At 38.1% G+C, this 144,179-nt stretch overlaps 1 protein-coding gene and 1 long non-coding RNA gene across 3 annotated transcripts; one reads left to right on the top strand and one right to left on the bottom strand.

Annotated features, from left to right (window-relative positions):
- The first annotated feature begins 22,969 nt into the window (after window positions 1–22,969).
- LOC120524677 lies at window positions 22,970–59,014 on the top strand. Its single transcript, XR_005632822.1, has 3 exons — window positions 22,970–23,059; window positions 55,077–55,166; window positions 58,842–59,014. It is a non-coding gene; the product is annotated as an uncharacterized LOC120524677 (long non-coding RNA).
- Window positions 59,015–61,964: 2,950 nt separating this feature from the next.
- LOC120524676 (general transcription factor II-I repeat domain-containing protein 2-like) lies at window positions 61,965–135,335 on the bottom strand. 2 transcript variants are annotated; one of them, XM_039746489.1, is made up of 3 exons: window positions 135,240–135,335; window positions 120,372–120,701; window positions 119,457–120,048 (listed from the first exon to the last, which is right to left on the bottom strand). In XM_039746489.1, the coding sequence occupies exons 2-3, from the start codon at window positions 120,487–120,489 to the stop codon at window positions 119,831–119,833; spliced, it is 336 nt and encodes a 111-aa protein (XP_039602423.1). In that variant the 5' UTR covers window positions 120,490–120,701; window positions 135,240–135,335; the 3' UTR covers window positions 119,457–119,830. The 2 variants fall into 2 exon arrangements, 1 of the variants encoding a protein (XP_039602423.1); XR_005632821.1 differs by lacking the exons at window positions 119,457–120,048; window positions 120,372–120,701 and adding an exon at window positions 61,965–62,013.
- Window positions 135,336–144,179: the final 8,844 nt, after the last annotated feature.

Genomic DNA, 144,179 nt, shown 5'->3' with positions numbered 1-144,179 from the left:
CTGGTGTATTTTGTACATCAATCTGTTAATTTTGTCCAAAGTCCTTTTATTTACTGAATGGGTACTTACGTACGTATGACAATGATGGCATGTACTTCTTGCAATGACTTTGTCTGCAAAGAACATTAAACAACTGAAGTGAAATGTGATACATGTGCAAATACTGCAGTGGTTGAAAGTGTGACCAGTGACAAAAGAGTACTGGAGAAGTGGTTGTCATGTAGAGGTACAACAGATAAGAGCTTTTCTGTCTTAAAGTGCTTCCTACATTAGTTTCATATTCTGAGTGAATGAAGGGGCAATTAAGAGTATTAGTGTATTGGTGATAATTTATATTTACTGGGGCACAGAGTAGGGAATATAAAGAAGTACTGCAAGATTTTAATTCTATGGCAGACCAGGCTTGTGTATATTCATCGATTTGTTTCAATGTCCACGAGCCTTATGTATAAACGGTGCATACGCACAAAAATGTTGCATATGCCCGTTTCCATGGTCACATCGCGATGTATAAAAACTAAATTTGCCGTAAAGCCGCGCACATTTTCATGCCAGCTAAATCCTTGGCGTACGCAAGTTCTCTGCTCAGTTTTGCAAACTGACGGCACCTAGCGTCAAAGCAGTGCTACTGTTTCCAGTGTGGTTTCCCTTTCTTTTTTAGATCCACATCCCTGACGCTGCTTTATCAAATACACTGAACTCAACCGCATGTTTATGTTTATTAGTTTAAGGTATCTGATTGTAATTAACCCGTAACAATATAATGGTCCACAGAATGACCAAACTATTTCAAATACCATATCTAATTTAGCGTTGTTACTCTCAAGTATTTATCACACAATATCTGAGTGTGGAATTACAGCTCTCAAGCACCTGATCTGAAAGAGAATTATTGGGATATAGCATCAAGCACACGCTGCCTCAGCCATGCGCTATTTGAACTGCTCCCATACGGCAAATGCTTCAAAGCCTTTCCTGTAGGGACCTTGCGGTTAAGAAACAGTTTCATCCTAAGAGCTCTAAATGCACTCAATCAGTCCATCAAGTGCTCCTTATAGAACTGTTTGTACTTATAAGCACAATCACCTCACTGTAAACTTGCACTACAGTTATAATATTGCACAACCTGGGCCACTTTATTAAGAGCGTATTTACATATGATCACGTTACCATTTTTAAGATGAAATGCATCAAAATATGTTTTTTACATTATACAGATACAATTTTAACATCATTGAAATAATCTATATTGTTAATAATTAAACATGCGAGAACATAGTGTTGCGGCGCTAGCGACAATCTGGTGCCCCGTTCAGGGATTGTTCCTGCCTCGCTCTGTATTCTAGCTGAGACTGGCGCGACACTAGATGGATAGAATAATTAAACATGTACTACGAAGATATTTCAGTGTTCCTTAAAAGATTTGAAGAATCGCCGTTCTAAGCTTACAGATGGCCTAACGTCTATTACAGAGCTGATTGTGGGGTGATTGGGTACTTGGAGAAAGAAAAGGAAGGACAGGAATTGGTTAGTATGTTTGCAAGAGACAGTACTGCTTCAATAAATTATTTTATCGAAGGTCGCGCACACCGCCGCAAGTGTCTTGCGGGAGACAGGAACAATCTCTGGACAGGGCGCCAGCTTGCCACTATCACTGCGTGTTCCCATGTTTAATAACATGCTTTAGTTCCTATCATCATTATATGAAAATTATATCAAGTATACATGTCCGTATTTTAATAATTCAGAGAGTTGTAATTTCATAAATGTAATGGATTCTGTGTCCTGTCAGAGGAAGAGAAAGCCCGTTTAAGAAGCATGTAGTGATTCACACACATAGAGCACATAGAAGAACACATACAAAACAAAGCATTTAACGTGCTACTTTAGTTATGATAGTATTTGAGAAACTAGTAAATTAAAGATTTTAAGATGAAGTTTATGATGTTCTACTTTAATGACAAAATAAACTATGTAATTAAAGTGGAAATTTAGAGATTAAAGTTCTGTACTTTTTTTCCCATTTCATGGCGACTTTGATATCTGACAACTTCTTTTTTATTTCGGGCACTGTGCAACTTTATGAACTTTTGAGTTTCTCCGACACTCTATGTCACTCGATCAACTTCCTTTTGTTGTTTGTATCACTGTTTAAACCAATAAATAGTACGTTCTTCCGTGCCTCCACTTGGTATTCACTGAAATTCTTCAATTTTCCCCCATGCTTTTGCTATTGTCTTTTCACAGAACGCTAAGCTTAAGGGCTATTTATATTGATTTGCATATTCAAAGAGGCATAATTCTGGGAGGAGTTGGGGAGTGGCAGCAGGTGCGTGCACATTCTTTACTTTTCAAGCTGACCGGGATTTATGTAGTGGCAGAACGTGGAAGTTGGTGTATGCATAGATTCATGCATCTGGATTTTTTTGTGCATACACACATTTCCACTTTTGTACGTACGCCATGTTTTAGTTTGAATTCTACGAACAGCGTTATGCATGAGGCCCTAGGTCTTCCGGCCTGTATGTTTGCCACCCAGTAATAAAACTTAAAATTAGGTAGTGCCATGCCCCCTCCTGCTTTAGGTTGCTGTACAGTCACTCTTTGGATGTGTAGATGTTTAGAATTCCAAATAAATGAAGTCATGTTTCTTAAAAAAACATTTGTAAATGTATATGGGGATGGTTTGAAATAGGAAAAGAAGCTTGGGAAGGATATTCATCTTAACAGTGTTGATTCTACCTGCTAAAGTGAAATGGAGTGTGGATCATCTATTCACATCTTGTTTAATTTTTTTCTATACAGACAACAAAATTGTGTTGAAAAAAAGATTTATATTTACCTCTAAATATTTAAACTGATCTGCTAAGATACATGGGAAGCCATACAGTCTAGTATCATGTGGTAGAGAGTTCACTGGAAAACGCACACTTTTATTCACATTAATTCTGAGTCCAAATATCTTTTGAAAATCTACTGCTGGGATGTAATTTTGTGTTCAGATCTATACAGTACCATATCATCTGCAAATAATGATATTTACTGTTCAAGTCTTTCTCTGAAAATCCCCTTTATCTCCAATTATTTTGAAAGTAACAGCTAATGGCACAATATCAAATGCAAAAACCACTGGTGGTAGGGGACATCCTTGTCGAGTAGCAGTCTGAAATAATGTTGTTAATACAAACTGAGGCTTCTGGACTAGTATAGAGTAGTTTGATCTATTCACATATGTTTGGGCCGAACCCAAAAGTGTGCAATGTGGTGAAAAGGTAGCCCTATTCAACCATTTCAAATGCTTTTTCTCATCCAAAGATAGTAAGATCTCTGGGGTGTTAGATTTAATGGGTGATAATAAATCTGGTTTGGTCTTTGTGATATTACAGAAGGAAGTACTTTCTCAATCCTTCTAGCTAGAACTTTGGAGAGTATCTTAAGGTCATTATTCAGGAGTGGGATTGGTCTATATGATATACATTGTAGTAAGTCCATATTTTTCTTTGGAAAGATGGAAATTAATGGTTGGCAAAAAGTCTGAGGTAGAGTTTTGTTGTCTTTAGCTTCTGTAAACACTGCTAATAATAGTGGAGCTAACTTATTTTAAATTTTTTTTATAAAATTCCACTGGGTAGCAATCACAGCTGCTTTCTTCCTTTGAGTTTATAGCATCTAGTAATTCTGAGAGTTTCAGAGGTTTATCCAGTTCCACAGCACTAAGAGTATCTAGCTGTGGTATCTGTAATGAGTCAAAGAACTAATTAGATTGTTTCTTATCATCTTTAGACTGAGTGAAATATAAGAACTTAGAGTACTCTCTAAATGTGTGAGTTATATTTTTATGGTCTATGATTTTATTTCCATCTATGTTGGACTTCCTGCTTGAAGATTTGTTGAGCTAAAATCTTATTGGACTTCTTTCCATGTTCATAATGATTTTACGATTTAAAGATGAGATATTTTGTTTCTTGAGTATTTAAAAATTTAAATTCTGATTGCAAAACCTGTATTTTCTTATAAAGTGCCTCATTTGGAGACTTGATGTATTCTTGATCTATTCTGGTAATTTCACTGATTAACTCAGATGCCTTTTTGGTTGTGTATAGATATAAAAAAGATATATAAAGATATGTAATAATCTTTCCTCTTAAAAATACCTTCAGAGTTTCCCAGAGTATACCTGCAGAGACCTCTGGGGATCAATTTTTTCTCCTGAAATTAATCAATTTGCTTGGATATGAATTCTGTACAGTGTTCATCAGCTAATGGCAGGGGGTTAACTCACCAGCTACAAGATGAGTGTGTAGGGCATAGTAAATTAAGCTCCATGATCAGAGGGGAGTTGTCAGTGTTAACAATAGCATCATAGTTTCACAATTTGATAGAGAGCAAAAAATTATTGTCAATGAAGAAATAATCAAATGATGAACTTGAGAGAAAAAGGAATATGCTCTAATGTTAGAATGTAAAAACCTCCATGGGTCTTATAAGTTCTGATCCATTACTGTGTAATTATTTTTGCAGTATTAGATGTTTTTTCAGCTGTAGATGAAGACCTATTCAGGTCTGGATTTAAAACACAAATGAAATCTCTGGCCATTATTCTTTTATTCACATTAGGAATAGGTGAGAAAACATTTTGGATGAAATTTCTATAATCAGTATTAGGTGCATAAATATTTATCAGAATCACTTTAGTATTAAATAAATTTCCCATCATTATGATATATCGCTCTTCAGGATCACATATTATGTCTGATGCTACAAATGAGACATTTCTGCGTATTAAGATTCCAACACTCCTAATTTTCTTTGTATAGCCAGAGTGAAATATTTGGCCAATCCAACCCCTTTGCAAGCGAAATTGGTCTTTACTTATTATGCGAGTCTCCTGTAAAAATAATATCTGGGCATTTAAACCTGTTAAGTGAGTGAGTACTTCCTTTCTCTTTAATTCATGATTGAGACCTTTGACATTCCAGCTCTTAAAGTTCACTGTTTGGTCATGAAAACATTGCTTCTGAATTTCTGTTGACATTTTGTAGTCTTAAGGTAGCTTTAACCTAGATTTCATATTATTGCCAGGTAATATGGGTATGAAGCCCATTGTTGGGTAAAAAGGATAGCAAAGCTCTCGTTCTCTCCCTCCCCCCAAACCACAAACCACAGACCACACTTCATGAAGTCCCAGTCCTCTGACATGCTAAGACAGACAGAGCAAGTCGAGAAGAAAATGAACCCCCCCAGCACCGGTGTAGAAAAGGTTAAAATTAAGGTACCCTGAAAGGACAGTCCCAATACAATAAAACTAGGGAATTATGTTAAACAATTCCCATGGAGAATGAGATAATGTATGATAGTACATTCCCACTACAATAAATCCAGGATATGAAATAAAAAAGACACCTTATAAAGAGCTAGTTACTTTGTAGTAGCAAAAAAGTACATGTGAGTTCATTGAGGTTCCAATATAATATAAAAAAAATTGAAAAAAGTGAAAGGTAGCTGAAAAGTAAATGGAATGCATAGTAATGGCAAATGGTCCAAGTCACAATTTGCAAGCAGAATCTTCTTTGTCTTGTCAGAATAGGGTATGCCTCATGATCATGTTTCAAAAGGATGTTAGGATCAGCCTGCTTATGTCTTTTTCTGCTTCTTTCGGAAAGCTAAAATGTAAAACTGAATTTCAATATTCACTTTTAATTTGGCAGGATACAAAAGGCTGATCTGATATCAGCACTGCATAGACACTGTTTAATACTGTAGTATGCATGTGTTTAGCAGCCGTTGCAAGGGGGAAATCTGGGAAAATATGAATGCTGTTATTTTCAGTTATAATCTGCTTTGTCTGTCTGAGAAAGAACCTGAAATTTTGTTTGGCCTGTAGTTTTATCAAAACAGACAATAAGGCTTTTCAGTTTTGAGGCATTTGATCCATGTATGCAGTAGGCTGCTGAGATCTCGGTGTCCGATTTGAAGTCCTCTCCAGTTATTTTAGAGAATGGTTCAACGATGAATTTCACTGGGCTTGGACTTTGACGCTTTTCAGGGATGCCTTCAATTCTGATTTTGCTCCTTCTATATCTATCTTCTAATGCAGCCAGTTTGTAAGTGAGCACTTTGCATTTTGATTTTGAAGCCATTGCCTTTTCATCAGAGGCAGATGTCGATAGTTAATCTATTTCAGTATGAGTCATAAACATTTGCTAAACATCTTCAAGGTAAACACAGAGTACTCTAATTTTACTCTCTAACTTACTCATATTTTCCAGTATTTTTTCATCAATTTTTCTTAGAATTTCTGTAAAGGCAGTAGTAAACTTATTACTTAAACATTTCTCCAGGTCTTTAATATCTTGATGTTTCTTACTATTCTTGTTTAGGTCCATTATTTCTTTCTTTATATCGCTCTTTATGTCATTTATGTTCCCCGCAATTGCGGCAATCATTCCCTTCAGCTCGAAAAGTGCATTTTGGTCTTTTCTGCACCCCACAGGAAAAGTTGTGAGCTTGGTTGGGATTGATGTGGCTGACTCAGTAAGGGTATTAGCTGCAGTTGACAGTGGGCTCAGTTCCAATAAATCCTCTTGAAATCAATGAATCTTCCTTGCCCACCTCGCTTGCAGTTTTCTCCCACTTTTGCTTTTTGTTGGAGGCTATGCTGCAGCGTGAGGTCCTGGCAGATCAATTCCTTCACCCGTCTGTTCCAGGTCAGTCTCTGTGAAAGTATAGCTGCTTTATCCTTTAAGGCAAAAAGACGAGATCAAATGGATGCCTTTTCTCCCTGTGCTTCTCTGTGACCAGAACATTCCAGCTAGTTTTCTGTTATATAAAGAATTTTTGCTTGACCGGTTCTATCTTGTTTTATTGGGTTTCTCTTTTATGTTTATAACTGAGAACTACCTTGTTTTTCATGATAAAATTTATGTTTTAATGCAAGTGTTATTTTCTTTTGCAAAACAAAATCACATCAGTATTAGATTTTGAACCACAAATCACAGTCACACATTATTGGTTACACATACTATTCACTACAAATGTGTTATATCTTCACAATTAGCTATTGGATAGTTCTCATATTTTGTATTGCCTGTCAATACTTAAACAATATACTTAAATCAGTCTCTTTTAATCCATGTTATGCAAAACAGTATACTTCTTTCATTTGTATGGCATGCTTTACATTTCCATGGAGTACTTTTAAACATTCATTTCTTTACTATTCATTTGTTTATGTTTTGCATGTAGGGTGTTGCTTTTCTGTGCGGTCACTAGCTTTATCATTGTCATAGCAATTTTTGGGACTTACATTGGTATGTCATGTCATGGGGCAATTTTATATAAAAAAATTACATATATATGTTCTTACTTCCAAAATACATATATTGATTTTGCTTAAATGACTTAACATTTTTCAGGTACAAGATTCTGAGTTTTGTTTTGATGAATCTTGTGGCTTCCATGGTTTCTAACAATTGCCTGACTCTGGACAATGAATTTACTTAGCACATGAGCTGAATCTCTGCCACTCACTTTTAATACTTTATTAAATTGGCCCTTTATGGTTAGATTTATCCATTTGTGGCAGCTGCCTGGATATGTCATTTATCCATAATGTACAGTAGCAGTATTGGTAGCTCATTTGTACAGCTATTGATTGTGTAATGTTTATTTAGAACATTTATGAAAGATTGGCTGTAAAACTGAAATACACTTCCTCGTCTTAAATGAGGAAGGAAATTCAAATTGATCCAACTAGATGTTCCGGATTTCCAGAAGTAAACATTCCATTGACATAATTATTATTTCTGCATTACTCAGTAATTGGGCGGTGAGGTGGCACAATGATAGCACAGCTGCCTAGCAGTAAGGGGACCGGTGTTCATGTCATGAGTCTTCCCTGCGTGGAGTTTGCATGTTTTCCTTGTGTCTGTGTTGATTTCCTCTGGGTGATTCAGGTTCCTCCCGCTCTCCAGATATATGCAGTTTAGTGGGAATGCTGATACTGAATTGACCCTAGTATATGTGTCTGTGTGTTTGTGTCTTCCTCTGCAATGGAAAGGCAGAAAATTGTTCCTGCCTCATGCTTTCTGGGATGGACTCCAGGAAAGCAGGATTAGAAAATTGCATGGTATGGTATTCAGCCATTTAAACATGTAGGTTCATGAAATCTCATTGTCTAACTTTTATTATTTTATAATTTGTTTCACTTTCAGATGACTTCAGTGGAATGAGTGATGGAATGTACTGAGCTAGAGAATGAGGCCCCAAGTAAAAAGCCACCTCCAGGTTGCCCAAGTCATGGAATGATTACATTTGAATGGGTGAACTTTACTTAGAGTGAAAATAGATCTTTGATTCTTAATAATATGGAAGCAGTCATCAGACCAAAAATGGAGGTTAGTATATCACATATTTCTTTTCAGAATTTAAATATTTCCTAGCAACCAAACATATTTATTTGTGTTTGGCAAAAATAGCTTCTGCTTATTTCATTAAGTCATGGATTCATTAATAAAAATTATTATGAAAACCTGCACAAATATACAGAATTGGTTACCACTTAACTAATATTTGTGTTGTCTTTACTTTCTACTTTCAAATCAAATGTCTTTTTTGACTATCAATAAATGACAGCCATCATCTGTAATTACTGTTTATAGCGTCCAGGCTAATCACAAGAAGATTATGTGATGCCTCTCTCCTCAGCCAGCTGCTAGCCATAAACTGTTAAGTTATTAAGTAACTCTTTTGGTAAATATTGTGTTCAATTTCTTTAACAACAAAAATATATCAAAACCAGTACTTCCCAAATGATCTAACAATGTTACATTAACTAATCAATCAATCAATTTATTTATTTAATAAAGGCCTGGGTCATGCTACTATTTTGGAAAATTACTAATTTTAAAATATAAATGTACATCGGTCATAGACCTATAAAAAGAATACAAACTGTGTACTAAACTATATACTGTTCTTAGTTATATAATTGCTTCATTTGGCATGTGGTTTTCAAGTGGTGGATTCCAGTTTTTCTTTTTGAATAGAAGAGCCTTGCAGGTTGTTATAGTACAAATTTCATATTCCATATGCACTTAAGTTTTCTTTTTTTGATAAAAATTTGTGTCGGAGAAACATTGTGAACTAAGTGATTTGAGTAACTAGGGTAGTGGGTAAAATATGTAAACTATACTATGACCCAAACGAACTAACAAATTCCTAATACAAGAAATTGTATAAGGTGAAATAAAGAACTAAAAAAAAAAAACAAAAACAGAGCATTTTGACTTAATATATTATAATATATACAACTCAGAGTGCACTGAAAAAATGCACATCAGATAATAATAAACTACATGGTCAAAAGCATGTGGACACCCCTCGAAATTATTGCATTCAGGTAATTCAGCTGCACCCGTTGTTAACAAGTGAATAAAATCACGTACATAGCCATGCTATCGCCATTGACAAATATTTGCAGTAGAATGCGTCATACTGAAAAGCTCATTGATTTGACAGAATATGACCTTTGCAAGAAATTCCATTCTTGCTCTGCTAGATCTGCCTTAGTTAACTGTAAGTGCTATTATTTTATAGTAGAAGTATCTAGGGGCAACAAAAGCTCAGCCATGTAGTGGCAGACCACACAGACTCACAGAGCAGGGTCATGGAATGCTGAAGTGCATAGAGTGTAAAAATTACATATACTTTGTTGCATCTCTCACAACACAGTTCCAAACTGCCTCTAGAAGCAACAGCAACACAAAAGCTGTGGGTCAGGAGCTTCATGAGACGGTTTCTTCATGACCAACTAGCTGCAAATAGCCCAAGGTCACTATGCGCAAAGCCAAGTATCAGCTAGAATGTACTCTGGGGCAGTGGAAATTTGGAGTAATGAATTACGCTTTACTGTATGGTGATGGATGGATGTGGGTTTTACGGATGCCAAGAGAATGCTACTTTCTTGTCTGCATAGTGGTTACTGTAAAATTGGAAGGAAGAGTAATAATGGTCTGGAGCTGTTTTTTTAGGGCTTGGAACAGGCCCCTTGGTTCTGGTGAAGGGTATCATTAATGCTACAGCAACATTTCCGACAATTGTGCACTTTCAAATTTTGTGGCAGCAGTTTGGGAAAGGCCCTTTTATGTTCCTGCATGATAATGCCAAATTGCACAAAGCCAGATCTATAAAGACATTATCTGACACATTTGTGGTGGAGTAACTCAAGTGGCCTTTGCAGAGTGTTGAAATGAAATGGAACACCAACTGCAAGCCAGGACCTCTTGTCCAGCATCGGCACCTGGGCAAATTCCTATACACACACTCCAAAATCTTTCCAGAAGAAGCCTTCCCTAAAGAGTGGAAGCTGTTATAGCCGCAAACAAGGGGTGAACTTCATATTAATGTCCAGGGTTTTGGAATGGAATGCCCAAAACATTTGTGTAGAGGTAATTGTCACGTGCCCACACACATTTGCTATAGAGTGTATAAGAAAATAAAAAGGTAGAAGGAATATGAATTAATAAAAAAGTATAGATACATCTCAGAAATATACTTTGTTAATAAAAACCTGTTTGCCCAAAAACTATTTTAATTCAACTTCTGTGCTACAGTATCTGAGTCAAAGCTTACAAGTTATCTTATTTGATGGCAACAAATAAATCATAAATTAATATAACGCAACACATGTTAATTTGGCAATGAAGGCAAGAAAAATAACTAAAGAGAATAAAAGTACCTTCAGAAAATAAACCTGTTATGGGCCAAACTTTTAGCCAGGGTGTATCTGACCTAGCCATATGCACACCCAGCTCTTTCTGTGCATTCTGTGGTATACTATTTCAAATTATAGTATTCATCCGCATTAGGTAGAGAATTATGTGATATTTCCATGCTATATTTGACAATGCCCTTCAGTCATCCCAATATCACACTTCATAGAAATAATCGAGAGGCTTGTCCAAGTTGTAAAACACCATTGGAGAATACTGAAATAACACATGGCCACTTTTAAGCCATTAACTGACTGACATTTCTAAAACTGTATTAGCAATTTAGAATATTTAATCAGAGATAAACTGGAATCCTTTGAACTGTGCTAGTCTGCAGATGCTGCACTAGGCTGACTTGACACATCTACTAAGTTAGAATATGTTTTAGTCCTAAATAAACTTTTCATTATTGCTAGCTGATGGTAACTCCAATCAACATTTGCTTGAAAGATGAGTTTCTCAAAAAAAAGCATGAAACAATATAGATGTCTGGCTACATTAAACCAGAGATAATAACATGAAAGAGAAATCTGTTAAGTATGACATTTGCTGTGATCTGCATGTTTACAAATATTCAGATGTTGACCCATACTTAGAATGAGGCCAATAAAAAACAAAAATAAATAAAAGCCTCACCCCCAAATGTAGTAGATTTTCAGCCTGCACAGACCAATCAAAAGTATTAAATGCTGATTTTTTAAATATTTTAAGCATGGGGAGAGAGATCATGAAAACATGTGGCCTACAAAAGCAATATTAAATAAGTTATCCAGTAGTGTGTTAGATATTAGTATCTTGGAGAATTTCAGATCTTCACTTTCATATTTTGCATAAGTTCAGTGGACATAAATAAATGAGCTGTGTTGGGCTTAATGGTCTGTTTTCATATAAATAGTTCATATATTCATATTGTACCGTATATTTATATATTCATATGCCTTAATATTAAATATTTACTGCAAGATTTTAACATTTTGCAAAGAAAATAAGGGAGGAGCAAAAATTAAAAAAACAAAAAAACACAAAAACAAAAAGGATTTAGTGAACAATACAAAATCCAAAAACCCAAAGCAGTACCATAACATGGGAGCAGGGAATTAAAATCAGTAATTCCAGACCAAGGTTCTTATAGTATATATATATATATATATATATATATATATATATATATATATATAACTGCCTGTGAGTGACTATCGTTTCTTTCTCTCTAATAAATAAAACGACTTTCTCGAGTGTTTGTGCATGCTCTTTCTTTGTCGCTTAGTTGTTGACGTGTCATCTAGAATGTATAAAATTATTGTCCTGATAAAATTAATAAGAGCTGAGAGTGCAGGAAGCGTGTCTGACAAAAGCATTCACACGACTGAGGCTAGATGACCGTGGTCTTCTTTGAAAATAGTTGTAAGTAGGGCGTGACTTGAAAGAATCTCATGTTAAAAGTCTCCGTATTACGGGACTTCATACCGCAACAACTTTTTTGGAATCTTTTAATTCTCGCTGGCAACATGAATTAGATGATCTACAAGTCTCTGACTTACAGTTTAAATCTGAACAATATATTCAATCTCATGTCGCTTTTTCGTTATTTCACAGAGTAATAATTTCCATTTGTTTGCGCTAATGAGATCTTTCCTATCCTTTTTTTGAGAATTTTTGTACTTCCATTATCTCTAATCTGCTGTGCATGTGTAACGTGCCAACATTTTTGAATTCTTTATGACGTTCTACTTTGTCATCTACTCTTTGTCCTTTATTTCCGACCCCAGGTATGGTTAAATCTGTTTCTCGCAGGACGTATTACGCTGCCCACGTTGTGAAGGGGAGGGCTGAACACATGCCAAGGAGTTGTGGTCGGATCATGTTGTCTTGCTGCTGCTGCTGGCGAGCTGCGTGTTCTGCTTGTTGCGCTGTGCATCAATCATATAAAAGCCTGTACAGCAGCTGTCCTTTTGTCTCACTCCCTTGTCTCGCATGATGTCAAAGATCATGTCTTGTCTCCCTTGTCTCCTTCCCAAGATTTTTTTTTGTATTAGAGAGAAATAAAAAATACAGTACCTTTTTTCTGTTTATCACTGAACATAAATGCAAATTATTCAGTGGTGTCTGTTAAAATACAAATAAAAATTTGCAACAGTACATGTTCTCAAAGAGATGCTTTCAATTTATTTGTATGAACATTCACATACAGTACATTGGAAGATGAACTTCTATTTCAGAACAATATTGCTTTTTTAAAGATTATGATATCCATGATCAGATTTTCAGGTTGGACAGGTTTGAAAAGAGTGCTCTTATAATCTTAACTTTTTTGCCTCACTTAACCTGATGGTAGAATCTTCATTGACAGAGTATTGACTAGTGAACTGGGGCTTTACAAATTTCCATCATTCCACTGGTATGTTGTTAATAATATTTGTTGTAATGTTAAGTTTTATCATATTTATTACATAAGGCTTCAAATTACTATGTATCATTTTTACTTTTGTCCAGAGTGACTTTTTTCATGTTGAAGGTTTAAAATAAGACACAAAAAAGAAAGCAGTTCTAAATAAATAATATGGTGCAAACCAATGGTGCTTGTTAGAATTTTTACTAATGTTTTTTTAACAGTCATAATAAGTTTAAACTTAAAATCAGAAATACTAAAAATAGTTCAGCTATGCAATGTAAAGCTCAGACTCTTGACATAATGGTGATTAAAAAATGTAAGCAGAGGGGTAAAAAGGATCTTTTTCATGAATGATTAAATGTAATTAAATAGGCGAGTAGCATTTAGCTCAAGTGGATTTTCATGTACATACAGAGAAAAACAAAGATAATTAAAAATACAAGTCTTTGAGCTTCCATTCTCTTGTATTTCAGGCATAGATTGAACTGCTATCAATCAGCATAATATGACATATTTAATTTACGAATATTCATCTTAAGATGTCATGTTCTTAATTCATTTCAGAAAATCTGGCACTCTAAACAATAGAGGTTAACAGTCTGTAACAAAGTGAGTACTCAAAACTAAATAGTTATAATCTGTAAGAGAGAAAGTGCTCTGTACAATCTTCTCTGTACTTTTTTCTGTCATCGTCTTCCTGCATACTTTCTTTCAAACTACTTAAAACTAGATGAAATCTGTAATATTTGTCCTTCCTGTGACATGCAAAAGTTAGACCCATATCAAGTGTTAAGTGGCATTATTGTCATAACGTCCATACACAATATTGCAGAATACTGTGGCATTAAATAACATTCCCATAGTCCATGGTACCCATATAGTTTTGTCTCTGCAAATATTTAATGGCTTGCAGTAAATCTTACATCAGTTGTAATTCCTGGTTCTTTGACAGCTGAAAGATGGACTTTAATTCCACAATTTTGTCATTATAATCCCCTTTAAAAATCATTTTAAAATAAATTAGGAAATTGGTTATTATGATGCATGCTTCATCCCAACTGGAAGAATGTTCTTGCTTTGAAAGTAGAGTTGCTTTCCTTACTAACTGGAAGGTAAAAAGAGGCCAGATTATGTTATTTTCAGGCTGCTGTAGATTATACCTGCAGATGTTTGCAAAGGAGATTATATTTCACTGTATTGCATATGTCAGTTATTAGGCAGTGTGAATTTGTACTTGGTCACCATTTTCACTATTTACATGAGTCATATGAGTTCTGTTGTTTTACATCACCTGAGTACCTGCCAAACCAAAATAAATCAGCACTTGAGTGTGCACAGATGCATTCTTGACACAACTTTTTATTTAAAAATACCTCATGTTATACTTAATTCTTGAACAATACTTAATAATTACTTTTTATTTTGTGAAGAATTACCATAAGGCCTTCTTTTATAAACTTTAACATCATCATCTTATTTACTAGGCCATATTAATGGGGTAAGTACTTTGATCACATCATAAGACTAAGAATGTTAACAGTAGCTCTTACAAAGTCCTCATGGCCTGGCTTTGATGGTTTTCAAATGCAACTAGACCAAATGTATGCATGTGCTGAATGTTTTAAAGGCTCTGATGACAATACAGCAGGCCACAATATTGACTTTAATCAATATTGTTGACTTTGAGTAGATCTAGTTCTTTGCATGTTTTTTAAATGTGTTTGTCAGTTGCCTATGAAAGAATGAATACTGCAGCCTGAATTTCTGTCTTAGATGCTGTGTTTTGCTGATCTTAAAATTTGTTGAAATGGCAATGGCCTAGATATGGGTGAAGAATGTCTTTATTTTGCATTTTCACCCCCGTGACAAGACCTACTATTATTTTACCATTTACTCTCTGTATACTATTTGAGCCATCGGTCCCTCAGAAATCTAACTCCTAACTTCTAGTTGGTAGTGATGGTAGAACAACCATTCTAATGTCATTCTGGATGTAACACATAATCTATTAGCCCCTGGGCTGTGGACCATCACACTAATGACTCAAACATTTGTTTTAATATTATTTAATAGTGTCCCCTGCTATGCTGGCAATCTCCTAGCTGTAATGTCGTTTTTAAACCTTTCATCCGTCTTACAGGAAACCTTTTAATGAACATTCTTGTTATTTTCTCCATTTTTCAGTCAGCCTCCTTGCTTTTCTAATTGCTGTCTGTGATATCTACCAGCGACAGCAATGATTCTTGATGTTTTCTAATGCATGTCCATCCACTTTCGCTTTGCCTTCTGTACAATGCATTTGATGCGCATAAAGCACAGTATACTTATCAGATCAGCAATGGACTTGGACTAACTCGCATATTCTCCTCATCAATATTTCACTGAGCCCAAGCACCAATATAAATGCAAATACAGAGCTGCATTTGTAAAGACGTTCAGCTAGTTCAACTTAAAGATTCATTCCACAGTATAAATGAAATGTTCATGTGATTGAAAATGCTAATTTCTGGTATAAGCAATTGTGTTTGAGTGAGGAGGAGATACATGTGTAAATACATGAGTACAAGCAACACTAATTTGTGCATCCATGTTTTTAATTGTCTCAGAAAAAAGACATGTTAACTGAAAATTTCCCTCTGGTACCATTGTGTTAGTAACTCAGTGTTTTTGTCTTCTTCACTAGACCTATTCCTGAACTTTCTTATTAATTTTATTTTAAAAAGAAATGCACAATACCCTGGCATGCATAATGTCATATAATCTTTGTTTGAAACCAAAGAATGAGCATTAATCTTCATCACTTTTAGAAGAGATAAGATATGCTGATAAATGTAGTCCTTTAACAGATGCACTTTATCTCCTTACTTTTTTCGTTCATCTGGCAATTCCTTATATGGACACATTTAAGTAATCAACAGTTCTACTTGACTAAATATTCACATCTATACAAAATAATGTTATATGTGTATAGACATATTCTATACTTATTCTGTACTCTAAAATCTGAGAGTAGGAAATTAGCTTGACACGTACATTCTTATGATTTATAAGGAAGCGCAAATATTCTGAAAAACATGCAAATGTAATGTAGAATATGACTGAGCTGGAATTTAAAACCAGGTCATTGGAGCTAAGAGGTAGCATGTCTCATCAGATTCGAGTGGAAATTTATTGTACATGTAAAACTGTGTATCTCCCACAGAAAAGTGATAGTAAATCAGCACCAGCACAAAGAGAAAATGAATATAAGAAACAGTTGTTGGTATAAGCAGCTTTTGATGAAAGCTATCCATGAGTTCAGTGGTGTGAGTGATACTGAAAAAAAAGAAATAAAATTGCAAGGTGCCATGTTTTTCTTTATAAAAAAAATTTAAGAAGCATGCTGGCATCTTGTCATTCCTGATGATGCCATTAAAATGCAAAATTCAAATAAATATATGTAGTTTAATAAGCCTGGTGCCTTCTGCCACTGTAATTTTAACAAATACAGACACCCAAATAAAATCTTCTTTGACTTATAGGGCAGATAAAATTATTATCTTGGGACATTATTTACTGATATTTATCACAAAAAAGACTTTTATGTGAGTTTGATAGTATATTTACATTCCTCAGGCCATACATACAGACTTTTGATGTATAATCATTTGCCTTTTCTGTGCCTTTTCTCTGTTCACAGAATGCCTCATACGCTAAACTGGCCTATCAGGAACTAAAAGTACAAATGAACTGTGTTAACCACCAATTCCCATTGAGTATTATGTTTCATAATCTGCCTTTTCTTAATTTCCATTTACCCTTTTTATCAGCAAATGTTTTGCCTAAAAAGTACTGTGCAAATATTTTATAAATTATAGTAGAAGTTAATTGTATTGCATTTTAGGCAATTTCATTTCTGCCATTTTAAATGAAAGCAAGATTAATTAGTAATGAATATTAACTACAAGCCTGCCGCTGCTTGTTTCAGTAGTCAGATTTTATAAGCTAGACTCATATGAAAGCTAGGAAATGTAGCCAGATCTAGGACAATAAATGGAAGTGTTTTTTTTCTCCTAACAAATCACTAACTCTGGACTGTAGCCAGATTAGTACTCATTTTGCTTTTATACACTAAACGGTTTACCACTGCTGCTCACTCCTAATGTCAGCTTATAAGTTTGTAAAGGTTTTGCACAATCTTTAAGTCATCTGATTTGTGCAAGCATGATGCATTGCTTCTGAAAATGACACTTTGAAGGGGCATTTGAGAAGATTTTAGATAATTTCCGCATATTAACAAAGTGATATCATATTAACAACCTACTACCTTAAGGGATTATTATTGGAAATGTCAGTGGTTTAACTCCAACACCACACCCTGTACAAAAGAAGCTGCTTGACAGTTAATTTCTGTACATGCCAATCTGTTAAAACAGGCTCTCATAAATCTTTTCTCTAAACACTCTCCCATCATTTTTTGTACTTCCGAAGCCTTTAGGGATTTTCAAAGAAGTTCATTAAGGTCTCTGTGACATTGTCAAGTATCTGGTCTCAGTATTTTTGTAGATTATATTTCTAGGATTATAAAGGAGCATTTGTGTTTGGTTCTTATTTTGGATCTTTTTTTCCTTTCTTTGGTGTGTGTTTATGTTTCTATTTACCTGTAAAGCTGCACCCTTAAATATTTTATGTCTCCACTTGACACTGTGCCTATCAGAAATATTCCATAATTACCCTAATTATATCTGGAGTGAAAAAACCTAAACTACAAACATGAAATGTTTGATATGTAAACATCATTAAGATTGGGTCATCATTTAAACAGTATCTGTAAGTAAAGGTGATAAAATACAACAAGAATTGTGCCACATTTACATTTTGTAGTCCAATGTATATTTTATATAAACATAACTGAAAATTTCACATATGGAAAAAGTAACTACACCCCAACATGCATCACTACTTCAAATACCTACAATTTGAATCAGGTATACCAGATAAGGTACAAATGATTAGATCATCATTAGAGATGATCTTGGAGGAGTCTGTCTTATACAAACCTCAGACATTTTGTTTGGTAGATCATCTATAAGTGGAGAAGATTTAGAACAATTGCCAGTCCTCCCCAAGCAATTTTAGTCTGACAGCAGAACAGAAGATGCTAAAACAAGTCATTAAGAACCCCAGAATTTTATCACAGGACCTACAAATAGCTACAAAGTCTACCTTTAAAAAGGGGGCTGCACAAATTAGATCTATGTGGCACTTGTGCTAAAAGTAAACATTTTCTTTCCAGAAAAAAAAAATCATGCTAATAGTAAAGCTTACCCATTAACACTTAGGCAAAGACAAGGACTGTCAAGAACAAGTCCAAGATAAAGCTTTATTTGTCCACAGTACATGTTTGGGAAAAACCAAAGACAGCATTTGATCAGAAGAACCTGATACCAACTGTAAGGCATTGTCGTGAAAATTTTACGGTTTGGGACTGCTGTGCTGCGTGAGAGCCTGGGCAGCTTACCATCAAATCATCCACTATGAATTCCTCATTGTATTAGAGGGTGCTTAAGGATAGTGAGACCATCTGTTAAAAGACTGAAGCTAAAACAAAAGTGGACCTTTCAACAAGACAATGACTGTAAATATACCAATAAATCCACCAACAAATGATTGAAATAAATGAAATGGAGGGTTCTGGAATGGTAAAATCAAAGCTAAGATCTGAATTCCATCTAAATGTTGCGGGGGAATTTGAAATGGGCTGTGCCAAACATTGCTTAGCTGAAAGAATTCTGCATAGAGGAGTGGGACAAACATTCTCCCAGTTAATGTCACAGAAACACCTACTTGATGCAGTTGCTGCAAAAAGATGCAATGCCACTTATTAGAGACAGCGTTTTCGACAGATGGAAATAGCATGTCTATTCATTTTTCATGGAATAAATTATTACAAAGTCAAATTTTCAATTTTGCAATTACATCACCTTTATCTAAATCATGATGAAATCTTGATATATCTACATATCTTAAAAATAATCATTTAATATTATGTAGTTACTGTTTCACATAATTATATAAACTGCTCATGCTCTACTCATTGTTATTTACTAATGAATACCTGTATATAAAATTGAAGAGACATGTCTGAAAGCATAGACCTAAAGATATGAATATGTTATCCAGCTATATTAAGCATTGTAAACTGATATTATTCTTGTGAAATATAGTACTTTAGTACAGGAGATGCACAAACCAGTGTGTTTATTTGTGCCGGTCCCTAGCCTGGATAAATGGGGAGTGTTACTTCAGGAAGAGCATCTGGTGTAAAATTTTGCCAGATCAACATACGAACAACATTACAGATTTCCATACTGAATCAGTCAAGGCCCGGGTTAACAACGACCATCACCAGTACTTTTAGCCAACAGGGTGCAGGCGGAAATTGGGCTACTGTTGGCCAAAGAAGGAGACAAAGAGGTGGGATACATGTCCAGGGGAAAGATGAGAGGAGGAAGGTAAAGAGAGTGGAACTGAGGGTAGGGACTTTGAATGTTGGCAATATGACTGGTAAGGGGAGAGAGTTAGCCAATATGATGGAGAGAAGGAAGGTTGATATATTGTGCATGCAAGAGACTAAATGGAAGAGGAGTAAGGCCCGATGGATCGGAAATGCATTCAAATTGTTCTGTTGTTGATGGGAGGAGAAATGGGGTTGTGGTTATTCTGAAGGAACAGCATGTCAACAGTGTTTTGGAAGTGAAAAGAGTGTCAGACAGAGTAATGATTATGAAGCTGGAAATTGGAGGTGTGATGATGAATGTTAGTACATGGTTGGGTATGCAATGGATGAGAAAGATTTCTGGAGTGAGTTGGATGAAGTGATGAACAGTGTACGCAAGAGACAGAAATTGATTATTGGAGTGGATTTCAATGGACATGTTGGTGATGGGAACAGAGGAGATGAGGAGGTGATGGGTAGGTATGGTGTCAAGGAGAGGAATAAAGAAGGTCAGAGGATAGTGGATTTTGGAAAAAGGATGAGCATGACTGTGGTGAATATGTATTTTAAGAAGAGGGAGGAACATAGGGTGATATACAAGAGTGGAGGAAGATGCACACAGGTAGATTAAATCCTATGCAATAGAGTCAATCTGAAGGAGATTAAAGACTGCAAAATGGTGGCAGAGGAAAGTGTAGTTAGACAGCATAGAATGGTGGTCTGTAGGATGACACTGGAGATCAAGAAGATGGGGAGAGTAAGGGCAGAGCCAATGATCAAATGGTGGAAGTTGAAAAGGGAAGACTGCACGGTTGAGTTTAGGGAGAAGGTAAGACAGGCACTGGGTGGCAATGAAGAGTTACCTGACAGCTGGGCAACTACAGCATAAGTAGTAAGGGTGATAGCAATAAGGGTGCTTGGCGTGACATCTGGACCATAATGAGTTCTATGAGAGTTTGGACACTAAGGAGGGAGAAAAGGACCAGTACTGATTTTGCTAGACAGAGGGACCTCGCTAGGAAAGATATGCAGCAGGTTAGGGTCATAAAGGATAAACATGGAAACATAATCACGAACGAGGAGGGTGTGTTGAGAAGATGGAAAGAGTACTTCAAGAGGCTGATGAAAGAAGAGAATGAGAGAGAGAGAGAGAGAGAGAGAGAGAGAGAAAGGTAGAGATTGTGAATCAGGAAGTGCAAATGATTACCAAGGAGGAAGTAAGGACCGCTATGAAGACGATGAAGAATGGAAAGGCCATTGGTCCAAATGACATACCTGTGGGAACATGGAGGTGTTTAGGAGAGATGGTAGTGGAGTTTTTAACCAGATTGTTTAATTTAATCTTAGAAAGTGAAAGAATGCCTGAGGAGTGGAAAGAATTGTACTGGTACCAAGTAAGAATAATAATTATTTGCATTTATATAGTGCTTTTCTCACTACTCAAAGCGCTCAGCAATTGCAGGTTAAGAGCCTTGCTCATGGGCCCAACAGAGCAGAGTCCCTTTTGGCATTTACGGGATTCGAACCGGCAACCTTCCGATTGCCAGTGCAGATCCCTAGCCTCAGAGCCACCACACCACACGTAAGGGGGATGTGCAGAACTGTAGTAACTACAGGGGGATAAAATTGATGAGCCACAGCATGAAATTATGTGAAAGAGTAGTGGAAGCTAGGTTAAGAAGGGAGGTGATAATTAGTGAGCAGCAGTATGGTTTCATGCCAAGAAAGAGCACAACAGATGCAATGTTTGCTCTAAGGGTGTTGATGGAGAAGTACACTGAAGGAAAGAAGGAGGTGCATTGTCTTTGTGGACCTGGAGAAAGCATATGACAGGGTGCCTCAAGATGAGTTGTGGTATTATATGAGGAAGTTGGGAGTGGCAGAGTAGTATGTAAGAGTTGTACAGGATATGTACGAGGGAAGTGTGACAGTGGTGAGGTCTGTGGTAGGAATGACAGATGCATTCAACGTGGAAGTGGTATTACATCAGGGATCAGTGCTGAGTCCTTTCTTACTTGCAATGGTGATGGACAGGTTGACAGATGATATTAGACAGGAGTACCCTTGGACTAAGATGTTTGCTGATGACATTGCTGTCAATGATCTGTAGCGAGAATACGGAGCAGGTTGAGGAGACCATGGAGAGGTGGAGATATGCTCTATAGAGGAGACGAATGAAGGTCAGTAGGAACAAGACAGAATACATGTGTGTGAATGAGAGGAAGGTCAGTGAAATGGTGAGGATGCAGGGAGTAGAGTTGGTGAAGGTGGATGAGCTTAAATAGTAGGGATCAACAGTACAGAGTAATGGGGATTGTGGAAGAGAGGTGAAAAATAGAGTGCAGGCAGGGTGGAATTGTTGGAGATGCGTGTCAAGAGTAATTTGTGACAGATGGTCATCAGCAAGAGTGAAAGGGAAGAGCTACTAGATGGTAGTAAGACCAGCTTTGTTATATGAGTTGGAGACGGTGGCATTGACCAGAAAGCAGGTGACAGAGCTGGAGATGGCAGAGTTAAAGATGCTAAGATTTGCATTGGGTGTGACAAGGATGGACAAGATTAGAAATGAGTACATTAGAGAGTCAGCTTGGGTTGGACAGTTGGGGACAAAGTCAGAGAGGCGAGATTGTGTTGATTTAGACATGTGTAGAGATAGAGCTGCCAGGGAAAAGGAAAAGAGGAAGGACTAAAAGAAGATTCATGGATGTGGTGAGAGAGAACATGCAGGTGATGAGTGTGACAGAGCAAGATGTAGAAGACAGGAAGAGATGGAAAAAGATGATCCGCTGTAGCAACCCCTAACAGAAGCAGCCGAAAGAAGAAGAAGACACCCTCCCTTGAGAAAAAAATATTGGTGTAACTGATATTTTAAAAATAACGTTATTACAATAAAAACATGCACTTTTTTTACAATTTGTGGGTAAAATATGCTGCTTGTTATCTGTGTATTTTGTACCATTTTTTGGGTGACTTTTAGGCCACTGTAAACTTTTCCTGCATCTTGTGAATTTGAGCAGTACTTGCCTCTGAGGTAACAAAAGCATACTGGGAATTGTCATTTTATATTTGGCAATAAACTCCTACCTGCAGTATTGCTGTGGGCCTGTATTTGGTAGTAATGTACTCAGTATCCTGTTTTTTAAATGAGTGAAATTTGATGTTTAACTGTAGTTTAAGTCTTAAACAATATACACAGTGTTGTTCACCTGTTCATAGTCTAGTTGTATGCTTAGTATTTTTAATGCATTTGTGCTTCAGCAGAAAATATTATTTTTATCTGTGTTCTTTTTAAAATAATTAGATTCACCAGAAAGTTCAAAAGTTGGAACTATGAAACTTTTTCAAGGTATATAATTGTTGGCTCTTCAGACATATGAGAAAAGAACACTAGAGATTTGTATGCAACTACAGAATGGAGTAAGTACCAAAATGTTTTTTGTTTCCTCTGTAATCATTAGCAGTGGTCCCTTTCTTTATATTCTGTGAAAATCTACCACCCTGCCATCAAGCTGGTAATGTCTAACACACAAGTATTTATTAATGATTTTGTAAATCATCAGGGGTTTCCAGCTTTTGCTGCTTTGCAAATGATTCAGTCTTTGCCTGGTGTCTTTCTGATGGTGGAGTCATGAATCTTAATGTCAGCCACAGTGAGAGGGACCTGCAAAGCCCTGAACAATTTTTTGTGGTTCATTGTGAATTCATTAAAACTTTACAACTTGGTCATGGAGAAATTTTGATGGGACAACCACTCCTAATAAGATTTGGTACTATCTAAAATTGCATGAGTTTGTTGTACCCATCAAATTTTTCTCAACATCTTTTCAGAATTCTAAAGATAGATGTCCATAAAACAGATTATGGATAAAAAAAAAACATGTTGTTTAATCTCTCTTAAACATCATCCAAACATTAAGGATATGCACATTCCATAATCTGAAATTTAACATAAAGCTCATCTGCTCACTAATAGGAGAGTTCATGTGGTCTCTAAATTAGACAAAGAGATTTAAGTTAATACACTCTGGGGGCATTCTTCAGTAATCTCCACTTGAGGGGGGTTGCCCCAAAATAAAGCTTTATTATTCAGAAAATAAAGGTAGGACAGTCCATTTTTCACTAAAACCTGACCGAGAGCTTCTCAAATGTGATAAAATCTGTGTTTGTGTCAAATTTAAAAATTCCTTTACTTAGAAACTTTTGCTAAACTAGGAAAAAAAGGCTCTCTAGGTAATTTTTTCAAATTTTTGTTTTCTAATACAGTATATCTCACGTATAAGAAATGCCAGGATAGTTTTATCACTTTTGATATGTTTCCAGACATTTCAAACTGTACCTGTGTAAAGTTTCATGTTGATAACACAACCAAATAAATAGAGCATTTAGCACCATAGGTCTCCCTCCCCCACCATCCAAAACATCTCCAAATGGGTGTAACAGGTAGCAGTTTTCACCTAAGGAAGATACACACAAATTAAAGCTTTATTAACCCATTTATGCTTAAGGAGTTTGTGCATGAAATTCACATATGTTGCATAGAAAAATATAAGGAACAAGAATTTGAAGAGAAAAAAAAATTATTACATTCCATTGTTGAGTTATGTGGCGTTTCAAAATTGGAACACTAGGCAAATTCACTTCTTACATTATACATAATGTATAAAATTACCTGACTGTCGTTCCAATAATGGAACACGAGGCATTAATGGGTTAACGCAAAAGTAAAGGAACAACAGTCAATTTTTCACTAGAACCTGATGTAATTTACTAAAATTCCATTACTTAGAAACTCCTGCTAAACTAGGAAATAAACAAAAACAATGCTCAATGATGTTCTTTGATGCTCAGGTACTTTTAGCCTGTTGATGCGCCATGGCCAGATGCGAAAGAAGATAGTACTGATCTTTTTTCAGTTGAGGCTCCCAGTCCTCATCAAGCTGGTCCCTGTGCAACCATCAGTTATATACAGTAAACATATTTTGAAAATGCTCATAAATTGTAAAAGGACAATAACACTAAGACAGCACAGTGACACCAACTATACTGAAACATTCTTGGGGCCAACTTAAAAAAGGAACCTGCTGACACACAGACGAGTCAGACTTGGGGGGCAGCAGGCAACACTCAGCAGAGCAGAGAAGGAGGAAGAATTGTCATTGATTTATTGTATAATTGTGGTACATTGCTGGAAGGAGATCTGTAATGATGTTTTGTGGAATAAATATCCTTTATTTGTATAACTTGGGTTGTGTTACTGTGTTTGGGGTTTGTGGCTCTCTGGTGGTTCCCACATATAAATAACAATATTGCTCACACACACACACACACACACATTATATATAATACATGCATACACATGCACACGTACTTATAAATATAAAATAGTTTTATGTAAAAACTATAAAAATATAAATGCAACACTAATGAATGGAGATGAAGAGATACACATTGTAATATACCTATAGATTTTAAATAATATATACATATTATGCATTATAAAATATGCATTATAGCTGCTTGATGGTGCCATTGTAAATATAACATTACATATAATAATTTTAAGTAACAACGATCTACAACGATCAAAATTAAATGCAAATTACACAGAATAATAGTTTAGCAAGTTTACTTACTCCAATGATCCTAGGAGCTATGTTGTCCGGGGCTTTATGCCCCTGGTAGGGCCACCCAAGGCAAACTGGTCCTAGGTGAGGGATGAGACAAAGAGCGGTTCAACAAACCTCCAATGAAGAATAAAACTTGGACGACGTTTTCCCTTGCCCGGACGCGGGTCACCGGGGCACCCCTCTGGAGCCAGGCCTGGGGGTGGGGCTCGATGGCGAGCGCTTGGTGGCTGGGCCTGCACCCATGGGGCTCGGCGGGCACAGCCCAAGAGGTAACGTGGGTCCTCCTCCCATGGGCTCACCACCTATGGGAGGGGCCAAGGAGGTTGGGTGCAGTGTGAGTTGGGTGGTGGCCGAGGCGGGACCTTGGCGGTCTGATCCTCGGCTACAGAAACTGGCTCTTGGGACGTGGAATGTCACCTCTCTGAAGGGGAAGGAGCCTGAGCTAGTGCGCGAGGTGAGAGGGTTCCGGCTAGATATAGTCGGGCTCACCTCAACGCACAGCTTGGACTCTGGAACCAATCTCCTTGAGAGGGGCTGGACTCTCTACCACTCTGGAGTTGCACCCGTTGAGAGGTGCTGAGCAGGTGTGGGCATACTTATTGCCCCCACTTGGAGCCTGTGCATTGGGGTTTACCCCGGTGGACGAGAGGGTGGCCTCCCTCCGCCTTCGGGTGGGGAAGGGTCCTGACTGTTGTTTGTGCGTATGCCAACAGCAGTTTGGAGTATCCACCCTTTTGGAGTCTCTGGAGGGGTGCTAGAGGGCATACCTTCTGGGATTCCCTCGCTTTGCTGGGAGACTTCAATGCTCACGGGCAATGACAGTGAGACCTGGAAGGGCTGATTGGGAGGAATGGCCCCGATCTGAACCCGAGCGGTGTTTTGTTATTGGACTTCTGTGCTGCCACGGATTGTCCATAACGAACACCATGTTCAAGCATAAGGGTGTTCATATGTGCACTTGGCACCAGGACACCCTAGGCCTCAGGTCGATGATCGACTTTGTGGTGTGTCGCCGGACTTGCGCCATATGTCTTGGACACTCGGGTGAAGAGAGGGGCGGAGCTGTCAACTGATCACCACCTGGTGGTGAGTTGGCTTCGATGGTGGGGGAAGATGCCGGTCAGACCTGGTAGGCCCAAACGTGTTGTGAGGGTCTGCTGGGAACGGCTGGCAGAGTCCCCTGTCAGAAGTAGCTTCAACTCCCACCTCCGCAGAACTTCAACCACGCCCCGAGGGAGGTGGGGACATTGAGTCCAATGGGCCATGTTCCGCCTCTATTGTTGAGGCGGCTGACCGGAGCTGTGGCCGCAAGGTGGTCGGTGCCTGTGGCGGCAATCCCCAACCCGTGGTGGACACCGGCGTGAGGGATGCCAAGCTGAAGAAGGAGTCCTATAGGACTTTTTGTCCTGTGGGTCTCTGGAGGCAGCTGATAGGTACCGCAGGCCAAGCGAACGCGGCTTCGTTGTTGCTGAGGCAAAACTGGGCATGGGAGGAGTTTGGAGAGGCCATGGAGAATGACTTTGGACGGCTTCGAGGAGATTCTGGTCCACCGTCCGCGCCTCAGGAGGGGAAGCAGTGCAGTGTCAACACCGTATATGGTGGGGATGGTGTGCTGCTGACCTCACTGACGCTAGGGTCGGTGGGGGAGTACTTCAAGACCTCCTCAATCCCACTAACATGCCTTCCACGAGGAAGCAGAGCCTGGGGACTCTGAGGTGGGCTCTCCCATCTCTGGGACTGAAGTCACCGAGGTGGTCAAAAAACTCCTTGGTGGCAGGGCCCCGGGGGTGGATGAGATACGCGAGTTCCTTAAGGCTCTGGATGTTGTAGGACTGTCTTGGTTGACACGCCTCTGCAACATCGCATGGACATCGGGACAGTGCCTCTGGATTGGCAGACGGGGTGGTGGTCCCCTCTTTAAAAGGGGACCGGAGGGTGTGTTCCAACTATAGAGGGATCACACTCCTCAGCCTCCCTGGAAAAGTCTATTCGGGGTTCTGGAGAGGAGGGTCCGCCGGATAGTCAACCTCGGATTCAGGAGGAACAGTGTGGTTTTCGCCCTGGTCGCGAACAGTGGACCAGCTCTTCACCCTTAGCAGAGTCCTGGAGGGTGCATGGGAGTTTGCCCAACCAGTCTACATGTGTTTTGTGGACTTGGAAAAGGCATTCGACCGTGTCCCTCGGGAATCCTGTGGGGTGCTCCGGGAGTATGGGGTACCGGACCCCTGATAAGAGCTGTTGGTCCCTGTACAACCGTGTCAGAGCTTGGTCCGCATTGCCGCAGTAAGTCGAGCCCGCTTCCAGTGAGAGTTGGACTCCGCCAGGGCTGCCCTTTGTCACCGATTCTGTTCATAACTTTTATGGACAGAATTTCTAGGCGCAGCCAGGGTGTTGAAGGGGTCCGTTTGGTGGACTCAGGATTGGGTCACTGCTTTTGCAGATGATGTTGTCCTGTTTGCTTCATCAGGCCGTGATCTTCTGTTCTCGCTGGATCGGTTCTCAGCTGAGTGTGAAGCGGCTGGGATGAGAATCAGCACCTCCAAATCCGAGACCATGGTCCTCAGCCGGAAAAGGGTTGAGTGCCCTCTCAGGGTTGGGGAGAGATCCTGCCCCAAGTGGAGGAGTTCAAGTATCTCGGGTCTTGTTCACGAGTGAGGGAAGAATGGATCGTGAGATTGACAGGCGGATCGGTGCGGCATCCGCAGTGATTCAGGCTCTGCATTGGTCTGTCGTGGTGAAAAAAGAGCTGAGCCGTAAGGCAAAGCTCTCAATTTACCAGTCGATCTACGTTCCTACCCTCACCTATGGTCATGAGCTATGGGTAGTGAACTGAAAGAACGAGATCGCGAATACAAGCGGCTGAAATGAGTTTCTTCCGCAGGGTGTCTGGGCTCTCCCTTAAAGATAGGGTGAGGAGCTCAGTCATCCGGGAGGGGCTCAGAGTAGAGCCGCTGCTCCTCCGCATCGAGAGGAGTCAGATGAGGTGGCTCGGGCATCTGATCAGGATGCCTCCTGGACGCCTCCCTGGTGAGGTGTTCCGGCACGCCCAACCGGGAGGAGGCCCCGGGGTAGACCCAGGACACGCTGGAGGGACTATGTCTCCCGGCTGGCCTGGGAATGCCTTGGGATTCTCCCAGAAGAGTTGGAAGAAGTGGCCGGGGAGAGGGAAGTCTGGGCTTCTCTGGTTAAGCTGCTAAACCCGCGACCCGACCTCAGATAAGCGGAAGAGGATGGATGGATGGAAGTTTACTTACTCAGGAAACTCTTCTTCTGAGTTGTTGTTTGTGTCAAACTCAAAATTGCCCAGGTCTTTATCACAGTTTTCTCAAAGTGCATTTTAGATAGATAGATAGATAGATAATTTATTAATCCCAAGGGTTTTGGTCAACTTGAAGACATTTTTTCTGGAAAATAAGTGAAAACGATACTCAATGATGCTCTTCGATGCTCTGCTACTCTTCGTCTGCAGATATGCCATGCTAATTTTAGAGACTTATACTTGTTTACACATGCACTCACCTATGTCTCATTATGTCCATATATTGACATTTACATATTGTTGGAAACATCACTGTCGCTGCCATCCAATGGTATTAGGTTTGCAAATGTGTGATCTATTGAGTTGGAGCTAATGACCTGGATTTGGAGGATATCTCATGATTCATGCATCCTACAATAATGTGCTTGGATATGAGGAGAATTTACTGTAAGTGCTGATGTGTCACTTGCAGATATTTGCTGTTGTTTTGTGAAGTAATATGCAAGAGCACACGAAAAATCAGAGTGGTGTAACCCTGTTTCTGAATTTCAGCCTGTAGTTTGCGTTTGCTCAGTCGGTAGGAGGGTTCATCGCATTGGTTGTAATCAACTGGTTGAGATCTTTTGGTTGACGCATAACACTTGGGTATGTCTTATATAGAATAATTACAATGATTTTTTCCAATTTTTTGGACAATTTATGAAACACTACACGTATGATTTCATTCCAGATTAAAAGTTGATTGTAAATATTGCAACAAAGTGTTTACTATGAGCGTGACATTGACACCCATCACTTGCAAATGAGGCACTGTTTGTATCGATGTGTGGCAAAGTTTGTATGATGTAGCAAAAGACTGTACCAGGCCCCTCAGGGTGTAAGATCGTCTACAGAAGGCCTTAACATAGCTATCATTCAATTTACTTAAAGCAGGACTTAATTGACATCACTTTCAAAATCTTATGCTAATTAGAATGTATAAACATTAAGTATGATAAAGTAAAAATATATAATTAAACTTGTCTGGGAATATAATTAAATTCAAAATTTGTATTCATTTACCAATATCAACCCCTGTCCCACACACAGTAAAACATTATTAATACAAGCCCTTTACATTCATTGTGTGTATTTACATGTATTCTCCTGAAGCAGAATGGCAACTCAGGGGGTCCACATGTGAACACATCTCACACTATTAAACAAAATCTCACTGGTGGCTAATCTGTGTAAAATTATGCTACTAATCAATATTTGCCTGAATATGAATAAGTAGGACCCTAGAAGTGGGCTAATGGCAGCCATGGATAATTGTTGTTGGTATTCAGCTATATTCTACTTCCTATAAATGAAATATAATGTATGCTGTGTCTTATTGATTAGAAAACCCTTTCGTCCCCAAATTATGACATCTAATAATATAGGACCACTGTCTGTATATGGAAAACATTAGTGCGGTTGGAATAATGTCTTGTTTAACCTTTTTATTTTTGATTTGTTCTGTTAGAAAGTACTAATTGGCCTTATCAGCCTTTTCTGTGTCCAAAAATGTGGAATTTGCATTTATAGGATCAGCTGGCAATTACCTGAGTGCCACTTTAAAATGCATTTTGTTGAAAACAGAATATACAATAGCAACAGCAATTACGCTTCAATAGCTGTATTTTCTAAAATCCTTTTAAAGCTGGACAAACTGGTGTTTATTTTAAGAATTCAAGTTAATATATAGGCAATATATTCTATGCATGATTGTGTATGCTTTAGTAAACGTAGAAACCATGCATGTCAACAGTTAGTTTTGTATAGAATTGTTTTTGATATATATATATATATATATATATATATATATACAGTGGTGTAAAAAACTATTTTCCCCCTTCCTGATTTCTTATTCTTTTGCATGTTTGTCACCCAAAATGTTTCTAATCATCAAACACATTTAACCATTAGTCAAATATAACACAAGTAAACACAAAATGCAGTTTTTAAATGATGGTTTTTATTATTTAGGGAGAAAAAATCCAAACCTACATGGCCCTGTGTGAAAAAGTAATTGCCCCTGAACCTAATAACTGGTTGGGCCACCCTTAGCAGCAATAACTGCAATCAAGCGCTTATGATAACTTGCAATGAGTCTTTACAGCACTCTGAAGGAATTTTGGCCCACTCATCTTTGCAGAATTGTTGTAATTCAGCTTTATTTGAGGGTTTTCTAGCATAACCCGCCTTTTTAAGGTCATGCCATAGCATCTCAATTGGATTCAGGTCAGGACTTTGACTAGGCCACTCCAAAGTCTTCATTTTGTTTTTCTTCAGCCATTCAGAGGTGGATTTGCTGGTGTGTTTTGGGTCATTGTCCTGTTGCAGCACCCAAGATCGCTTCAGCTTGAGTTGATGAACAGATGGTCGGACATTCTCCTTCAGGATTTTTTGGTAGACAGTAGAATTCATGGTTCCATTTATCACAGCAAGCCTTCCAGGTCCTGAAGCAGCAAAACAACCCCAGACCATCACACTACCACCACCATATTTTACTGTTGGTATGATGTTCTTTTCTGAAATGCTGTGTTCCTTTTACGCCAGATGTAACGGGACATTTGCCTTCCAAAAAGTTCAGCTTTTGTCTCATCAGTCCATAAGGTATTTTCCCAAAAGTCTTGGCAATCATTGAGATGTTTTTTTAGCAAAATTGAGACGAGCCCTAATGTTCTTTTGCTTAACAGTGGTTTATGCCTTGGAAATCTGCCATGCAGGCCGTTTTTGCCCAGTCTCTTTCTTATGGTGGAGTCGTGAACACTGACCTTAATTGAAGCAAGTGAGGCCTGCAGTTCTTTAGACGTTGTCCTGGGGTCTTTTGTGACTTCTCGGATGAGTCGTCTCTGTGCTCTTGGGGTAATTTTGGTCGGCCGGCCACTCCTGGGAAGGTTCACCACTGTTCCATGTTTTTGCCATTTGTGGATAATGGCTCTCACTGTGGTTCACTGGAGTCCCAAAGCTTTAGAAATGGCTTTATAACCTTTACCAGACTGATAGATCTCAAATACTTCTGTTCTCATTTGTTCCTGAATTTCTTTGGATCTTGGCATGATGTCTAGCTTTTGAGGTGCTTTTGGTCTACTTCTCTGTGTCAGGCAGCTCCTATTTAAGTGATTTCTTGATTGAAATAGGTGTGGCAGTAATCAGGCCTGGGGGTGGCTACGAAAATTGAACTCAGGTGTGATACACCACAGTTAGGTTATTTTTTAACAAGGGGGCAATTACTTTTTCACACAGGGCCATGTAGGTTTGGATTTTTTTTCTTCCTAAATAATAAAAACCATCATTTAAAAACTGCATTTTGTGTTTACTTGTGTTATATTTGACTAATGGTTAAATGTGTTTGATGATCAGAAACATTTTGTGTGACAAACATGCAAAAGAATAAGAAATCAGGAAGGGGGCAAATAGTTTTTCACACCACTGTATATACATGTATGTACTGTATGGAAATCAACAACTGATAACAAGTGATCTGTGTGGCTCACAGATTCCAATACAGATGATATTTTGAGGATAAACTATACTTGCATATGTCATGCAAATTGTTATTTTAATGAGTGACTGGCTTTCTCTTACAAGTAATTTTGTAAGGTAATTTGAATCCTTGACTTGTTGCACTCCATCTCAGGTATTTTTAAAGTTTTTAATCTGAGGAACCAAATTAAAAAAAGGACAGCAGAGCAATGCATGGACAAATAACAATGGCCATATAATAAAGTAATTTGTGTTTGTTCCAGCATGTTTCTCATATAAATCTTAACAAAAGACAAAAGTTAAAAGCAAACATATTGCTAATAAAACAACAATTGTTCAAAACATGAAATTGATTTTTGAGTTGTGCCACTGCCAGTGTAAATGCATAGTGTAACCTTTAGTAAATCTGAAAGAAATTAAATCTTGTTTACAAACAGGTGTGTGAGGATTGGATTTATTTGTGAAAGGACATTATTGTATTAATGATCATTTAGTCACTCAACTCATAGCACTGAAACGTGGCGACATGTTGCATGTCTCACCTTGCAGGTATCCAGTTTTTATTGAGTTGCTTTAGGTTTTCAATTTAGTTCTGTCATTAATAATACATTCTCATAAACAAGTTCACAATTTGTTCCGCACCTTCCAGTTTTCATTTAACAACTCAATAAACTGTAAACAAAAGTTGTACTTGTATAGCAAGGGTATTCCTTATGATTTTATGTGTTACAGTATTTGTATTTATTTTGCTAGGATAAATGTTGATGAAGAATCTGAAAAACTGAAATGTGATATACAGCCCATCTCATCCTTTTGAATTTTCCTGGTGTTTTTACTGTTCTCAATTTTCCAACAGATATATCCTTTACACTGCCAGTAGATTGAAATGTATCAAACCACTTTAAAGTAGTGATATGAGAAAGAAGTTAATATACAATCTTCTTTGCAACTCAGTTACAGATTTGTATTGAATGTAGTGTATGCTGTAACACTGAACACAACATAAGGCGCTGAAACTGCATTTAGCATAACACACTGCCATGGCACTTTATATACTCCACCCTATTTGCTCACTCTCCCACACACTCAGACGCCCCAAAAATCATAAACTATCCTTGTGCCAGATAAGTTATTTTTTATTTCAACATTTCAGTCTAGTACCCTGGTTCATTCACCACACAAGCTTGTCTGTATCATTCCTTCTCATTCCCACTATTATATACATATTTTTGCTGTTAGTCATCTTAGTTTTTTTTTGCAGATTTTGTGAAGGATGGTGGTATCTTAGGAAATGTTTATTATATTTTGTAGCTTGGAAACAAAAGCTGTCTGTGATGTGTCAACAGCATTGTTTAAAGGCTACGTCTCATATCACATACTCCCCAAGAGTGTCCATTGCACTAAATATTATACCAAATGGAGGGTGGCATATCACTTGCTACAGAATTTGTACTTTAATGAACTGGACTAATTTTCTACACAAGCATGTGTCGACATCCTCACAAACACCCAGTTCCATTTGTCATCGGTTGTTTAGGAAACATTGTGTTAAATAATGATTTTGTATATCAGCATTTTGGTTTCCATTTATGGTGCTCTTCTTTCTTCATGTCTTATACTAGCATTAAGCTGAAATCGGTTCTAGGCCTGATGCTTTCTAGTTCTGCAGAATCACAAGTGTGATCTCTAAATGGTTAAAAATAAATAGAAAAGTGAACAAGGTGTGCAGCACTATCCCTTAACTCTCAAATACATCCATTTATCCACTATCCCTGCCTAGTCAAACTGAGGTTAGCTGGAGTCTTTCTGATAGAGGTGTAGATAAAGTTTTACGTTTGAGCACATTGAAAAGCTCAAACTATATTTCAGATAAAATAAAAGTGTTAATGACGGCTGGGTAACACCCATGATTATTGCTTATATGTTGTAGTTTTCCACAATTGTAGGTCAAAACTTACAAGAATTGCTGAATTGTTCCTCAGTGAGAGTAAAAAACAATTGCAGTGTGTTTAACCATCATGGTGTAATGTCAAGACATAATCCTTATTGTTACTGTGCAACTGTTGTGTTTTGACTTTTGACTATTTAATCAGCCCAACAAAGCTCACCAGTACTATCCATTTAATTCTTCTAAAAATACATCAAATCTAGTTTTGAAAGTCCTAAAATCTTACTGTCTACCATGTTTATTCCATGTGTCTATGGTTCTCTGTGAAAAGAAAAACTTCCTAATGTTTGTGCCAAATTAACCATTAACAAGTTCCCAACTGTGTCTCCTTATTTTTGATGAACTCATTTTAAAATAATAGTCCTAATCCACTACTAATTTACTCCATAATTTTAAACACTTCAATTATGTCACCTCTTAATCTTCTTTTGCTTAAACTGAAATGGCTCAGCTCTTTAAATCTTTCTTCATAATTCATCCCTTGTAGCCTGGAAAAGAGCCTGGATGCTCTGGACCTTTTCTAGCACTTCTATGTCCTTTTTGTAGCCTGGATACCAAAACTGTGCACAGCACTCCAGATGAGGCCTCACCAGTGCATTATAAAGTTTGAGCATAATCTTCTTGGACTTGTACTCTACACATCGTGCTATATAACCTGACATTCTGTTAGCCTTATTAATGGTTTCTGAACACTGTCGGGAACTTGACTGTGTGGAGTCCACTACGACTCCTAAATCCTTCTCATAAGGTGTACTCTTTCAACCCTAACATTTTTACTTCCTATGTGCAATGCCTTACATTTACTAACATTAAATATCATCTGCCACAAATCTGCTCAAGGCTACATGATGTCCAAGTCCTTCTGTAATGATTTAATGGATTCCAGATTATCTGTCAATCCACCTATTTTAGTATCATCTGCAAACTTAACCAGCTTATTACTTATAATCGTATTCAAAATATCAATATATATTAAAAATAGCAGTAGCCCTAGCACTGACCCTTGTGGAACAACACCCTTAACATCAGCCAATTCTGATAAGGTCCCTCGCACCATCACCTTCTGCTTCCTGCATCAGAACCAATTCTGCACTCATCTACAAACAACAACCTGAACTCCCATGTCTTTTAGTTTGATTCCCAATCTTTCGTGTAGCACCTTATCAAATGCTTTCTGAAAGTGAAGATACATAATATCATAAACTTTTTCTCCACCACTCCTCTCTGGAAAGCTTCATCTCCCTCCTCCCAACTATGGCTCTCGGAGTGGTGGCTGCTGGCTCCTTTTATAGCCCACAACCTATGACAACCTATTTCCGGCTGCACTTCCAGGTGTGGCGGAATAGCCACACACATGGGCTCAGGAACAACTGCAGCGCCGCTTGGCAGCACTCATGGATCCCAACAGGGTTGTAGAGAACTCCATCTCCCATGGAGCCCTGCAGGAATCCGAGACACCACTGCCACCCAAGGGGCTGCCATCTACCGTCCCAGGGAAGGTACTGTTTAGGTACTGTTTTTTACTTGTTCCCCCGGACCATACATAGAAGAGGCGTCCTGACCAGTCAAGGGCCCCGGCCGTCTGCCACATACTGTAGTACTATAGGAATCCTATAACACATCATATTCAAAAGTCAAAATATCAAGTGTGAACAGGACCACATTTTAAGATTTGTCTTAAATGGAGAGCCATACGTTTATTTAACCTACTGTAGTAACATCTGTGAACTGCAGAGCACCACACTGTTTGTTTCAATGATGAGACAGACAATTAAACAGGAAGAGAAAATGCTAAATTGTAAATCACTAAAATGATTATGCTCTGATCCGTACAGCAAAATGATCAACAAAAACACTAAACAGCTTCAGAGTCGCCTCGAATAACATAACTCCATGTTTGTAGCAGTTGGCCATACATTGTTCTACAATCTGCTGCAGATATCAGTACAACATATACAGTATGTTAAATGTAGCCACTGACTAAAGCATACAACCTGAGCAAATATAATAATCGCAGTTAAATGTTCAATCCCCCTGCAATTGTAAATTATGTGCAATGTTCTCAGACAGGTTCAGATCAGCAGAGAAAATTTCCATATGTGGCTGGCAACTGGGGGTTATGCAGTTTTTGACTACAGAAACAAATTATATAAAAAAAATACACATAATTCTATCATATAGTTCAACAAGGAGTTATGATTCACAACACCTACAATTTAAAAGCAAATCAAACTAATTAAATAAACTAAATTATAGTTGACTGCAGGAATCATCCATCTATTCATTGATTTTCTGAACCTGCTCAATACTAATTTTAAAGTACAGTATGCCAGAACCTATAGTGACAGCATCTGAGCACGCTGTGTGGATCCTCCACAAAGCTCTCTGTCACACAAATGGTTAGTCATCAGTTACCTAAACTTGTATGTCTTTGGGTTGTGGCCTAAAAACCTGACTCTCTGAAGAAAACCTACACATTGACACATAAACATGTAAAACTAGAAGACAGAAGACATTAAGTGGGTTGATATTTCAACTTAGTCTACAGTTGGAATCTTCATTTGATTAATAAGCTAGTTGACAAGAAAGGTTCTAGTCATAGGAATATGTGAGAATTAGAACTAACAAAACCCAATTTAATGTAAGGTGGTCTTTGGACGTTTTGACTCTGCTGGGCAGTGTTATTGTAAGTATAACTGACTTGACTTTAACAATTCAAATGCAGGCTTGACTGTTGTTTGAGGTTATTTTATGTACTTGGCATTCTTTTAACAGCTGAAAAATGAATCTTTATTAACACACATAGATCAAAATTTGTCTAAGAAATGTTAGAGCTTAATCTGTACAGAACACCAAATACAAGCATACGTATATACTAGGCACAAAAGAATTTTGAGTATTCTTGTGAACTGCCGCATATGTATTCCCTCATTAATTCCAGTGTGATTTGCTGTTCATGTAATCTTCATTATAGGTAGAGTATCTCACTAAACATATAACAAAAATAATTGAGGTGACAGTCAAGTATGAGTTTAAGATGCCATACCCAATCCATTTTTTCATTAGTTTCTGCTCTTCTCAGCCCTTACTTGTGAAATTAAATTATGCTATAAAGAAAACAGATTAGTAGGGACCCATAAAGGTGCTATGCATGCTAATGAGAGCAGAATGTATTACAAATCATTCGCAAAGTTTTTGGTCTTGAAAAGTAGACAATCAGGTAGATAGTAACAATAAGAGAAATTCAATATGAAGTCAGCATTTCTCTTCCCTAGAAATTGCTTGTCCAAATAGTAAAAAAGTTACTCCAAAATCAAAGCATGTAATTTTCCAGGAGGTCACATAGAACCCCAAAGTAATTATTTAGGATGTACATGTAAAGGCTAATCTTGCATTAGCTCAATGTAGTGTTCTCAAATTCACTGTAAGGAAAAATGATAAGCAAGTATGGTAGGCATGGAAGGATATCAAGGACTGATATTTGCACATTAATTAAATGAAATTGCCTTCCATCTCAAGTTTGCCACAGACCACTTGGATGGTCCAAAAAAGGCTCCTGAAAGAGCATTATGGATAAAACAAAAGGGATCATTTTGGTAATATATTAGAAATATTATATTTGGCCAGAATAAAACAATACATTCCAAAAACACATTTAGTATTTGAAAGCTTTGTGGTGTGAGTGTCAAGAGTTTAAAATTAATTTAGTTAATTTCTCATCAGCTGTCATGTTTTAAGTGATCAATGAAATCTTGAATGGCATCCTGTAGAGTCTGGTCCTGCCATGATTTTTGCCACCACATAATTATAAAAAGCAAGTACATTAATAAATTGATGAATTCTGGATTGTAATAAACAAATGTTTATTTTGTTTTTTGTAGTGAAGTTTGTTAATTACTTGTGTTTTGTAAATGATACAACAGACCAACAATGGGTTGGCAAATGAAGACGAAGGAATTTTGCTGAGTTGTTTTTAGGAATTTCTATGTCAAAGGTCTGCTGTTAACCCAATTCAGACATTTTCAAATGTTTTAAAAAGCTCTGAAGTATGCAGGTCATGCAGACCAGTCAGAAATCATCACAATTAAAGTAGTATTTTAAAGTGGGTTGAATTTAACTACCACTAAGCCCATGTACTGGCTCAGGAAAATGATGCAGCATTTGTGCCACAAGTTACTAAATCTAAAGATAGATTTCCAATATAGACAATGAATACAGAATCCCTGTGTTCATGGCAGACAAACAAAGATACCTTTTGTCATCTCTATTATTTTGTTTTTCTCTATTATTATAGATCTGACATTTATTCATGCATGCCGCATATTTATTTTTTATTTATAAAGCACTTTAAAAACAACATCAAGGCTGACCAAAGTTCTGTACAATAAAACCCAACATATCAGACACAATAACCAAAGGGTAAAAGAAACAGAAACAGATAAACACATAAGAGCTGAAGAAATTCATAATAAAAAGTACACAGATAGGCAACATATCATACTGGGTTAAAGGCTATGGAGTAAAAGTGTGTTTTTAAATAGGATTTAAAGACAGCAAGTGAAGGGCCTGCCTAACGTGCAACAGAAAATTGTTCCAGAGTTTTGTAGCTGCAACTGAAAAAGCCCGATCATCTCGGAGTTTGCATCGTGTCTTAGGAACATGTAAAAGCATCTGGTTTGTTGACCTGAGAGAGCGAGACGGTACATAAGGGTGTAGCAGTTCTGACAAATAAAATAGGGCACAAGCATTAAAGGGTTTAAAAACAAATACAAGGATCTTAAAATGGATCCGAAAATGAACTGGAAGCCAGTGAAGGGAAGCCAAAATCGGGGTAACGGGCTCATACTTGCTTATACCAGTTAAAAATTGAGCAGTGTCATTTTGCACCAGTTGTAGGCGAGCAATGAAGGTCTGGCTAATTCCAAAAAGAAGTGCTTTGCAGTAATCTAGATGAGAGGTTATAAAAACATGAATCACTGTTTCAAGGTTGCATTTAGACAAAACAGGCTTGATTTTTGACAGCTGCCTCAACTGGAAAAAGCAAGATTTTACCACTGTGTTCACGTATGTTTATCTTTTGCCTTAACTCAGCCTTCAGTGTGCCAAAACCAATCCAGGCAAGATTGTGCTTTCCCCTGCCACCACAATGAAGTTTTTTTATTTGATTTTCGCTCAACATCTGAAGATAAGTTCTGAGGTTGATGAGCAACTGTAAGATCTGGGCTTGCCACTTCAAACAAAAAGCTTCCTCATAGCATCAGTTATATTTACGATTTCAATCAATAACCAATGTTAGCACTCTGCTACCCTTAAAGTCCCCAGGTAATTATTAGTGTGATGTTAAGTTCTTATTTTCTGTATTTTTATGGAACAAGAGAAGGCAGACACGTAAACATCTTACTCCAATTGCACATGTGGCAAAGGGATTGTGCCCTGCATTGTGTTCTGTTTCAAACTGGCTTTTGCTTATGGACTGTTTTTCTCTGTGGCTTTTAATTAAATATAGCATTGCTGCTCCCAGACCCCTTTCTACTTTGCCTATCACTTCATTAAAATTAAAATCGGAGAAATTACATCTTGGCCCAAGAAATTCTTACACATCAAGTATTTGGCATAAGGTAAAGATACGATTGGGTTCATGTCCATTCTGGCATCTCCAAACTTCTATTTTTCACAACCCAATACTATGTATTGGAGATATCCCAGTGTCCTTCCTATCATGGTCCAAGCTAGGCATCTCTATGTTCAGAGACATTTTTGATGACTTTGGTTTATTTGAATTTCACTCTTTAAAACTAGAATTACCAGAGCCTACAAAAAAACTCAAAAATCCGTCCCACGTTAAAACGCTTTACACCTCTTCGTCAGCATCTTTTGTCCTCTAAATGTGTGGATAAGCACCAAACAGCAAGCAGCCTGCTATCACATCTCCCCACCCTGCACAGTTTTCTCAGCTCAAGTCTGTTTACCTGCTTGTCAGTTGCTTAGAGTTGTATAGAGTGAGAAGACAAGCAAAATGACACCTTTTATAAATACTATACAGTAATCCCTCACTATATCGCGATTTGACTTTCGCGGTCTCGCTTTATCGCAGATTTTATATGAAAGCATAACTAAATATATAACGCAGATTTTTCGCTGCTTCGCGGGTTCTGCGGACAATGTGTCTTTTTACTTCCTGTACATGCTTCCTCAGTTGGTTTGCCCAGTTGATTTCATACAAGGGACGCTATTGGCGGATGACTGAGAAGCTAACCAATCAGAGCACGCAGTTAAGTTCTCCTGACTGAGAAGCTAACCAATCAGAGCATGCAGTTAAGTTCCTGCTTGCTGAATGCAGTGTTAACCAGGAAGTCTCGTCTCGCTCATTCAGCATCAACGTGTTTCGCTGTGTAAAGAGTTGTGCTCTTTTGTGTTTATCTTTGTGCATAGTCAAGCCCTTCATTATGGCTCCAAAACGATCTGCTACTGCTTCAGGGGCCGTGCCCAAGCAAACGGAAGATGTTAACTATTGCCGAAAAGGTAAACGTTTTGAATTTGTTGAAGGCTACGATTCTTTTTATTTAAAAAGTAGGAAAGGAATATAAGATCTACGGCCGCAGTGTCCTTTTAACCAGGGTGCAAAACAAGTTGTATGTCAATGTAATAAGGCAGTAGTCTGGATGGAATCTGCTTTAGGGATTTGGATTGAAGACTGCCAGAAGAAGAACAACGGGAGTGCTACACAATCGCCTGAAGTGGCTCCTTTAAGGGCTGTAACACTCTCCTTTGTTGTGCAGTAAAATAAAACTCATTGTTATCGGACAAGCCATTGTGTCATTGTTGGTGAGTAACCATAATTAATTTTCTACTTACAGTACTTAGTACATGTACGTACGTTTAGTGTCACTGTACACACACATTTACTGTATACTATTTTTGTTGTATTGTACGTATTTATTTACTGGTGTCATGTCTATCGTAATGGCTGTAACATGTGATATCGGAGACACTCAATATCTTTAAAATAATATTTAGGTTTTACTGTATATAGACAGTGTGTTTATATACATAATTTCAATGAATCTTACCTAATATCTAAGAGAATACAAAGGGATTATGCTGTATAACTGTGCAGGGAATATTTATAAACAGTGTGGGAGAGTTTATAAGGGTTTAAAATATATAAAAATAACCATAGAAACATATGGTTTCTACTTCGCGGATTTTCACCTATCGCGGGGGGGTCTGGAACGCAACCCCCGCGATCGAGGAGGGATTACTATATCGTTATTTGGAACATATGCATTTCATGTGTGTTCCGTGTCTACAACAATCTATGCACAGTAAACACATAGTTAAAACAGAAACGTTTTTCATGTTTTAGTAATTATTGAAAAAATGAAGACACAGTGTATAATGTGTGAAGCCTGAAGTCCAAATATCAAAGAAACGCTTTCACAAAAGGTACAAATATAACAGAACAAGTGCGCTTTTATTCAAAAATATAACTGCAGAAAAAAAAAGACACGTTAGCATGCGACATTGACACGCATTTACTATGACTGCCTCCATGGCACAACAGTATCAGCTGCTGACTGGGAATCAAAAGGTCATGAGTTTGATACAGCATGACTCTGTTTTGAGAAGTGAACTGCTCCTATTCTTACTATTTTAGAATAAAAACATATATTTGATTTCAGTCTGTAACAGCTGGTGTAATTTATGATACTTGTAAAGGTTAGCTTTTGTTTTATTTATTCAGTTTAATTCTCTCAGCTGCATTCATGATCCCAAACCCTCCCCCACCTCGCATTTGACACTGCTGTTTTGAGCGTCATGATTTGAGTTTACCTCTGTTATAGCGCGTCTATGTGAAAACAGCAGTGAGCAGCAGTAAGAGTTTATTCTCTCAGCCGCGTTCACGATCCAAACCCCCCACATTTGACACTGCTGGGATCATGAACGTGTAACAAGTATCATAAATTACACAGTGTAACAAGTATCATAAATAACGTGTAACAAGTATTATAAATTACACCGGCTGTTACAGACTGAAATCAAATGTATGTTTTTATTCTAAAGTAGTGAGAATACGTGCAGCTCACTTCTGAAAATGGACAGAGAAGGGACTAGACAGATAGATAACAGAATTAGCTATATAGTAGTTTCGTTTTATATATAATGTATATGTATTTTACAATTTGGAGAATTATGTCAAAAAGAAATATATATCTAGTGACTTCTCTAGCTGTCTGTCTATTATGCAGTGCTCTGTCTGTCTATGTCTTATGGATATTAAATAATAACAGTTATAAAGACACTTGTTCATGTTAATTGCAGTCTCCATTGTTAAAAAAAATATTTTAAAAGGAGCATCCCACATTAAAATACAACGATCTGACTGACTGACAGTGCATACCACTTTATATGGTTAAAAAGAAAAAAAATTAAAACTTCCACCCCAGCAGGGAATCGAACTCAGGTCTCTAAGGCGCAACAGGCCTGATGTGCACTGATTGGCTGAGTAGTCCATGTCAACTATCAGCAAATCTTACCACTACACCACAGAAGCTATTGTCTTTTCCTTGAACCTTTTGTAAAAGTGTTAACTTGATCTTTGGACTTCAGGCTTCATACATTATATAGTTTATGCCTACATTTTGTCATTTATTACTAAAATATGAAAAAATGTTTCTGTTTTAAAAATGTGTTTACACAGATTAATGTAGAAACGGAATAAACATGAAATGCGTGTGTTCCAAATAGCAATCTATTATTTCCACTCTAAAACTCCACTTCACTCCCAGATAATCAATCAAGGTATGAGCTGGGAGAAGTTCATGCATGTTTTAAGTTGGTGGGGGAGATGGAATAGCCGGCTGCTTGCAGCTTGTCTTTATCGGCACATTTAGAGGACAAAAGACGCTGGCGGAGAGGTGTGAATGGATTTAAGTTGGGCCGGATCTACGAGTTTTTTCGTAGGCTCTGGTAATTCTAGTGTTAAGGTCCATCTGTGACATTCCTTCTTTTATTTCAGACTTCGTTCGGTCCTTAGGGCCTGTAAAATGTTGTTATCTTGACCATTCCCCCCACTCCTTAATCAAATTATACACCTCAATATCTCAGTCTATACAAACTGTATCTGTTTTAATAACCTATTCTGTTGGAAATCTGCACATGTCAATCATTCTCAATTTTCAAAGCTATTTCTCTTAATTTAACCCTATTAAAGCTATCAGCAGCAAGGAGTAAAGGGACATCTGGGGTTGACAATAGAAAGTGGCAGCATTGAGTGAAAATCATTCCGAACTGGGTCTTGAGCAGTCAGCCTTGCTGATCACAAACACATCTCTATTGTTCTGGAACTGATTGTCTTAGCTGTCTCTCCCACTTCTCAGTTTGGGCTACTTTAGCAATATACAGTACAATAGATGTATTAGTCATAAGGGCTGGAGTAAGGAGTTGGGAAGGCGTGACGGTTGTCATTGTGTACCCGTTTTATCTGCATTTGGTGTTTTGTTTTTTACCCATTTAACAAATAATTGATCACAAAAAAAGCAATCTTTACTATTATGCTAAAAGAATATCAAAACGTCTAATAGAAGCACACAGGCATTCTGCAACATGAAGGTCTTTGCTTTAGCCTCTCAGACTTGATGAGATCCAAAGTATTTAGACTAAATACTAACTTAATCACTGGAAGATATGCACAAATTTCACCTAATCATTCCACAAAGTATCATTAGTTTATCATAAGACACACTAGGTGAGAATTTGGATTTGATGTAAATTCAATGGCACTGAAAACAGTCTGAATGTGGATTTGTTACTGAATCTGGAAATGAATATAAGCAGTGAAAGTGTGAGATATAAATGAACAAATGCAGACAGAGCACAGAAAAGTACAAAACATTCATGACAGCAAAAGAAATTCATTGTTGATAACAAAAGCAAATGTTCTCCGGCATGATATGTGAAAAGGCTCACTGAAGTTTAGAAGTTTAAGCTCTGTAGAACACCTCGCATGAGCACAGGTGTTTTGAAATAGTTCTACTTGAAAACATACTTGGTTAGGAGAGGGTCACAGGAGTTTAACAAACTACAGTAGTAAGGGAATGCTTTGTGAAAACTGTAGTCAAGCAGCACAAGACCTGCACATCGAAGGTCATAGTGAAAATAATCACAATAAGTTGCAATCATAATCAAAATGTCATTACAAATGATGAAATTATTCTGCGTACTAGTTTAAATTAAGAGATTTTTTTCTGTGACCAAGAATTTTAGATGACAGCACGATTAAATGTCTACAGAACACAGATTTGCTTGCGTATCTAATTTTCTGCCATTTATTTTATATATTAGGTGTGAAAGAAATCATTGTAATAATCTGTAATAATTAAAGTAATCATTGAAATTCAGTTCCCACATTTTAAAACTAGTACAGAAGCTATATTAATATTTTGATGAATGTTGTATTATAGTATTTGTCTTGAGTTTAAAGTGTTGTGGGAAAGCATATAACAGGCAAGGGAAGGTCACAGATTCTTGAAGATTAATGCAGTTGTCTTACAGTATGGTATATACTATACATTCTTCAAAAATAGTTCAACAAGAAAATCTGCCTTGTTGGTGATTATTAGTCATTAGATACCAGTTTCACCTTAGGCACCATTACTCACCCTTACCAGTCCATAATGACTGATAATCCCTCCATGTCAGAGCTTTTTGTTTAAGTAATTTTCTTCCTGCTACAGTTTCATTTCTCCTCCCATTTATAAGGAAAGGGTCCTCATGAAAATGAAGAAATATGCCAAAGGCACTGTTCCTCAGATTAATGTACTGTATATGTGAGACTACCACATTCAGTTTACAATAATGATATGCTGTACTTTCTGTACATTGTAGTTTCAGAGTGCTTACTTTCAGATTTTTGCCTTGATAAATCAGTCGGACCATGTAGAATTAATTAATCCAGTTCATGTTCTGTTGAAATGGAAGAAATGACATCAAAGTGTAAATGAAATGAATAGAGCATATGCTACATTATTTGGAAAACTGTTTAGTAACTTTGATTTATCATTAACATAAGGAAAATACAGGAATTTAATTTGCTTTCATTATGTGAAAGCTAAGAAAAGCAAATAGAATATTGCATGGCAGACATTTTTCCATTTTCATGACAACTGCATTTTATTTTGATTATAGAATAATACATTAGTGGGTGCATAGTTTTATTTTCATAGGACTCTTCAATTGCAAATACCAAATTGCTTTACATTCAGACTGCTATGCAATTAATGTATTTGTTACAGTGAAGTTCACACAGATTGAATGACTTGCTCACAGTCAGAAATAGTTTAATCAGTGATATTAAAACCTGCAGTTTTTTGGATGGAGGCCCTAATCCTCCACAATTAAACCACAATCCTTGTAATATTATTGGTCGTGACTACATAGGTAATTGAAAGTGTTATGCTCTCTGTTTTCTGATATACAATGTAAACTACTAAATTTCGTACTACTGTACCCAGATATAGAAAAGCAATACAATAGTGATAATGTTTTTCATACGTCATTGTAGATATTAACAAGCCATAGTTATGTTCATCATATCAGGAAACAGTAGATAAGTGTTTATGTTCCTGAACAAACAGAAAAGTATAAGAAGGTTATGAGGCAAACAGCAAGGCTTGCAGTTATTCATTGTTATGTCAATTGTATGTCTGGTTTTATTATTGCACCTAGGAGGAGATACCTTGTTTTTCATATTTCATACACTAATTATTTGTAGCAGTTACACATTTTTCTAGATATGTGAAGATAATTTCAAGTCAATTTAGGTGTCATTGTTGTGTAATCTTAAAGAGCAGATTTATAGCAGCAATGATGGCATGCTAGAAGCTGTTAAAAGATTAAAGTGCAAAGGCATAATGGATGTAAAACATATAATAAAACCTACTTTATTTACTTTTTTTTATCAAAGATGGCATGCTGTTGGACTTTGATCTCTCTACATTTTTAAATGTTTTATTTCATTGACTTTATTTTCCTGTGAGAGTACAAGCTTGTATTTCCCAAAAGCTGTTCCATGCTTCCTTGTCCAGGATCTCACTGTTACGCTGTATGTCTAATTCATTATGCTATGTTATCTCCTGATGCTGTCTTTCTACATTATGTACTGTCTGCAGTTTCACAAAGCTTGAACTTCAACCCTTGACATATTACCCTGGAATTATTTAAATGACTGTAAGTTTCTTGTGCTCTACCTTGAGGGTCCTGCAAAGGCAACTGTTTTTCCAGACATGATTTTGGTGCTGGGTTATGCCCTTTGGAGATCGGAACTTAGCAGTCATGGATGAGCTTTTGGGCACTGTTATTGCCTCAGCTAATTCAGCTCAGCAGACCTTTATTAATGTCATCTGCTATCTTACAATGCTTTATGAGTCACCTGTTATGCAATGTTTGATGCATTGTGTTAACAAATGGTAGGATAACTGATGCTTTAGTGACAGTAGTACAGGATGGTACTTTCATAATATTTGATTTAGCTGACCTGTGACATGTAATTCAGTTTGCATGCAGACAGATTGACAAATGATTTTCTTGTAATGAGTGAATAAAGTAAATGTTTGCCATATACTGATTAAATAAAAAAGCAAACAATCATTCACAAAGTTTGTTTTCTGTGTGAGGAAAACTATCATTTTTTTATGTTCTACTAACAAGTTGTTTCATGCACTGTATACAAAAAGTATTGCAGAAAGTGTCCTCCTGAGGCATCATGTATAACACCTGGTGAAGAATTCACACTAAAGCATTGGGTACAGACAAAACTAGAAATGTGCGTACACACAAAATAAATTCAGATGTATAAAACTGTGCGTAACGAAAGTTCTATACACTTTCCCTTTATAAATCCCAATCAATGTGAATTTTAATGCACATGTACAATCCTACAGCTCCAACCTGACTCCTCCCAGAATTTTTTGCAGTGGCTGGAGTGGCAATCCTGCCACTAATCCCTGCAAGTTTAAGGACTTGCTTGCGGGGCTGGATGCATTGTTAACATCATACCCAGGATAAAGCAATTGCATGTTAACGGCATTGCTCAAGGGCCCAACAGAGTGGAATCACTTCTGGCATTTACGGGATCTGAACCAGCAACTTTCCAATTGCCGGCGCAGATTCCTAGACTAAGAGCCACCACAAATAAAATAAATACATGAGCATTGAATTGCCAGACAGCAGTAGGCAGTAGACTGTCTTCTTAGCACACTGTGATAAAATGAGCCTTTGGCTAAAATTGTTTCAAAAAAGAGTGTCTCCTAAATAGGCTGGTGTAGATTTTTCATGATATCATCCAATTTTGCCATCATCCTCCTTTTCACAACAGCTTACAGTGTGTCCAGGATTCACCTTGTGATGGAGCAGGCTTTTCTGATAAGTTTGTTCAGACACTGAGTGTCTTTTGAACTCAAGATGCTCCTCCAGAAGACTACAGCTTAGAACACTAAACTGGCCACTATGGACGAGTAGAACATTTTCAGTAGCTTGCTGCACACATCAAAAGATCTGAGTGCACTTAGGAAGTATATTCTTCTCTGGCTCTTCTTGTACAAACCGCTGTGTTGTTAGACCAGTCGAGTTTGTTGTATATGTGTACCCTCAGGTCTGCACTAATTCCATGTCCATCCCTGGGTTGTGACTGGTTGCAGAGGCTCCTTGGCAAGCTGGAATTCTACTAGCAGCTCTTTTGTCTTGCTGATGTTGAGGTGCAGGTTGTTGACACATCACCACAAGACAAAGTCTGCTACAAACTTCCTGTACTGTGATTCATTACCATTATTAATACAGCTTATGGAGTCATCTGAAAATCTCTGTGGGTGACATGTGCAGCTTCACCACCTGAGGCCACAGGTCCGCCACGCCCTCAACCCTCTGCAGTTCGCATACCAGAAGAAGGTGGGAACAGAGGATGCCATCATCTACATGCTACACCGATCCCTCTCTCACTTGGACAGAGGCAGTGGTACACTAAGAATTATGTTTCTGGACTTCTCTAGCGCCTTCAACACCATCCAACCTCTGCTCCTTAGGGACAAGCTAACAAAGATGGGAGTAGATTCATACCTGGTGGCATGGATCCTGAACTATCTTACAGACAGACCTCAGTATGTGCGTCTCGGGAACTGTAGGTCTGACATTGTGGTCAGCAGCACAGGAGTGCCGCAGGGGACTGTGCATTCTCCGGTCCTGTTCAGCCTATATACATCGGACTTCCAATACAACTCGGAGTCCTGCCATGTGCAAAAGTTCACTGACGACACTGCTATCATGGGCTGCATCAGGAGTGGGCAGGAGGAGGAGTATAGGAACCTAATCAAGGACTTTGTTAAATGGTGCGACTCAAACCACCTACAACTGAACACCAGCAAAACCAAGGAGCTGGTGGTGGATTTTAGGAGGCCCAGGCCCCTCATGGACCCCGTGATCATCAGAGGTGACTGTGCGCAGAGAGTGCAGACCTATAAATACTTGGGAGTGCAGGTGGATGATAAATTGGACTGGACTGCCAACACTGATGCTCTGTACAAGAGAGGACAGAGCCGACTATACTTCCTTAGAAGGCTGGCGTCCTTCCACATCTGCAATAATTGCTTCAGATATTCTATCAGACGGTTGTGGCGAGCGCCTTCTTCTACGCAGTGGTGTGCTTGGGAGGCAGCATAAAGAAGAGGAATGCCTCACGCCTGGACAAACTGGTGAGTAAGGCCGGCTCTATTGTAGGCACGGACAGTATGACATCTGGTCCAGAGCAACCGGAGCTGAGCAGGCTCCTGTCAATCATGGAGAATCCACCGCATCCACTGAACAGTATCATCTCCAGACAGAGGAGCAGCTTCAGCAACAGACTGTTGTCACTGTCCTGCTCCACTGACAGACTGAGGAGATCGTTCCTCCCCCACACTATGTGACTCTTCAATTCCACCTGGGGGGAGGGGGGGTAAACGTTAACACTATGCAAGATTATAGACTGCTATACCTGCCTTGCACGCTCTACCTTGTATTTTTTAACTTGTACTGCTTTTTTTTTATTGCTCTTTAATTAATATTGTTTTTATCAGTATGCTGCGCTGGAGTATGTGAATTTCTATCATTTCTATGTGAATCTATCTACCTATCTTGTGTGAAGTCTGTTGTGTAGAAGATAAACAGAAATGGGAGAGAGGACAGTTTCCTGATGTGCTCCAGTATTACACACCAACAATACTGACAAAAAGTTTCTCAGCCTTGCAAACTGCTGTCTGTTGGTCTCACAGTCCATGTAACACAGAGAGTGGAGAAAAGCCAGCCAACACAATGATAGCCACATTTGTTGTGTAGTTCAAACAAAGCATGCTGTTGAAAACAAAAACATGCCCAACAGTATGAATTCTAGGAAGCAGGTTCTACAACGTGATTGGTGGGGAGCGCAAGGCTTTAGAAGCGCACTGTATATAAGTGTAAGCGGGGGAATCTAGAAAATATAAGTCAAATGAGTCAAAAGAGTCAGACTGTTAACATCAGGGCCACTATTTTCTTATCAAGCTGGAAGGGAACACCACCTGTCAAATTCAGTAAATCACATTTGAAATCACAATCACAAAAATAGCATGAATCACTTACATAGAGCTACAAGGAGAACGTCAAGCAACATGACTATTTGGTTAAGTCTGGTGGGATAGTAGCTACATCTACATGTTCAATAAATATTATGAGGCCAGAGACCACTTCCTTTGCTCTTACAATCTATTTGCATTTTAGTATAACACTGCACTGGAACACTATTGATGCCTTCAGTAGAGGGGCAGTCACATACATGTCTCTGTTCCACAGTGTACTGCTTTCAACAGACTTCAGGCTTGGGACTTTCCAAAATGCATCTATTTACCATTTAAGAAGATCAAAAGGCGGTAGTGCACTGTACACAAGCTCCAGGTGTCCCACCTTCCCAGCATAACTGCCACTCCATTTAGCATTACACAAGTGTGAAAACTGATATTAAAGATAATCCTAGTAGTACCTCAATGGATACAATCTTTCTGTAATGGCGAGTGATATGAAACTTACTTCAGTTACTGCAGTCACACATACAGAAGGGCAAAGTTTACATACACAATCAAGTGCGCCACTGCTAAACTTGCAGTAACACTCCCAGGAATGTTTTTGCAGAAATGCTTTAACATGCTGTGCAAATGATATGATCAAGCTAAAATAAAGGTGGATTTAATGTAATTGTCTAGGAAACAATTTCATCTTTAAAGTGTACTTTCTGTTTGTGTCACACCAAATTGACTTAGCAGAGCAACTATGAACCAGTTGTTCATATTGGCTTAGTGTGCATATTCCTTGCTATGAAAAGTACCTGCCCCCTTCCTGAAATAATCTGTTTTTGCATATTTTACACAATGAAAATGGGAATCAGAGTGAACACACAATATGGTTTTTAAATCTTCACTTTCTTTATTCAAGGTCCTTCTGTAGTTTTTTTTTCTAAATCGTTGGACTTTGGAACATAATTTTCTGTGGTAAATGAAAATATACCAGGTTTGTGAAGAAATAATTTTGATTTGAAAAATGCCAAACTTACTGTACATGAAGTAAAGAGTACATTTATAAACCTTGTTTTCCAAAAAGTCTTTGAACATTGGGAAAATTCCTAAAGACTGGAGGTTAGAAAATATTATTCCATTGTATAAAAAACTAACTATAGACCAGTAAGCTGAACATGCATCACAGGTAACTTCTATCCATCTATCCATTATCCAATTCACTATACCCTAACTACAGGGTCACGGGGGTCTGCTGGAGCCAATCCCAGCCAACACAGGGCACAAGGCAGGAAACAAACCCCAGGCATGGCGCCAGCCCACTGCAGTCACAGGTAACTTAATGGAAGCAATTACAGTATAAAGGAAAATATTGAGCAGCACATGCCTACAACAGGAGAACTGGCAAATACTCAACATGGGTTCACACAAGGAAGGCTGTGTTCCACTGATTCTATAAGGAAACAATACAGGTATGTGATAAGAGAGGTGCATATAATATTATTTATCTTGATTTTCAGAAGGCTTTTGATAAGGTACCACATGAAAGATTAGTGATTAAATGAAAAGAATTGGGTGCGCAAGGCGCGGTCTGTAGTTGGGTACAAAATTGGTTCAAACACAGAAAGCAAAGGGTTATGGGGCAGGGAACCTTTTCAGAATTAGATGATGTTAAAAGTGGTTTGGGTCAGGGGGCAGTGTAGGGGCCACTAGTTTTTTTTATGTAAATACATTTTCAATATAAGAATATGATTAATAAGCTGGTTAAGTTTGCAAATGATACCAAAGTAGGTGGAAGGGCAGGTGATATAGAATCAGCTAAGTTGTTACAGAGGGATTTGGGTAGCATACAGGCCTAGGCAGATTTGTGGCACTGTATGGTATTACATGTAAGCAAAAAATGTTAAAATTGACTATGCAATGGAAAGTCTGAAACTTGAAAGTACACCATATGTGAAGGATTTAGGTCTTTTAGTGGACTTAACACTGTAAATTTGCAGACACTGCATGGAAGCAATCAAGAAAGATAATAGGATGTTTGGTTGTATATCACAGTCTGAGGAGGACAAGTCAAGAAAGGTTATGCTTAAGTTATATAATACACTACTGAGAACTCACCCGGGGCCTCATGTATAAACGGTGCGTACACATAGAAATGTTACGTACGAACGTTTCCATGTTCAAATTGCGATGTATAAAACCTAAACTTGGTGTAAAGCCACGCACATTTCCACGGTACATCATACCCTGTCGTACGCAAGTTCTGAGCTCGGTTTTGCAGACTGGCAGCAGCCAGTGTCAAAGCAGCGCTACTGTTCCTGTGTGGTTACCGTTTCTTTCTTAGATCCACATTCCTGACGCGGCTTTATAGATACACTGAAACTAACTGCGTATTGTTTATTAGTGTAATGCATCTGATTGTAATTAACCTGTAACAATATAATGGTCCAGGGACCATAGTATTCCAAATACCATAACTGCTTTAGCGTTGTTACTGTCACTGCACCTTCTTTTTCTTCTTTCAGCTGCTCCTGTTAAGGGTTGCCACAGCAGATCTTCTTTTTCCATATTACTCTCACTGCACTACTCGGACTATTTATATCACTGTATCTGAGTGAGGAATCACAGCAGCAGCTGATTGGAAAGAGAATTATCGGGATACAGCATCAAGCACACGCTGCCTCAGCCACAGCAAAACGCTTCAGAGACTTTCCCGTACTCACCTCGCGGTTCAGAAGTCAATCTGTCCATCAAGTGCTCCTTGTAGAACTGTTTGTACTTATAAGTACAATCACCTCACTTTAAACTTGCACTACAGTTATAATATTGATATGCTATCATTTTTAAGATGAAATGCAGCAAAATATGTTGATTTTATTATATAGATAAAACTTTAACTTCATTTAAATAATCTGTATTGATAATAATTTAAACATGTGCGGACACGGTGCCACAGCGCTAGCTAGTTCACGGATTGATCCTACCTCGTGATGTATTCTTGCTAGGTTGGTGCGAATCTGGAAGGATAGATGGATAGAATAATTAAACACGTACTACGAAGATATTTCAATATTCTTTAAAAGTTTTCAAGAATCGGCGTTCTAAGCTTACAGATGGCTTAAAGTCTATTACAGAGCTGATTGTGTGGCGATTGGGTATTTGGAGAAAGAAAAATAAGGACAGGAATTGGAGGTTAGTACGGTTGAAAGAGACAGTACTGCTGCAATAATTTCATTGAAGGTCGTGCACAATCACTGCACCACCATTTTCCAATGTTTAATAACATGCTTTCATTTCTTTTCATTCATCATCATGAAAAAGATATCGCGCATACATCTCTGTATTTTAACTATTCTGGGGGCCGTAATATTATGAATGTAATGGATTAAAAGTCCTGTAGGAGAAAGAGAAAGCGCGGAAGCATGTAGTGATTCACATACATAGAGCACATAGAAAATCAAATACAAAACAAAGCATTTAACGTGCTACTTTAGTTACGATGGGATTTGAGAAACTAGTAAATTAAACGATTTTAAGGTGAAGTTTATGATGATCTACTTTAATGACAAAATAAACTACGTGATTAAAGTGGACATTTTGAGATTAAAGTTGACATTTTGTGCTTTTATCCCACTGTGTGCCTATTTTTTTTCTCTGTACCCTAATAAGCTTTAATATGACACTCAAACGGTGGGTTACGACTTGCCTTTTCACGGCGACTTTGATATGTGACAATTTCTTTTTTATTTCGGGCACTGTGCGACTTTGTAAACTTGAGCTTTCAAGTTCTCTGACACTCTGTCACCTAATCAACTTTTTTTTGTTAATTATACCACTGTTTAAACCAACAAATAGTACATTTTTCCTTGCCTCCACTTGGTATTCGCTGAAATTCTTATATTTTCCCCCGTGCTTTTCCCATTGTCTTTTCACAGAGGGCTGAGCTTAAGGGTTATTTATATTGATTTGCATATTCAAAGAGGTGTAATTCTGGGAGGAGTTGGGGCGGGACAGCAGGTGCGTGCAAGAGCGTTACTTTTCACGCTGATTGGGATTTATGTAACGGAAGAACGTGGAAGTTTGCGTACGCACAGATTCCTGCATCTGTTTTTTTCAGTGCGTACACACATTCCTGCTTTTGTGCTTATGCCATGTTATAGTGTGAGTTCTATGCACAACATTATACATGAGGCCCCTGGAGTACTGTGCTCAGTTTTTGTCTCCATAAATTACAAAAAAGACATAGCCGTCCTAGAAAAAGTTCATAGAAGAGAGACTAGGCTGATTCTGTCACTAAGACGTATGAGCTATGAGGAGAGATTAGGGAAACTGAACCTTTTCAGTTGAAGGAAATAGAGATTAAGGGGGTGGGCATGACTGAAGTTTTTAAAATTATGAAATGAATTAGTACTGTGGATCCCAGATGTTACTTAAAAATAAATTCTGCAACAAGAATTGCAAACGTTTTAAGAGCAGATTTTTCACAAATATTAGAACATTTTCTTCACACGAAGAACCATAGACACACTGAATAAATTACCATGCAGTGCAATGAAGAGCAGGACTTTATGGATCTTCAAATATCAATTTGGGTTAATAGGATGGACAAGCTTGTTGGGCTGAATGGCCTGTTGTCATTAGAATTTTTCTAAAGTTCTAAAAATTTACCAGGAAAATATCCCAGAGATTATCGTAACAGTGCACTAAAAGAACTGTTGGCTCAAACATCAACTCTGAAACAGACACACTGTACTTACTTGACACTTACAAACTTTATTTTGTAATTATTTCCATGAAAAATGGCAAGATGTAGTTTATCTCAAAATTTTATTCATTTACGGAACCCAGATCTGACACAAAACTCTCTTTAATATCTAAATTCATCTTGGGGTAATGCCTAAAAAAATCCCCTTCTATTTAGCTACCTATTACTTTTATCCATAGTTGAAGCTTGATTGTGGGCCCCATCAGATATACATTACTAACAATATTCATTGTTAAAGATTTATTTGACCATTTAAATATTTTGCATCATGAACATTTTGAAAAAAGCATTATATATGATGAGAAAATTATTCACTAAACAGTTACAACTTAAAGCTGAAAACACTAGCAGTCATGTTATTTGTATAGGCATAAGAGCAAAATCACAACACAATTCTAAGTGTTCTCACATTGGCACAGCCACCATCTACACAAAATCCTGCCTTAATAAAACTTATGCCTTAATAAGCAAATTGTGTGGTCTAGCAGACAGGGCTGAGACATCTGAGTTCAGCCCATGAGGTTCAAAAACAGCTTTCACTTGAATCAGTATGTGTCATGAATAACTAAATGCTTCCTAGTTCTCCAAGTGCTTTCCATTCACACTGAGAACATTGAATGTTGTATTTTCAAACAGTATTCTGTTTATTCTTTTAGATTATTCTGTTGTTTATCTGTAGTGCATATTGCATGGTACATTATATGAGAGCTATTTTGTTATTAATTGTTACTGCTTATTTATTATTTATAGGATCCAGTTCTCCTTACTGGCACAATGAATAAGAACCTTGATCCCTTTAATGAGCACTCGGATGTGGACCTGTGGAATGTTCTCCAAGAGGTACAGTGAGAATGTATATTGTTTTAAATAACCTCTTAACAGTGTGAAGAGTCTTCAGTTAGAGAAAGTTTAAAAGACTCCCTCACAGAGAAAAAAACTATTCTTTGTTTCATTTGTTGCTAGTGTTTACTTAAAGCTCCATAGAAATCCCATTGAAGCATTGCAAGTTTGGTGGGTGTTTTATTCCTTCCTGAAGAGCCCTATCATTCTTTTATTTTTGTCACTGCTTATCTGTCCAATTGAAAAGTTCTATGTATTAATTTCCAGCTCTATAAAACTGAAAGATGCAGTTCAATGTATCATCTAAAAAGTTTTTGCACTACAGGTCTGTGAAAAATTGACCTAGAATTATCTTGATTAGCAATGATAACCATAAAATGGCCCTTTTCTTGTGTTCATCTGAATTTAATCTTTAACCCTGCAATATTTTGAAGACTATTTCACTTCTTCTCCATACTTATATTTTGATCTAATGTTTACGGCGCTGTCTGTTCCTGTTGCTTAAGGGGTTCAATGTATAATTGTTATGTACAGTCAATTCTTGTTATCCACTGGAATTACTTTCCTGAAAAACCCCACCGATACAGAAACCACAGATAGTAAAGCATTGACCCTATGGGAATTCTAGGTTTCACCAAGACTGCGGTTCAGTGGGGCTACCGGTGGGACGAGACAGTGTCAGGCAGGCATGCCAGCAATCCACTCTCGTCCCTCAAGGTTTAGTAGCAATCCTTCTGTAGGTTCTTCTACTATGCCCTGAAATGGGGGAACCATGTACAAAAAGTGTTGTCATTTCTACATGATGTGACCAAAACTTAGGCAAATACCCTTAAATTAAAGTCTGCAATGTGCACTTTAATCACATCTTTACTTCAATTGCATCTGAAATACAGTATAATTCTTTCTCAAAGAACCTTTACAGCATATTGTCACTGTAAATTAATGCTCCTTTTACAGGGCAATCATGTGACATTTGAACTTCCCCTATGGCTTAATTATGGAGTGCTTGTGACTCTCTGCTATAAAATTTTGTGTTCAACCTCATGTTTTTGTGGCGCTTGCACATTTTTCCTCCCTTTGGATACTCAGGTTTTTCTATCTATTTGCAAAGAGTTGCATGTCTGGCAGCTTTAATTTGACCTAGCATAAGTGAGTGAGGATCTGCATGTTAGTATGCACTGCTATTGACTTTTATGTTTGGTTTCTGCTTGTGTATGATGTTACCAAAATATTCCTCCATAACCGTAAACTGTGCTAAGTGATTTTAATAATAAATTAATGGCCTGAAATTTCTAACAACTACATACTATTTAAAAAGTAATATTCTCAAACCGCTTTCATTTGATTCAGGGAAGTGGGAACTTTGACATCTGTCCTTGTCGTACTGGTTGCAAATAAATTTTCCTCTTAGATAATAAAGTCTACCTAACCTAGCCTAACAACCCAGCAAGTCAATGACAGTGACCACTCATGAATACATAGACATACACAAATGTTAATTTAAAAGCATTTGCTTGTTTATGCAACCACCTATATGAAGTCTGAATCTAATATAAAAGTCTTTAAAAAATATTTGTCAGAAATGGCATCTGTAAATTTGCCACTTTCTTCATAATCTCTGCTACTCTGCTGTACTAAACATGTTATTTACAATTTTTGCAGTAGCAGTATTAACTTTACTTTCGTATTCAATCATTCATTCATTTTCCACTGCTTATCCAAGACCAGGTTTCAGGGGCAATAGTCCTAGCAGTGAGGCTCATACGTCCCTTACCCTAGCCACACTTGCCAACTCATACTGTGAGATCCCAAGGCTTTCCCAGGCCATTTAAGAGATATACGCCTCCCACAAGTGCTTATATAGGCTGTACTGCCCCCTAGTGGCACCCTGTATTTTTATTCTGGTATGTTTTGGACCTCCAACACTGTTAGTGCAACAGTCTCTTTATCTTTTGCCTGTTTTGTCCTGTGCTGCACTTGTTCCTTTGCCTCTGCCTACTTGTTGCAAGTCAACCAAGATCCTCACAATGTTTTGGACCAGTCAGGTGGTATTTACTAGGGCATTATAGTCATTTAAATGTAGCTCAAATATTCCATAATTGAGTTTTCTTTTTTTGTTTGTGCAGCAATGATGATGAAGTCCCTTGCTTGTCAAGGAGTTTAAATATTTTTACAAACTGTTTAAAGTACACAGTACTGTAGCCTTACAGATCAATTGTCATTAATTTAAGCTTTTGTTTGGTCATTGCTCTTGTGAGTGATTTAAAGATTGTTGCATTTACAATTTCCACTAATAAAATAGTTTCTACTAGCCAAGCCGCGGCGTACTATACGCCGCATAATCAGGGCAATTTTTTAATGATTTTTAAGCACAGGGAGGAAATTAACATTTGAAAAATCAGTAATGTAATAAATCAGCAAGAAAAGAAACATTGTAACAATGCACGGAACGAACCAACACACAATCGTCCGTGACTGAAAACTGGCGGACCCTCATCGCACCTTCTCCTGCCAGATGGAGGGATGTGAGTGCACTGCGCTCAGGTGCGGAGAAGGACGTCTCACTCAGCTACCTCCGTCATGCTAGTCTGCTGATTTCTCGTTCAGTATGCACTGCCCGCTCATGTGCCAACCTCCAACTCGTCACTGGAGTCGCTGTTGTCTTTACACAGTCCAGATGCATCTGTGACTCACGTAGACGTTTCATTTCTCTGTGCGGTTTTGGCTGCTCTTCTATATATAATCCACCAAGACACCCGACCACGGTAGTCGCGAGGTGGGAGGGGGGTGTGCACAAAGGGTAGAGCGTATGAGTCGCACTTAGTGGGAATTCCACGGTTTGCAGCCCGAATGGGGTTCAACGGCTTACCCACGCCTCTCTGCGCCTGGTAGACACACGCTCAATCTCATGCATAATTATTAATTGAATACTAAACACTTCTGGAAAGACATGGTTGTCTAAAATAGGTTGTTGTGAGAATACAACAGTAAGTGAATGAAAAGATGGAACTCTGGAGAGAGCAAAATACAACACAATAGTGAAGCCACGGCATAACAAACACTGCATAATTATTTATTGATGGTTAAACACTTCTGGAAAGACACAGTTGTCTAAAAAGGGAGGGTTTCAGGATACAACAGAAAGTGAATGAAAAGATGGAACTCTGGAGAGAGCAACATATAATTGTCCGTGAGTGAAGAAGACGCATGTTTGTCGCAGATGCGAATTGCTGTATGTAGCGTGTAAAACAGTTTGCTAAAAACTCGGTTTTTAAAGATTGCTTACTTCATTGTGTTTTAACCTCATTTGGAAAGGATTGTTTTAAGGATCCCATGGAATACCCCTCGCAAACCGTTTTACACGCTGCATATGGCGATTCACCTCCGCGAGAAACTTGCCTCTATGAACAGTCAACACGGCTTAGAGGTGCCAGGAGTTGGTGGGCGTGGCTCCTTCCTGCGTGCGCCATAGGTGTTTTACTTGTCGGTGGCTCAGTGAATCCACGCCCTTTCCGCCGTGCTTTCCATGGTTGTCTTGCCTTAGTGAATTATATATATAGATACTGTGTCACACATGTGCGATTAGGAGGCAGTCAAAGAGCCTAAAGGTGAGCGAAACATCGCAAGATAAGGGGTTGTCACATGGTGCTTACCTGAACTTCTTTTCATCAACAGAAATCAAGAAGAAAAATATTCCCCGCAACTTCCAGGTTTCAAAATGGCTGTGATGACGTCACTTCCGGCAAACCTTGATGACGTCACTTCCAGCCCCCACAAATCAACTCACTTATGGCCCATCAGGATGACGTTGTTTCTGGTTCCTGCTGCAGCGTCACACCATGCAAACCATTTCCTGTCACATGTTATCATTCTTTTATATAAATTTGTTCATTGTTTTCAAGACTGTGAATCACTTCTTTTTTTCTTATTGTCTGGACGACAATATACGGGGACGGTTCCTAAAACGTTCTTTTGTCTTTGTGACAGATTATTTTCTACCACAACTGATACAGTTGTGAGGTCATTATCACCTGCAGTACATGGACATGCCACAAAAAAAACATTCACTGACTCTTATGTTGAACAAGCTCTAGTCGTTTTTTTATCCTTTGATGTGTCTTCTACCTGCATTACCTGCATTTGTGAGTTTATCTCCGCGTATGTTGATTTCCTCCCACATACCCACTGAATGCATGTTAGATTAATGGTCACCTTTTTAGTGTAGATATGTGTGAGTGAGCCCTGCACTCAATCAGTGCCTGCATTGGGCCTAGTGTTGCCAGGATAGGCTCCAGCTCTCTGTGACTATAAACTGGAGCAAGCAGGATTTACAATCTTATATATGCTAAAGAAAGGTTAGGGTGCATGCATTATGAGTAACTGTTTTCCTCTGCAGTAATATCCACAGACAGATATTTTGCTCAACATTTTATTGAGGTGATTTCAGCTGATCATTTATTGTAACCTCATTTCTAAATGGTTAGGGTTATCCTGCAGTTTTGATGTTATGGCAATTGTAGGCAGATTATATGATTGCAAAATAGTAATTTAATAAACATACTTTCTTTAAAAAACATTATAACATTGTGCTCTACAAATGCCCACTGATGGTCATTATAATTCTGATTAGAAGGAAAAATGTTGTTCAGATATTGAGACAAAATATCTCAACGTGCCACTGGTTAAACTGCAGGCACTTAACAGAACAGAATAGACAAGAAAAACTGACGATGCCATGATATCATAATAATCTAATGTAAGAGACAACTCTTAAACAGCTGATACACAGATATAGGCAGAAAACAAGGTAATCAGAAAAACAGTATCTTAACAAAGGTCAAAACACATTGCCATTTCTCAAATGTCCTCAATGCAGAGCACATGAGCACTCAACATGACAGATCCCGAAATACTGAACACAAGCACCAAATCCAAGCATGTGGTAGTTGTAATAATAAATAAATGCTGGCTTGATTAGTTAAAGGTGCACAAGCACTAAGTAAACCATTGTTATGTAGCTGAAAGACACTACTTGCATGAGCAAAGCTAGAAGGAAGTTTGCAACAGAACACAGCAATACACTGGTGGAATTTTACTGTAATCCGTATGTGTAAGAATGCAACCACTACTACTCATGCTACTGCTTTTGAAATATAATGGCTGCAGAAATCATCCTAATGCTTTGATGGTCAACAGAGCTGGGCAAGAGGATATGAAACAGTAGTACACAAATTATGAAAATCCAATGCCTTGTTGAGAAATTTTAGAAAAGAAACACTTCATGGACAGGATATATATTTGTATTGTCTGATAATGAACTGATTACATCTGCAGAGTTGTGCTTTAATTTTATCTGCAGGTTAATTATCTATAACAATAATCATTAGGCTTACTACAGATTGTGTAATTTTAATTTAAACTTTTATTTCAATGAACTATTCACACGCTATTGTGGTGATTCTAAAATGAAAGCTGTAAAAAAATTTAAGAAATTCTCAAGTGTAAAATCTAAATGGTGGCAGCATTAACAGGTAGCTTTTCCAAAATACTCATTTTGAAGGAGTTAGGAGGACTCCTGTTTGTCTCTTTTGGATGATGTTCCGGTGCTGGTGAATCCTGGTCTGGACTGGATGCAACACACATATACCAAAGCAAGGGCATATGAAAAACCTCACCACACACACGCATGCACACACACACACACACAAACACATGCACAATGTGCTTGGGCACTGCTTGCTTGGTGTAAATGAGTATCATTGAGTGCACACACTAGTGATGCTGTCTGTCTTTCTTTGGCCCTGTCCCACCTCAGAAAATCATGAATGGTGTCATGCACACATGTTGAGGGAATGTGTTAAGGGCTTCAAACTTGAATTCGTAACTGAAACAGGTTTTGATGAAACACAGGCACTGTACTGTCTTCCACTTCCAGTTTAAGATTGCAAAAGGAACGCTGTGAAGGCCATTGACACTCCTTCTGCATACCCCGAAGCCCTACCCTTTCTGGTCCTGGTTATATATAAGCAGCATGATGGCTGGAAATGTGCATTCACTTTGGACCTCTAACTGCTGAGGCCACAATAGCCTGCAAAACCATAGAAGACTTTGAACCTTTTTTTTGTGTCATCTCCCATTACTCCCTTTAATTTGAATGGTGAAGGTGGAATGGTTTTTCATTAATTTTTTACATTTTGTACGTTTTAAATACATTGATTTCTTTTTGCATTTTTGTTGTTTAATTTAACACATAAATACAAAGGTTTATTTGTTAGACAGAGAGGAATCATGTCTCTAAAATAACATCATGAAAACCAGGAATAGGAAGTTGCAACTTTTAAGGGACTTTTTCAGTTATGGACTCAGTTTTTTCAGTCCACGATACCTCTTCTCAAAATCAGTAAGATACTGTAAATTCTCAGCTGGGATGAACAATTCGGTCTTTTTTAAAGTTCATATGCCTCTAATTGATGAATTCTGCAATGTACTATGCAAAGTGACAGGCGCTTGTGAAAAAATGCTGGTAAATGGGAATGCCATGAATTGTTTTTATTAATCAATAAGCTTTCAATAAAACTTTCTAGAAGGTGCAGTAAATAGAAAAAACATAAATGAGATGAAAACTTCCCCCCCTTATAACCAGCAGCAATTGTCTTAGGTTTGCTTGTAAGCAGTGTCTGAAGATACTCACATTGTCACCTGATCCAAACCTCTAGGAGAACTTGCCACAGTTTCTCTGTAGACTTTGGCTGTCTTACTTGTTTTCCTCGACTGGCTCAGTAATGCTGAGATCAGGGACTTGTGGGGGCTATATCATCTGTTTTAGGAGTCCCTGTTCCACTTTTTGCTGTAGATAGGAAAAAAAACTGTTATTTTGTGATTGTAACTGCTGGTACACTTGCACAGTAGATAACACTCTTTCACAATTCCAGTTTCAGTCCTAATGTGATTACTGCCCATGTTGAGTTGCACATTTGGTTCATGTCTAACTGGGTCCCTTGGTTTCATCCCACATTTGAATGTAATGCTGATTACATTACTTGTGGAATGTAAATTGCTCAACAACTTGCTCAACAGCAAGTGTGGACAAGTTTGTGAGGGTTCCCTGCAGTTGCAGTGTACTTTTGTCAAACTTATTTCTACTATAAATAAAAAAGTGACTCATGAGCCAGCATTGCTTTCTCTTTCTCTAAAATGCTGGTTGAACTATTCTCTGTTATAACTAACTTGCTCTTTGGTTTATGCATTTTCAGGCTCACAATCTGATCCTCATATTCTAAGTACTTTGTTTCTTTTGCCACTGCAAGTTGTTTTATGCTAATTGCTAGAACAACACTAAAAAAGTCCCACCTACAGATGATTGTTGTTTCCGTATATTTTATCATTCCTAGCATACCATGTACTGTATTGGCAGTAGCTGAATAATGCAAGGTAAAAAGAAGAAGCCATAAATATCAGCACATACATTCTTTTAGTTTAGTGGGCTAATAATACTAAAGCCATAAGCAGTCAGGGCAGGTGGCCTAAATTTGAATGTGTACTTTCTAAATCCATGACCTAAGCTTTTTTCTTTTTATTTCAGCCCTCTTAGTAGATTTGGCAGTATGTTAAAGCAAGACACTTTTTTTAATTAATAATACAAGAAAGTGAAAAAAAATGTTAAAATGTAAAACCATTATTTAATTGAGAGATAAAATATGCAGAATTTGGCAATAATATGTTCAAATATTTTGCAGAATCACAACAGGCTTATGCTGTGTCAAAATGATGTAATATTGAACAACATGTGGAATAGATAAGTTTATTGGAGATTAAGGTATTTTACAGTCTCAGTCCACAATATCATAAAAACAGCATGTTTATTTTCTTTGGTTGTAGGTTCATTTTGTCATGAATAATTGAGAGGTGAAATCCTAATCCTTCCAAAATAATGTCTGTTCAGTATTTAGACTGTTGTCAAATTTCAATTATTTAAACTTCAAATTTAAATACTTCACATTCTTTGTTATAAGTTCCAATGTCTGCTTTTCAGCTGACATTTGTCAACAAATAGATACTGACTTTGTCACATCTGGCAAAATGTTTAGTCATAAGTTTTTTGCATCCAGGACTTATCTTCTTATATAAATGGATACTGTCAGCATATGTAAAGCTTGCTGAACCCATAATGCAGTGCTTGCAGTTCTACAGTAACTGATTTCGTTTAGCCCAGTGTCATTTAAGAAATTATTTGATTCTGCACTTTCGACCTGCTGGCAGTAAATGGCTTGAGGATTTGTCACATTATTAGTATCAGCAGGAGTGATCCCACACGTGATAGATTAATACATTTTGTGTTTGGTCACAAATATACAAGGTCTGTCTGTATTGCAGTATAAACACAAATTTTACTAATTCTTACTAATTTCTTCTTGATTTTTTACATTTTCATTTTATCTACCTTGCAACAGTAATGGCACTGATGGAGCTAGACCTTTTTATATATAGTACTTGGGAAATTTTGCATATCATTTACTAACACTTGTTTGTTTTTCAGTTGTTTTACAACATTTCAGGTATAAATTAATTTAACAAAATATATTAATTTACTCATACAACAGTGAGTAAATATTTGCCTGATTAAAAGCCCAGTAGTTGTTGGGACTCAAATGTGATATATTGTTTTAGATGTCACTTTTGCATTTTTGACATTTGTAAGCTCTGTCTTTAAGCATTTGCTTGCTGATTATGTCATGGGACATATTCCCATTTTGAGTGTATTTTGGGCAACACCTTTTTCGCTCTTTTGAGCATTTTTGTTACATTTTTGTTTTTTAAATGTTCTCATTTGATATAGATTCTGCATGTCATGCTGGAGATTTCAGAGTTTCTCCATATTGCAAGTTATTTTAGCATTTGTGGAAACAATCTTACTATTATGAAGTTTAAAATCAGGTTCCCCATTTTGGGCCTGATAGGCCAGACGCCAGCAGGTAGTTGTCAGAGGCAAGCTGGCCTGAAGCAAGCCTCTTCTGGGGCCTCATGCATAACACTGTGTGTAGAATTCACACTAAAATATGGAATATGGGCAAACACGGAAATGTGCACATGCACAAAAAAATCCAGATGCATAAATCTGTGCGTTTGCCAACTTCCACGTTCTTCCGCTACATAAATCCCGGTCAGCGTGAAAAGCGATGCACGTGCACGTGCCTGCTGCCACTCCTCACAGAATTACTCCTCTTTGAATATGCAAATCAATATAAATAGCTCTTAAGCTCAGCTTTCTGTGAAAAGGCAATGGCAAAAGTAAGAATACCATGTGGAGGCATGGAAAAATGCACTATTTGATGGTTTAAACAGTGGTATAAACAACAAAAGGAAGTTGATCGAGTGACAGAGTGTCGGAGAAACTCGAAAGCTCAAGTTCACAGTGCCTGAAATAAAAAGAAGTTGTCAGATATCAAAGTCACCTTGAAAAGACGAGTAGTAGCCCACCATCTGAGTGTCATATGAAAGCTTATTAGGATTTGGGTACAGAGAAAAGAAAAAAAATAGGGACACAATGAGAAAAAAGCTTGAAATGTCAACTTTAATCTTAAAATTTCCAAAGTAGAACATCATAAACTTCATCTTAAAATCGTTTAATTTACTAGTTTCTCAAATCCCATCGCAACTAAAGTAGCAAGTTAAATGCTTTGTTTTGTATGTGTTTTTCTATGTGCTCTGTGTGTGTGAATACAGTAACTACATGCTTCTTAAACTGGCTTTCTCTTCCTCCAACAGTACACAGAATCCATTACATTCATGATATTACAGCTCTCTGAATAATTTAGATACTGAGATGTATACTTGATATAATTTTCATAATGATAGGAATTAAAGCATGTATTAAACATGGGAACACGGTGACGCAGTGATTGTTCATGCCTCACACAAGATGCTTGCTGCGTCATGCGCAACCTTCGATGAAATAATTTATTGCAGCAGTACTGTCTCTTTCAAACGTACTAACTTCCAATTACTGTCCTTCCTTTTCATTCTTCAAGTAACCAATCGCCACACAATCAGCTCTGTAATAGATGTTAAGCCATCTGTAAGCTGAGAACGCAGATTCTTCAAAACTTTTAAGGAACACTGAAATATCTTCATAGTATATGTTTAATTATTCTATCCATCTATCCTTCCAGTGTCACGCCAGCCCCAGCAAGAATACAGTGCGTGGCAGGAAGAATCACTAAATGGGGTGCCAGCTCCTTGCTAGCGCTGTGACACCGTTTGCTCACATGTTTAATTCTTAATAATATAGATTATTTAAATTAAGTTAAAGTTTTATCTGTATAATAAACATTTTGCTGCATTTCATCTTAAAAATGACATTGTCATCAGATGTAAATACACTCTTTATAAAGTGGCTCTGGTTGTGCAATATTATAACTATATCACAAGTTTACAGTGAGGTAATTGAGAGTAGTTTAGCATGGCTGGGGCAGCGTGTGCTGGATGCTGTATACCGATAATTCTCTTTCCAATCAGCTACTGTAGAGCTGTGATTCCACACTCACATACAGTGATATAAATACTCTGAGTGGTGCAGTGTAAGTAATATGGAAAAAGATGATCTGCTGTGGCAACCCCTAACGGGAGCAGCTGAAAGAAGAAGAAGGTGCAGTGACAGTAACAACGCTAAAGCAGCTATGGTACTTGGAATAGTTTAGCCATTCTGTAGACCATTATATTGTTACAGGTTAATTAAAATCAGATGCCTTAAACTAATAAACAATATGTGGTCTGAACGCTGGCCCGGACACAAACAGACGGACATCGTTTTTGCACCCAACACACTTTTATTTACAATATTTACAAGTTATGTACGTGCACACAAACCCCAGTGCCTCCAGCACCGATCCCCCTCAATCCAGGCCTCACAGTCCTTTGTGCCTTCCTGGCCGCCTCCAGTCCCCTCTCCAGCTCTGTCCACTTCCACCCGACATCCACCATCGACTGAAGGGAGGCGGCCCCTTAAATAGGAACCCGGATGGGCTCCAGCTGCTTCCCGGCATTCCTCCGCAGCCATGGCCCAGTGTGGCGGAAGTGCCTGCTGTGCACCCGGAAGCCGTCCGGGTGTCCCCTGTCGTCTTCCCCCCAGCACTTCCTGGTGTGGCAGAAGTGCTGGGCTCCAGGGATATCCAGGCACGGGGGCGCCACCTAGCGGTGGCCACGGGTCCCTACAGGGCTGGGCTTCCCAACATAACCAGGACGGACGCCCCCTCGCGGTCTGGAGGAGGCACAAGCCCTCCTCCGGTCCTCCTGGGCGATGCCACAGTGCCCCACCGCTAGCAAAGACGCGTGGGTCCGAGCGGCACTTCCTGAAAGGGCAGCACGTTCCCAGAGAGGGTCCTACTATGTCCCCAGGGTCCAACACGGCACCCTGGGACATCTTATTTTCGGCACCCCCTCCAACGCCAACGCATCCCTTTGGTCTGCGCCACTCTCGCCCTCCTGTGGAAAGACAAAAGGGAGGGCCAGAAGCACTGCCAAGACACTCGCACTGAGCGTCCCACCGGTTTCTGTACTGGCAGCGCTCTCCCCCCGAAAGCCCACGACTTGCCTGTTGGGCTGATCTGCCGCAGGTTCCATGCCCGTCCTCTTGGTGTTAGTGGAACCGCTCTCACAGGCGGCTCGTCCAGCCGCCCAGGGGTTTCCCTCTGCCTCCGCAGAGGACGGCCCTTCACCGGACGCACACACCCAGCGTCGCGTCCTCTCCTGTTGGAGGAACTGGCATTCACCCCTCGGTTCCTCCTTCTCCTCTTGGACGCCCTTACAGTCTGGGTCTGAGCATGATGACAGCTCAAATCCAGCCCCATCTGCATCCCTGCAGAGCAAAAGGAAACTGCCGTAGGCTTGGAGCGCAGGGCGCTAGGACCCAGGGCACTCAACAGCCCCTATCCCGCCAGCACCTGCGTACTCGCTCTCCTTGCTCCACCGGCCGTCTGCACCGCCGCGTCCGCTGTTGGGGGATCGCCTACTCGATGCCGGTCCTCCTTAACAAAGTCACGGCCGTGTTCAGCAAATCCCCTCTTATGCTTTACGGGGACGGGATAACCTACCTTCCCCGCGGTGTCCTGTCGGCCAAAGGCTCCAGCGTCGCGCCAATCCTCCGTCTCACACGGCGTCTCTCCCAACGCGACCGCCTTCCCCTTCAGCTGCTCCAACCGGACGACAAGAGCACCCAGCAACGGCAACAAAGGCGGCTCTGCGGGCCGAAAGGATTCCTCCGGCTCATGCCGAGCCACTGGCGAAAACAGAGAGACAGACATCGGGGGGCTTACCTGTCGATCAGCCCCACTCGTCGTCTGCCTCCTGTGGGCCACTCCCTCTGGCCCAATAGGGTCTCTCCTCGGCATGAGACTGGTGTTCCTTGGTCCCGCCTCTATACCGTCATTGGCGGGCACACAAGACACACCGGCCAATTCCGTGCCTGTCAGCGGGCGGGACATCCGGTCCGCGGCCATTTTGGCTCTTTCCTCCCCAGTGCGGCGGCATGCTGGCTCTTCAGGTTGCAGCGTCTCCCTCTCAGCAGCTCTCCCAGCTGCTGCTGCGTTAACGAGGCGCAGCGGTTCGACAGGTGCCTGCCACCGACAAGGATCCGGGCAGCCCCTGCCTGTCGAAGAAAAAACACACACAGGGCCCTTTGCCAGCAAGCAGGGAACTTACCTCCCGGGTCCTGTCTGTCCGGGGAAACGTCCCCGGCATGGCCTCGCTAGGCGGCATGCCGTCCTGGGCGCTTTCTGCCGCGACGTGCTTGCGGAAGCCCGCTGCACTCCAGCAACGGCCATTATCCTTCCTCCTCACCTGGGAAGCTCGGCCATAATACGGACCGGCGGTCCGTGGGGTGAACCGCTCCCGCGGCGAGTGTGTGGGGTCCACTGCTGCGCCGGGCCGTCCACAGAATTATTTGTTTTTCTCACAGGTCCCCACCTTGTCCCAGGTGGAGCATCCTGCCGACTACGCCACTGTGGACGCTGGCCCGGACACACACAGACGGACATCGTAATTCTCACCCAACACACGTTTATTTACACAGTTTATATTTACAAGTCAGTGCACGTCCCAGTGCCTCTTGCACCGTTCCCCCAAATGTCCAGGCCACACAGTTCCAATGCCTTTCTCCTGACCGCCTCCAGTCCTCTCTCCAGCTCTGTCCACTTCCACCCGACATCCACCGACTGAAGGGAGGTGGCCCCTTAAATAGGAACCCGGATGGGCTCCAGCTGGTTCCCGGCATTCCTCCGTAGCCACGCCCCAGTGTGGCGGAAGTGCCAGCTGCACACCCGGAAGCCGTCCGGGTGTCCCCTGTCGTCTTCCCCCCAGCACTTCCTGGTGTGGCGGAAGTGCTGGGCTCCAGGGATATCCAGGCACCGGGGCGCCACCTGGCGGTGGCCACAGGTCCCTACAGGGCTGGGCTTCCAAGCCCTTTACCCGAGGCCCCCAACATAACCCGGGTGGACACCCCCTCGCAGTCTGGAGGAGGCACAAGCCCTCCTCCGGTCCTCCTGGGCGTCCCAGCCAGGGCTACAGTGGTTAATTTCAGTGTATTTGATAAAGCTGCGCCAGGGATGTGGATCCAAAAAGAAAAGGAAACCGCACTGGAACAAAAACACTGCTTTGACGCTAGGTGCCGCCAGTTTGAAAAACTGAGCGGAGAACTTGTGTACGCCAGGGTTTGAGCTACCGTGAAAATGTGCGTGGCTTTACGTCAAGTTTCGGTTTTATACATCGTGATTTCACCGTGGAAACAGGAGTACGCAACATTTTTGTATGTACTGTTTATACATGAGGACCCTTGCCTGCTTTATGGTCATTTTGGAGACCTCAGCCCCTTTTCAATTTACAAAGTATTTGTGTCCCCATCTTACAGTATTTTCAGTATCTTAAAAATAAATTGAACCTTGATGCACTACTATCTTGTTTCTCCTTAGCAGCACCACTATTTCCATCTGCTTTGTTTATAGTTGCTATCCAGATTAACAACATGTGGCAATTTATAGTCATGGCCTGTGGTGTCACTAGTGCAGCTGTATAAGGGTTATTCATCATTGGCCATGTTCTAGTTCCCAGTTTTTTGGACTTGTACCAGCGCTGCAAGTAGTTGTAATAGTTTACTTTGATTATTTTACAGAAATTTGAATCTAGAGATTTGCTTTTTGGTTAATAAACTGATTTAGATGCACTATCATTTTGACTTTTTGGTACTTGTCCCTAGTATGAACTTTGATTCAGCATTTTTTTCATCTTCTGGTCCCTTTCACAATTTCTTGGCTGTTGGCCTTGCGATGTTTTTTGAATACAAAGTAAATACTGAAGTATACCAATTAATTTTTTTCCGGAAAAAAACGTTTTTGAATATTGACGAAGCTACAGCATATGTAGACCCATTTACACCCCTTGTAAACATTTGATTACAAAACCATGAAATATGCGAATGATTTTTGTCTTCAGAGCTCATTTTAAAGCAGATTATTGTAAACTGTTTTGTAGACAAGCTTTTGTTATGTTAATCATTGTGTGAAACTCAGCCCCTTTTTAATGAGAGATAAGCCCCTCTCGAAAGGATCTTCTGTTTTTTAAATTTTCACACAAAAACTCAAAAGCTCATATTAGTCAATCATTGACCATGGGCACTACACCTCAACACTCTTACCCTTTTTTGTGACTTTTATAATGAACAGCATTACAGTTTAAAGCCTAATAATAAAAAAACTGATTTTACCATACTTAACAATAAAATATAGTCATATTGTTGAAAAAAGCAGTGATATTAAATGCTTATTTTCAGAAAGTATACATATGTTATTATATGTCTAAAATACAAAATTTTACCATTCATAAATGTTTCTGTATTCAAAATAATAAATGTAATTTTCTTTCCAATATGTCCTAATCTAATTTTCAATAATCTTTTCATGCTGAGCTTGTGATGTTAACAAGCTGACCTTGTCAGTCAATAGTTAAATAACTTTATGAAATCTCTTTTGCTCTTTTTTCTGGAATTACCAGGAACTTCCAGGTCAGTTGTCAGATATTATCTCTCTATTGTGTTTTGGGTCTACTGTGGGTTTTTTCTTCCCCAGTAAACAATGCCATGACCATTTCCCCATGGGTGTTTCTAAGATAATTTTAACTGGTTCACCTCAGTCTGGTAAAGCAATCCCTCAAGTCTAAGATCTATAAGTATTATTGAGCTCTTCATGTTGTTGTTGTAGCAGACCTTCACAAGAAGCTCATTTCATCCATTCAAACACGTAAGAATTGTGACACTATTCCCTAGCATATTCAATAGTAATTTTGTTTTTAACTTTCCTCTTAAAATAAACAAAAACTTTTTTTTATTTAAAATGCTATGCCATTGGAACATGAGTTGTCATTTGAATATGTTTTTTTTCGATCTTGCCTGTACTCCATTGCATAGTGTGCTCATGTATTAATGTGTGTGTATGCGCAACAGAGGCAGTGACTGATTTAATCTTATTCAAGTGGCTATGGGAATATAAAATAAACACTTTCGCAAAAGTATAACGATTCAAGTGTGCTTTTATTTAAGAAATGAAAGTGAATAGCAAGAATTTCAAGTGACACCAGCGTTTGTATGTCTGCTTACACCCCTTCAGCGATATCTTTAACAGGTAGCAAAACTTTACATTGGCTATTACAGACTGAAATCAAAGGCTTCTTCTTTTTGGGCGCATATACCATCATCATGATTGCCGATACAACAAATAGTTCTGAGCAGGTATCAGTCAAAGCAACACTTTGGTCATCGCTGCTCTTGTGAAAAGAATGGAGATAAATGCCATCAACTCAGTGAGGAAGAGGCAGGTTTGTTGTACCACATGAACATCACTGAGAGAATAAAACTGAATAATTAAAAAAACAAGTGATAACTTTTACAAGTAGCCAAAATTTACACCAGGTGTTACAGACTCAAATCAAATGTATGTTTTTATTATATTATAGTAATAATAATAATAGCAGCTCACTACTCAAAATACGGAGCGCCCGGTCTCGAACCCGAGACCTTTGGGTTATAAGGCTGCAGATCTTTCCTTGGCACCATCCGAGAATATGTAACAAGTCCCTGTCGATTGATATTTGAACTTGCGTTTTTAATTAATTGACAGCAACATATAAATCAAGTGCTTTTTTTTTCTTTGGTGATATTTTTGAATTAAAGCGCATGTGTTTATTTGATATTTGGAGTAAAGTCTTCTCACATTATGCACTTTGCGTCATTATTAATATAACATAGAAAAAGTTTCTTCTTTAGGCATGTGTTCTGCATTTCTTGCCTCACATTTCCTTTCATCCTACACTTACCCAGATCTTTGTAGACATGGAACACACATGTATTTCAAAAAACGATATACTGTATTATTTACCCTATACAACTACAGGCAGCTCACACACAGATAAGAAGCCTCGGCTTGAGCTGGGAGAACTTTTTGCCCGAGTTGAGCTCCGGCAAGGCATTTATAAAACAAAAGACACTAATGGAGAGGTGCGATGGAATTTAAGGTGGGCCGGGATTACAAGTTTTTTCATAGGTTACAGGGATTCTAGTGTTAATGATAATTTCAAGTGCATGCTCTAGTGCCAAATTCATATGCTCAGGTTTTATTCTTAAATTTTTCTTAAAGTTTTCCATTATATTTAGGGGAAAAGTGTTTGAATTACTTGAATGATTCACACCGTCAGCCTGAGCTATCAGGTGGCCAAACTATCTGGTGTGTCATTCTACTTTTTATACGTGAATCAACAGATCATATAAAAATAAAGACAAAAAAAAACATAAGTGTGTTTATTTATTTTAGCATACTCTTTGCACAGATGAATCCTGGGATTTCAAGCCAGCAGTTCGGTCCTGTGCATCAGGAAGCGTGAACAATGACAAGAGATTTCCTGTTCACTTTAAGTTGTGACCAATCAGATGTTAACAGGCCATAAAAACCTCCTACTCAAGATTGTAGCCACCCCAATCGACATTGTTCCTAATACTTGCGTGAAGCTGTATGGAGGTGGTGGAGCACACCCGCACAATGGGGTGTGGTCCATCTTGATCGTTTCATTGGCTTCCTCTGGTCTGCATTAGAGTTGCTGCACCCACAAAGGTATATAAGGGGAAGTTGGACAAGAGAAGAGGGAGAACTGAGAGAATGGAAAAAACGGAAATGAGAGGGCAAACAAGAGAAAGCCCCCCAAAAAAGTAGATGAAGTTAATACTCAGTGAGCCCATACAGAGGTGTGGAGGCAAGCAGTCAGGAGTCCCACTGAGGAATGAATGATGAATGTTCTTGGGGCAGATCAGTTACCTGCTGAACAGTTATGGGGTAGCGGAGGACAAACAAAGGTTTTCCTAGGGATCCAGCAGGCATCAATTTTTGTTGTGTGAAGAAGACGGGAGAAGATGGCTTGGGGTGTAACAGCAGACGTGCCAAAGGAGGCAGTTGTGGCTAAGCTGTTTTTAAAAAGGACCGTGGTTGCTGATGTCTCTGCCGACAGTGAGACCTGGAAAGTTCAGTCAGCGAGACAAGAAAGAGAGATGTGTTGGGCTGAAGGAGATAAGAAAGGAGAGGATGGAAGTAAAGCAGGCAAGAAAGGCAAGACAACGGTAGACAGAAGGATGGTTGCTGTGGCAGAGCAGAGTAAGAGGTGCAGCATGGATGCCTCACATCTGGGTATTTTACAAATCCATGTATCCTGACTTTGTTTTACCTTCAGGATTTTAACTTATTTTATTGAACTATGTATTGCATTGTTTTTTTAAACTTCACCTTGGACACAGGAATCATTTATTAGATTATTTATTTATTTAATATGGGAAGATGCACTGTTTTGATTGTTTATCTTTGGATTGTTTTTTAAAAGCACATATGTAATAAAAACGTTTACACCCATCAATTATAGTAATTTTGTGCCAGACCTAACACTCGGTTATGCCTATCGATGGATGCGGGTTCAGAAGGCTCCAGTTATGATTTTGGCAGAATGGTGCACACCTGCACCGTCACAAGACGATATGTGAAAAGTATGAGGAGTGCACTGTAGTAACCATAGCACACAGACTTAACACCATTATTGACAGTGACAAAATATTGTTAAGAACTCTATTTTTATTATAACATGTAAATCACTACTAGTAAAAATAAATTACTATTTCAATTATAAGCTGTTTCACAACACATTCAAATTGTAGCAATTTTTATTTTTGCAAATAAAATTTGTATGGAGCAGCTTTTGTAATTAATGGTGTTAAGCAAATTATTTAAAAATGTCTATTAAGTGATTGTGCAGTGCATGCTTTTAATACTGATGTCTTTGTATATTTTATGACAAGGTTTATATTAGGCCTGGGTAAAAATCATTTAAATGATTCAATATCAATTTTTAAAGTCTGGGCTCTGGCTTATGCCACTCAAGGACATTCGCAGAGTTGTCCTGAAGTCACTCCTTTGATATCTTGAATGTGTGCTTAGAGTCGTTGTCCTGCTGAAAAGATGAACCGTCGCCCCAGTCTGAGGTCAAGAGCACTCTGGAGTAGGTTTTCATCCAGGATGTCTCTGTACATTGCTGCAGTCATATTTCGCTTTATCCTGATTAGTCTCCCAGTTCCTGCCGCTGAAAAACATCCCCACAGCATGATGCTGCCACCACCATGCTTCACTGTGTAGGGATGGTATTGGCCTGGTGATGAGCGGTGCCTGGTTTCCTCCAAACGTGACGCCTGACATTCACACCAAAGAGTTCAATCTTTGTCTCACCAGACCAGAGAATTTTGTTTCTCATGGTCTGAGAGTCCTTCAGGTGCCTTTTGGAAAACTCCAGGCAGGCTGCCATGTGCCTTTTACTAAGGAGTGGCTTTCGTCCGGCCACTCTACCATACAGGCCTGATTGGTGGATTGCTGCAGAGATGGTTGTCCTTCTGGAAGGTTCTCCTCTCTCAACATAGAGCCTCAGGCTTTGTCCTCTTCCTCCTGAATCTGGTCATTGAATGGTGGGGACTGACTCCCTTTATTGGGCACCCAGAAAGATGCCAGGTGCCCAACGAGCTTCTTCCAGCCACACTTCTGGGTGTGGCAGAAGTGTGGTCAAATAAGGCTCTGGATATGTCCATGTGCCCCAGGACTCCAACAGGGTTCAGCTCCCACGATGATGACCCATGGCCCCACTGGAAACCAAGGGGGCTGCCCTCTGCTGTATAGCTGTATTACCTGCCGTTGCCCAGGAAATTTCATAAGACAATGGGCGTCAGATTGTATGTAACTAATTAAGTGCTTTTCTGCATATAATATTTGTATTTGTTTGTTAAAGTTTTTTTTTTTACCAATGGGTAATAATATTGGCAGTGTGTTATAGTAGTTTAGAACTAGTTCTTTAAACTCTGAGGTTCAAATCAATGCTAATAACACTATGTGGCAATGAGTAAGTAACTTCACCTGCCTGTGCTTCAATTTGAAAACAAGAGAAAAGTAACCAATACACAGTTGTCCATAAGTAAAATATTCCTGTATTAGATCAATTCCTGTTTTTTTTTTTTGCTTTTCCTAATGATTTGGCTTTTGTTGATGGCCGTTATAAAATACAGTTTTACAGAAAAGTGTGTTCTTTTTGAATTGAAATAGGTAATCAGTAGGAATAACGTGAAATTTCACTATATTATAATCATTATTTGACTATTACAATTTTCATTTGTTCATGCCATTCATTCAATTACAGCATTTCTTTTCATGCTTTTCATTAGTTTTATGTAGTCCCCTTTAGAGTCTGAAGTTGTGAATGTATATGCAAAGCAGTGGTGGAAGTCAATATACTGTACTTTACACTGTATTAAAGGGAAGAATGAGTAACACGGAGAAGTAACTTTGAGCATTGTAACTCAATTTCTGTGGTTTCCCATTTGGAGATCAAGCGCCATGACCTAAGAATTATGTGGGAGTACTGCACGATTTAAGTGCAGTAATCAAAAAGCCTCAGGGAGATTGGGTGGGTGGAGTTATCAGTTCCCCTTGTAGTTTTTAGTGCCGTGACTGGGGCTGGAGGTGAACGGAGTGGAATAAATAACAAAGATCAGAACCAGTATACATCTAGGATTGCCAGAAGTGAAAAGCAAAAAACAGACCTTGCTAACCATTGAGCTTGCATTTTCTTTGAGCTTCATCAAATTTTATACTTCCATTTCACATCATGATCTAGGACATCACCCTGTCTTTAGTCTTCCACCCTGTTGGCTAGTGTTTCTTTATGCATAGCCTGTCAATCGCCTCTGCTCCATCCTTTATTTGCATAAAGCATGCACTCAGAGCAAAGTGTGTAATTTAACATAGTATTAATAAATATCAACAAATAACAAATTTTAAACAGAAAAAAAATTTTTACAATTTAAAAAACATGCTGACTGATTTTCTTTTCTGTCACCAAATTTCAATCAAATCTATCAATCCACTTTTGAGATTTTAGGGTATTTCATTTTTTTCATTAAAGCAGGGTTGTATATACAGAAAGAGTTGAGGCCCCAACCAGCATGATGCACCCACCTTGAAATGCTTTCATCTATTATTAGGTCTCCTGATTATTCACCTTTAATGTATACAATTGATGCATCAACAATTTCTGCTACTAAATTTTTTAATGCAACCCCTAAATCTGTTATTCTGGTTAATTTGACTGAACTTCACATGTTAATGAACAAGTGCCAAATGAATCCAAGTCCATTAATAATAGTAGTGGGCTGTGGCAACAAAGGAATTACAGCCCATCTTATCCAGCAAAACATGCTAACATCCTTAATATTCTTATTGATTACTTGAACTACATCTGCTTTGTTCTCCTTTTCCTGACCCTATACTGAATTCTCACAGTGTTTTAATAATATTTTCCCATTTTGAGCTGATAAGGGACCTAGTCACTCATTCCCCTGCCACGTGTGCATGCATTCTTTTTTGCAAGTGAGCTAACCTCTCACAAGGGACAGGGGCGGTGCACACATGAAGACTTCATCTGTCTCCCTTCCTACATTTGCCTTAATGCCCCTTTTTAAATCTTTTTAAGGAAACAGATTTATTATGGTTATAAGTTTGGGTTTCATATCTCTGTAGAAGGAAAAGTAACACAAAAATAATGCAGTTTGTGATACATTACAATTTATATTAAGTAACTATATTACATGTTTAGCTACTTTTTTGCAAGAAATGAGTAATGTAACTAAGGTACATTTAAAAGTAACATTTCCCCAAAACTGATTCATTTGTGCAAATTGCCTTTCTGTATCTAGATATGTTGCTAATAAAAGGAGTATCTATTGAATGACCAGTGTAAATAAACTGATGTGCTTAAGCAATTGGCTGAAACACTCAGAAAATCAGTGTCTTATTTTTTATCTTCATGTTATTTTCAAGACATCACTATTGACAAAACCAATCAAACTACCAGATTAGTGGTTCACAACCTTTTGGCCATGCCCCACCTAGGCCTAGGAGATGTGATATTCATAAATATACATAACTTTAATGACAGCTTTCTCTGTAATATTTTGATCATTTAGTATTTTTGTTATATTGCAAAATTTTAGAATCATTGTTACAATTAATATTATTTTAATGGTAAATATAATTTCTAAGTAGAAATCCCAAACCAGTTGTAAAATCATAAATTAAAGGGTTCTTCACCAACCCTTCTATGTTTATATTGTGACAAGAAGAGACCCAAGACATTGTAAAGGTTTGGGGCAACCACCTGTATAATGTGTTCCAGGCTGAAAAAAGTAAAAAGGTTGGTAGCAAGTAAAGTTTACAAGACAGTGTCCAAAACAGAACTGAATTCCAGAGGAAAGGAGTGAGGCTTTATAGAAAGTCTGGGGGAAGTGATGTCATCCTCGGGGCTGGGACAGGAAGTGGCGTGTCTGGAGTTGAGGCAGTGGCTCCTGGTGGGATTTCCCTGGAATGGTCTGCAGGAAACTTAGAAAGAGTGTTAGTGCACCCCGCCACCCCCTGGGCAGATGTGTTACCATTATTATCCAAGCCCTTCAGCTACCTACTATTTACATGTGTGTGACAAGACTCCTCCCTCAGCCCAGACCCATCGGGTCGGACGGCCTGTACCAAGAAGTCGTGAGCCCGGGAGAGGTCGTCAATGTTGGCATGAAGAGACCCCTGCTGATGAATGAGTGAAAACTTGTACTGCTGCAGGTCAAGAAACCATCTGGTGACTTGTGGATTCAACTCCTTGTGAAGGGCCATCCACTTTAGGGGTGCATGGTCCGTCAAGAGAGTGAACACCCGACCCAAGAGGTAGTACCGCAACTGTGTAACTGCCCACTTAATTGCCAGGGCTTCCTTCTCCACCGCTGCATACCTGGTCTCTCGGTCCAACAGTTTCCGGCTTAGGTACATTACAGGGTGTTCAACACCATCGACGCTTTGGCTCAACAAGTCTGTGTCTGTCTGTGTCAGCGTCTGTCTGGAGGACAAATGGAAGAGAAAAGTTAGAGGCTATTAATACAGGTGCTGAAGTTAGAGCCTTTTTCAAGTCACCGAATGCAGCTTCTGCCTTGTCAGACCATACCACTAGGTTGGGAGCTCTTTTCTTCATCAAGTCGGTCAAGGGCGCCGTTCTCTCGGCAAAGTGACGTACAAACCGGCGATTGTACCCAGCCAAACCGAAAAATGATCGGACCTGCTGCTTGTTTTGCGGATGGGGCCATGTCAGAATGGCATTTAATTTGTAACACTGTGGCCTCACGGTACCCCAGCCTACCAAGTAGCCCAAGTACTTAGCCTCACTCAACCTGAAGAAACATTTCTTGGGATTGATTTGAAGCCCGGCCTCTTCTAGTGCCCACAATACTGCTGTGACCTGCTGTACATGTGTCTTCCACGTGCTGGAATAGATGACAATGTCATCCAGGTAGGCAGCACAATACGTGTCATGGGGTCGGGGCACTTTGTCCACCAGACACTGGAAAGTTGCAGGTGCCCCGTGTAACCTGAATGGAAGGACACGATATTGTCAGTGCCTTCCAGGGGTGCTAAACGCGGTTTTAGCCTTTGCAGATTCCGTTAAAGGAACCTGCCAGTACCCCTTCATCATGTCAAGTGTGGTCAGGAACCTAGCTGGTCCCAGACTCTTAAGGAGGTCGTCCACGCGAGGCATGGGATAAACATCAAACTGGGAAACCTGATTAAGACAACGGAAATCAATGCAGAATCTCTAACTGCCATCGGGCTTAGCAATCAAGACAATGGGACTGTACCAGGGGCTAAAACTCTCCTCAATAACTCTTAGCTCCGGCATTCACCTGATTTCCAGTTCCACCTCAGCTTTCTTTGCCTCCGGGAGTCTATAGGGCCGCTCTTGGATGATCACCCCCGGGTCAGTCAATATGTCATGCGCAACCAGAGAGGTCCGGCTGGGTTGTTCACTCACCACCTCTGGGACAGAGCGGATAGCTGTTTCCAGCTCCTGCCTCTGCCTGGAAGATAATTGCTCACCGAAATTAAGGGGATCTGTTTGAGCAAAGAGTGAGTGGGGCTGACTGGAGGAGGGTTCAGGGTCCCTTTCCTTCTACGGTTTCAGCAGGTTCACATGATACACCCGCTCACTTAGTCAATGACTCTTTAGAATGGGTCTAATTTTATCGAATCTATTGCGTAACTGTGCAATATATTCTATAACTAGCAAAATATCCGCGCTTCGCAGCAGCGAAGTACTGCTTTAAAATTTTTATTAAGAAGAAAAGTAAACCTTTTTAAACTGAGGGAAAATATACAAATAATTATTTGTTAAGGATCTGTTTGTATACCACGTTGTCAGTTCGGCCCTCTGGTTGCAATATGACCAAGCTGTGTACTGAGCTTACTCTTGAGCATGCAACGTACAGTTGGCCATGTGAAAAGCAATCTTGCCTCAAATCAATGGCAACCTTTTGTAGGGTCTGTCCCTGAGACTTATAATTGTCATTGCGAAGCAGAGCCTTACTGGAAATTGGAGGCGTTTGAATTGAAATGGGAGATCAGAGGGTATAACGGGGATGCGAGGAATAAAAGCTCTCACACTGCGACCAAGCTGCAGGCTATGGACGTACAAATGTACGTAAGTAGGATTCAGTTAGCGTTGGGAACCCGCGTACCAAATTTCTTAAAGATGGGCCCATAAGTAACAAAGACCGTTGGAAAGTTCAATATGGTGGCCGACAGTGGCGTCATACCACCGAAAGTACATACATCGGTTTCGGTTAGCGTAGGGAAGCCGCCTACCAAATTTCGTGAAGATGGGGCCATAAAAAAGAAAGTTTAACATGCCGGACTATGTCGACCTTTATGACCATTACATGTAGAATTTCGAAATGAAACCTGCTTAACTTTTGTAAGTAAGCTATAAGGAATGAGCCTGCCAAATTTCAACCTTCTACCTACACGGGAAGTTGGAGAATTAGTGATGAGTGAAGCTGTAAGGAATAGCCTGCCAAATTTCAGCCTTCTACCTATACGGGAAGTTGGAGAATTAGTGACGTTGGAAAGTTCAATATGGTGGCCGACAGTGGTGTCGTACCAACGAAACAAGTACGGACATCGGTTTCTGTTAAAAGTTCAATATGGCGGCCGACAGTGGAATCATTCCACCGAAATAAGTACCAAATTTCAGCCTTCTACCTACACGGGAAGCTGGAGAATTAGTGACGTTGGAAAGTTCAATATGGTGGCTGACAGTGGCGTCATACCACCAAAATAAGTACGTACATTGGTTTTGGTTAGCTCAGGGAAGCCACCTACCAAATTTCGTGAAGATGGGGCCATAAATAAGAAAGTTCAACATGGTGGCCGTTGTCGACCGTTATGACCGTTACGTGTAGAATTTCAAAATGAAACCTGCTTAACTTTTGTAAGTAAGCTGTAAAGAATAAGCCTGCCAAATTTCAGCTTTCTACCTACATGGGAAGTTGGAGAATTAGTGATGAGTCAGTGAGTCAGTCAGTCAGTCAGTGAGGGCTTTGCCTTTTATTATTAGAGATATTTGTCGAGGGAAGAGCCTCTCCTTCCCAGCCCTCCATTAAGATATCCAATATACCCCAGGGCTGTCATCCGTAAAACAACTCAAAAGGTGAGAAGCCTGTAGAGGCTTGGGGGACTTCCTGGTAGACAAAGAGAACAAGGGGGAGGAGTTGATCCTAATTCCTCCCATCCTCGCTGACCACCTTATGAAGCATCTGCTTGAGAATCTCATTGAATCTCTCAACTAACCCATCAGTTTCAGGATGATAAACCGCAGTTTTTAAGTGCTTTATCTTCAGTAACTTGGCAGTCTCCTTGAACGTTTCCGAGGTAAAAGGCGTCCCTTGGTCCGTTAGGATTCTCTAGGGATGCCAACCCGCGCAAAGACCCCTACTAGTTCCCGTGCGATTGCTTTAGAAGTAGCCGAGTGCAAGGGAATGGCCTCTGGGTATTGAGTCGCATAATCCACGAGGACTAGTAAATATTTATGTCCTTGAGCTGAGGGTTCCAAGGGTCCTACTATATCAACCCCAATCCAGTCAAAAGGAACATCAATCAGGGGAAGGGGGACAAGAGGAGAGCGGTCCCTCCTTGGAATTTGCCGCAGTTGACACTCTGGACAGGAAATGCAAAAACAGCGAACCTCCTCATTAATCCCTGGCCAAAAATACCGGAGCTTGATTCGCTCTAGTGTTTTGTCAGAGCCCAGATGGCCTCCAAGAAGGTGGGAGTGCGCTAATTCACAGACCTGCCGCCGGTAGGTTTGTGGGATTATCAACAACTTGTGGTTCTAGCCCTCATGCTCCGTGACCTGATATAAAAGGTCATTTTCAATAATGAAGAGAGGTCCCTGTGGCATGGGCTGATGCGTGCACTGGCTTTTGACAAGAACCACTGCATTCTTTGTGTGTTTCAGAGAGTCGTCATTCCACTGTTCTCTCTTGAAAGAAGCCAGCGTGGTGTTAAACTGAAAATGCAACTCAGAGAGAGGGTCTGGTCTGACCTCAAGGGGTGGAGATTCCTACCGAGCTGCCGGGACGCTGGTAGATGACTTGCAGCCCTCGTAGGTCCAGGAGTTTCTACGTTACCCTCTTGGCCCTCTGCCTCACTCTCTGCCGGCTGTTTACATGGCATAGATGCAGCTTGAGAAGAGTCTTTCTCATCTATCACTATGCCCAAAGCTTGTCCGGGAATACTCAATAGTCTATCACAGTTACTTTCAAACCATTCCCATCCTAGGATTACCAGAAAAGGTGGATCAGGAAGAACCGCCACGTTGAGTCTTTTAAGGGTTTCTCCCAGACAAACGTAACACCGGGCACATTTATACACGCGGACGTCTCCGTGTATACACCTAAGACTGGTCTTTCTTTTAATCCACTGTCGTGGTAAAACATAACAGCGAGCAATGACAGACACGTTACTGCCGGAATCAAACAAGGCCATCACTTTATACCATTAATGAGTACCTCCCCCAATGGGTATCCGCCAGATGATCGATAAGGGCACACAAACAACATCCCTGTGTCCCCCTTGTTCTCAGACAAGCTACACACTAGGTGGTCCGGGGACTTTGGAACAGGCTCCGGATTATGCGAGAGGGACTTCTTAAGTGGGACGTAGCTCCCATGGATTTCACTAAAGGGTTGTTCTGCCCCCCCCCAAGTTTCAAGGCCGGCCTTGGGGTCTTTATGTGCTGTATAAGCTCCTGCATGGAGTGGAAGTCACCCCTGGCCGGCTGGGTAAAGTCCTGGGGTAAATGCTGCAACAACAATCTGCTGCACAATTTGTAATGGGGTCAACTCAAATGGCCTTAGCCACATACCCACCAGCTCACAGAGAGCCATAGCTTGCTCAGGGAGTGACCTCTTTGGATTAAACTCCCAGTATTGTAGTTCCTTCACCTGCTGGCCCGGGGAAAGCTCATCCTTATCAGGGACCTTGGTCCCGATGGACGGCTCAGCTCTCCCACCCAGGAGAGCATAATGAGCCCCTTTTGCGTCCTGCCCAGGAAACCAGCCCACGCCTGTGGGTCCCTTCTACACTCTCTACCTTCAGCCCAGGTTTGCCCTTGTGGAGCGGAGCCTGCACCGGGTCTTTCCTGACCCCCGATGCACTCCCCGCCCAGAAACTTGGCCCCGGTACTTTACTACCTGGGTTGTTTTAGGGTCCTGTCCCGGTTTCTTCAGGGACATCATCCTGCCAACTACGCCACTGTGACAAAAGGAGACCCGAGACATTGTAAAGGTTTGGGGCAGCCACCCGTATAATGTGTTCCAGGCTGCAAAAAATAAAAAGGTTGGTAGCAAGTAAAGTTTACAAGACAGAGTCCTAAACAGAACTGAATTCCAGAGGAAGCGAGTGAGGCTTTATAGAAAGTCTGGGGGAAGTGATGTTGTCCTCGGGGCTGGGACCGGAAGTGATGTCGTCCTCGGGGATGGGACAGGAAGTGATGTTGTCCTGAGTTGAGGCAGTGGCTTGTGGTGGGATTTCATAGGAAAGGCCTGCAGGCAACTTAGAAGGAGCGTTGGTGCATCCCGCTACCACCTGGGCAGATGTGTTACCAAGCCCTTCAGCTGCCTCCTATTCACACATGTGTGAGAATATAAATATATAAATGTTTTGTATAAAAAATAAAAATTAGTTTATTTTTTCTATCATTTTTAACAGTGAGTTTTGTTTTTTAATTTTATAAATTGTTTAACATACCTAAATTCTCAATTTGCCCCCCTAAAAAATCTAATTTCCCCCCAGTAAGGCATGCGCCCCACGTTGGGAATCACTGTACTAGACTAATTTGCTTTGTGATGTGGCTTAAAATAAAAAAAAACCTTACTTTGTGCAGTTGACTGATAAGTGTTTCACTGAATATTTAACTGTTTCTGTTACACAAAACTGTTCAGTAAACTAGTTAGAATATTTACTATGTATAGGTAAGTGTTTACTAAAACTATTTTGTATTAGAAAGTAATTAGTTCTGCTTTATAAAAAAATGTTAATATGCTTGAAGGAAATAATTTTAATAAAATTTTAATTAATAGGAGTTCATTTTGGTTATAATTTGTAATCATGTGATTAATCACGATTTCATTTTTTAACTGAACAGCAGCTCTACTTGTTATACATTGTGAGGCACCTTTTCAAAAACTTATGAAGTGAAGAGGGATTATATCTGCTACTGCTATATCTGTTGTTGCAGCCTCATAAAAGTTTGGTATACTAGAAAATTAACTCAGCCTTGTCTAAATTAACGCCTTAAATCAATTCAAATAAAATTCAAGATTGCTGCTTAAATTTTTTTCCATTTTTAATACATATCTTTATTAACCAAAGTAGTCTGCAATTTCTTGAGATTAGTAATATATCCCTTTTTTAATATAGTAACTTCTAGTTTTAGAGATGCCATAAAAGACCAATTTTTCTTTCACAGACAAATTCTTACAGGCGAACCTTCAACGTTTAATGGCTTTGATTCAACAGTAGCTCCAACAGTGATGGATTTGGCAACTTGGATTCTGTACCATCCTATAGGAAAGCCTAATAATGAGGGAATAAAATGTAACGTAATATAGCATAACATAATATTATGGTGCAGGAAAACCATAATAAAGTGCTTATGAAACTGCTTGCTGTTTGTGTCATAATCTCTGCATTCAGCTTGATTCAGACAGAAGTTGACATTTACAACATTGAAGATGGCACCGACTGGTGTGGCTGGCCATCTGATTGTCTTGCTAATCTATGTTTTATCTTTGTTTTTTTTGTATTAGTTTATCTCAACGACCACTGTCCTACGATTGTGATTCTTTACTTAACATATTTTCTTGCTTGCTTTCCTCTCAATTTTCATCTTCTGTTGGGATATTATGTGAACCTTCACCTTAATTTTATTCATCGCCTGACTTCTTCACCTGAACGCCAGTGTTCACCTGTATCAGTGAGCTGAATACCTCTTGACACAAATGCACCCACTGCCATTGTGGTAAAAGAACCAGTATTGCAGTTAAAGAATGCCGACTCAAGTCCTACAGCTTAATTTCCCGATGCCTGCGAGTCATCTATGACCCATCTCCTCCTGCACAGGACTCCATCCCTGGTCCATGGGCACTGGATACCAGATTTAATTTCTCCATTTCAAGGCAGCGTCACTTTTCCTTGGTGTGCAATCGGGCAGTAAATGCTGTTAATTTTCGCATGCACACCCATGCTCATCCCGCAATGAGCTCTTCTACTTCTATCAATGCTGCTCTCTTGAACATGAGATCAGTGTTTAATAAAGCTTTTATTCTACAAGACTTTATTACCTCAAATAATCTGGATTTCTTCTTTATCACTGACACATGGATTGTAAATGGTGACTCTTTTGTCTTGGTACCATCAGGTTATTCATTTTTAAACTCTCCTCGTCTTACTCCCCATGGGGAAGGGGGGCATTGCCACTGTTTTTAAAAGTATATTCTTGTGGTTCGGAGCCTTACAAAGGGTCCGTTTAGTAGCTTCGAAATGCAACTTTTCGAAGTGTGCAGCTCCCATTCTTTGTTGTTTGCTGTGGTTTATAGACCTCCTGTAATTAATGATACCTTAATTTCTGAATTCTCTGATCTCCTGGCTGATATTACCCTCTCCCATGAGAAAGTATTTATTGTTGGTGATTTTAACATTCACGTTTGTTGTCAATCGAAACCTTTGGTTAATGACTTTTTATCACTATTGGACTCATTTGATTTTATCCAGCATATTAATACGCAAACTCACTCTCTTGGTCACACCCTTGACCTTGTTCTTACTTGTGATATTTCAGTTAATAATACTGTAAATACCTGCATATAGGACGTATTTTTTTTCTTAAGAAGTAGGCCTAAAAACCCAGGTGCGTCTCATACATGGATACAGTTTCTCTTTCGGTTTGTACATGTTCAGTTTCTCATTGTGCAGCGAGCGAGCGAGCGGGCAAGAGAGAGTGAGCGTGAGCGAGCAAGAGAGAGAGAGCGCGACACACACACACACACACACAGAGGCGCGCACTAGAGAGAGGCACACAAAGGCGCTCCAGGCTCGCAAAAGAGAGAGCGAGAGGGGGAGGACTGGACGCATAAGGTAGAAAAGGCTTGTTTTTGTTTTCGGTTCTGTTTACAGTGATCGGTTCATAGCGTGCATTGTGGCAATGTTACTTTTCTTGGTGGTTTATTAAATTATGGATTTTTCAAATGCTTATTTCTTTCCCTGTGCTTAAAACTCATTAAAAAAAGTGGTTTTAGCGAGCGGTTCCTAGCACTATAGCGCGAACTATTGCAGTGTTAGTTTTCTCTGTTGTTCAAGGTTTTCTCAGTGTTATTCAATGCGTGATGCTCTCGGCGTGTAGACGAGAGCGTCCATTGGACTTTATGATCGTGTGCACGTGTGTCAGTGCCTCTCCTTTGCCTTCTCCTTCGCATTCGATGGCTGTGTGACGGGGACAGAGAGGAGTGGTTTGAATCCAATTTGAATTTCAAGGTCTGTTTTCAAGTGACAGTCAGTTAGCAATGCTGCAATTGTAGCTACCAGGGTATGCCTCAGTCCACGCTCGATTAGTCATCACCCACGCACTGGCATTTCACACCATTTCAAATTAAAGTATTTTTCAGGTGTAGCGTCACTAATACTGTATCGATTTTGGAGAATGACACGCATTTGAAAGCTCATTTTACAATACATCCACCTGTATGCCTTATTGCAGGGGTCTCCAAACTTTCCAGCCTTAGGGCCATACTGATTACTCCAATAAGTTCCAAGGGCCAAAACCGTTTAAATTTTCCTGCCATTATCTATAATTTCTAGACTAGTCGCCGAGTACGCTCCCTGAGCGAGCATACGCTTGCTAAATTCGCTAGTTCAATTACTATTGTGTATTGTTACGACCGTGACACTTGATGAAATCTGGTGGTCAAAAGTGGAAATAGGTAGTGGTAGTACCCTCTATCGCAAACAGATGGCGGTAGTAGTACTTTCAAAAGCGCAGTAACAATTAAACATTCGTGAATAACCTTGTTGGTTCGAGAAAGGTCTGGTGTATTCTACTCACTTCGAGATGGCAGTAATTGGAGTATAAAAAGGCTAGCGGCGCGACCGCTAGTCAGTCTGCCTAGGGAAGGTGAAGGAAGCGAAACTGTCTGTTGTGAAATAAAGTAGGGCGTAACCCTGTTTAAAAGACACCTTCGAACCGACCAACGCCCATACGTAACAGTATTTTGATTTGACTTGTTATTTTTGGGTGTGATTTACTTGTATGGAAAAGAAGCGAAAAATAGACAGTGAATGCAGAACATTCAAAGATCAATGGAACTTTCAATAGTCAATAATGAGCAAAACGTGGAAAACCATTCACCGATGGAGAAATGATCAAAGAATGCGTAATTGCAGTAGCCGAAGAAATGTGCCTTGAAAAGGTAAATTTATTTCAAACTGTCAGTTTGTCAGCAAAAACCATGGATTGCAGGGTATAAGACATCGCAGAAATATATCATCTCAACTATCTGACAAAAATGGACATCTTGAGTGGTTTTCTCTGGCCTTGGATGAGTCAACGGATGTGTCAGATACCGCTCAGGTGTTGATTTTTATTCGAGGAGTAGATAAAAGCTATGAAGTGTATGATGAACTTCTTGATATTGACAGTATGCACGGCACGACTACTGGGGAATTTTTAAGGGAGTTGAAAATGCCATTAATAAAAAGAACCTTGAAACTTGAAATCTACTGTATTCTAAATACCATCACTGCTTTAGTGTTGTTATTCCCAGTGCACCACTGAGTATTTAACCCACTGTATCTGAATGTGGAATCACAGCTGTACAGCAGCTGATCGGATTATCGGTATACAGCATCTTGGACACACTGTCTCAGCTATGCACGCAGTCTGTTTGAACTGTTCCCATATGTCAAATGCTTCAGAGCCTTTCTTGTAGGGACCTTGTGGTTCAGAAACAGTTTCATCCCAAGAACTATAAACGCATATCAGTTGTTCCTGGTAGAACTGTTTGTACTTATAAGTACAATCACCTCACTGTAAACTTGCACTACAGTTATAATATTGCACAACCTGAGTCTGTTAATAAAGCGTGTATTTACATATGATGACGACTGTCTTCTAAGTCGATTTAGATTTACAAGCGCTACCTTCTTGGAGCTCTTGATATCTTTTGTAAGATGAAATGCAGTAAAGCATGTTTATTACATTATACAGATGTTAACTTCATTAAAAAATATATATTGTTAGTAATTAAACGTGAGGACACGGTGACACAGCGCTAGCGACGATCTGGTGCCCCGTTCAGGGATTGTTCCTGCCTCACTCTGTATGCTTTCTGGGATTGGCATGACCCTGGATGGATAGATAGATGGAATAATTAAACATGTTCTGCGAAGATATTTCAATGTTTCATAAAAGTTTTGAAGAATTGTTATTCTAAGCTTACAGATGGCTTGGCATTTATTACAGAGCTGATCATGTGGTGATTGGTTACTTGGAGAAAGAAATGTAAGGACAGGAATTGGAGGTTAGTATGTTTGAGAGAGACAATACTACTACAGTAAATTATTTCATTGAAGGTTGTGCACGGTGCAGCAAGCATCTTGCAGGAGGCAGGAACAGTCTCTGGACAGGGCTCCATCTCATTGCTAATACCGCATCCTCATGTTTAATACATGCTTGATATCAAGTATACATCTTAATATTTAAATTGTTCAGAGTGCTGTAATATCACGAATGTAATGTATTTTGTGTCCTGTCGGCGGAAGAGAAAGCCCGTTTGAGAAGCATGTAGTGATTCACACACATAGAGCACATAAAATAACACATAGAAAGAAGCATTTAATGTGCTACTTTAGTTACGATGGGATCTGTGAAACTAGTGAATTAAATGATTTTAAGATGACATTTATGACGTTCTACTTTGATGAAAAAATAAAATACATGAAAAAAGTGGAAATTTTGAGATTAAAGTTGACATTTGGACATTTTTTCAACTGTGTCCCTATTTTTTTTTTTCTCTGTACCCTAATACGTTTTTATATGGCACTCAGTCGGTGGGCTATGACTCGCCTTTTCACGGCGACTTTGATATCTGACAACTTCTTATTTATTTCGGACACTTTGCGACTTTCTGAACTTGAACTTTCGAGTTTCTCTGCCACTTTGTTACTCAACCAACTTCCTTTTGTTGTTTTTATCACTGCTTAAACCAACAAATAGTACGTTTTTTCCTTGCCTCCATTTGGTATTCGCTAAAATTCTATTTCCCCCGTGCTTTTGCCATTGTTTTTTTACAGAACGCTGACCTTAAGGGCTATTTATAATGGTTTGCAATATTCAAAGAGGTGTAATTCTGGGAGTAGTTGGGGAGTGGCAGCAGGAGGGTGCACATGCGTTACTTTTCATCCTGAACGGGATTTATGTAGCGGAAGAACGTGTAAGTTGGACTACACACAGCTTTATGCATCTGGATTTTTTTTGTACGTACACACATTTCCTCTTATGTCCGTATGCCCTGTTTAAGTGTGAATTCTACACACAGTGTTATGCATGAGGCCCCAGGACTCTAAACAAATCTAAATCATATTATGCGATATCATCTACTGTTAAATTCTGCTCCGTACTTAAACTGTATTAAGGATTACTTGTGTTCTGTTCTGTGTATTGTATTGTATTGATCCCCTTACTTTTTGACACTCACTGCACACCCAACCTACCTGGAAAGGGAACTCTCTTTGAACTGCCTTTTCCAAGGTTTGTTCCATTTTTTTCCCTACAAGGGTTTATTTTTGGCAGTTTTTCCTTGTCTTCTTAAAGGGTCAAGGCTGGGGGGCCATCAAGAGGCAAGGCCTGTTAAAGCCCCTTGTGGCACTTCTTGTGTGATTTTGGGCTATACAAAAATAAATTGTATATGACAGCAAAGCTCCATTTTTCTCCAGCCATTCCAGTGTCATGCTAGTCAACTTCCTTAGCTTATCCTTAATTAGTCACTTTAAATAGTAATTCGTTATTAGAGAAAACTTTGTTGTTGCATTAGCACCACAGAAACCTGCTTTTCTGTTCACTTGAGTTATAAGATACTGTACTGGCATTTTTAAAATTTAGTTCTTGCTTCAGAAATTATTTTCTCAAGAAACATGTAAGTCTATTGTTTTTTTGCAGAATAAAGGTAATTCCATGAGACAGAATACCAAGAAACTGAAGATTTCATACAAAGTTGTCCACTCTTGTACTGTCTTGAGAGAAGAGGACAAACTAAGGGGTCATTTTATATTAGGAGCAACTAAAGTATTTTGGAATGCATAACCAACACAAGAGGAAGTACAATCTGGTAGAACAGTAAATAAAAAATCAGTATCCTAGCTGAAAACATTAAATAAGTAAGTGGTTTTCTCAAAAGACAAGAAAGTAAAATGTAAAAATATTTGTTAGGTAAATAAGGGTGAGTTTGCACTGCAAGGGCAAAAGAAATTCAAAAGATGGAGAATGCTTAAGTAAAGTATACAGTAATCCCTCGCTATATCGCGCTTTGACTTTCGCGGTTTCACTCTATCGCGGATTTTAAATGTAAGCACATCTAAATATATATCACAGATTTTTCGCTGGTTCGCGGATTTCTGCAGACAGTGGGTCTTTTAATTTATGCTACACGCTTCCTCAGTTTGTTTGCCCTGTTGATTTCATACAAGGGACGCTATTGGCGGATGGCTTAGAAGCTACCCAATCAGAGCATGTATTACATATTAACTAAAACTCCTCAATGCTATAAGTTATGCATCCCGCGCGGAGCTTGATTGTTTGCTTGTCTCTGCCTCTCTCTCACCCTCTCTGACATTCTCTGCGCCTGACGGAGGGGCTGTGAGCAGAGGTGCTGTTTGCTTAAAAGATACTGACGCTCCTCTAAAAAAATTCCGCTTTATTGCGGTGCTCGGCATATTTAAAAGCACAAAAGCACATGTATTGATTTTTGATTGTTGCTTTAATCTCGCTCTCTCTCTCTGACGTTCTCTGCGCCTGACGGAGGAGATGTGAGCAGAGGGGCTGTTTGCACAGAGGCTGTTTGCTTAGAAGATCCTGACGCTCCTCTAAAATGCGCGCAAACTTAAAAGCACAAGTATTGATTTTTTGATTGTTTGCTTTTCTTTGCGAGCGCTCTCTCTCTCTCTCTCCCTCTGAAATTCTCTGCTCCTGAAGAGAAGAAGATCTATTTGCATTCTTTTAATTGTGAGAAAGAACTGTCATCTCTGTCTTGTCATGGAGGACAGTTTAAACTTTTGACTAAAGGGTGTTATTTCATGTCTAGAGGGCTCTAATAATGTTAACAGTGTGGGAGAGTTTATAAGGGCTTAAAATATATAAAAATAATTATACAAACATATGGTTTCTACTTCGCGGATTTTCGTCTATCGCGGGGGATTCTGGAACGCAACCCCCGCGATCGAGGAGGGATTACTGTATATGGCTATATTGAACTAGATAGAAACTGGGGAAAACAGGGTATGAGAAAGGGAAAGTTTACTTACTTATGATGAGTAACAGCAGGCAAAAGTGGGTGAAAGTATTATACGCTCTTTGAGGAGGCCAACAGGTGTTAAATAACTGCTGTTGTTCTTTTAAACTTACTAGGGGGCTCCGCCCCCTGCTCGCTTCGCTCGCCCACCCGGTTTGGTTTACCGGATATACAACTTAAAGAGATTTTTAATTCATGGAAATTGTTACATATGCATTATTTTCACTTTTATTTTAAAACTTTTGTAAAAACAGTACTTCATTTCAGGTCCCGGGTGTGGTTACATCTCTTTCTCGCAGCACGTATAACGCTGCTCGCGTTGTGAAGGGGGTGCGGCTGAACGCACACTAAGGAGATGCCGTCGGATCATCTACTGTCTTTCTGCAGCTGGTGATCTGTGTCACTCGTGTTGTGAAGGGGGGGGTTTTAAGCAAGGGTTTTTGCTGCTGGCGAGCTGCATGTTTTGCTAGTCTCTTGTCGTTGTTTTAAGAGCTGGGAGCACATGAGGCGTGTCTGCCAACAGCAATCCAACAACTTCTAGGTTAGATGTCTTTGGACTTGTTTTAAATGATGTCTCATTGCCTTGTCACGTGTGACGTTGTAAAAATTTTTATTTCCAGCCCCGAGCGTGGTTAAATCTCTTTCTCAGGACTTTAATACTGCTTGCGTTGTTGGGGGTGGGGATATGGGGGTGGCTGAACGCATGCTAAGGAGGTGCCGTCGGATCATCTACTGCCTTTCTGCTGCTGTCGCGCTGCTCTCAGTCTTCTGTGCTGTACCCCGCCCTCCCTCAATCGGACCTAACAGTCACTTAAAACAAAAAAGGCTTCAACCTGGCTGGGACGCTACAATACTTTCGAATTTTACTGCTTTCATATTCTTCACCTTTCTCAGCATGTGTATCGCGCCATCGTTTAATTGAGCCTTTCAAATTCCACTGCTTTCATAATCTCTTATCCGCCTTTTCTCTGCAACGCTTTTGGGTCTCTTTTCTCCGCACTGCTCTTTATTCTTTGCTTAGTCGTTGATGTTTCATCTAGAACGTATTGTCCTTATACGCTTTATATGTGCTGAGAGCACTGGATTTGTGTGTGCTACGTGCCTTTACCCAACTGAGTGCTCTTATATGATATTGTTTAAGTGTCTTCCAAGAACTTCCGAGAAGATCACGTCTCGTCTCCCTGCTTTTCCTTTCCAGGATTTTTTTTTATAATAGAGAGATATTCAGCTTCTTAATCAAAAGAGGTAAGCACTTATAATTCAGATTTTAAAAAGGCCAATTAAATGTAAGCCCTGTATGATGTTGAATTTTTCAAAAGCTTCCTTTGTGAAAGTTCACTGTCAGGAGCTAGACATATGTTGCTGAATTGTGACTCTTACAACTCTGAGATGGTACACACAAATGAGGGAAACCGCAAAAACAGTCCCCAGAAACAAGTAAGTAGTAGTAATAGAGGGTTCAGTTATTAAGGAGATTGAGACTCCAGCTTGCTCCAGAGTTAGGTAGTCTTGTACTTTATGTATAGTCTTCCTAGGACACAGGTGGGAGACTTCCGTGGATTGGTGGAAGACCTCTGGCCAGAGCAGGGATGGATCCAGCTGTCATTTCATGTGTTGGAACAATTGACAAAAGCATGGCTAGGCAGCCAGGTATTTAATCCAAATTTAATATGATATGCTGAGGAGATTTTAAAGTTTAATACATGGCTGAAGTTGTGGTAGGTTACTGAGGTATTTTTTGGAACAGATGTAACCTGTACCACCATAACAGGTTACATTTCAACTGGAGGGGCACCAATGTACTGGAGAGGTATATGAGTAGGATATTGATGGGTTCTTTAAATTTTGTTTAATATTATGAAGGGAATTTGAATGGTGGATCCAAACTGTTACATTAAAGGGGTTCTTCAAAAAGAACATAGAGAAAAAGACAGAAACATGTGGAGGGTAAATTTTACAATAACATTATTATATTTTTCACACAGAGAACCTTAGATTCAGGGAGTAAACTACCAAGTAGTGAGGTACACAGTAGTATTATGGGGAGTCTGGGGACATTCAAAATAGTCACATAGAATTGACCAGATGTTTTGGGCTGAATGGCCTGTTATTGTCAAAATTGTTAAGAAATTAATACAGGGAATGACACTGCAGACAATTCAAATTTTGACTGATATTCATCAAATACATTATTGGGGTAATCGGCTGTACAAATATATGCAAGTAGAAAAGTATCAGATATAGTTACACATATTTTGGAGCTAGAATGAAAACCTTATGATTCAAGGAGCCCTAACAGACAGTCAGTGTCATCTCCCAAACACACCACAAATGTGATTGAAGATGCTAATATAAAAGGATACTTATTTATACACAACATTGTGCAGTGATTGGACACTAAGCAAAGACAAATGGATTAGGTCAGAATTCAAATCAAGACTTAAAGGCAAAATATAAAACATCAGATTTCAAAAAACAAAATTTTATCAAAATGCAAGAAACTAGAGAAACAAACTGAGTGTATGCAACTGCTTGCTTGTTTAAACAAATTAAAATTAATCACATCTCCAAGCTACAGAAAAATATGGCGTTCTTTTAAAAAATATTAATTGTTCATGCATAGTCTGTGCAGGTATATAGTCTATTTTTCACAGTTTAATGACATTGCTTATGGGTTGTTTTTATTTAAAAAAGCTACCTTAGGGAATGTAACCAAACGTCTAAGCCATTAATTATGTTTAAGACAAAACAAGGGAATGAAATAATTAAGCAGCAATTCTGTATTCTATATTTTTTTATAAACTGAAAATGCCTGCTTGATTATTTTTTTGCAATTTGCACATTAGTTTATGTGGCAAGTGGGACAAAATCCACTTTAATGTAAGTTATGTCAAATGTAACCAAGAACAAAATAGCACTTTAGCTCATCAGACTGCTGAAAGTGATGATTTAGTCCTATAACAGCAGAGGAAAAATGATACGTAAGGCAATGGATACATTTAATTTAATTTCCTTTTTATTTAGAAAACTTGTTTAAACATAAAAAATATAAGGATCTAATGTAAATGAAACAGGTTAATATAGTGTAAGATAGTGGAATTTAAACAGACTTAGGATGAATTCTGCTAGTGTCAAAGATACAGTGACCACCTACAGACAACAGCTATATGTTAGCATAATAAAACAAGTCCAATTGAAAGCAAAAGTTGTTTGGGATGAAAACCTAAAACCAAAGTGCTACAAACTTGAGAAGCAATGAGCTAGATAGTGAACTGCTTGTTGATTTGTCATTTGCATCTCATTGTGAATTGTCAGGTGATTAAGAAAACAAGAAGCAGTTAAAAACAGTGAATGTAGCTGTTTACAACTAAAAACAAGAAATTAGGGGTTTACAAATAATTTTAACAGGTGAGATAACTAAAATGAGGCACAAAAATGCTGCTTAAACTATTATTGAGCTAGCCACAATAACCTGCTTTAATAATAGGTTGGAACAAAAAGTGGCAGCCACTGCCACACACCAGGGGCCTCATGCATAACACCGTGCATAGAATTCACACTATAACATGGCATGCAGACAAAAGTGGAAATGTCCTTACGTGCAAAAAAATCCAGATGTATAAATCTGTGCGTTTGCCAACTTCCACGTTCTTCCATGTTCGGTCAGCGTGAAAAGTAATGCATGTCCACGTACCTGCTGTCACTCCCCAAACTCCTCCCAGAATTACGCCTCTTTGAATATGCAAATCAAAATAAATAGCCTTTAAGTTCAGCCTTCTTTGAAAAGACAATGACAAAAGCACTAGCAAAATAGAAGAATTTCAGCAAATACGAAGTGGAGGCAAGGAAAAATGTACTATTTGTTGGTTTAAACAGTGTAAACAAAAAAAGGAAGCTGATCAAGTGACATAGCGTGTTAGAGAAACTCTACAGCTCAAGTTCACAAAGTCACACAGTGCCCGAAATAAAAAAGTTGTCACATATCAAAGTCGCCGTGAAAAGGCGAGTCATAGCCTACCATCTGAGTGTCATATGAAAGCTTATTAGGGTACAGAGAAAAAAAAAGGCACACAGTGGGAAAAACGCATGAAATGTCAACTTTAATGTGTAAATTTTCACTTTAATCACGTAGTTTACTTTGTCATTAAAGTAGAACATCATAAACTTCATCTTAAAATTGTTTAATTTACTAGTTTCTCAAATCCCATCGTAACTAAAGTAGCACGTTAAATGCTTTGTTTTATATTTGATCTTCTACAGTATGTGCTCTATGTGTGTGAATCACTGTGTGCTTCTGGGCTTTCTCTTCCTTTGACAGGACACAGAATCCATTACACTCGTAATATTACAGCTTTCTGAATAATTAAAATACTGAGATGTATACATGATATCATTTTCATGATGATAGGATTTAAAGCATGTTATTAAACATGAGAACACGGTGGCGCAGTGATTGTTCATGTCTCACACAAGATGCTTGCTGTGCCATGCGCGACCTTTGATGAAATTATTTATTGCAGCAGTACTGTCTCTTTCAAACGTACTAACCCCCAATTCCTGTCCTTACTTTTCTTTCTCCAAATACCCAATCGCTACACAATCAGCTCTGTAATAGACATTAAGCCATCTGTAAGCTTAGAACGCAGATTCTTCAAAACCTTTAAGGAACATTGAAATATCTTCGTACTACAAGTTAAATTATTCTATCCATCTATCCTTCCAGTGTCGCCTCATCACCAGCAAGAATACAGCATGAGACAGGAACAATCTGTGAACGGAACGCCAGCAACTCGCTAGTTCTGCGGCACTGTGTCCTCACATGTTTAATAATTAACAATATACAGTGTAGTTTGGCCATTCGGTGCACCATTATATGGTTACGGGTTGATTACAATGAGATGTCTTAAACTAATAAACGATATGTATTTCATTGCATTTGATAAAGATGTGTCAGGAATGTGAATCTAAAAATTAAAGGGAACCCAAACAGGAACAGTAGCACTGCTTTGACGGTGGGTGCTGCCAGTTTGCAAAACCAAGCGGAGAACTTGCGTACGCAAGGGACTGAGCTAGCCTGAAAATGTGCATGGCTTTACGGCAAGTTTAGTTTTTATACATCGCAATGTGAGCGTGGAAACAGGAGTATGTGACATTTTTGTGTGTACTCACCATTTATACATGAGGCCCCTGGAGACCTCAGCCATCAAGCTGCCTCCCCCAACTGGCCATTCCAGAGCTGAGACAGCGCTAGGCTAGCCAATCCGATGGAAGTACCCATATACCCGATGATTACTGCGATCCTCCATCAGAGATGACTTTACCTTAAGTTGGCAAAACAACTTGGTAGGTGGGCCGGGGCACCATGTGCCACATTTGAGTACCAAGAAGAGAAACAGAATAGGTGAGGGTTAGTAACAAATAATAACTATTATTTTAGTTATGTTTTAGTGCTAATAACTTACAACAGAAATGCAGTCTGTACAGTTAATCAGCAGCTCTAGTCAGGATATGCTATACTGAAGTAGGGAGTCTTCAGCCGGAATTTGAAAGTTGACCGAAGGGGCATCTCTTATAGTATCAGGCAGATCATTCTACAGTTTAGGGACCCTGTAACAAAAAGCTTGACCTCCCACGGTTATTTTATTAATCAAATATATAATATATGTGAATAATAATGTAAAAATCAGCCATTTTAAGTAGTAATATCCATTATCAATACTAGCTATGTGTTCATGCTAAAAAGGTATCAATTTCTATCAAAAACAGGAAAATTTCTGGGTGTATCTAGACTTTTGAATCGTTGTGTATACACTGTATAAACTGTATATATTTATACTGGCCCAAACCAATGATAACTCACTTCGATCGCTGTAGGTCCACAGGTATAACACAAACCCTGTCAAAACTATGGTCCTAAGATTTATTTACAGTTACTGGCAAATTCTAAAATCATTGGAAATCATTGAAAATCTATGCAAGAACATCACTCAGAGTCATATTATAATTTGATGTTAACTGATTTAAATTGTTTTCCATGATTACACTTGACTTACTCAACTTACTTAAGTTTTGAAGCAGAATTACAATCTACATGTCACGCTGTCTTTGTTTTAATCTGTCAATGTATTGGAAATGGCAGAAATAAATAAAAAAAAATTAAGTAGTTATCAGAAATAACTTCATGTAATTTTTAAATTTCTATTATACAAGTTATAATTAAATCTAATGGACGGATATGATTATGCATTGAACCTTTAACAATCTGACAAAATCATACTGAATTTAACAAATAAGTAAAATATTTGCTAAAAGTGTCAGTTTCTACATCGATGTGTACATTAAAATTCCCCATCAACACTACAAGATCATAATTTACAGCCAAATCAGTTAAAATGCTGCCAAATTCAGTCATGACCAATGAATATGGCCATGGTGGTCTGTAGACTAGAACTAAAATTGTAATGGAATTTACTTTAATATTTAAAATGAGTGTCTCAAAGGATGTGAAGTCTCCTAAATTATTAGAAGCATTTTGCATTTTGAAACATTAAATTATTCCAAGGCCACCTTCTTGACCTGCATGTCTAGATTTATGAAGGAATGTGTATTCATCTGGTAATGCTTCAGCTAACTGAACAGTGTCAGATTTACTAAGCCAGATTTCAGTGAGAAGACTCAAATCAGATTTTGTACATAATACAATTTGTCAAAGCAGCTTTACTTCAAAGAGAGTGAATGTTTAATGAGCAGCACTTAAAATGGAATAGTTCTTTCTGAACTGATGATATATTTTTGTTTTAATTTGAACTAAGGTACTATTACAGGTGCCCCTGGTGTGATCTGTGTTTTTCTCTTGGTCTGATTATATACCTTATTTTTTGGTTATCAAGTAATTTAAGGTTTTCATCATGACTAAATTTATAGGATGGCTTCAAGTTATGGGTAACAGCTACATGATAGTAACAGGTGGGCTAAACAACAGCCTGTGAATTAAGATCACAAGACTGCAATCTGGATGGTAGTTTAATCAATCATCCAGACACTTTTGCTGCCATATTTTAGGATAAAATAAAACATCCCATCCAATTAGTATGAAAAAAACAGGCCTTTCCCAAAAATCAGTCACAATTGTTCACAAAGGCTGCCAAAAGTGTTAAGTTAATTTAGAGTTGGTCAGCAAGATATGTGAATTGGAGGACCATGTTAGGAACTTGATAGCAATTAGTCAAACCAAAAATTAGAATAACTCAGTATTTTAAGACAATTCGGCTACAAACTCTACAGGTCCCACTGTATTTAGTGCGCAGCCAAAATAAACAACACCAGTTGAACCACAGGGCAAGTGGGTAACAGTGAGATGGGGGACTAAGAAGCCAAAATTTAGTCCCTTGGCACCCAGGCACCAACAGATCAGTACTCTACTGTTCCCAGGATCTATACAGGATCACTGCAAAGTGCTCATAATTGGCAATTCCATAGTGTGAAATGCTAGAATTCCAAACTATATTAAAACAGCAGTTAATGTTAAATGCCTCCCAGGGGCAAAGATATCTGACATTGAGGTTCAACTGAATTGTATTGAAATGAAATCAACCTTAATGCTGCATTTCAACACTAATGATATTCATTTACAGCAATCTGAGGTATTAAAGGGGAACTTCATCTCACTTTGCACCGAAACTAAAAGAAAATGTTGGAATTTAATTGTATCTGTGCCCTTACCAAGATTATACAGTATAGAGGGGATGTGATTTATAGCAGATTGCGTTCCCTTCACTGATTGCTAGAAGCCTGGTGTGCAAATAAAATCATAGTCCTTGTGAACAATTGGGATGATTGGTTGCCAATCAACTTTAGTCACACCTTCTGCACCACAATTCATTTGAGAAATTCCAGTCTAGCTTCCACACTGGTCATAGTACAGAAACAGCACTAATGTGTTGAAAGCAACATTCTGATATCCTCTGATAAAGGAAATTCTAATGTAATTATGTTGTTAGACTTAAGTGCAGTATTTCACAATATTGACCATTCTATTTCACTACACAGGCTGGAAAATGACATTGGGCTTACAGGCAATGTCCTTGCCTAGTTTAGTTCTTATTTATAAAATCAATTCCATTACGTACAGAAATGTGCTGACAGTACTTCATCATTATACACAAAAGTGAGATATGGTGTCCCACAAGGCTCAGTACTAGGTCATTTACTGTTTTCACTTTACTGGCTTCCACTGGGATCTATCATTAGACAACATAATGTTAATTTTAACTTGTACGCAGGTGACACCCGGTTATATCCTTCTTTTAGACCAAATGATGTTTCTCTGATAATTTGATGTGTTAGTGAATTAATGGAGTGGACGGATGAGAACTACTTGTCTTTGAACACAGATAAAGCAGAGATGTTAATTATTGAAAGGAAAGATGCTGATTGGGACAATATTTTGCCATTTTGTAACTCAGTTGGAATCATAATTAATTTTACTGAATTAATTCTAGGCTTTATCTTTTACTCTAGCATGTCATTTAAAGCACACATTACAAAATTGTCCAAAACATGTTTCTTCCATCTTAAAAATGTTGGGATATTAGGGTGTTTTCTAAATATGTGGGATCCCAAGAAATTAATTAATGTTTTTATTTCTAGTACGATTGACTGCTGCAATGCTGTGTTCACTGGATGTTCAAATTGTTCTTTATACAGCTTCCAGCTAATTCAAAATGTCACCGCATGAATTATTACAAGAACAGGAAAATACACACACATAACTCCAGGGGCCTCATGTATAAACGGTGCGTACGCACAAAAATGTTGCATAAGCCTGTTTCCACACTCACATCGCGATGTACAAAATCTAAACTTGCCGTAAAGCCACGCACATTTTCACACCAACTAAATGCTTGGTGTACACAAGTTCTCTGTTCAGTTTTGCAAGCTGGCGGCACCCAGCACCAAAGCAGTGCTTTTATTCCTGTGTGGTTTCCCTTTCTTTTTTAGATGCAAATCCCTGACGCAGCTTTATCAAATACACTGAAATTAACTGCATATTGTTTATTAGTTTAAGGCATCAGATTGTAATTAACCTGTAACAATATAATGGTCCAAGGAATGGCCAAGCTATTCCAAATACCATAGCTGCTTTAGCGTTGTTACTCTCACTGCACCTTCTTCTTATACTTTCAGCTACTCCCATTAGGGGTTGCCACAGTGGATCATCTTTTTCCATATTACTCTCACTGCACCACTCAGAGAAATTATATCACTGTATCTAAGTGCGGAATCACAGCTCTACTGCAGCTGTTTGGAAAGAGAATTATCAGTATACAGCATCCAGCATACGCTGCCTCAGCCATGCTGCCTATTTGAACTGCTCTCATAAGGCAAACACTTCAGAGCCTTTCCTGTACTGACCTCGCGATTCAGAAACAGTTTCATCCCAAGAACTATAAATGCAATCAATTAGTCCATCAAGTGCTCCTTGTAAAGCTGTTTGTACTTATAAGTACAATTACCTCATTGTAAACTTGCAATACAGTTATAATATTGCACAACCTGAGACACTTTATAAAGCGGGTATTTACATATAATGATGATATCCTTTTTAAGATGAAATGCAGCAAAATATGTTTATTATATTATACAGATAAAATGTTAAAATCATTTAAATAATCTATATTTTTAATAATTAAACATGTGAGGACACTGTGTCGCAGTGCTAGCAAGGAGCTGGCGCCCTGTTCAGGGATTGTTCCTGCCTCACTGTATTCTTGCTGGGGTTGGCACGACACTAGATGGATAGAATAATTAAACATGTACTATGAAGATATTTAACTTTTCCTTAAAAGTTTTAAAGAATCGGAATTCTAAGCTTACACATGGCTTAACAGTTGACAAACGCGCAGATTTATGCATCTGGATTTTTTTGTTTGAACGCACATTTCCACTTTTGTCCGTACACCATGTTATAGTGTGAATTCTACGCACTGCATTATGCATGAGGCCCAAGTTCTTAAATCCTTATACTGGCACTCGGTTTAAGTTTAGGGCAGATTTCAAAATGTCCCTTTTAACATATAAAGCCTTAAATGGCAAAGGTCCCGCTTACGGTGTACTTATCTGAACTCATCATTATTTAAAGAGCAGAACGCACATTAAGATCTCAAGATGTTGGTCTGCTTATGATTCTAAGGATTAATAAAACAACAGTGGGAGATCAAGTTTTTAGTTATAGGGCCCCAAATCTGAGTTTGCCAGCAATTGAATGTTTATGTAGTTTTACAATCTGTAAACGTGTCACATTACCTAGGCTTTACTTGCCAATTCCTAACACACAATTGAACTACCGCTGTTCTTAGTGGAGCAGATGCACATAAGGAATTTTGTTTGACGTATGCATGTTGAATAGGCTGTATTGAGTTGAGAGTGTCATTGTTGTAGTCTCCTAATGAAGATGAATAAAAATTACATAATTATATATAGATATACTGTATGCTATTTCACATACAGTTTTGAAGAAAAATGAGTGTTGCATGAAAATGACACTAGAAAACATTGCACAAGAGTACATACAGATATTTATATATTTCATTATGTCAGTCAGTCATTCTCCAACCCGCTATATCCTAACACAGGGTCATTGGGAGTCCGCTGGAACCAATCCTAGCCAGCATGGGGCGCAACGCAGGAACAAACCTCAGGCAGGGCACCAGCCCACCACAGTATTTCATTATATATATATATATATATATATATATATATATATATATATATATATACTAGCAGAATACCCGCGCTTCGCAGCGGAGAAGTAGTGTGTTAAAGAAGTTATGAAAAAGAAAAGGAAAAATGTTAAAAATAACGTAACATGATTGTCAATGTAATTGTATTGTCACTGATATGAGTGTTGTTGTCATATCTATATATATATATATATATATATATATATATATATACCTGTATATATCTATATATATATATATATATATATAGTAGAATACCAAGGCCAGGAGAAGTAGTGTGTTAAAGAAGGTACAAAAAGAAAAGGAAAAATTTTAAAAATAACGTAACATGGTTGTTAATGTAATTGTTTTGTCATTGATATGAGTGTTGTTCTCATATCTATCTATATATATATCTCTATCTATCTATATATATATATATATATCCGCGCTTGGCAGCGGAGAAGTAGTGTTAAAGAAGGAAAGAGAAAGAAAAGGAAACATTTTGAAAATAACGTAACATGATTGTCAATGTAATTGTTTTGTCACTGTTATGAGTGTCGCTGTGATATATATATATATAGCAAAATACCGCGCTTCACAGCGATGTCATGTGTTAAAGAAGTTATGAAAAAGAAAAGGAAACATTTTAAAAATAATGTAACATGATTGTCAAAGTAATTGTTTTGTGTATTTGGCGGCAGCGTCACGAAGTTGTTTTCGGTAGCTGCATCAGAAAATGTACCACGACGTCTGACACGCCTCCTTTTTACTGTTTTCTCACAGCTTGGATTGCTGCTGTCATATACACACACACACATATATATATACACATACATATCTTCATATCTACATATCTATATACATATCTACATATACACACACATATATATATATATATATATATATATACATACATACATACATACCTATCTACATCATATATACACACATACATACATACACACACACAAATTATATATATGTGTGTATGTATGTATGTATGTATGTGTGTGTGTAAAGGTTTGGTCACTGAGTGCAAGGGAAAAATAATAAATTATAGTCTATAAGTTATTAAACAGTAAAACATTAACGTTTTAAGAAGTACAGGTACATTGAAATTACATTTTCTATGTGAACGTTCAAATTTGTGCCACTGGTAATGTGCTTTACCGGCATTTAAAGAAAATTAGTTTTGTGTCCTCTGCAGTGTTAAGAGAGAAAGGCTTTAGTTTGGGATAAAAGGAAAAAAGGTGTAAAGAAAGGAAAGTTGCCTTTTCTTTTATATAGTATAGAGAGATGTGTTCGCTGACGTTATGATCGCCTTTTGGGGACAGTCGCGGTGGGTCTTGTGTAGACTGGTGAGACGTCCCCGCCATTAATCGGCTGTGATGGCACTGTCAGTCCTCCACTCCAGTGCGTGTCTTCATAATCCGAGCTGAGGACCTCATAATCGTATACGTGCAAAAGAAAGTGTGAATCGCCTTAATATTATTTTGCCGTGGTGTAGAAAAGGGGTCCGTGTTTGCACTTGTCTGGGCTATAGCGCAGGGGAGGATGAAAAAATTAAAAGTGCTCACTTTGACTTAAGGCAGAAGCGCAGTCAGCGTCTCAAAGGCGGCACAGCTATGCACGCTGCTGGCTGCTCGACTTTTGCTGGGCAGGAGACCCCAGTTTTTGCAGACACGTTCATGATATCAAAAGTCTCAGCGCTCTTTGGAGGTCATTCATATATATATATAGCAAAATACCCGTGCCTCGAGCGAGAAGTAGTGTGTTAAAGAAGTAATGAAAAAGAAAAGGAAACATTTTAATAATAACGTAACATGATTGACATTGTCATGAGTGTTGCTGTCATATATATGCCTGCCTAAATAAGTCACCCTCCTTTGCTCTTACTTTTTTACCGTTCATTTAATCATGGGTAGTGGCGGAAAAATTATAAAATGGAAGGAGGATGGCTTTACCAAAACAATTATTGATGGCGAATCGATTATTCATAAAGCTTGAATTTGTTTTTCTGTGTTAACCTCATATTTTTTCATACTTCTTCTCAAACTAAGGTGGTGCGAGGGTAAAATGAATCGGGATGCGCTGATCAATGTAATCGGTGTACCAGGAAATCATGCATTGACAAAAGCTCCCTTTGCTTGTAATGCAAAGTGTGATTAAATGCATTATTTTTTAACGCGTTATGGAGCACATGCATCGAAGCTTCTCAGCTGTGCTTGTGCTAAGAAAAGGAAAGATTTTAAAAATAACGTAACACGATTGTCAATGTGACATTTTGTAAGTAGTGCCTGGAGGATTCAGTGTGGAGAAACTCTAGAGACAGCGTGTGTATTAACTTGTGGATTTTTCTGTATTTGGTGGCAGTCTGACGAAGTTGCTTCGAAGACGGCGTTAGCTGAGCTCAGCTCAGAGCGAAATGAGATGAATGGGAGGGGAGATGATGACGTGACTCCCCCACCCGCCTTAACTGTCAATCCCCCACAAACACAGTCTCTCGGAATTTGCATAAGCACACCCCTTCACCTACAATTTTAACTTAGTTACAAAGTGATCAAAACTCTCGTTTATATCCTGCGTCCTCTCATTAAACTTGTATCCCGCATTACCTGTGGGCCTGTCTATGAACTTAATTTAAAGTTTAGGTTTACACCGTGCTTTCTTTACAAGGTAGCAGGACTCATGAATATGGTAGTATATGTCACTCGTTCGCTTCTTATTGTTTCGCTGCCTTCTCAATTATATAATGCATGTTTTCTTAAGCGCTTTTGGAGGTCTTCCTGGTTTTCTACGCACTGTGTTGACAGTCAGTTCACGTGATTACGTGGGAGGCGTGATGTTGTCACACGAAACTCCGCCCCCCCACGTCTTTCCAGCTCATCTCTATTACAGTTAATGGAGAAAAATACCTTCCCGTTATGACCATTAGGCGTAGAATTTCTAGAACTTTTGTAAGTAAGCTGTAAGGAATGAGCCTGCCAAATTTCAGCCTTCTACCTACACGGGAAGTTGGAGAATTAGTGATGAGTCAGTGAGTGAGTGAGTGAGTGAGTGCTTTGCCTTTTATTAATATAGATAAATATATATATATATATATATATATATATATATATATATTTTCATGGCAACAATAAAAATGCCTCCTTCTTACAAAAAACATGAACATACAAAAGAGCATCATAAACTTCAAAAACAGTCTGTGAGTTGGAACAGTATATTCTGGGTTTTGCTGCATACTACAGTGAACTGTATTACAGGTCATATTTTTCCAAAATACATTTAAAAAAACCTGCTTGTCACAAGAAACAATGCACCATTTGGTGCTCTTAAAGCTGACTAGTGCCTTTCTGGTAAGTAATGAAATAAGAAACATTTTGACAACAAGGAAATATACCATAAGAAATTTTAAGGGTGATAAATTTAATTATTATTCAATGCCCATGTTTACTGTATTTTAATGAGTATATATATTCTTTATTTTATAGTTATGAATGTGAGATTATGGTTTATGCAGTATTGTACTACATTACATTTTTCAATAAAAATGTCTGTGTTTTGTGAGTGTGTGGATGCACATCATTTTCACTAATTAGCTGTCAGACATTTCAAGTATATGTTACAACAATCAAAGAGGTAAGAGAAACAAAAAAAACTTTGTACACTACAGTGTTGTTTATACATGTTTTGTAAAGATTATAGGTTCTTGATGCAGGAAGAAAAAATGAATATGATGAGCCTTATATTCTCCTACAAAATAATGACAACACTTTCTACAAAATGGTGCAGCAGACAGGCAAGGCTGAGGCTGCAGCTCTCACTGAGACAGCTAAACAGGTAACATCTGACCCAGGTTATAATTAAGTCTACTTTACCACTCACTTTTCATTACACAGCATTTCACTTCTAACTCTGTAAACCTTAGTTATGCAGAAAGTTGCATATCCTCAAACTTAAAACAGGTATTTAAGGTATTATGTAGTCAAAATAACCTTGTGAAGTAAAGAAGTCTGGCGTGCACTGGGCAGTGCCTGTGTGTCATCACTTTATTTAAGCATGCTTTAATTTAAGATGTTACAGAAAAGGAAAAAAAACCTTATTCAAATATAAAATATATTCAAAAAATTGCCCTGTTTTACTGCATGTACACAAACATTACTGTACACATATAATGGCTATATATTCAAGAAGTAGTTTAATTCCATGCAAGGATAGTGGAAGTACCAATTGCAAACATTCTCAATATATCATTTCTTGCTGCAAAGGTTCCATAGTTGAAACATATCCTATGAGTACTGACTGCAAATTTTTAATTTAGTTTCAGCAAGTGATGTAATAACAGTTAAAGTTTTCTGAGAGATTATGCAATTAGTTATATATATATATATATATATATATATATATATATATATATTTGCAATATTTACATGCAATTGATTAACTTCTTTTGTGTTCAGTGATATGACTGTATTTGTAACATGATCCTAACAAAAAGGCATGGATAATAAATCAGTGTTTTGTGCTGTATTGCAAAATGAATTCAAAACGGAAAAAAAATGTGACTCCATTAATGCTTTTAACCAAAATATCTGAAATCCACCTGAGCTGTTACAAAAAGGGACTTTAAAATTTCTTTTGCATTATATGTTGTTTTTTTTTCTTATCTTAAAAGATGTAAAGCTTTTTCTCAGACACATACTGCTTTATCTGTTTCAAACTGTAATTCCAAACTAAATCACTGAACTGAGGATTGTAGGCTAGCCTTTTTGGTTATTTTGTGAAGAACTATTCTGCTTTAGTTTGGCTGGATTTGGGGATAAAGTAAAGTTTCTATGTGGATTACTACAATGGTTCTCATCTCTTTCTTTAAAATTCATTTGTGCTGCATTTTCTTCAGACACATTTCAGATAACAGTGTGGTATTCATCATTCAATTTCATTTTTATGTGCATCTGTCAGGGAATACAGATATGATATAGCAACTTAAAACTGGTCTTTGTGAAACAAGAAAAACTTGGCATCATTTCATTTCCTTTCTGTCCATTTTACACGTTTATCAGAAAAGCTGTATCTTTTCAAGCACTGGCAGAAATTGGTAAAAATACTAGATTTCAAAGACTCAGCACAGTGTCCTATTATTTAGTATCACCTTACACTGCATAGAAGTTGCTTGGTTGAGACATTGTTACAGTTCTTGTGTCTGCTTTCTTTATTGTAGGGTGCTCTGCGCAGATCAGATTACTCTAACTCCCATAACCGTCTAGCACCACTTATTAAATACTGAGACATTTCATAAATAGAGTGTGAAGTTTCTATAGTTGTCAGTCAAGGTTTAAATACATTGGGGTTATAATCTGATAATTGTGTGCTTTGAATGAGAAACCTAGTGTCAGGAACAGGCTTACTATTATATTTCCCTGCCCACTATCTCATTGTATTTTTTTTTTAGATATGCATCCTGAAATTGCTTATTACTTTAAAATATAACTTTTAATTTATTTTGACTCTACTCCATTTCTATCTCAAAGTGCAAATGAAAACTACCCTTATAATTACTGCAATCTGTATTAATATAATATAAGATTATACTTTATAATAATATTATTGTAATTTCAAAATTGTCTTTGGAATTTTGGCACAGGACAGAAATTCATCTGGCACATGATAGTGCCCTAAGGTCTGCTTCAGGCTGGAATGACTTATATAAGGAGTTTCATGGTTAATCCAAATTTAGATAGGGTGTGCATTAGTAGACCCTATGATGGACTGGTACTCCATCCAGGTTTGGTTCCTTCCTTACTCCTGAAGTGTTATTCATAAATTCATATGTTTGGAGAGGGGTTTTCCATTTGTCATTGATTAGTATAATGTTTTCATCACCAAGTTTTTTTATAAACCCAAAAAATAACTACTCCAATATCATCTGACTTTTTGTTTTTATCTATCTATTTAGTTGGCAGAAAAAAACTTGCTATAAAACTAATTCACAATGTTTATTTAGTATTGTGTCTCCTAATCTTTTCTCCTCTTTGTCATCCAAATGAAAACCCACACAAAATGATAGTGCTACAAAATATAAATACATATAATGATAAAAATAATAAAATAGCAAAATAATAGAACTATACAAACAAACTGAAAAAAGGAAAAATTCTGAGTACTAAACCCAAAATTATTACACTGCCTTGTTTCTGAGGCGCAAACTCAAGATGCAACCATCTGTCTTATCAGGAAATTTAAGAATTAAACTGTCGCAGGAGCCTTGGAACATGAACATCACTGGATGGACCGACAGTATATCCACCACACTGTATCTCTGCTGACAGTATGCCAAATGAAAGACTGTGGAGTCACATTTGTTGTAATCCAAAATGGTTTACTTTTTAAATTATTGTTCTCCATCTACTTCCACTGGTTTGAAGGAGGAGGCATTAAAGACCTGAAAGGACTCAGGCAAAAAGATTTTAAACATTTAATTTCTAAATGTATTTTCTTAATGACAGTAAAGAAACCAGGAAATTTAACACTACATTTTGGGATTTTATGCATAAAGAGTCACACAACACACCATCTAACCAACATTAAACTCTGGGTTGAAGCCATTTATACATCCATACGTACATCTTAATTGTACAACAAAATCGAAAGCCAACCCTAAAGCAGAATAGGCTTTTTACTTTTATCTGGAGCTTGGGACAACCAGAAACTATATGACTAGGATAACTATAATAAAAGTGTATGTTTTCTATGCTGTTCCTTTTGTTTCTTCATTCTAATACTGATTTTACCTAGCTTCATGGGTACACAGGTCCCCCCTGTCAATCAGATGCACTTGACTTTACTGTCACCAGTTTAGATGTCTTTTTGAGTTTTCTTTTAACCAGTCTAATTCCAGTTTTTGAGCTAGACTAATAATATCAGTGATATCACTCACATCATTACTAGTAAACTTATTTTTCATTTCAACATGCAGCCCTCTTCTAAATAGCAAAACTAATATTGCCTTCTTCTAACCAATATCAGCCACAGACGTTTTGAAAATGACAATTTAGTTATAGATGGACTTGTTCCCCTTTTTAAAAGAGCAGTCTATGATTAACACTACTTTTCTTTCAGAATGATCAAATATTTTCCTAAGTTCTATCAGAAATTGCTCCACTGAAAAGACTGTTTCAGTCATACAGGACAGATGCCCATTAAAGTGGTGTATCTTCTAATAAAGAAATTATAAATGGCACTCACGACTGATCAACATATTGTCTGTGGCTGCTGGTTAAGGTCCACTGTACACTGTTTAAGAAAACCTGGCTTTTCTTATGGTCCCTGGAAAACCTGCTAGGATGTAGTATAATGTCTTGTTTATTATGACAAGTCTATGGAGCAGGAGAAGAATATGTACTGTCCTTGGAGACACAGCAGGTTGGAAATTGTAATTAGAAAATGGAGGCTAAAAATAGCTAAGTTGGAGTCAAAACAGGCTAGAGTGTAAACAAGTAGTCAGAAATAAAACTTCAAACCCTGGATATTATACAAAACTCCAAGTCAAAATGAATTTTGTAAAAAAGTCATTACCATAATTCTTTGGTAAGCACCACTTACTACATCGCAAATGGTTTGTTTGATTAATCATCCAAAATCTTGGACAATGGTAAATAAGTATATTTTATTTATATTGCACTTTCATGAAGAGATGTCACAAAGTGCTTTACAGTCATCACAGACACTCACACAAAAATGAGTTAATAAATGAAAACAAGGAATAAAATACATAGATACTGTGACATGTGGCCGGCTTATCATCCCGGCCAATACCCCCAGGCCGCCAGATGGAGCCCTCCCTGCAGTATGGAGGTGCCCCAAGACCAGCAGGGAATCATGGACGATGTAGTTTTTATCCTCAGCCCTGCTGGATACCTCAGGGGCCGCAAGAGGGTGCTGCACGGAGGACTGAAGACTCATTTGTGCCCTATGACCCAGAAGTTCGTCATAGGAAGAGCGACGGGCTTCCGGGTTGAAGAAAAGAACTTTTACCTGACACTTCCGGGTCAGGGAATATAAAAGGACTGTGGGAGCTCCCAGACGGCGAGCTGAGCTGGGTGGAAGGGTGGCAACGCGTCTGGGAGTGGAGGATTGATTTATTGTGTAGTATTTGTGATTTATATGTGTATTGTGGTGGAGAGTGTGCTTTGTGCACTGTGGCAATTAAATAAAGTCTACATTTGGACTTTTACCTGGTGTCTGGAGTCGTGGACAGGGGTTCAAGGGAGCGAGTGCGCCCCCTATCTACCACAATACATACAGCAAATCTTTCTAATGCACTTTCTAAAGCACTAAAGCAAGCTTAAACAAATTAAAACCAAGAATAATATGCACAGACATACACAAAAAAACCTGACAATGCACAAAAGCAAGCTTGAATAATATAAGACCAGGAACAAAATATACAGATAGGTACAGTAAAACACAGTAATTATATAAAAGTGGACATGAACAAATTAAAACCAGGGAAAAAATGCATAGACCTACACAATAAAACAAGCTTTAATAAATCTTTCTTAAGCTTCTTTTTAAAAATATCCACAGTGCTCGCTGATGTCACATCAATAGATGTGATACAAGGCTGCATTAGCTCATTAATATAGGTATGACTTTGTCCATGTAGGGTTGTAAAAGTGAGCACCAGGATTTTAAAATGAATTCTGAATTTAATGGGAAGCTAGTGCAAAGATACTAGTTAGAATTATAAATTGGGATGGGTGTGACATGAGATCTTTTAGATCATTTAGTCAGAAGCCTTGCAGCAGCATTCTGGATCAGCTGTAGGAGATTTAATGAGGAAGAATTTAAGCACGTGAACAGAGAGTTACAGTAATCAAGGTGAGATGACACATAAGATATTGAATTGTGTCTACTGAATTTGGAGAAATAAGCAGCTCCTGCATCTTTGGGAATATTTTAAGTGAAGGCAGTGATCTTGAAGTTCAGTAGATTTCCTAAAATGCTCTGCTTTCTAACATTCCCGCTTCAAGAGTGGAAAATTGAACTATGGAGTGAAATTTATTGAGGATGATTATCTGTTTTTAATAAGAATGATTTTCTCTAAAATAAAAAAGAATGAACTAAAAAAACAATGTCATTTTGAAAAGAAACGGCTGAGATGGGTTAGAAATGTTAAGAAAATATTGCTGCAGAAAGATGGTTAAGGATGCGAGAGCTACTCATATTCTAACAAGGCAAGGATTACGAATTAAAAACCTCATAAACCAGCAGAGGAACAGTACCAGGAGTAGATTTCAACATATACCTTGAACACCTGCTTTGACTAAGCAACCAGCAACCGTGTACCAATAACTGGAAAAAAATGTCATACCTCATGTCTGCAGTTTCGCGTGCTCTTGCATATAAATCCATAAAGCAAAAAGAAAAGTGTTCAAGTAATATAGCAACACTTACAGCAGGTTCTCCTGAGCAAAATGAGCCCTCAGATGTTTATGTACGATGAAGCACTCTCAAGAAAATCAACATAATCTATCAACACAGCTGCAATTACAAGCTTGAACCATCTGGCGATTCTGGGGAAGTGGCTCTTGCTGAATGCGTCATACCAAAGCTCACACCATTAGATAGCTGATACTGTGACATTTCCAGCAACATCAAACATGACCATGTTTAAACAATGGGCCATCTCTGACTTTGCATAATGAGTCATGTGGCTCACAGCTTGCCAGAATTTTCATGTGTTGTCACATATAACTTCAGAAAGCAACAGCAGATATAGACATTATATGTCAAAATTTATAGGAGCCTCTGCTGAATAAAACTAGCCTAAGCGTTAGCTAGATGTTTTCTGTTTAAGAGCAAGTGGGTATGCTAGGTTGGCACCAACAATCCAGCATTTGCAGTCAGGTGGGTCTTGCTCAGTGGGAAGCTTTATACCATTTTACAGTTGCAACTTAGACATTTCCAACGATATATAACATGCCCATGTTTGAAAAAAGCACAGTGCCAAAGATGAGAAAAATAAACAAAAATACAGTCATGATCAGAAATACCCAGATCTTAAGAAACAACAGTCTCAAGATTTATACCAAGGGTAAAAACAAAATCCAATACATGTCTCTTTTATATGTGTAGACAGATGTTGAGTGAGATTAAAAGATTTAGTTAAATTGATACATTTTGAAGTAAAGAAGGAGATTTGGACAAAGCTAATGCTATAGATTTTCCCTCACACTGCAAACTTCTTCTAATGGCCAGTCTCCCCACATCACCCCTACTACTTCATCAATTCCAACCATTTCAACTGGAATAACCAATGACAAGTCCACCTCTGACCATCAGTGTGGGCTGTCTATAACTGAAGACCAAGTAAGGAGACAACCAAGAAAGCTACACACATAAAAATCTACGGGACCAGACGGAGTCAGTCCTTGAGTTCTCAAGGTCTGTGCTGACCAACTCTGAGGTATTCTCTGTCACCTGTTCAGTCTGCCCCTAAGGCTCCGGAAAATGCAACTGCTATTATGAAAAACATTCCAAATTGTTCTTGTTCCAAAGAAGGCAGGCTGCTCTTCATCTATTGAATACAGACCAGTGGCACTTGCGTCTCACATTTTGAAGACATTTGAGAGACTGGTCTTGTGGTAGACCAAATGGACCCACTGCCTATAGGACTAAGGTTGGAGTGGCAAATGCAATTATCTATCTACTCCACAAGGCTTATTCTCACCTGAACAAAGCTGCCATCACTGTGAAAACTATGTTTTTTGATTTCTCTAGTGCCTTCAATACCATCCAACCATCCCTGTTAAGGAGTAAGCTCAAATCTATGCAGGTACATGAGGCTATGGTGTCCTAAATGATGGATGATCTTTTGGGCGGAATGCAGTTTGTGCGATTCAAGGATTTTGTTTCTGATATGAACGTGAGCAAAACTGGAGCAACACAAGGAATAGTTCTGATTCCTTTTCTTTTCATTCTGTATACCACAGACTATAAATATAACACCAGGTCATGTCTCTTGCAGAAATTCTCAGGTGATTCTGCACTTATGGGATGTATTGATAAGGGAGATGAGATAAGTATAGAATTTAGGTGACCGCCAACATTTTTTTTCTTTTTAAAATTTCTTTCTTTCTTATTCATTCGATGTGTATTCAGACCATATTGTATATGTACTGTATATATATATTTTTTATCTACAGTATCTATTTATATAGTTATTAATTTAAAGAGCTTTTGTTAAAGTCCACATTTCTTACTAGGGACAAATACAGTTCTGTCTATCTATCTATCAGAAGCATTGTTTACATGAATATTAAAATCACCAATAAGAACGAGCCAAGATAGCATGGAGACAGAGGACAAAAAGTTAGAATTTTCTCAGAAAGGAGCTATTTGAGCTAGGAATAAATTAAGATGCAATCAAAAGGTTTTAAAGCAGTAGTTTTAAACATAAACATCCCAAATGAAGAAATATGGATAAGAAAACGATACATACCACTCTCAGCATCACATGGTAACAATGAGCCACATTGTCAACAGCAATAAAAAGCAATCCAACCAGAAATCCACACAAAATGGTGGTGCCATAGAGATATAAAAATGAAGGCAAAAAATAAAAACAGTGAAAAATAATGATTTGTAAATAAATAAGGAGTAAAACTGAAAACCTGAGAATATACAACCTCAGTCATTACAAAAACAACTATTATGACCTTTTTGCTACATATTCTTCAATTACGATTTTGGTTTAGTAGTCCATGATTTGATGATTTTTCTTTCTTACTTTTCCAGGCATTTTGTCCTGTGCCTGTTCATTCACATTGCATTTGTTCTTAGCTCTATTTAACATCCAAGAACTCTTTCTTAGCATAGTATTCATAAGATTAGGGTTCTGAAGGTAGGACAAGATATTTTTGGAAACAATGCCTGCAGATCTCACACCTTACTAAAGAAATCAGAGGACTTATTGACTATACTGAACTGGAACCTCAATGAAATTAAAAAAAGGTGTGAGGCCTCCAAAAGCCTTCACAATCTAAGCCAGGGGTCCTATGCCTGCCTGGATTAGGCCTCTCTGTACTGTTGATGGTTTAACTCATAACCCCACAGCCCTGCATCAGGACTCGCAGGCCTAAACGATATTTAAGCTTTAAAATAACTAAAAGGAGTTGCACAAAATACAATCCACAGTGACCAAGTACCAAAAACACTGTCCAATAATCAAAATTCTTCAAACAAGAGCAAGTAATAATCAAAACCTACATAATACAACCACAAACCGAAATTCTCACAATTCACAACATCAAATGACTCCCCCTTGAAATACTTCTTTTTATTGGTGACTGGCAAACCAACTGTAAACGGTACATTACCACCACCTACGAAACTGGAATATAACGACGAATCAGGATAGTGAATGCAATACCTACCATGCACAGCCAACACAATTAAATTACCACCCATCCATTCCAAATTAGACAGCGTTTTATAACCCAATAAGCTTTAAGTACTTCAGTATGTTTTTCTGATTTGTTGGGATCCATGACCATATCAAAGTAAAGTATACGTTGTGACATGTTTATTTCCAAAAGTATGCTTTGTCTTCTTTGAAAAAGCTTTACATTCCAATAATACATGTAAAAATGTCTCTGGAAGTCGACACTGCCTGCTTTTCTCTTATACATGCTTGCACATTTTAAATAATGTTGCCTTTAGACCAGTTTGTCCAATTCTGGTAATTAAGACTATGACCCCCTCCCCTTCTAAAGTGTTGTAACAGTTTTCTGGATCCCACATAAATGTCTGGCCATTAATTGTGTAAACCATAACCTCTGCCAAAGTGCACAAACATGATCTTAAGAACCTTTGCCTCCTCCTTATTTAATGAAATTTGTATATCAATATTTTTGAACTTTACTGACTGTCTGGACAGCCTATAAACTATTTCAGAACTAATGCACTACATCAAGCCTGCATGCTATTGTGCTGTTGCCTGCCTGCCTCAATTAGTCACTGTCGCTACGCTCTTACTTTTTTACCGTTCATTTAATCATGGCTAGTCTCAAAAAAATTAGAAAATGGGAGGAGGATTACACTGAGTATGGCTTTACCAAAACAATTATTGATGGCGAATAAAGTATCCATTATTCATAAAGCTTCAATTGGTGATCTGTTTTTCTGCATTAACCTCATATTTTTTCATACTTCTTCTCAAACCAAGGGGGTGCGAAATCGGGATCGTCCGTCACAGGAGGTGCGAGTGTTAAATGAATCGGGAAGCGCTGATATATATGTATGTGTGTGTGCATATATAATATATGTGTGAATATATATATATATATATATATATATATATATATATATATTGAAATAGTTTTACTGTCAAATAATGCAAAGAGTACACGGCACATGTTTCACCGTAATGCTGGGCTCATCAGGTATACACACTCACTGCCCCCCCTCTCAGGAATTGAACCTCGGACGTCAGCGCTAGAGGCATGTGGTTTGTTTATTTGACAGTATGTAGATCGGGGTATATATATATATATATATATATATATATATATATATATATATATATATATAGCAAAATACCCGCGCTTCGCAGCAAAGTCGTGTGTTAAAGAAGTTATGAAAAAGAAAAGGAAACATTTTAAAAATAACGTAACATGATTGTCAAAGTAATTGTTTTGTGTATTTGTCCGCAGCGTCACAAAGTTGTTTTCGTTTACATATACATATATATATATATACACATATATACATATACATATAGAGCAAATTGTCATCGCGTGGCAGAGCCTTACTGGAATTTGAGGCATTTCAATTGAAATGGGAGATCAGGGGATATAACGGTGATGCCAGGAATACATTCAGAGTGTGGCGCTCTGCTGTTTTTTTGTGTAGTTGCCTTCACACAGCCTCTTCGCTGCTTTATAAACGAACGCCATATAAAGCCATCACTTTGTCAATTGTGTAATGCGTTTTATGAACAGGTTTGAAGCATGGAAGTGATCACTCGTACTGTGTTGAGTAAGTTCACGTGAGCTGCTCTCTTGTGTGATGTTGCGATGTCCACAGCTTAATTTAATGTTAAGTAAGACCCGGCACTTAAAAGTTTCTGGCTGCACTCTGGCTGTAATATTACGAAGCAGCGCGGGGTCACTTTTGAAAATGCAAGTATAGTTGTCCAGGAGAAAAGCAATCTTGTCTGAAATCAATTGCATCGTTTTGTAGGGTCTGTCCCTGAGACTTATTACTTGTCATCGCGCAGCAGAGCCTTACTGGAAATTGGAGGCATCTGAATTGAAATGGGAAATCAGAGGGGATAAAGGGGACGCGAGGAATACATTGAGTGTGGAGAAACTCTAGAGACAGGGTGTGTATTAACTTGTGGATTTTTCTGTGAGTATTTGGTGGCAGTGTGATGAAGTTGCTTCGGAAGACGGCGTTAGCCGTGGAGCTCAGCTCAGAGCGAAATGAGGTGAATGGGAGGGGAGTTGATGACGTGACTCCCCACCCTTAACTGTCAATCCCCCACAAACACAGTCTCTCGGAATTTGCATAAGCACAGCCCTTCACCTGCAATTTTAACTTAGTTACAAAGTGATCAAAACTCTCATTTATATCCTGCGTCCTCTGATTAAACTTGTATCCCGCATTACTGTGGGCATTTTTAACACCAGCGGCAGCCTGTCTATGAACTTAATTTAAACTTTAAGTTTACACCATGCTTTGTTTCCGAAGTAGCAGCACTCATGAATATGGTTGTAAATGTCAGTTGCTCGCTTCTTATTGTTTCGCTGCCTTCTCAATTATATAATGCATGTTTTCTTTAGCGCTTTTTGGAGCTCTTCCTGGTTTTCTACGTACTGCGTTGATAGTCAGTTCACATGATTATGTGGGAGGCGTGATGATGTCACACGAAACTCCGCCCCCACGGCCATCCAGCTCAACTCCATTACAGTAAATGGAGAAAATAGCTTCCAGTTATGACCATTACGCGTAGAATTTCGAAATGAAACCTGTCCAACTTTTGTAAGTAAGCAGTAAGGAATGAGCCTGCCAAATTTCAGTCTTCTACCCACACGGGAACTTGGAGAATTAGTGATGAGTCAGTGAGTCAGTGAGTCAGTGAGGGCTTTGCCTTTTATTAGTCTAGATATATACACATACATATATACACATACCTATCTACATCATATATACACACAAATAAATTATATATATGTGGGTGTGTGTGTGTATGTGTATGTATGTATGTATGTGTGTGTATATATAATGTAGATAGGTGTGTGTGTGTGTATATATATATATATATATATATACATACATACATACACACAGGTATATATATGTATGTGTCTATATGTGTGTGTATAGCTTTGGTCACTGAGTGCAAGGGAAAAATAATAAAATGTAGTCTATAAGTTATTAAACAGTGAAACATTAACGTTTTAAGAAGTAAAGCTACATTGAGCACTACTGGAGTGGTTTCGGGTAAACTACATTTTAAAGACGGTGTAAAACAACAGGTAAGTAGTACTAACAGCAGCTAAAATGTATATGAATGATCTCTCGGTAGTAGATCCCTTTTGGAAGGCGCTACACGACGGCTGTGGTATAGAAATTACATTTTCTATGTGAACGTCCAAATTTCTGCCTCTGGTAATGTGCCTTACCGGCATTACCAGCAATTAAAGAAAATTAGTTTTGTGTCCTCTGCAGTGTTAAGAGAGAAAGGCTTTGGTTTGCGATAAAAGGAAAAAAGGTGTAAAGAAAGAAAAGTTGCCTTTTTTTATATAGTGTAGACAGATGTCTTCGCTGACGATATGAGCGCCTTTTGGGGACAGTCGCGGTGGGTCTTGTGTAGACTAGTGAGACGTTCCTTCCATTAACTGGCTGGGATGGCACTGTCGGTCCTCCACTCCTGTGCGTGTCTTCATAATCCAAGCTGACGACCTCATAATCGTATACGTGCAAAAGAAAGTGCGAAGCGCCTTAATAGGAGTTTACCGCGGTCTAGAAAAGGGATCCCGTGTTTGCAGTTGTCTGGGCTATAGCTCAGGGGGAGGAGGAAAAAAATTAAAAGTGCCCACTTTGACTTAAGGCAGAAGCGCAGTCAGCGTCTCAAAAGCCGGCACAGCTATGCGCATGCGCCGGCTGCTCGACTTTTGCAGGGCAGGAGACGCCACTTTTTGCAGACACGTTCACGTGATCAAAAGTCTCTGTGCTCTTTGGAGGTCATTCATATATATATATATAAATACTGTATATAACTGATCACCCATTGGCCTCGCTCACTGAGTGCAAAGGAAAAAATAAAATGTAGTCTATAAGCTATTAAACAGTAAAACATTAACGTTTCAAGAAGTAAAGATACACTGAGCACCAGTGGAGTGGTTTCGGGTAAGGTACATTTTATTGCCGGCATAACATAACAGGTAAGTAGTACTAACAGCAGCTAAAATGTATATGGATCATCTCTTGGTAGCTTATCCCTTTTGAAAGGCGCTACACACGGCTGTGGTATAGAAATTACATTTTCTATGAGAACGTCCAAATTTCTGCCTCTGGTAATGTGCCTTACCGCCATTACCAGCAATTAAAAGAAAATCATTTTTGTGTCCTCTGCAGTGTTAAGAGAGAAAGGCTTTGGTTGGGGATAAAAGGAAAAAAGGTGTAAAGAAAGGAAACTTGCTTTTTTGTTTAATATAGTGTAGAGAGAGGTCTTCGCTGACGATATGAGCGTTGCGGTGTGTCTCATGTAGACTGGAGAGACGGCCCTGCCATTAACTGTCCGGGATGGCACTGTCGGTTCTCCACTCCTGTGCGTGTCTTCATAATCTGACCTGACAACCTCATAATCGTATACGTGTAAAAGAAAGAGCGAAGCGCCTTAATATTAGTTTGCCGCAGTCTAGAAATGGGATCCCGTGTTTACAGTTGTCTGGGCTATAGCTCGTGGGAAGGGGGAAAAAAATTAAAAGTGTTTACTTTCACTTAAGGCAGAAACGCAGTCAGCGTCTCAAAGGCTGGCACAGCTACGCGCGCGCGCCGGCTGCCCGACTTTTGTAGTATTTTTGCAGTGCAGGAAACCCCACTTTTTGCAGACATGTTCATGTGAGCAAAACTCTCCGCGCTCTTTAGAGGTCTTGCTTTCTCTGCGTACTGCGTTCATAGTCAGTTCACGTGAGCCGCTCGGAGTACATGCATGGAAGCTTCTGAGCTGTGCCTGTGCTATCTCGTGCGATCTCGCGATGTCCACAGTGTTATTTAATGTTAGCTAAGACCCGGCACTTAAAAGTTTCTCACTACAGCAATTTTAACTCCGTTACAAAGTGATCCAAAGTCTCGTTTATACCTCGTGCCTTCTCATTAAACTTGTATCTTGCGAATAGAGTATTCGGCATTTTTCTTCAGCGCTCTTTGGGAGCTCTTCCTTCTTTTCTACGTGCTGCGGTCACAGTCAGTTTACGTGATTACGTGTGAGGCGTTATGATGTCACACGCAGCTCAACACCCCCACGGCCATCGGGCTAACGTCATTACATTATATGGAGAAAAATAGGTTCCAGTTATGACCATTACGCGAAGAATTTCGAAATGAAACCTGCCCAACTTTTGTAAGTAAGCTTTAAGGAATGAGCCTGACAAATTTCAGCCTTCTACCTACACGGGAAGTTGGAGAATTAGTGATGAGTGAGTGAGTGAGTGAGTGAGTCAGTGAGTGAGGGCTTTGCCTTTTATTAGTATAGATCAGGGGTGCCCAAACTTTTTCCTATGAAGGGCCAAAAATCAAACTTGACTGAGGTGCCGTGGGCCAAAAGTCAATTTTGCATCATATATCAAACTGCATTACATTAAAGTTGCTATGGTTTCCCCTTATTTATTTCATAATATTTAAAATAAATATAAAACAACTTTAATCTTATTAACTAATGCAATTTTATTTGTAAAGTTTTGCATTTTAATGAACTTTTTACAATAAAAACAAACAATATGCAAGTGTTCAATGTACAATACAGTTCAATGCCAGACACACTAGTCAAGCTGTAAGCAATAATAAAACCATTCGGTTGCAATGTCCGTGACCTAATGAGAGATATGAAACTGGTCCTTATTTTTCAGAAGTTTTTCAAGATTGGGCTGTAGCTGACTTACAGACAAAGACAAGATATTTTGTAGGTGAGAGTCAGTTAGTTTGCTTCTGAGTTTACCCTTGTTCAAGTTCATCAGACTGAAAGTCTGCTCGCAGAGGTAGTTACTGCCAAACAGAGACAGCATCACTTGTGCCTACTTGCACATCTTTGGGTACCTGTTTGCTGGGACACATTTGTAGAAGTCTGTCAAAGAAAGAGATGTGAACTTGTGTTTCAGTTCTGAATCACACTAAAGATCAATTAGTTCCATCTGAAGATCGTCTCTGACTGCATCCACACTGATGGTGAAGGGTTGAGCAAACAACTCAAAGTCAGCAGTGTTGTGTCTGAAGTCCTTAAAGCGACTGTCAAACTCCTGGATAAGGTTGGTGAGAACAGCATCATATTCATGGACCTTCTCTTTCACCATGCCTACCTCTCCAAGACAGGGAAAATGGGCTAAATTTCCTGCATGTGGGGTGAGAAACAGAAAGAACAGTGTGAGATTGGAAGTGAAACGAGCAAAGCAGGCATGTAAAACAGAGGAAGAAAAAAATAGAATAAATAACTGAAAAAAGGAGGAAATTATTATTTCATGACAATTTAAGAAACAAGCTAATTTTAAGCAAATTTTATCAGCTTGAAGTACAACAAAAACACAAATGCTGACATGACTGATTATAAATGCAAACTCCACATATAATTCTAAATATAATTACTAATAATATAATTATAATTGCACATAATATTTCCTGAATATTAACATTAATAATGTTATGTAATAACATTACCTGCTGAGAGATGTGTTTTGAGCAGCAGTAGTTTTTGTTTGAAGGCTCTGACGTGATCAAAAAGCTGGGTGATAATCTGGTCCTTTCCCTGGAGCTGAACATTCAAAACATTGAGCATCTCTGTTACATCCACAACGAAAGCCAGGTCAGAGAGCCATTTCTTATCTGTGGGCACTTGAATATTACCATCCTTGCTTTCCGAAAAACTCTGATCTCATTACGCAGATCAAAAAATCTCCGAAGAACTTTTCCTTTGCTGAGCCATCTGACCTCCTGGTGGTACAACACATCACCATATTGCGCATCCATCTCTTCCATCAGTGCCTTAAACTGTCGGTGAGAAAGCACCGTGGAGCGTATATAGTTAACAATTTTGACGACGTCACGCATCACATCCACAAGCCCGTCAGATTTAGCACATAGATGTTCTTGATGTAAAATGCAGTGGTACTTAACAACTTTTCCTCCACATTCACTGACTTTCTGAGACACTAATGTAGCAGGGCCAGATTTCCTCCCTACCATTGCCCAACTTTTGTAAGTAAGCTGTAAGGAATGAGCATGCATAATTTCAGCCTTCTACCTACATGGGAAGTTGGAGAATTAGTGATGAGTGAGTCAGTCAGTCAGTGAGGGCTTTGCCTTTTATTAGTATAGCTTTTGTTTTGGATATGCACCAAATATCTCTAATATTTTCTGTAATATCCAAAAGACTAGAATTTTCCTTTATATAATGAGTATTGTGAAATAGAGTTCTGATTTCTGTATTTCACAAAATAATATAAAACTTAAAGCTGACCAAGCATTTAATTTGCATTGTCAATTAGACTCATTCATTATCACACCTTTTCAGCAGCGGCAAACATTCATGAAGCATCTTATGACTGTATACTGTATGTAAAAAATCCTACATTTTGTAAAATGTGATATATACTAATTAAAGGCAAATCCCTCACTGACTGACTGACTAACTAACTGATCACTAATTCTCTAACTTCCCGTGTAGGTAGAAGGCTAAAATTTGGCAGGCTCATTCCTTACAGCTTACTTGCAAAAGTTAAGCAGATTTCATTTCGATATTCTACACGTAACGGTCATAACGGTCGACAACGTTTGCCATGTTGAACTTTCTTATTTATGGCCCCATCTTCACGAAATTCGGTAGGCAGCTTCTCTGCACTAACCGAAACCGATGTACGTACTTATTTCGGTGGTATGACGCCACTGTCGGCTGCCATATTGAACTTTCCAACGTCACTAATTCTCCAACTTCCCGTGTAGGTAGAAGGCTGAAATTTGGCAGGCTCATTCCTTACAGCTTACTTACAAAAGTTAAGCAGGTTTCATTTCGAAAGTCTATGCGTAACGGTCGACTACGTCCGCCATGTTAAACTTTCTTATTTATGGCCCCATCTTAACAAAATGCGGGAGGCGGCTTCCCTGCGCTAACCGAAACCGATGTACGTACTTATTTCGGTGGTATGACGCCACTGTCGGCCACCTTATTGAACTTTCCAACAGTCTTTGTTACTTATGGGCCCAACTTCAAGAAATTTGGTACGCGGGTTCCCAATGCTAAATGAATCCTACTTATGTAGATATATACATCCATGGCCTGCAGCATGGTCGCCGTGTTAGGCGGCGTTTGGTCCCCCATCTCCACGCCTCCCACGTTGTTGGCTGCCTGCCTATATAAGGCTGTCCGTCGCTCTGGTCTCTTCATTCCCTTCCTTGCTTCGCCATAGGATTCACATTTCCCTGCTGATAACTGCAGCCTTTTTATTTAATCCACGGCTTCTCCGCTGTTTTATTGTTCATTTATTATGATTATAGTTATTGTGTAGATATTTTAGATTTACTTTACATTGTTCAGGTACCCATTTCCTTGATCGTTGCATCCGTACCCCCATTAACATGTCTATCGAGGTGATCACCATCGATCAAAGAACTGTCACTTACCGATTAGTTTCCATGCCCGGAGATGGCACCTGCCTTTTCCATTGTCTGTGTTACATATTGCACGGCCATATCAGGCTCACTCTTGATATGCAGAGGAACATTGTGTCTTATGTATTGAATGGCTGGGACAGGTTCAAGGTCATTGACTGGGGACTGATGACGGTACAGGAGATAATAATACTACACAGGAGCACTATAAGTGTGAAATGCTTAAGCCCTTCACCTATGGTTCAGCATGTGAGTTGATGGCTGCTGCTGAATTGTTCGGTTGTTGCTTTCAAGTGTACCAAAATGGCCAAATATTTTACACTTTTGGACAACCGCCCATGCCACTTAAACATCTTAGATTCACAGGTGACGATTTCAGTAGTGAACACTTTGGTGTTTATGAATGTTTAAACTCTGAAAAGTTGGATGTGAAGTTATCGATGAAACCGGCTGTATGCTTACAATGCTTGACAGATGCCGAATGTCACTTCAACACAACAAGTCCTGCAAATACTGTCATAATTGAAACAAACCATGAAACTCAAACCAATTATGACAGCAGCAATCCAAGCTGTGAGATTTGAGGCAAGATTGCTTTTCACATGGCCAACTGTACGTTGCATGCTTAAGAGTAAGCTCAGCACACAGCTTGGTCATATTACAACCAGAGGGCCGAACTGACAACATGGTATACAAAGAGATCCTTAACAAATAATTATTGGTATATTTTCCCTCAGTTTAAAAAGGTTTACTTTTCTTCTTAATAAAAATTTTAACGCAGTACTTCGCCACTGCAAAGCGCGGGTATTTTGCTAGTTATAAATATAATATCTGTCTAACATGAACATTTCTTTTGTCTGTCTACCATTTTACTTTATCTTAGTTCCTAGTATAATGTCTATGCTACTTTTCAAAATGTTTGGAACATGGTTCTTTTTGGCAAAGTCGAAAATATGGCAAACAAATTAAAATAGACAACCTGCTGTGACAGGTATTGGTTGCACAAAAAAGGGACTTATGACTATGAAAAAGTGTTAAGAGAAAGCAATTGTAACTCCATGATGATTTTTTTTTTGTCATTTCCTGTGGCCCTAATAGCAGAGTAAATCATTTGTGAAAGCTGAGATCAGGCAGCAGCCTGTCTATTTAAATACTGTCACGCACATGCGAGTAGGGGGCCGCGGACAGACCTAAATAAGATTGGAAAGTCGTATGCCAGCAGGGAGTGGCGGGGTACTAACCTTTCTTTCTTTGTTTCCTACAGAAAAAAAGACGCACCGCCACCATGAGCCTACATTCACCAATGACCGGAGTACGCTACTTCCGCCCTTCCTCTGTTCCTCCATCTATGACGTCATCAATCCCATCATCCATCTCGGTTCCTTCCCAGCATACCTCTACTTCCGGCCCCTCCTACATAAATACCCTTAGCCGCCATCTTTGGGCGGTCAGATACGGAAAGGTTTTGATGTACTTGACCGTGGCAACGAACTGTGTTGTTTTTTGATTATTGTACAGTATACAGGGCCGGAAACCACAAACCTTTATGATTGTCTTCTCCTTTCTTTACAATACATAAACATCCACAAGTAGAAAAGGACAATTCTGAAATGTTTTGTGTGGTATCACAATTTCTCATCTCAGTGATTGAATATAAAATTTAATTATGTGAACTTCTAAGTTTCATAACACACTATCATTCACCAAAACTGTGCATAATGAATTAATAATATACAGTTGTCAAAAGAAAATAAATCAAAGCACGAAAAACACTATATGAGTGGACTGGTCTAGCAGAAAAAGGGAAGGATAGGATAAGAAAAAACATTTATCAATAATGCTAGTAAATGAGGGCTTTATGCAAGTAAATGGTTAGCAGGTTTAGGCTTCAGAATCATGCAAGTACATAAAAGAGTGATACCTGATTTGTTTAATATCACTTTCCTCAGATATCATGACTTTACATTGTAGAGCACTTGACTCTTGCTTAAGGACTACACTTTGATAAATACTGCTTTACTTGTTTGAAGTTATTTTACATTTACTTTGCATGCCATCATAGCTTCTCAGTTTTAAAAATTAGAAAAAGACTGCTTTCTGCATACAGAAAAATGGAAACACTAGTATTACACTAATCATACCTCATTTGGTAAAAAAAGCTTTTCTCTTCCTTCTTCTTACTGCTTGTCAACATTGACTGGTTTTAAGATTATATTTATTTCCTGTTTTTTGTGATAACAAATAACTATACAACCTTTAGCCAATTTACACAGTATGTACAGAGCTTTTTTTTACTTCTAACCACAAACATAATGGCGTAATCACCTTTATGCACAAGTATTCAGCTAATCATGTATCATGTATCTGCTTGATGGTTGTGAACTTTGAGAAGTTGTTATATCATGTTTTATTTTCTCAATGATAAATGAATTTACTGTTCAACATACAGCCTATCTATTCTTCTACTATTATTTTATGATGCTGACATGTATCTCTCTTTTTCACATTAAAATAAGCATTATCTTCCAAATAATTATCTGTGGAACATAATAGTCAGTTATCATAGTCTGTGACTGAAGAACCAAAAATTATAACCCATTTAAAATCACCTTTTCATTGTAAGGTTTAATGTTAGGCTTGGAAGGGTAGTCTTTTTATTGGTAAACAAAGGTAGGACTCTTGGAATTCAGATTTTCATATTATGACAATACTGGCAGCCATGTGTGTTACTGATTCTTTTAAGATTTTTTTTGAAAAGTCAGCTTTTTGTTTTGTCAATAAGTACATATTTAGGTTAAAAGCACAGAATTAGAAAACAAATAGCTGCGCATGTGTCTACCATGGATCATATGTCAAATCTTGTGTTTTCGAAGACAAAACCAATTAACTACCTTATCATAATCCATATCATACAAATGGTATAGTACAAAGTATAGATAATGGGAAAAATACATTCCCTTCATGCCAACAAGAGGTCTCTGTAATGGCACTAGACTGACTGTTACCAGCATTCGCCGCAATGTACTGGAGTGTAAAACTATCGCAGCTCCTACGTCACAAATTGTCCTTATTCCCCAGATTTCCCTGACCTCATCAGATTCAAATTTGCCTTTTACTTTCACACGCAGACAATTTCCTGTTAGATTAGCCTTTGCAATGACAATTAATAAGGCACAGGGCCAAACTTTCAGAAAGATATGCCTGTATCTGCCAAAACCAGTTTTCAGTCACGGACAATTATATGTTGCTCTCTCCAGAGTTCAATCTTTTCATTCACTCACAGTCGTATCCTCAAACCACCCCATTTGGACAACTGTGTCTTTCAGGAAGTGTTCATCCATCAATGAATAATTATCTGGCGTATGCTATGCCATGGGTCGGCTAGTATAACATTATTTCAAGAAATACAAATCTTTCAAATGTTTAAACCAAAACTCTGACTGACATTCTGAATTTAGAATAAGAGAAGAAAAAGGGTCATCTAAATAAATAAAAGTAAGAATAACCCACTGATTATGTTACTGTGCATATACAGAGGTCCTTTAGGATTTCACTTAGGAACCACTGACTTAAATTACTCATAGTGAGTGTTTGAGTCTGCAAGTTTCTTTGTGGCTTCCAAGCCTCTACAGCGATATCTTATACATCATATTTCAGTTGTTTCCAATACTTGAATAATCCCATATTAACTTTAAGTGTTTATCATTGTGAATGAGTACAAAGTGTGGGAGGCAATAGTGATAAGTTGATTTCCTTGCTTTTTAGGCTTATTCTTTTTCATACCCAGCAATATCAGTTAAATGATATTCGGAACATACAATTGTATTAATACATTAAGGATGCATATGTATTTTTTGTAAAAAACTCTCATAATTTACATTAAGCCCATTATTAAAATACAAAAATATTCTCAGGATCAGTGCATTACCTCAATTTGTAAGGTCCCTGTATCCTGAAGTCTTAAGGGGATTATTTAATATTCAACAAATACACTTTTTAAACAAAAACAAAATTAATATTTCATTATTAATAGGTTAACCAGATCACCTGAAAGCTAAATAATCAAATGCTATCTTGTTTTACTTTTCACTGAGCTACCTACTATATAACACGGTTAAATTGTTTGATATGAAAAACTAATCTTCAGTATCAGCATATCCATAATCCATCTATCCATCCACTTTCTTAACCTGCTTATCCATAATATCCTGTTATATTTGACATGCTTTCTGAGAGTTTTGATATTTTAATCATATAATTATTCCAAATTATTAATTTCACTTTTCAGTCAAGTTACAGAATAGTTCCCCAAGCATGTGCTTACACCACCTTTATTGATGATTTACTATTTGTTTAACTGAATTAATCTAAATTTGAAATACTGCACCTTGGAATGAACTGAGAAATTTTATACTACCTCTTCAGCCATACTGCTTTGGTATTTGATGTTGACAGTGACAGTGAATTTTAACAAATTTTCTAGAATTGCTACACTAGATGCATATGTTATTTATACTTTTCATAAACATAAATATATCATTTTGGTTATTTTTTTTTTCTATTTTTAAATTAGACATACCTGAGGTGGAAGCATTCAAAAGATTATGTGAATGGTCAGACTCACCTTTATTCTAATTCAGAAAGCAAAAGTACTGGTATCCTTATCTGTAAAACTTCACTATAAATGCAGTGCATTTGGAAATTTAGTGTAGCATTGTTTGTCAAAAGTGTTTAGCTGAACAACTAATCTACAAATCCAGACATCATTATTATGAACATGGAGAGAAAGCTAATAAGTTTTTAGCTCAACAAATTCACAAGCAAGTGCGCAACACAATCTCGGTAATCACCAACACGAATGGAGATAAAATCGTCGAACACAAAAATATAATGCACACTTTCAGAGACTATTATAAATCCCTATATACTACTGAGTTTAAAGACAATACACAATCTAATGCATTTCTGGATACATTACAGATACCACAAATAGATGCTTTTAGTGTGGAGGAACTTGATAAACCTCTGGCGTTATCAGAATTACTAGATGCTATAAAGTCACTCCAAGGCGGGAAAGCAGCAGGCCCTGATGGCTACCCTGCAGAATTTTACAAGAAATTCTCCGCTCAGCTAGCTCCCCTCCTTTAGCAACATTTACAGAAGCCAGAGATAACCAATCTCTTCCTCAAACCTTTCGCCAAGCACTAATCACTGTTTTTCCAAAACAAAATAAGGACCTATTACAATGTGCATCATACAGACCAATTTCACTTCTGAATAACGACGTTAAAATACTCTCTAAAATCATAGCTAGAAGGATGGAGAAAGTGCTCCCCTCGGTAATATCACAAGACCAAACTGGATTTATTAGGGGCCGACACTTATCTTCAAATCTTCACGCCTGTTTAATGTAATATACTCACCAACTAAATCAAACACCCCAGAAATATTATTATCATTGGATGCAGAAAAGCATTGACATGATTGAATGGAAATACCTTTTACTACATTGGAGAAGTTTGGGTTTGGCCCAACATTTGTGCATGGATTAAATTACTGTATACTAACCCAGAAGCTTCAGTTTGCATCAACAACATTTGCTCAGATTACTTTAAACTAGAACGTGGCACAGACAAGGATGCCCTTGTCACCACTGTTGTTTGCATTGCCATTGAACCACTGGCAATACATTGTCGAAATACTGATCAGATAAAGGGGATTAGCAGAGAAGGACTGGAACAGAAAATCTCATTATATGCAGATGATATGGTACTGTATATATCAGAAAATTCTGTGCCTGCAGTCTTAACAGCACTCACAGAATTTCAAAAGATCTCTGGTCTCAGAATTAATCTGAATAAAAGTGTATTCTCAAGCATATAATATTAGATTAGATTCCCTACCTTTTATCATTGCAGAACAGTTTAAATACCTCGGGTAAACATCACAAGTAAACATAAAGCTCTTTATCAACAAAATTTTGCCTGCATGGAAAAAATTAAACAAGACTTGCATAGATGGTCAACCCTTCATCTCACACTAGCTGGAAGAATTAACACTGTTAAGATGAATATTCTTCCTAAGCTCCTTTTTTATTTCAAAACATTCCAATATACATTAATAAATCATTCTTTAGCAATTAGATTCAACAATAACCTCATTTATTTGGAATTCAAAACATCCACGCATCAAAAGAGCGACCCTACAAAGACAAAAGGCAGAAGGCGGCATGGCTCTACCTAACTTCCAGTTTTATTACTGGGCAGCAAATATACAGGCGATAAGAACCTGGACACAAATAGAAGAACATACACAGGCTTGGACCGCAATAGAAGTAAAATCCTGCAGTACTTCTTTGTATTCCTTGCTCTGTGCTCCAATAAACACACGTTATCGGCAATATACAAATAACCCAATTGTGCTCCACTCACTTAGAATCTGGAACCAATGTAGAAAGCATTTTAAGACGGAGAAGCTTCTATCTGTGGCACCTCTGCAAGAGAACCACCTCTTTCAACCTTCACAAACATATGCAGTTTTAATATCTGGAAAAATTTGGAATTAACTTGCTTAGAGATCTTTATATAGACAACATCTTTGCATCCTATGAACAATTACATTCCAAATTTAACATTCCAGCTACACATTTCTTTCACTATCTTCAAATCAGGAACTTTGTTAAACAGAACCTTCCAGATTTTCCTCATCTTGCACCCTCATCCATGCTGGAAAAAATATTGCTCAATCTTAAGGACTTAGACTCCATCTCTACAATATATAAAATCATTTTACAATCCCTCCTTTCAAAGATCCAAGAGGACACTGGGAAAAAGATCTCTCAATTAATATATCAGAAAAGGAGTGGAAAGTAGCAATGCAGAGAATTCACTCGAGCTCCATATGAGCAAAGCATACAATTATACAACTCAAAATTATATATCAAGCACATCTGTCTCGACTAAAACTCTCCAAAATGTTTCCAGGGCATGATCCAACCTGCAAACGTTGCAACCAAGTTCCAGCCTCACTGGGTCACATGTTCTGGGCCTGCACCAAATTAACATTATTCTGGACAAAAAATTTTAATTACCTCTCAGACAGCCTTGGACTTACAATCCTCCTAACCCATTAACAACTGTGTTTGGGGTTCTTCCAGAGGGGCTTAAAGTGGAGAAAGACAAACAAATCTTGATTGCATTCACTACACTTTTGGCACGCAGACTTATTCTGATAAACTGGAAGAACCCAAACTCTCCTTTTAAGTCAGTGGAAACTGATGTGTTATATTATTTGAAATTGGAAAAATCAAATACTCAGTTAGAGGATCCGTACAGACTTTTTTCAAAACATGGCAGGATCTAATCAGTAATATTTTAAAATAAGTTCATGAAGCACAGAGAATTTATTAATTTAGGTATGTTTACAAGCCTTAAATTTTACGCCGTTTAGCTTGCTCTCTCTCTCAGGGGTGGGGATCGATCTGTTCTTAACTTAATTTTTCTTTTTGTAAAACTTGATTGCTTTGTATGGATTCCAATAAAATTAATAAAATAAATTTAAAAAAAAAGTGTTTAGCTGAAGATTACATGGTGTTATTGGCTACACAGACTTAATACATTTGTATATTTCGTTGATTAATCTGTTGGATAAACCAATATGTTCCCCTTTTAAAAGTTGATGTGTATGATAGGGGTATGTCTTTTCTGTACTCTTTGTTATTGTTGCATTTTTACTGAGGATATTTCCTAAATATTCTGTCATTTTGTACATTCCGCTTTTAGATTTGCTTTAGGAAAAGGGAATTGCCACTTCTGTATGAATAATCAAAAGTGTCTTGTGGAGAATCAGGCTGCACAGAGCAATCTAGAAGCTCTAGGAATGATTTATTTTTTACTGCTTCATTGAACTGTGCATTGCAGAAAACTATTCCTTCTGGTGCAGCCATTCACTAGTCTGTTAGAGTCACAGCAAGCAGAATGAATGTATTTATTAATGTTTCATTATTTACATAATAGTCACCTCATAATACAGATTTGGTGCCAAGGAATACACATTGTTTAGCTCCAAAACAAAGAATGTTATTACTATATATACTAACTCAGGTGTACTTAACTGTATAACTTACTATAGATGTGTCTTTACATGTGCATTAGTATGACATAAATCATCGGTCCGTACTAGTACAAGAAAGAGCCCTCCCTTAGGAGAGAAGAGATCTGTCTAAACCTTCTCCAATTAAATCAAACTTTAATCAGAATAGTTGATTAACTTTATGCAAGACAATAAAATAGTTAAAAATAAACTCTAACATGTGCAATGTACTTATGGCAGCACTGCATAATATGTCAGGTGCTAGGATATAACTGACAAAAAAGAAGTTGGATTTTTGTGGCATGATCCACAGTGTCTCTAAACAATTTCCAGTGATCTAAAATATATGAATGCATCATGAGTGCACTTTTTTAATCATTCACCCCTCACATAAAATAACTGATGTGAATAGCGTTTTTCACTTAGTTCTAGGAAATATCCTCACTAAAATACCATCAATGGAAAGCTGACAATCTATAGCATTTGCATCAGGCAGCCTATAGTTTCAAGTAAATATTTGTAATTGTGAAAAAATGTAAAGACATCTGTAAACAATACTTGTTTAATAGATCATTGTAGCTGTTCAGCAACTGTAAAGTAATTCCTGCAATAATTGACCAAAAGAATCTAATTATACTAACTTGCTGATTTCCTGAATTAAGTTTGTTCCTTTGTTAAAACAAACAGTGCCTTTCTCTGTGTCTTCCTCACTTACTGAAAAAGCAAAAAAAATATGGATACCGTCATAAAAAATATTATTTCTTTTCTGGTGTTTTTTAGTTTTCCAGAGAGCAAAGTGGCTCAGAATAACAAATACTTAATAGTTTTAAGTCAGTGTTCAACCTGAAGTGTTACATTCATAAGGTATACAGATTAACCCTCTAAAATTGTTGCTTTGAACATAAATATAATACTGTATGCATTTTTACTGTATAGAATTAGCATGTGTTTCTTTTAGAAAATAGTACAAACATATACTGGTATCTTTTCATATTAAAACAAAGAGACAAAAGTAGCAAAAAGTAACAATGTTTGATACAAAACCTAGAATTTTCCAAGACCGATTCAAAGTTCATGCACATTTAGATTTAAAGTAAAAATATTTAAAATGATTCTGTAAAATCAAAAGAGATGTAATTGGCATTACTTATGTAATAGATTTACTTCACATATAATAATAAACTGTACAAATAAATAAGCCATTCTTCATAAATTGGATTTTTTTATAATTCATTTAGACCTACAATTGTATTCAGTTTGAATGTGGTTTGTTTTTATGTATGTATATGTCTTTATATGGTGTATATTATGTATCTTAAATGTCAATATGAATGTGCATATTCGATAAAAGTAAAAACAACAAACTGATAATCTAAAAGGACTGGGATCTTTCTTTTATTTCCTTCTCTGACTATCTCTAACTTTCACTAATTAATTATTATGTGAGTACTTTTCATAATTTTATTATTAGAACCTTTCTAATAGTCCAATCCTCTTGTAAAATTAATTAAAACCTTGTAATTTGAAATGATACAACATTCCTCATATTGCACTTTATGTCAAATATATTTTTTGCAATATTTTTCTTATTTCCACCATAAAATTAATTTCCTTTGTTAAGATATAATAACTCAATCAGTAATGACTGCAATAATGATGTCAAAATACATTCCAATGATCTCACCTCCATCACCTTTTCCTTAGTTCTGTAATGAGTTAGTCTTTAGACTTTTATACATATCAGACATATATATTCTTGTACACCACCAGCAATTTTATTTTATAAACTGTCAATGTAGCACTTTAGAAATGTTTACATACTGGTTTGCTTTAAAGTACATATTTTAAATTAAGATTTTATGGTTCATCACAGGTTTTAATTTGTTGTGATAAGATCCAGTCAGCTACAGGGTTCTCCAAATGTTATTCAGTAGTTTCATCTTTTTTTTCCATTTCAGTTTCCAAAATTTTAAAACAAAGTTTTAAAGAAAAATGTTCATACTGGGTTGAAATTCCAAACCTTATTGTAGTTATGTGCATTTTATTTTTTTCAACTGGACAAATTAAAACTATTTGCACCGATAATACTTGCATACATTATGCACATGTACATTTTATATCTGGTAAGCAAATGTATTCAAAGCATTTTGTATGAAAGATGCTATAACAGGAAAGAATAAATTGTGCAATGTCATTACTATAAATGTTTTCAACTGCAACTTTTCCAACATTAAATTGTTTTTCTTGTGCAGTAACAGAATGTTGCAAATAAAAAAAAATTATAGCCTCTTTGATATATCCCCAGCTTATGAACGAGTCTCTTTTATCCTAAATGTCTTAGGGGCAAAGTTTTTGCCGAAGGAATCCTCCTTTTACCAAACTGTGAGCTCTACACATGATACGCTGAATAACCCTCTTAAGGGACCGCAGGCTGCTTTTATGCAAAGGCCACTAGTGCATCTAACAATGGAAATCGGCACACTTTAATCTCTGCCCAGGTGAGCCTGTGTGGAGCAGTTCATGTAAAAGTCACACACACGCACATATATATAAATTCAAAATGCATATAGCTCCCTTTGAAAATGTTACACACTGCTGTGCAAGTACTGCTTCAACACACAGATGCAAAAACTCCTGCTGCCTATATATATACAGTAATTTGTGTTTGTGTGTTGTTTGCTCGTTTTCAAATTTTTATAAAAGTATACTTAACCTGTGCCACCTAAAAAATCTGAAGTTTGTTTTTATTTTACTGTTTAACATTTTTACATTCTAAATGAAAGCGGTCCTTAGTAAGTAAGCCGGGTCCTTGGGTCGGTGTATATATAACCCTCAATAAATACTAGCACCAATTTTGACAGAATTACTATTTTTATATTATTTAATTCTGAGTCACGGGGAGTTGTAGCTTGTCCAGGCTGCACCGCGTGGGTGGCATACATTTTAAGACGCAGAATGTTGAGCTTCTAGTGAAAATGCTAGACGCTGACGACGTGATTTCCGACAGCCTAACCACCATCCCTCGCAACATATTGCTTGTATTTAGGTATACTTTCCTTGGTTTTGTTCTCATATTGCAGATATTATAATGGCATCCACGTAAGTTTGTTAAACATGCTGTATGTATGAGGAACTACCAAAATCGCAACTTATTTAGTCCATTCTTTCAAATAACTTTATCGATGAACGCCGGCAGTAAACAACCTGGCTGAAGTACCATCCAGCTCCATTTTAAAAATAAACTGAATTGCTCGTTTGGTGGCTCGGTTTCAAAGCGGCTGAGACGCCAACCACTGTGTCGCCATGCCACCTTAAATTCATTTAAGATTCCCACATATCTTAGCCGTTTTTTTTTTTTTTTTTGCTCCATTTAGTATATTAATACCGATTGTATTTTAATGAATACACTATGTGTATTAAAGAGGTACTTGCAACAGTGTGGAACATTTCCAATGAAAGCTACATGCATTATATATTAAAATGTTCACATCTTTCAGAAGTGTGTGGTTTACCTTCGCACATCTGTGCTACGCTTTTTAAAAGGGTGACGTGCCGGAATTTTTTTAAAGCACGTAAAATGTATATATTTTGGTATTAAACTTAGTACAGTAAATTCGTTAAGTTAATTTGGAAAAAAAGTAACTAAACGTGTCTTTCAGTGACAAGTAAGAGTGAAAGGTAGTTTTACACCGCAAGACCAAACAAGGTGTAAATGAGTCTCTGATAACATCCTATGGCAATCGTTATGCGCTTACAAGTTTACTTAGCCATAAGTATCTGTTCACGTTTCTTTACGTATTTACTCGCACTCAAATCATCTTCATTTGATGATAATCAGGCAGCACACTGTAATTTTCTCCAAACGAGTGTAGCTACTTTTCTGTCTGCTGGCAGCGAGGATGGATTTTTGTTTTCTCGGTTCCCCTCAAAAGCGAGTCTGGAGTATTTTAGAGACGATACGCACTGCAGCGGAGCTTGACGAAATTTACTGCTACTGGAGAAACGGATAGGTACAGCCAAACGCCGAGTGAAAGACCGCAGGTCAGACCAGTAAAACTTGTGTTTCTCAAGCAGACACAACATGTGAGTCAGAGAGACGCGACCACAAAACAAAACATTTCAAACTGTCTATCAAAATAATGAATGCTTTACTACACAAACTGCTGAATAACAGTGAGTACACACAAAACAAAACAGGCCGTATAGTCGGAACAAGTCGGCGGGCGCCCTCCCGGAACTTCAGAACGTTCGGGCGAGCGCGAGCACGATTGGCGCTGGTGGCGCGCACGGACAGTTGTGAAGGCACGCGGTCGTGTGTCGATGTCTGCATCCCCCTCTACCGGCTATTTGTACGCACACATTCCCTCAGAAATGTCAGTGACTGTCACCTATTCAGGCGGTCCCCCTACATAAAGCGCATTCGGCTCGTGCTCCTTACAAAAATATCTAAACCAGAACTTGACAGTGCGCGACTTTGGCGATTCTGAATGTAGCCCACCATTCCTCATAACATTCATTTTCGTTCCATAAGGTGCGTTGTTCCTGTCTAGGCAAACTTTTACTCATTATATGAAGTGCCCTATTTCTTTCTTTCTTTCTTTCATTATTCGCACCTTCATACAATATTTAACATGCATACATGATACATAAGACACGCAATCAGCGTCATGTTTCTAATAAATACACGCACGGGAGCTGCGATGGAATCAAGACGGGCACGGGATGTATTTAGTAAGCAAAACCTTTGTCTGCTAATGTTTCCATGCTATAAAAGTTCAGCCCCGAAACAGAAGCGAACACTGAACAATTTGCAAGCAGTGTGTACGTTACCTTTTCATTTCGTGGTCAATTTACCTGGCGACGACAAATGTGGCGGTGCTCCTCCGAAGGCGGGCGCGAGATGGGCTAAAACTGCCGTGCGAGCTCGGCTTACTGGTGCAACCGTACTTACTATAATAAAAAAGGGCAGTTTAAAACGAAATAACAAAGGAATGGTTCCCTTTTAATGTAAATACAAACATCGCTCATTATCCCAAGCGCGCAACTGACACTCCTTATTTGATTATTTTAGCATGCGTTGTAGGAATTTTAAAAGCAGCTTTAAAAGTGAACATATTATCAGGTAAATTACAAGGCGGTTTCCTTTCCCTCGGAAATTCTCTTGAATATCTTTTTCTAAGTTTAATTTATTAATAAAAAACACTTTAGCTGTTCGATAATGAAATTAAAAAGCACTGTTCATGTTTTTCAAATGATTTCATCACATATTCCTCCTATGTAAATATTTAGCCTAGCAGTGCAATTGTTCACTACCTCGTGCAGCGCACATTAATAAAATACTGAATTGGAAGCCAGGGGTTCTTTAAAAATGAATGATTTACACAATTCATTAAATATAGTGATTTTTCAGTTAGCATCATATGAAATGGTTACTTACTCTCAAATAGCCCCCGGGGAGTTGGATTGCTAGGTTGCAAACAGATTAAAGTTTGTATTGAAAGAAAAATTGAATTCAGAGGTAATCAATAGCATAATGGGGCAGTGAGTGGAGCCTGCTGCCTGAAATGAAATTACCATATTTTTAATCTTAATTTTCCACTCTGTTTATCTGACAGTATGGATGTGCAATCCAAACAGATAATGAGAGAGTGGGATATTGACACTGCTGTTCTCTGGAGTGCTTGTTTCAGTGATTAAATGCTGTGATCTGTGATTACTTTGTGCAAGGATGTCAGGGCTGTTGGCCAGGACCAGGGGAAGGACAGTAACCAAGCAGCTGTAGTATCAGGGCTCCCCAGGGTTCTAATATAACCTGATACAGTATTACAATATTCAAAACATATCGGAAAAAATAATGCATGCTGTCAATGCAATATGAATAGGAAGAATCTGTTCTATAGTCAAGCACTTATAATCAGTATTCTTCCTGGTACCTTCCATAATAAGAATAATAATAAAAGTTTTCACAATAAATATTATTAGCCTGATACCTTATGCATGCTAGATAACAGTATAATTCTTAACATGGTAATAGCTTGAACAGCGTATCTGATCCCCCAAGTAATAGGAATGCTATCACAATAATGCTGGCACAGCTTTAATAAATCAGCATTTGTGCTGGAGAATAACATTTACTGTAAAGCTCAAATGTTAGAATTAAGAGAAATAAATAGGATTTAATGAAAAAGATAGATGTATGCAATTTCTAGCTGTGAATAAAATTCAAAATAATGTTTCTTACTGAGCACTTTTATTTTTTCATTGTATTTATTTATTTTTTTTTATTCTGCATTTCCTTCACTCCTTAATGTGCATCAGTATGAAGGAGTTAAACTAGTACTGCATCATTGTGCAGTGTGCATCTGCACATGAAAAAAAAAACTTTTTTTAGGTAAACATACCTAACAATTTATTAGTAATCCTTTTTATTTTTCTGGTTTGATTTATTTTTGCGACAACTGAAATCATTCAATATTTGCACTGCTGTGAAGTTCTGGATGTTATCATTTTTCCATATGTTTTCAGCACAGCAGCAAAAGATAACATTTAGTGCCATAACTGTTCAACACTTTCCAATGCAATTGTGAATTGGTGTTGAGATGAACAGTACTGTAGTTTGTCCTAACTCTGACTGGGAGGTAGCCCTAATAGAGCAGGGATGACTTTGCTTTGCTTAACAGAGATCAGTTTAAAAAAACAGTCCTCATAAGAAGTAGGTAGCAATCATCAATTAGTAAGAGTACCCCAAAAAACTATACTAGGTTTGTTCTCTGATAGGAGACACAGAAAAATGGCAACTAGAAAACCTTTATCTCTTTCCTCAGAAACTTGCTTTTATCCTGTTTTCTAATTTGTGTACACACACATTTTCCAGTACAGATGATTGCAACTGGTAGCTTACAACATGACAATTGTAATGAGAGTAAGAAACAGATTTGTTTCTGCTGTATACATTATTAAGAATTTTTTTTACAAGGAAAAAATAAGTTTTAGTAAATAGAGAATAATATTCTGATATTCACAAAACAAGACTTTGTTTTTGTACCAATACTGTACACATTTCAGAAGTTAAATAAGGAACCTCATCTGAGTCAATATAGTCTTCCTCCTCATGTCACAAAAGCATGTTACATTGACACATGTCCACATTATATAATCATATGGGTTATTATCAGCGAAACAACCTGAAGCACACATGGAATGTTGACTTGACATGCATTAAAAAGAAGAATAAGCTCATGCAGCTGTAGGAGGAAAGCTGTATACATTATAATTGTATGCTTTATAATGAAACATAAACCTGAAACCATACGCAGAATACAAGAGCAAATTCAAGGTCAAGATGGCTAGTCTTAAAATGTATTATCATTGGCTAAGGAACAATAATAAATGTGTGTTTACTACATAAACATTTTCTTTTAAAGCCTTGAACAGGTTATATCTATCTCTTTGTCCCTATGTTTGTCATCATCATTACAACATTCTGTCTAATAATGTTCTAATACAATTGTTTTAATTCTTTGCAGTGCACCATTAATGTAGTTTTTATAATTACATATTTTTAATACTTTGTTTCCACTTTGGATATTTTATCTTCAGGTTTAGCTAGTGTCTGAGCCAAAGGTTTGAAATCTTGAAAGGAGATCAAAAATGTAATCTGTAGTGTCTTAACTTTTATTTACATTTTAGGACATAGTTAGACCTACTTTGCAGCTAAAAAAGGTCTGTCATGATGTCTGTATCCTTTATAAATCTCACACCAGACAGGCTAATTCAAAACTGTGTTTTGGCCAGGATGTGTGCTGTGCTGAAGTGCAGAGCTAAATATATTTTGAACACTTCCAGTTACTTTTAACCAAAAATGTAACCAAAATTGTTTGTTTTTTTCTTTTATTTTTATATAAAACACATGTAATAAATGTATAATGGCAATACATACACTTGGTTACATTAAAGAATAGAAAAGTATCAATATTATGCAAAAAATAAAATTAACTATTTTGTTTCTGCCCACCATTAAAATATAACAACCACCATTTCAAATTAGGCTGAATTTATTGGTGTGACACTATATGTTTCTTATGTTTCCTTCTTATTTATGTTTTTAATATTATCACGAGTTCTTAAATGTTCTGAAATAATGTTGCATTTTTGTTCAGTTCTTTTGCTTTGAAACCAGCACAAGCAACATTTTCTAGTGAGTAAGAACGGTTCGATTACATTGTATCAAAACACTACCTTCTTGTTTCTTTTCTTCCTAGTTATTTACTAGTAGAGCAATATTTGTTAGAATTGTCATTTGTAATGTGTATCCTCCAGTATTGTTAATTAAATTTAGGTTTTGCTTTCACATAACCCTATTTATTTGCTTATGTAGTCTGTTAACAGGCAATATTTTTATAAAGACTGTCATATATTTATTCACCATACAGAGCTTTTTACCAAGTAAAGCATATGTTAGTTATACTAAAAGTTAAATAAATTAATAAATTCATACAATATTTTGTGCCTTTTTCTAAAAGGTTTAGTTGTACAATTTCAGTAATATCAATATGTCTTAAAGATGATCTAAAGGCCTTCCGTTGTGACAAAGATGTCGAATGTGCTCTGCAAAATACAATTTCCTTTCACTGTCTGAATATTACAAGGCTAAATGGTCTTTTGTTTTTTTTAATGGCATTGTATTTTCTATATTAATGTGCCAGAATTATGTGAGGTTTTGTAAGAGATAAATATTTTTTAAATATGCATTTTACATTTACTAGGGTATATATTTTCTGAAACCTTTGCACTTCCATAAAGTAGCAGTCTCTGATTCATTCCATTTTGATCCTCCTAGATGACTGTTATACTGTGAATGATACTAGTTATTTGGAGAATACCAGAAAAATCAATCAATTAGAAAACTTTTTTTTCCCTGTAGTGTGCATCCTATGCCCTTCAGACTGATGGAAAAAAAAAATTCAATTGTGCATACATAGATAAGTATCCAGTCACACTGTGTACCTGGTCTCATTGCTTTACGTTTGCTGAGCTTGAGAACAAAGCAAGGAAAAGAAGAAGATTCAAAGGCGTCTGCATGCTTTAACTCTCAAAAGTCTATTCAGGCTTGATCTCCCCAGCAAGATGCCTAACAATTGTTAAGATTAAAGTCAAAAGAATGAAATGAAAAGCTGGACAATAAAGAAAGGATTAGCTCATCAGTAAATATGTTAAATTATTACCAGGAGAGAGTTACTGATGATGTCAGCCTTTTCTATCAAAAGAAATGAGTATGTAATAAGAGACAAACCTTTTTTTAGGTTCATTTCAAATAGAATCAAACTTTTTATAATTAAAAATGAAAGTGTCAGGCTTTGGGATATTGTTAATCATACAAGCAAATGGTACTGTAAACAACTTATGTTTAAAAATCATGAGTGATCTTGCAAAAAAAAAAAAAATTCTTATCTGATTATTTGAACCAAAATTGTAACCCATGTTTTAGACATGTTTAAAATTAAAGAATGCAACAAAAGTTTTATAGTCAATTTTAATAACTTAAAAAATGAAATTTCCCATTCCAAAGCAGCTAAGTAGCTAAGATAAGATCACTTGGATTTCCATTACAATGGAGATATAACCTGAAATGTGTTATGTAGTTTGCATGTAAGTGTGAACTCCATTCAAGAAAAAAATCAGAGACAGTTTATGTCATGTTTCTTATTGTGCCTTCTTCAAGCTACAAAGAAGAGCCAGTACATCTTTGGAGGTCGGCTTCTCCTCATTTTTCTTAATGTAAAGACCCACAGGATTGATGGCAGTCCCACAATGCAGCTGTTGTATGGTTACTGTCAGCCTGCTAAAATAACGCTTCCTGTTTAACACAATGCCCCAGCTTTAATGCAATACACAGTCAACGCCCATCTCTTCAATGCCATGTGAATAGTTTTAAATAGTGTTTATGCAAGCTATTGTTAGTTTTTCTATAGTTCATTTTAATGCACAGAGGATCGTTAGCTTCTGTGGTCAACAATGTGTTACCTTCAATAAATTGTGTTTGAAGCCTTCCATTTCTTTCAGTGAGAGCAAGGATAAATGTTATATAATGCTAAGTATACAATGCTAGGTATAAATCTTTGATAAGGGTTTGTGTGGTTTTTTTTTTCATTATTGGCATTTATGTTTTTTTCCTATTCATTAAAAACACAAAATTCCAGTTGTACAATGTGCCATATATGCAGTGCCTAAAAAAGTGTTTTTTTTGACTTTTTTGACACTAATCAACAGATAAAGACTATTTGGTGTCAAAGGAAAACAGATCTCTAGAAAGTGGTCTAAATTAATTTCAAAAATAAAACACAAATAATTGATTTCATAAATATTCACCCCCTTTAATATGGCACACCTATATCATCACTGATGCACATAATTAGTTCAATGGAAATCACCTGTGTGGGGTTTCAGTTTATTGTAGTTTAAATGCAACTTTGCTGAAAGGTTCAGCTTGTGGTGAGTTAGTATCATGGCCTGACCTGCACAATGAAGATAAAAGAACACTCAAAGCAATGCCATGAAGAAATGATTGACAAGCATAAGTTGGAGAATGGAAACAAGAAAATTTCCAAGTCACTGAACATCTTGTTGTTGTGCCTTTAAATCAGTTATTAAGAAATGGAAATAGTGTGGAACAGCTGTAAATTTGCCTAGAGCAAGCCATCCACAAAAACTGAGTGACCATGCATGAAAGCGACTAGAGGAGGAGGTCACCAACATGACTCTGAAGGATTTACAAGCAACAGTAGATGAGATTGGAGAGGCTGTGCATACAACTGTTGCCTGGGTACACAGGTACACAGCTTTATGGAAAAGAGAAAACTACTGTTTTAAAAACACATATGACATCTCAGCTAATAAGGCCAACAGTAAGCCATGTTTCTCATAAGCCAAATAATACACATTATTAAAGACACTTCATCCTCACCATGAGGCATGGTGTTGGAAGCGTCATGCTGTGGGGATGCTTCTCTAGGGTAGGCCCTGGAAAGCTTGTGAGGTTAGAGGGGGAAATGAATGCAGCAGGATACATGGGAATCCTTCAGGAGAAGCGGATGCAGCCTGCACAAAACCTGCACCTTGGGATAAGATTTGTTTTCCAGCAAAGCAAAAACCCCAAGCATAAAGCCAAAGGAATGGCTTAACAACAATAACCCTAACACCTAACCCTAGAGTGGTCAAGTCAGAGTTCAGATCTCAGTGCAATTGAGAATTTATGCCTGGACTTGAAAGAAGGCTGCTCATTTATATTGCCTATGCAACCTCACAGAACTTGAGACATTTGGAAAAGAAGAATTGAGAAAAATTATAAAAAAAACCCAGGTGAGCAAAGCTGACAGACACCTATCCACATAGACTTAGTGCTGCCATGACTGTCAAAGGTGCATCTACTAAATACTGACTGAATACTTATGCAATTAATTATTTTGTGTTTTATGTTTGTAATTAATTTTGATCACTTTGGAGACATCTGTTTTCACTTTGAAATTACAAGTCTGTTTTTGTTGTTCAGTGTCAAAAAAGCAAATTAAGTCCACTGTGATTCAGAGGTATATAATGCTAAGAATGTGAAGGCTTCCAAAGGGGTAAATACTTTTTGTTGGCTGATGTATATGATTCACAATATGGTTTCAGTAAGTACTTGCTTAGCAGAACACCCACATTGTTTAATATTTGCTGTTTTGCAATCTTTATTCATTGAGGAAACATGTATTAGCTTTATACTCAGTGCCAAAAATGACACTGGCAGTTGGTTACTGTGGATGTTTAAGTAAATTAATGTATCTTTCAAGTATATTGTTTTTAATATTTAATTTTTTGTAATTTGTGATAAGTAGGAAAGTCTTATGCCCAGTTTTTAATAACAGTATTTGCTTATATCTATGAATTGCAAAAGATTAAAATTGCTGGATTTAATGGATATCATCTTTCTTTATGCTTGATATTTTTTTGCCATCAAAATTCTTTTATCAATTCATTCTTCTCAACCTATCCACTGCCACTTACAGGTTAGTTTTATTTGGTCCCATTCTGGGTCATCTTCACTAACCCTTCATTATACACTTTTCACTTGGCAGGCTGCACATTTTGCCCAGAACTCTGAGTATAAACATGTTTCTGTCGAACATATGACTTTTCACATGCAGACCTTACTTTCTCTCTGTAGGTAAAAGTGGCACATACATCTAATCATTATTTGTTTTCTAATAGTATCATTGTAGGAAGCAGCCCTAGACTGTATGCTATGGATCTCAGTGCCCACTCATACCCTCACTCTCATAGGTTCCAATCAACAAAACCTGCACATATTTAGGATGTGGGAGGAAAATTGGTTTAGCTGGAGGAAAGCCTCCACAGATGTGCAGAATGTGCTAACCACGGCACTACTGGATTGTCTTCTTGTGTAACATTATAGTTGGGGTTTCTAACTAATAAATTAGTTTTATAGAAAGTTTTAAATACAGTCTAAAATCTATGAAAGTGTATGAAATTAGGATTTTGTTTATTTTTATTATTACATAAACAATGTGTTATACAATTTTTACAGTGCAATTAAAAGCTGGTGGTTATGTGTTTCAGACATTTTTGTTAATCAATTATGAGCTTATACTACATACCCCTTTCCCCTTACCTTCTTCCTCTTTCTACTATGCACATAAAGCAAAGAATGAAAGTGCAAGGAATAAAAAACAACTTCACATTTTACCTTTAAAAGTGTGTGGATGCACATGATCTCCGTAGGAAATTAAATCAGTCTAGAATGCGGAATAAGGCTAAATAAAAAGAGATAATATTTTCAATTATGGGTGTCAAACTAATATTTCCCAGAAAGGCTGGTTGTTGGTTGTTGGTGTTCAACAAAACCAATGCCTTAATAAAAAAGAAAGTTCATTTTAGTTGATTCACTTGCTAAGATTCAGGACCTGCTGCACTTGCTTTTAAATAGCTTCACTTATTGTGTGTTTTTTTATGGTCCCATTTGTATCTGTGTGTATGTTTCTCATAAAGAACCAGTTTGAACATAATATTTGGAAAGAAATAACAGAGAAAAAAGGTAGAATTCTAAGAACTACTAATCTGCTTCTGTCCATAAGACGTGATGGTGATGTTACAAGATCAAAAATCATAGAATAAGAATTGTAATAAGCCACGTCCAATTAAGATGTAAGAGATGCCTTTTAACTACCGTAATATGAAGATTGGAGCAAAAACCCAGGAAACGACACTGATACCTTCACCTTAGAACACACCTCTAATTTAAAATTTTAAGTAGAGGATTTTTTCAAAAGACACAGAACATGAGTGAGTCTTTAATGATTTAGAGGTAAATAATGTGATTAAACAAGGACCCAACCAAATACAGTATACAACATGGAGAAAGTTTGTGTCTTCTGAATAGCTTCTGCAGTAGTTTGGTTTAAGAAGATCTATAATTATTCAGTAAAATAAATATCTAAGACAATAGAGAGAATATTGTCTAAGTGATATAATCATAATGTAGTGAATTGTACTGCACCTGAATACAACTCAACAAAGAGAATATGAAATACAATTAAGATCTACTGTATGCTGTCAGAAAAGGTTTGTAGTTTTGACATGCTCTGGGAAATTTTCAAAACATTAAATTCATTTGATTTTTGTGGTTTTTAAGATAGCTTGTAAAATGACAGGGAGTGTGGAAAGCTATATCATTATGACATTTGACACCTACCATAACTATCTGATAACGTAATT

The sequence above is a fragment of the Polypterus senegalus genome, chromosome 2, assembly GCF_016835505.1.
Source record: "Polypterus senegalus isolate Bchr_013 chromosome 2, ASM1683550v1, whole genome shotgun sequence".
NCBI lineage: Eukaryota > Metazoa > Chordata > Cladistia > Polypteriformes > Polypteridae > Polypterus > Polypterus senegalus.
This window is presented reverse-complemented; position numbering and strand designations above follow the sequence as displayed.

Excerpts from the sequence above, each read along its gene's own strand:
- LOC120524676 (XM_039746489.1), bottom strand. The coding sequence starts at position 120,489 with ATGCTCAATGTTTTGAATGTTCAGCTCCAGGGAAAGGACCAGATTATC. Across the intron at positions 120,049-120,371 it reads CAAAACACATCTCTCAGCAG|GAAATTTAGCCCATTTTCCC; the intron begins GTAATGTTATTA and ends CCCCACATGCAG.